At 41.3% G+C, this 144,179-nt stretch overlaps 1 protein-coding gene and 1 long non-coding RNA gene across 49 annotated transcripts; one reads left to right on the forward strand and one right to left on the reverse strand.

The window, feature by feature from the left end:
• Positions 1-19,724: 19,724 nt before the first annotated feature.
• Positions 19,725-28,077, reverse strand: LOC108348578 (uncharacterized). 3 transcript variants are annotated; one of them, XR_005495839.2, is made up of 3 exons: positions 27,942-28,077; positions 25,918-26,250; positions 19,725-23,422 (listed from the first exon to the last, which is right to left on the reverse strand). It is a non-coding gene; the product is annotated as an uncharacterized LOC108348578 (long non-coding RNA). The 3 variants fall into 3 exon arrangements; XR_001841941.3 differs by having other exon boundaries at positions 19,725-26,250; XR_001841942.3 differs by lacking the exon at positions 27,942-28,077 and adding an exon at positions 27,787-27,878 and having other exon boundaries at positions 19,725-26,250.
• Positions 25,907-95,056, forward strand: Crem (cAMP responsive element modulator). Of its 46 annotated transcripts, none has more exons than NM_001110860.2 (10): positions 27,962-28,263; positions 37,983-38,083; positions 39,849-39,966; positions 57,074-57,220; positions 63,959-64,053; positions 64,194-64,336; positions 71,653-71,841; positions 83,526-83,561; positions 86,738-86,894; positions 91,934-95,056. In NM_001110860.2, exons 2-10 carry the CDS (start codon positions 38,040-38,042, stop codon positions 92,076-92,078), a joined length of 1,074 nt encoding a protein of 357 aa, NP_001104330.1. In that variant the 5' UTR covers positions 27,962-28,263; positions 37,983-38,039; the 3' UTR covers positions 92,079-95,056. The 46 variants fall into 46 exon arrangements, with proteins under 46 accessions (XP_063132172.1, XP_063132173.1, XP_063132175.1 ...); NM_001271101.1 differs by having other exon boundaries at positions 92,330-95,056; XM_006254051.5 differs by lacking the exon at positions 37,983-38,083 and having other exon boundaries at positions 28,138-28,263; positions 91,934-93,730.
• Positions 95,057-144,179: the final 49,123 nt, after the last annotated feature.

Here is a 144,179-nt window from a genome sequence, read left to right on the forward strand (position 1 = left end):
AAAATAAAATCCTCTCAAAATAAAATCCTATTTCCAGAGGTGATGAAATCTACCAAATTTTCTGGGAAAATTTGGCAGATCTGGTGGCATATAGCTATTTTCCAAATACTTGGAAATGGTCAGCAGCAGCATGATCAGCGAGTTCAGTGGGTTCCAAGCTAGAGAGCTATACAAAACATGTCAAAAAGTAAGATCCTGGTGGCGACGGTGGTACATGCCTTTAATGTGGATCTGTCTCAAAAATCCAAAAGAAAAAAGAAAACAAAAGAAAAGAGAAATAAACAAACTAACGCTACTATAATTTTGGAATTTACAAATATTTTCTCCAAAATAAATTACATAAAGGCTTAGCATGTGCGAGGTTCTTGTCTGACCCTCAGCACTGCAGTAAACAATATAATATAATGGACCATTACTTAACAAATGACCAACCTCATAAAGGATTCCAGTGGGGCCTAGGACATGTTTCAGTTGGTAAAGGCAACTGCTCTAAGCCCTGTGACTTGCAATTGATCACCTGACCCCACATGCCAGTAAAGAATGGATTCCCAAAGTTGTTCTCTGACCTCCATACACATGTTGTCGTAGATCACCACCACCACCACCACCACCACCCTTGCCACCATTCTAAAAACTAATTTTAAACGAAAAAAATCGTTTTTGTTTTTTAAGACAGGGTTTCTCTGTGTATGTAGACCGGGCTGACCTTAGAACTCAGAGATCTTCCTCCCTCTCCCTCCAGAGTGCTGGGATTAAAAGTACACACTGCGGCCACCACCCAACAAAATGTAAAATTGAGAGGGATTTAATTACCATACCAGTTCCAAAATCAAGGAGCCGGCAGGAGGAGCTGAGGGCATGGAGGCTGGAAGGGTGCAGGGTCTCCTTCCCTCTCCTTATAAAGCTACATGAATACAACACTAAAGATCCAATCATAACATCTTTAAAGGCCCTCATCTAGAAGCAAAGTCCATAATCAGATTAAATTACCCAGGCTGGAGAGGTGGCTCCGTGTTAAATGTGTTTGCTGTTCTTGCAGAGGGGCACGGGTTAGTTCCCAGCACCCACAAGGCATCTGACAACTCCAGTTCCTAGGGATCTACTGTCCTCTTCTGACCTCCACAGGCACCAGGCATGCAAGTGGCACACAGATAAACAATAATACAACATTAAAAAAAATCCAAACAATTTCTACCTTTTCATTCATTTGTATGACGATTTTAAACTCCTTGAGCTGAGGGTACAAGGCAAATAATTAAAATTCCAGGGTATGAGGGCAAGCCCAAAACAAACAAAAGCAGGCATGATGGAACAGGCCTTTAATCCCTGCACTAGGGAAACTGAGGCAGATGCAGTTCCAGACCAGCCAAGGCTGCAGAGTGAGGCAGGAAAAATCAGGCATTTGAGGTTCATTCTTAGCTATATGATGAGTTCTGACTTAGTTTTGAGATATTAGGAGAGAGAGGAAGAGAGACAGAGAAGAGAGATCCAAAAAGCAAAGGAAGACAGATTTTCATGAGTATAAATCTAACCAGAGCCAAACAATGATTTGTAAAACAAACTAAAAACTGAGAGTCCACAGAATTAACAGGCATAAGTTCCAAACAAGTCAGCATTTAGAGTTTATGACTATTACCCCAGCATTTGGAGGGTGCTGATAGGAAGAGAGGAACTTTCTGGGATTCATGAATTACATCACCATATCCTTTCTCAGTTTTTAAGATTTACTTTTATCTGTTTTGTATCCTTTTCAGGGATGGGGGTGGAGTTTTTTGTATAACGGCCCTAGCTGTCCTGGAACCCACTTTATAGACCAGCTGGTCTTTAATTTACAGGGATCTACCTCAGTCAGCTGTACAGCCCCCTATTCTACTCCTCTGTCCTTCAGTGTTTCCTTTCTTCCATTATCTCTGTGTGACTGAGAGATTCAGTCAGTCTAGTTCTAAGAGTAAGGTTTGAACTACACTCTACCTCCTTTTACCGGAGATGGAACCTAAGGTCTTTCTCATGCTAGGTGTTGGAAAAGAATATTTTTGCTTTCGTACAAAGAAACGTCCAAACATGGTGAAACCCTGGCAAGGGTATTTCTCTTTGTGAAAAGGGTTTGATGCAGCCAAAATCAACCGGCAAGTACACGAGGTACTTATTCTGACATGGGTGGTAGCTGTGTGCATCCCATTAATGGGAGCATTATCTTGTAATATAATGTAATTGGCTCATTTATAATTGGAGAACAGGAAATGAAGGAAAAGGGTAAGAGGTCAACTGCTCAGGGCCTAGTTCTGGAACTGTATGTAAAGTTCTGGCCTTGATGTAAACACAAATTTTCCTAAATGGGGTTCTGCATGGTTGGGGAGATATATGGATCTTGGCCCTTGGTAAGCTAGCCATCTTTGATAGGAAAAAAACTTTTCCAAAAAAGGTAAGGGCTCCTCCGCTGAGCTAAAACCAAGATTTAATTTTTTTTCTTGATTTTATTTTGTTGTTTTAAATAAAGACAACAAATTATATATAAAAGATATATGTTAATAGTTCAGGAGGTGTATATCTGAGTCAGTCTTTCTAGAAGGGCAGGGGAACTCTGCCTGTAATAACTCTGAAGACTGCTCACTTTATATGCACAAAGCCCCAAGTTCAGTCCTCCAATCGTGTGTGTGATGGCACCAATCTGCAACGATAGCACATGGGAGGAGTTGGCAGGAACGTTAGAAGCTCAAGGTCATGACCAGCTGTTGAGGGAGTTGGAGACTAGCCTGGCTGGCCTCCAGGAGACCCTGTCTCTAAACAGACAAATAGGAACTTTTAAAATGTATCGGTCAAAATTTCATGTTTAAAGTTTACTTACTGCATTAGAGCAGGATGTAAAACGACACAAACATTCTCTCCTAATCATACTACGGAGCCACAGAGGAGGCCATGCAGGGAAGCATGTTTGTTCTATTTAAAAAAAAAAAGACTTTAAAAAAAGGAACAACAAAATCCACGCACAACACTTTCAAGGATATGTACCTTCCAAAACCCGCCAGGTGGCTTTTGTTGCGTAAATAAAATAGACGATATAGGGCTGAAGTCCCAAATCAACAATCAAAAAAAACCACTTCTCCAAGCCTTCCATTTTCTAGAACATTCATGCACCCTGTGGTGTGCCAAAACTTTTCCGGGGAAGACACAATACAAACTCTAAACTAAACTCTGATAGAGAACTCCCAACAGACCGAAGTAAGGATACCGCCAAAGTCCAACTTGGTGAACCACTGAGTACTTTTGGAGGAGGGGTTACTTACAGGAGCCAAAACGACTCAGAGACAGGCATATCACGAAAGTCCACCCTGGAATGGGGGATGGTTCGCAAAAGCTGGGAACCTGGGGCACACTGCACAGCCTGCGGGCAGGTCAACAGGTACCCTTTCTAAGTGACTCTGGTCTAAATCTCTTTCAGGCATTTCTGCAGGTTTCTGCTTCTCCCAGGAAGCTGGCCTAGTCTCACTCAGTCTTTGCTGCTTGTCTCCTCTGGGAATCTTTATAGCTCAGCCTCCTTTGTCTGAGGGGAACTCTCACAGTTGCCTGTATCTTCGGCTTCAGGAGATCCAACACCCTTTAGCCCCTGAGGGTACTCATACACACAGAGAAAAACAGGTGAGGCCAGTTAAGGCACCGGCAGACAGCTTTAATTTAATCCCAGCACCCAGGAAGCAGAAAGAGGAGTATCTCTGTGAATTCCATGCTAGCCTAATTGACAGAGTTATTTTCTGGCTTGGCAGGGTAGTAGGAAGACCCTTTCTCCAAAAAAAGCTGTCATGGTGGTTCATACCTATAATTCCAGCATTCAGAAGACTGCGACAGAAAGATTACATGGGTTGAGTCTAGCCTGGGCTACCGGGTGAGATCCTGTTTCAAAACAAAACAAACTCGAGGGCTTTGTTTCTTGTTTTATACTTTTACTATTACTAAAACTAAAGTCATTGCTTCTTTAATTTTTAAATTATTGTTATTATCATGAGTGTGTGTGTGAGTGTGTGTGTGTGTGTGTGTGTGTGTGTGTGAGTGTGTGTGTGTGAATGAATAGTAGTAGTGAGGGTAACTTGGTACAATTGGTTCTCTCCTTCCATTTTGTTTGTGTGGACATTTCCTCCAAGACAAATCTTGGAGGGAAGCCTTTTTACCCCTTACATTATAAGAGACCTGGACTTTTGCTGCACCTTACAGTCAAAAAGTTAATAATATATGGTGAGGCCACTTAAGACAAGACTGCTGCTATCCTACTGTGTACTCAGCCTGTTTGTTTAACCTGCCTTTAAGGGAACAATGAAAAACCTATTTTATTTACCTTGGGTTTCCCATGTAATTAAGTTTTACAACCTAAAGTAATGCATAGCTGCAATCTTTTTTTTAAAGATTTATTTATATATTATATATAAGTACACTGTGGCTGTCTTCTAACACACCAGAAGAGGGCATCAGATCTCATTACCGATGGTTGTAAACCACCATGTGGTTGCTGGGATTTGAACTCAGGACCTCTGGGAAAGCAGTCAGTGCTCTTAACCACTGAGCCATTCCTCCAGCCCAGCTGCAATCTTATATTATTTACTTTTTCATGTTCTGGACCCAGAGTAAAATATGTGTATATGTATATGTTATGACAATAGGTGCTGGAAACAGAAAATATAGGTTGAAAGAAACCACACAAAATGGGACATCTGCCTTAAATATTGGAGATGACATACAGCTATTGTTTCACAGTATTTGTCTGTTGTCTGGGTCAGCTGGTATCATTGGAGCCAGTGACTTAAACCCTTGTGAACTCTTTTAAAGATTTCTGTAAAACTGCCAGTGCTGACACAAGAACAGATTCACAAGACAGTCTTCAGCCAGACACAGATTCAGACTCATACAACAGACAAGGAACATCAGGAAGCCATCAGGGAGATAGAAGAGACTTCAAATCTAGGCTAGCTCTTGGTTAAATTACACCAAGGGTAAATGCTTCTTGACTCACCTTTCTTAGTGGGATGCCAGTACATCATCGAGGACTGAGTTTCTCCCTAATTTGTTCATAGTGATACACTCCTTAGAGGAACTCTTACTAGTGCCACTTTACCAAACACGTGTACTGGGGAACTCAGGGCCTTGCTAGGCAAGCGCTCTACCACTGAGCTAAATCCCCAACCCCACACGTATACTTTCTAACTGCATACTTATCCCTGTGCCCACAGATACGTCTAATTCTTGACCCTTACCAAAAAAAAAAAAAAAAAAAGCTTCTTTTGCAGCAGATGGAGATCATTACAGAGATCTACAACTGATCAAAACACAGAGAACAGCAGCTGGTGGAGTGTCTCACCCTACCTCACACATCTACAATGAAATTCATGCAGCTAAGGCTCAAGAAACATCATGTGAGCTTGACGACCGGGACATCTGCTGGGGCCTGGTGTCTTCTATGCATGACAGAGACGCACCCATGAAATCTCAACAATATGGTTCCTAAACAAGACCTGCACAGTGATGCAACAGGTTGACACGTCACTATAGATAGAGGAAATCTCACAAAGTAGCCCTTCCAGATAAAGAGCTACAGGCATTCAATAGCTTCAAAGGTAAGGAGAATCAGTTTTCTGATCTTAGGTATTCAGCCCTAAATACATATCCATGCTAGCAACACTAAATGGACCAAGTAGGTTGTGAGATATATATAAAAACAGGGTTCTCTAGAGTCACAGAACAAATGGATGTCTTTCTATAATGAATGTATTGATGACTTACAGTTTGCAGTTCAACTCCCCAAAAATGGTCAGCTGTAAATCGAAAGTCCAAGAATCCAGTAGTTGCTCAGTCCCACAAGGCTAGTAGTTTGAGCTTCTGTAGAAGTAGATTCTGACAGAGGTGCCAGCAGGTGAACACAAGTGGTGACAAAGAGCCAATCTTCCTTCTTCCAAGGTCCTTATGTAGGTCTCCAGCAGAAGGTGTGGCCCAGATTAAAGGTGTGTACCACCATGCTTGGATCTGGGACTAGTTTTACCCCAGGCTGACCTTGAACTCAGAGATTTCCTTGCCTTAGTCTCCTGAGATTAAAGGTGTATACTACCCTTCAATGGGCCTAAGCTTTTCATAGCCACTGTGCCTCAAGATCTTGCCAAGATCCAGATCAGAAACTTGTATCTCCCAGCCTCAAGATCTGGATCATAGGTGAGCCCTCCACTTCTGGATTATAGTTCATTTCAGACATAGTCAAGTTGACAACCAGGAATAGCCATTACAATATGAATACGTTGTGTGTATATGTGCTTATGTAACAATAATAATTAAAGAAGAGTAAGTCAATAATTGAGAAGGGCAAAGAAGATTCAAGGAAGAGTTGGAAAGTGTAGAAGAGAGTGTGGCAATGATATAAATACCTGTATATGAAATTCTTAAAAATTTTAAATTTAAATAAAAAATGGCACAGGATATTCTAAAGAGAGGTGAAACATTCCATCTTGCTGGGAAGTGAGTTAATCTCAAGAAGTAAACAACTGAAAGGTTTCAGAAAGTCCCTGGAACTGACCAGATCCATTAGACCCCTCCCTCCCTGTATTAGCCAGGTTCCCCTAAAGGGCCAGAATAGAATGTCTCTATGTGTGAGAGAAATATAATATGTAGCTATAAATCTTGTTAGATTGGTTTACAGGATGTGATCTAGGTAGTTCAATAATTACTTTCTCACACTAGAGAGGCTGGGAATACAATAGTTGTTTAGTCCAAAGGCTGGATGTCATAGCAATCCCAGTGTGGCTCTGAAGGCCTGGAGAATTCCTGTAGAGCTGCTGGTCTTCGGTCTGTATTGGAACTGCTAAGAAGTTGGCTCTAATAACAATTAAGGATGCCACGACGACAGGAGAGATGGGCCTGCTAGTGAGAGTGAGTGCAAGCAGACACAAGCAAAGTTTCTTCCTCCCATCTCCAACGTCCTTTAATCTGAGCTACCAGAAGGTGCCACCCAGACTTAGGGTGGCTCTTCTGTTGCAAATAAGAAAAGTCTTCATAAACAAGGTGGTGGTGGCATAAGCCTTGAATCTCAGCACTCGGGAGGCAGAGGCGGGCAGATTTCTACGAGTTTAAGACTAGTCTGGTCTACAGAGGGAATTCCAAGACTTCCAGGGCTACTCAAAGAAACTATCTCAGAAAAACGAGAAAGAGGGGGGGAGGGGGAGAGGGAGGGGGAGGGGAGGGGAGGGAGAGAGGGGAGAGGGGAGAAGGGAGAGGGGAGAGGGGAGAAGGGAGAGGGGGAGAGGGGAGAAGGGAGAGGGGAGAGGGGAGAAGGGAGAGGGGGAGAGGGGAGAAGGGAGAAGGGAGAGGAGGGAGAGGGGAGAGAGCCCTCATAGGAATGCACAGCAACTTGTGTTTTAGTCTCAGATGAAGTTGAAGTTGTCAGTGAAGATTAGCTATCATACACAATCACATCTCCTTATGTTTTGCTTTGTTTTCAAATGAAAACAGTAGCCAGTTCAGTTCTCACGTATATACATAAGCAGGAGGGCTCTGGAAAAACTCTCGGACAGCCAGGATGCCCAGAAGAGGTAGAGAACAGCTGTTCTCTAGAAGACTCAGACACTTCAAGTCGCTTAGAAGAGGCTCAGTTCAGCCTTTGCCTAGAGGAGACTCAGACCGCCTAATACTTTCCAGCCTGTTGAGCTGCCTGCAAGTTGTGTAGTGAGCTCTGCGCTTTCATGAGCTGTCACCAACGTTGGGGTGGGCTTTTGTTAATATAGTGGTATTTGAGTCATTTCTGCTCCCATAAGTAATCCCTCACCCACAGTCTTGTAAATACCCTCAATTTAAACAAAGTGGCTCACCACGTTGGACTTTGGTGGTATCCTGACTTTGTTTTTGGTTCCTTATCTGAGGTGAGTAAGCATCTTTTCACATCTTCCAAGAAATAGTATTGCACAATACACACTTAGGTGGGTTCCAGGCACCCAACTCACAGTGTGAGACTTTCATAGCAAGTGCTTTACCTGCTGAATCACCTTGAAAACGCCTTATTGCATACCCCTGCCCAGCCCCTTGGCCTTGTAGCCTCTAAGATGTTATCTAAATTAATACTTATCCAAGTTCATTATAATTTTTTTCCCTCTTTGAGCCAGGATCAGATGTAGCCCAAGCCTTAAACTTGATAAATAGTCTGGTTTCTTTAGTGTTGGAGACTAAAACCAGGACTTTCTGCATGCTGGGCAAGCAATCTATCAACCGAGCCATGTTTTTAACCCAGGTGCAGCATAAGTTCCAGGGGAGTGAGGACTGTGTGAAATCTGTAGGCTTAGAAGCGAACACTTGAGCCACAGATTAAGGTCAAGGGTGACCAGTTAAGAGGTCATCACACCTAAGTGAGTGACCATCGGCAGTAGTTTGGACCAAGTTGTAGTGAAAGAGACAAGAAAAAACGGAGGACTTGGGAGATACTTAGGTGGCTTTGATATTAGAATAGAGAAAAATGGAAATAATCAGGGATAAATCTTCATTTCCAGACTCGTAAGTGTTTTAGCTCTCTAGAGCTTTCAACACACAATCCCTAAGCACAGTGGCCTAAAAGAATCACTTGGGGGCTGGCAAGATGACTCCATTGGCAGAGGAACCTGTTGCCAAGCCTAATGTCCTGAGCTTGGTCTTTAAGATCCATATAGTAAGAGAAGAGAGTTGTTTGCTGACCTCCATACACTGTGGCGTGCGCCTTCCTCTCTCCTCACACAAATACACAGACAGATACATGTGAAAAATTAAAAGAAAGAACCAGAGATTATAAAAAGAATCAGTAGATATTATCTCCAAGGGTCAAGACAGTGGAAGTGGCCTAACTGAATGTGTGTGCTTTCAGTCAAGGACTCAGAGCCTCATCATCTTGTTTGGAGAAGGATCTGCTTCCAAATTCATTCACCTGGCTGCTGGCAAGGGGCCTCCCTTCTTCAGCAAATGGTGGCAGAAAACCTCAGCTCCATGTGTTCTACCTGGACTTCCCTACTGGGTATGGCATAATCTGTTAGATGTTATATAGTTATACATTGTTTATAGAATAAATATTTTTAATATATATTTATTTTATTTTATGCGAGTACACTGTAGCTGTCTTCAGACACACCAGAAGAGGGCATCAGATTCCATTACAGATGGTTGTGAACCACCATGTGGTTGCTGGGATTTGAACTCAGGACCTCTGGAAGATCAGTCAATGCTTTTAACCGCTGAGCCATCTCTCCAGCCCTGGAGTAAATATTTTGATCAGGTAGAATCTTACGTTTATTTATTCATTGAACTTGCTTTTTTTTGTTTTTGTTTTTGTTTTGTTTTTCTTTTTTTAGTACATAGGGGTTGGATCTAGAGCTCTGAGCATGCTAGGCAAATGCTCTACTATTAAGTTACATTCTCAGATTGCTAATGTGCCCAGGTAGGACTTGAACTTTTGATATTCCTGTTTAGCCCCTGGAGTAGCACCAATTACAGTTGTGGGCACCATGTCTGGCCTGTATTCTTTTCTTCACTAATTTATTACATCATTACCACATATCTACAATATGTTGTAGTATTACTCTATGTAGTTCTAGCTCTAATGTGCCATGCTTCTGTGTTCAATGAATTTATATTCCAGTAAGAAGAGACAGATGAAAATCAGGTAACTGAAAAATACCATCTAATCTGATGATAAATATTGTAATGAGAAGTAACCATAGTAACAGATAAAAATGACTCTGCTACAGCAGAGAGGGTCACTGGAAATGCTTCTCTGGGGACATGACATGGAGATAAGTGGCAAGAACCCAGACATGGGGTGATCCTCCGAACAGCATATTCAGCAAACACCTGGAGAAGATAAGTTTGGTGAGGGCTGTGGAGTAGAAAGAAATTAGTATCACCACAGAATACTGGACGAAGGGAAAAGGGCATTGCAGAACAAAACTGGGAAGGAAGATGTGATGGTTTGAATATGCTTAGCTCAGGGAGGGGAACTCTTAGGATCTGTGGCCTTGTTGGAGGAAGTGTGTCACTGTGGGGGTGGGCTTTGAGGCACTCCTCCAGGGGCTTGAAAACAGTTTTCTCTTGAGTGCCTTCAGATCAAGATGTAGGATCAAGATCCTACACTGTGCCTGCCTGGATGCTGCCATGCTTCCTGCCATGATGATAATGGACTGAACCTCTCAACCTGTAAGCCAGCCCCAATTAAATGCTGTCCTTATAAGAGTTGCCATGGTCATGGTTTCTCTTCTCATCAATGAAACCCTAACTAACAGAAGATGAAAACCTTTGGAGTTTTTTTTTTTTCTGTAGACTATGACTTCCTGTGGTCTACAGACAACTTTTAAACTCCAGTGAATGGTTGTGATGGCTAATTTTAATTGCCAACCTGCCACAGTCATGGATAACTAGAATGAGGGGTTTTGAGGCACAGTGAAAGGCAGCAAAGATCATCCTGGAGGAGAAGAAGCTCCATAAGGAAGGCAAGCTGAGAGCTTCCTTCTGTGAACCCAGAGTCCCTAGTGAAATACTTTCAGTGGCTGCCAGATCCTGACAGAGTGTGGGTAGTGGGCAAGAGCTAACAAAATAGAAGAAACCCAGGAAGAAGAGATTGCAAGCCCCAGCTTCAACCAAGTAGCCCTGGTCACCATGTCCCAGCAGAATACTGGCAGGCCAAAATGTTGGATGTCTGGGAGGACTTGATCAGAATCAGGGTTTCTAAGGATCCATCACATTGTTTCGCTGGTGCTACTTGTCAGTTGCCCTCAGTCCCAGCATTCCTCAGATCCCTTCTGTGTTGAGTGCACAGGATAGATTGAGGATAGGAGGTAGTGATCAACGAGCTTCTGCAGGGTTCTAAGACAGTATCCTCCTTGTGAGGCCCACTGACCACTAGCCTCATCAGGAACTGGCTGTCTCAAGTGATGTCAAGGTTTAGAGACTGGCACTTGCTCAAAGGTCATGATTGAGCCTGGGCTCAGGGACCCACTCCTCCAAGGCTACTTGAGGCATAGCCCTAAGCTCAAGAAGGTGTTGCTTTGGGGGTTGGGGATTTAGCTCAGTGGTAGAGCGCTTGCCTAGCAAGCGCAAGGCCCTGGGTTCGGTCCCCAGCTCCGAAAAAAAGAAAAGAAAAGGAAAAAAAAAAAAAAAAAGGAGGTGTTGCTTAGCAGACTGCAGCCACCCCAGAAGGGTAGCAAACTGACAGTCAGTCTCATAATAGAATGGGGCTGCCATCAAGTGGACAACTCTTTTGTGAGTCATGGCCTCTGAGCTCAAGATGGGCCTTCTTACTCCAACAAAATGTCCACACTGACCACTTCCCCAGTGAAGATCTAGTTGCTGAACTCGGGTCTTTGGAATCGCTTCCCGGGCATACCCCATATGAAGCCTCTGCTTTGATGAACTACTATAGCCGCTCGATGGGTCCGATTTCTCTGCTGCCTCCGAGGATACATCTGCATGAAGGAATATTGAGGCTGATTTCAGCAAGAACTGCACCACTGGGACTAAACGAGCTAGTGACCAATCCTGAGAAATGCACACTTTCCTTTACCAACATTATTCTGGCTTTTAAAGAAAAAACGACATTTGGGGTTGGGGATTTAGCTCAGTGGTAGAGCACTTGCCTAGCAAGCGCAAGGCCCTGGGTTCGGTCCCCAGCTCCGAAAAAAAAGAATAAAAAAAAAAAGAAAAAGAAAAAAAAGAAAAACGACATTTATAATTTTAAGGTTCAGGTCCAGTTGATCCAAATCCATTTCCTCCAGAGATTTCACTACCATATTGTAAAACTTACCAGATAGAAACGAAGCCCTGGGCAGATTGATGAGTCCATAATGCATGAGGCTTAAATGTCACTAGTATTCTCCAATGTAATTTCCTGCTGTGTATTTCCTGGGAGAGTCTCTTTTCATCGCATTAAAAAGTCTTTAAATGAAGCTGGGTGGTGGTGACACAGCCTTTAATCCCAGAAGCCAGAGGTAGGCTGACCTCTGAGTTTGAGGTCCACAAAGTGAATTCCAAGACAGTTAAGTCAGGGTTACACAGAGAAACCCTGACAACAAAAACGAACAAAAGTGTGTTTTAAATGGTTCGGGCATAGTGGCACATGGCTTTATTCCCAGCACTCTCTAGGTAGAGGCAGGCAGATCTCTAAGTTCAAGGCCAGCCTGGTCTACAGAGTGAGTTCCAAGACAGCCAGAGCTACATAGGGAGAGGAGACTGTCTCAAAAACAAACATTTGTATTATTATGTTTTTTTTTTTTCCGGAGCTGAGGACCGAACCCAGGGCCTTGCGCTTGCTAGGCAAGCGCTCTACCACTGAGCTAAATCCCCAACCCCTGTATTTTTTTAAAAAAGATTTATTTTATGTTGGCGTGTGCACAAATGTGGAGATAACCTGGGAAGGTCAGAAGAGTGGGCCAGATGTCCCAAGTTAAGACAGAGGTGGTCATGAGCTGCATGAAGGGGATTCTAGGAACCAAATCAGGTCCTCCTCAAAAGCCGCAAGTGTTCTTTTTTTAACTTCTGAGCAATCTTTACAGTCCTGATGAGCATGTGTGTGTGAGAGAGAGGAGAGGGGCTGTCATTAACTCGGAAGACAAGAGGGTCCGAAGACAACTTTTGTAGTAGAGCGTGTTTCCTCATTCCTCTCTTATGTGGGTTTCAGGATCAAACTGTATAGGAAGTGCCCTTACCCACAGAGACATCCCATGGACGCTATTACATTCTTTTATTAATTAATTTGTAAAACTCAGGCTTGGTAGCAGGAGCCATCGCACTGGCCCAGGATTTATGTATTCTTCCCCCATCCCCAGTGTTGCATGTAATTTTAAAAACACGCTTGCTCGTTTGCCTGGGACCGTGATCTTGGCTTAACTCCGAGATCACATTCCCACCAGCCCAAGCTACCTCCTTCTGTGCTCCGACCTCTCTCTGTTTAGCTCCAAGATCGGCTACTGCCAGCCTCACTTTCAATTTGCCCGTTCCTCCTGGCTAGCTTTGCCAAGCTGCCCACAACAGCCCCTGCTGCTCTCTTTCTCCTCCTGCCCACCTTAGTTCCGCGGATTGAAAACACTAGACAGTTTTAATGTTTTAAAACTAGCCAGATAGCACAATTGCTGGGCTCTTATTAGAAGATAACCTATTTCAGCCAACTACCGATAGCGGAGGCCGATGTTCCCAGCCGCCCAAGATCTTACACGGTTTTTGTACTTCCAGTTCCAAAACCTGGCTGAAAACCCTCTTCTTCCCCTCTGTCCTTTCTCCTCCTCCTGGTACCCGGAAATCCCATCTTTCCCCCCTCACCCAGCAATTGGCTTCCGCCTCTTTTATTGACACAATCAAAAACCAATTAGAGAATCAGATTTTAGTGACAGCTCTGCCCCCTACATCCCAACCCCACCTGATTTAATTTGTGAGCCTGGATCTCACTTTGCAGCCCTGGGCCTGGAATTCGGAGATCTGAATGTCTGCCTTCCACGTATTGGTATTAAAGGCATGTATCTGGCTCAGGATTCCTTTTGAATGAATACAAGGCCTTGCTCTGTATTCCAGGATGGCCTAGATCTCATTATATACATAGGATGATTTCAAACTTGTGGAAATCATCCCGCCTCCGTCTCTTGAGTCTTGGGATTCCAGATATGAGCCATCATGCCTGGCTCCATGGAATTCCGATCCTCAGGGGACTTTGCATATGAAATTTCTGGTTCCTACCTCAGCTTGGACTATCACTTAGGCTTCCTTAACAACTGTGTAGTCTGATTTCTGAGGACCTCTGACTGTCAAGGATGCCCTGAGCGCCTGTGAACACCTTCTCATTTCATCCCTGGTCCGAGAGGTCTGACTCAGTCTCCCTCTGGAGTCGTCTTACCTGCACTTACAATCCTCTTCATGTCACGTAGACGCCGTCCTGCCACACTGTTCTGTGACATGTGTGACTGTCACACTACTCCAGGTCTGATGCATGGGTAAACCGCTTAGACTGCTCCATCAATAGCCTGGGCTAGCTGTCCTATTGCTCTCCTGGAGTTATTTCCTTAGATGTGGCAATACCTTCCATATTCCACATCACTTCACAGTTGCTGTTTCTGTTTGAATTTCCCAACATTCTACTTTCTTTTTCTAAAGCTTGTTAGTTAAGCTTATTTCATATTCCTATCAAGTCTAGTTTATGAGTTTGATTTCCTTTGATAAGAGTGGTTCTTTAGGGACTGGAGAGATGGTTTGGCAGTTAAGAGCACTGGCTGCTCTTCCAGAGGACCCAGGCTCAATTCCCAGCACCTACATGGCAGCTCACGATGGTCTATAACTCCAGTTTTAGGGAATCTAACACACAGACATACGTGCAGACAAAACACCAATGCACATAATATAAAAATAAATCATTAAAAGAATAGTTCTATATCTTGTTTTACCCATTATCTAACTTCCGAAATGTTTGTAAACTTCTCCCATGTGCAGGCTTACTCCTTGGAACCATCCTCTGGCTCGACCATAATATCTACAGCTCTGTGTGCTGGATGGTGCTTCCCCAGCACACCTTAGAGTCTTCAGATAAGGCCCATTTTTATTTTAGGAGCTTCTACAATGGTGATCTGGCTCAAGCACCCCCTGATTTTCCCCCTTCAGTCATCATTTGCCCTCTAAGGTTTCTCTAACACTATACTTTGGCCCCCGTTACCGATGGATCACAAAGAAGGAATTTGAACTCAGTGTGGTCTGATATCTCTGAGAATCTTTACTACATCCATATTTACTGCAGCACAATCCAGAAAAGCCCAGATATGGGTCCAGTCCAGATGTTCATTAGCGACTGAATGGATAAGAAAATATGTTGCATATATACACTGTGGGGTTTTATGTATCTATGAAGAAGAACAAAATGATGCCATATATGGCGCACTGCTAGTTTTTTTTTTTTTTTGGTTTGTTTGTTTGTTTTGTCAACTTGGCATAAGCCTAAGTCATCTGAGAGGGAACCTCAATTGAGAAAATACCTTCATCCGATTGAACCCGTAGGATATTTTTAAAATGAGTGATTGATGAGGGAGGGCCCAGGCCATTGTGGGTGGTGCCACTCTAGGACTGGTGGTCGTGGGTGCTACAGGAAAGCAGCCTCAGCAACCCCTAAAGCCAAATAAACACTTTCTTCCCCAAATTGCTTTTTGCCATGGTGTTTCAATACAGCGATAGTAACCCTAAGACATGCAGGGAAATGAATGGAACTGGAGATCAACTTGTTAAATAAACTAGCCAGACTCAAACTAACAAACGCATGTTTTTATTCCTGTTGTTTGACTTTTCCTGAACAAAAGTTTATTCATCTTAAACAGGGCATGAGCAATAGATCAAATGGAGTTTATTGGGCTTACTTAAAGGAAGCTGCCTCACTGAAAAGCTCACACCAGTATGGGTGATAATTCATTAAAATTTGTATCCCTAGGATTCTTTGTCCAACTTGCAGACTGGTTCCATGGAGGATCCTCTCTTCTAACTTTTGTTTCCTGCTTATATGACCTTGGGAAAGGGACTTGAGAGCCTTGTAACTTCCTGAGCTTTTGAGTCATATAATTTTGCAAGCTTCTCAACTTAAGAGTCTTTCTCTAGACTCTAGGAAAGAATGTCTCCATTAGGAGGACAGAGCTACAGGACACTTCTGTCCACCTTATATTCTTCCTGACTACTCTTCCACAGTGTTCCTGAGCCCTGCAAGGAGTAATACAAGTAGGTGATGTTTGTTTGTTTGTTTGTTTGTTTGTTTGTTTGAGATAGCATTTCATAAATCCCAGACTGGCCCCAAAATCATTATACAGATCTGACTGTCCTTGAATTCCTAATTCTCCCCTTTCCACCTCCCAGGTGCTAGAATTACTAGTGTATATCAGAGATGTCTTTCTGGTCTTTCTGCCTTTACCCACTGTCTTAGTCATTGTTCCATTACTGTGATGGGACAGTGACCAGGGCAATGCATATAAAAGAAAGCATTTAATTAGGGCTGGCTTAGAGTTTTAAAGGTTTAGTTCCTTATCATCATGGTAGGAAGCATAGCAACATGCAGGCAGACATGGTACTGAAGAAGGAGCTCAAGAGTTCTAAGTTTTGATCCATAGGCATCAGGGAGAGAGAGAGATTGGCGCTGGCTTGGGGCTTTTGAAACCTCGAAGCCCATTCTGAGTAACACACTTTTCTCCAAGAAGGCCACACCTCTGAATCCTTCTAATCCTTTCAAAGAATTCTTTCCATTTCCTGGTGACTAGGCATTCAAATATATGGTAGTCTTCTTCAAACTACTATACTGACTGAACACTGAAGTTACACCAAGCCCAATTTACACAGTGCTGGGGACTGAAGTTGCTAGTGTAGCATGTGCTTAATTATTATATTTGCATATGAGTGTGCCCACGCTAAGGTGCACATGTGGAGTCAGAGGACAACCTGCTTGTTGATTCTGACCATCATACGGGTCCTGGGAATCGAGTTCGAGTCACCAGGTTTGTCAGCAAGACAAGCTTGTCCGATGAGCCATCTTGCTGAACTGCTCTTTACCTCCTGCCGTTACCCTCGAATGTTCTCTTGCAAGAAAGACCTACATAAGCGTACTCTGGGATGGGGTGGGGCGGGGCAGGGAGGACAAGTACCCATAAAAATGGCAAGCTTAATCGTTTTGTGCGAGCTGTTTTATCATTTGTGTTTTCTGTGACCCATGCTCAGACTTTAAAAACAAACTCACGGAAGCACATTTGGCTGTCTGTTATGTTTCTCCCTAGAAGTTTCGCCTCAACTTGTCATATTTGCCTTCCGGTGACCCAGACAGAATCCTGTTTCTGCTTTGTCCTGCTATTGCCCCTCTTGGGTGCTTAAGCATTTTATGAGCAGAAGTTGCATGCTAGTAAGGCCATTCAGATCTCCCAGAGCCTCTTCTGTCCCCGTAGATCATGTCCTAACATGGAGTTCAACAAGCTACTACACTACAGTCCCGTGCAAGCCCCGAGGTTCCTGTTCCTCTCTCCTTTTACTTTTTTTTTTTTGGTTCTTTTTTTTTCGGAGCTGGGGACCGAACCCAGGGCCTTGTGCTTCCTAGGTAAGCGCTCTACCACTGAGCTAAATTCCCCAGCCCCTCTCCTTTTCCTTTTAAAGTTACATTTCTATGTATTTTTCATGTGTAGGTATGCTCATGGCGTGCCCTGTGTGATAATTTGGATGAAAATGACCCCACAGGGCACGGCACTATTAGGAGATGTGGCTTTGTTGGGATTGGTGTGATTTTGTTGTAGGAAGTGTGTTAGTCCACTTCCTGCTGCCAGCTGATCCAAAGTAGAGTTCTCGGGTCTTTTTCCACCGCCGTGTCTGCCTGCACCACGCCATGTTTCCTGAGGTGACTATAATGACCTACATCTCTGAAACCGTAAGCCAGCCCCAATTAAATGTTTCTCTTTGTAAGAGTTGCTGTGTGGCTGGAGAGATGGCTCAGTAGTTAAGAACACTGACTGCTCTTCCAGAGGTCCTGAGTTCAAATCCCAGCAACCACATGGTGGCTCACAACCATCTGTCATGAGATCTGATGCCCTCCTCTGGTGTGTCTGAACACAGCTACAGTGTACTCATATATAATAAATAAATAAATCTTAAAAAAAAAAACCAACAGAGTTGCTGTGGTTATCACAAGCAATACAAACCCTAAGACAGCATAGCATGCCTGTAAAAGTCAGAGGACACCTTAATGGAGTTGGTTCTCTCCTACTATGTAAGTCCCATGAGGCTCAGTAAGCAGCAAATGCCTTAACATACTGTGCCATCTTGTTGACCTCAGCTTAAGTCACCTGTGAACGGAGTCCACTGTGAGTTGGCCTCATGCAGTGCCTCGAGTGTCCACTCTTGAGTAATTCCTTCTCTACTGCCCTCTGGTCCCTCAAACTCATGATGCCTCAGCCAGCCTTCAATAACCAAGTGTGCCTCACGACTCACATGAGTGAGCCCATCTGTTGGCCTTCATACTGGAGGCTTTCCACAGAGATCTGTGGCCTGGCCAGGTTCAGGTGAAGGGAGAGAGCAGGGAGAGGAAATCACCTCTGCTGCCTCCTTGGTCTCCCGCTGTCTCTGCTGCTGCTTCAGTTGTTTCAAGACATCAGCTGGGCTGAGGCAGGGGAAGGCTGGCTAGCCAGCAAGGGGTGTGGGGGAGCTTCTGGTGGAGAGCAGGTCTCTTCCCCAAGAGGCAGTGTTACAGCTCTTATAACAGAAGCTCTCAGAGGAAGGAGTAGTCTCGCATACCTTTAATCCTTCAGGATAGAATTCTTATATACAGTTTTGGGGTGGGTCAGTGTCTAACAGTCGGTACTTCCTATAGGCTTGGCCTGAGAGTTTGGGAATACCTCACCTACATGTGTGTGGGGGGAGGGTTGGTCAGGGTCTGACAATAGGTACTTTCTATTGGCTTGGTCTGAGAGCTTAGAAGGCCTTCTCTACTGTGGGAGGGCGTGGTCCTGCTTCTACGTGACTGATGGCCACAGGCCTCTCTACTGGGGCAGGGAGGGGGCCCTGTAGCTATGTGAGAAGGGCCTGGCCTCCTAGGAATTTAGGGAAACGCCTATGTCCCTTAGGGTCTCCAGGGTTTTGACCTTATCTCGACCTAGAACCAGGATACTTTTCACAGCCAGCTGCCCCACATCCATCAGGGACGATTTCTCTCGGATCATCTTAAGTAGCTATATTTTTCAGATTCTCTGCTTCCGAGGAAGTCAGACTGATCCCAGCCACACCCATGTCCCATAGCCTCACAAGGCAGGCCGTAAGCGATGCTTACCGAAAAGTAACCTCAAATTCATGCAGTTCTGCTGCAGAGGAACTCTAATTATCAGTTTCCTAAACTGCTGAGGTGGTGCTCGAGGAGTGCGCTTTTACCTCCTTTATCCTTCCTCAGTATCCACTTTTCTACAGAGGTCCAGGTTTTTGGATCCCAGGAAGGGCTCACAGATCAAACTTCTACTCTTTTCTTGCATCCTACCAGCTGTAAACAAACAATGCCCCAGGAAGCCAAGTCTCCATCTCATTCTGTTTTTTTATCAATATTTTTCCTGCCAAATCTGAGGTTAGTGTAGAGGATAGCATCCATCCATGTGTTGTTTTTTTCATTGTATTTTTTGTTTTTCTCCTTACAGGGCACGCTGTCTCTGAAAAGACAGCTGAACCTCAGCTCCATGTCTCACAACACAGCGAAAGCAGCACGGCCAGACCACACAACACGGCCTCCTTATTGCCACGCTGCTTATGTCCTGTCAGGGATTGCAGTGTACCCCCTACTCTCTCAGATGACGTGGGGGAGTACGTGTCCATTGAGGAGGCATGCCACTCCACACCACACAGAGAAAAGCAGCCACACTGGGATTCTTCCACAGGATGCTCAATACTCAGATAGGCTGGCCTAGGTCCATGCTCTATCAACTATCATGGGGAGCATACAACTGGCATCACGGGGAGAGGTAAAATCTCCTGGGACACGGGGAAAGGTCACGTTGCGATTGCCTCATGGCTGCTCCACTGTCAAAGGTCAGCATTAGTTGGATGTCTTATTATGTACTGCAGGGCCTGTGTAAATGCTTCTCCCCAGCTCATCTTTGCTTCTGTCAGTCTTGGTTCCAGCACTAATTATGTTGCATGACATTTCTGGGGAGATGAGCAAACATCTCTTCACTATGGACAGGGCCTTGACAGCAGATCAAATAAACCATTTTACCCAGTTCTTGATTGGCAATCAGTTTATTGATGTTATTTACAAGAGTACATGTGAGGGGTTAGTTACAGGAGCATGGGTAACTCAAAGGTGTTGTTGGAATTTACAATCCTAATAAGAAACACAGCCCAAATGCTTGAATTACCCTAGATGCACAGAACACATAAAACTCAAGAAGGATGACCAAAATGCGAATATTTCACTCCTTCTTTAAGAGGGGAACAAGAATACCCTTGGCAGAGAATAGGGAGGCAAAGTTTAGAACAGGCAGAAGGAACACCCATTCAGAGCCTGCCCCACATGTGGCCCATACATATACAGCCACCCAATTAGACAAGATGGATGAAGCAAAGAAGTGCAGGCCGACAGGAGCTAGATGTAGATCTCTCCTGAGAGACACAGCCAGAATACAGCAAATACAGAGGCGAATGCCAGCAGCAAACCACTGAACTGAGAACGGGAGCCCAGTTGAAGGAATCAGAGAAAGAACTGGAAGAGCTTGAAGGGGCTCGAGACCCCATATGAACAACAATGCCAACCAACCAGAGCTTCCAGGGACTAAGCCACTACCTAAAGACTATACATGGACTGACCCTGGACTCTGACCTCATAGGTAGCAATGAATATCCTAGTAAGAGCACCAGTGGAAGGGGAAGCCCTGGGTCCTGCCAAGACTGAACCCCCAGTGAACGAGATTGTTGGGGGGAGGGCGGCAATGGGGGGTGTGTGGGGAGGGGAACACCTATACAGGAGGGGAGGGAGAGGGGCTAGGGGGATGTTGGCCTGGAAACCGGGAAGGGGAATAACAATGGAAATGTAAATAAGAAATACTCAAATTAATAAAGATTAGAAAAAAAAAAAAGAAACACAGCCCAGATATCTTACTTGTAAGCCATATGCCTAGATTGGGCAGATAGCTCTAGGGATATACTAACCCATTATTCTTCAGCTATGAAGCCCCTTGTTCCTTGTTGTTTGTCCTGCTCATGCCATTCTGATGCATGGCAATTCCTCTTCTTCCTACTCCTTCTTCTCTGTGTTTCTCTTTCTCCCTCTTCCTGCAACAACTCCCACCCCCACCTCACCCCTCGTTCAAGCCTCCAGTCCTATCTTTCTCCCACAACTGTCCAATCACAGGCTCTAGACTTTTATAGGAAAAAGGAGAAGGTATATGATGGTCTGCTCCTTCCAGGCAACCAGTGCGAGAAATCAGTATTTAGCATTAGGACACCAGCAGTATTGGGCCAACCCATCACACAAAAGCCCACTGAAAAGCCCACCCCAGGATCTGGGATAACATAAAAAGATGTATCCTTGGATCTCCTTGCTGAACACACAGGCCCAACCCCAAATTGCTTACTGTTTATATAACTTTGAGAAGGAGTTTCATGACTCTCATAATTTTGTGAGCTTTCTGACTCTTGAAAGATGTATGAGTGTCTCAATCTCATATGCCTCTATTCCAACCAGTAGTTGTTTAGTCCACGGGGCTGGATGTGCCAGCTGGTCTTCGTTATATGCTGGACTTCAGAAAAAGTAGACTCGGTGTTGGGGATTTAGCTCAGTGGTAGAGCGCTTGCCTAGCAAGCTCAAGGCCCTGCAAGGCCTTGGGTTCGGTCCTCAGCTCCGGGAAAAAAAGAAAAAAAGAAAAAGTAGACTCTAATGCCAGAGAAAGAATGGACTTGCTAACCAGGGTGAGAACAAGTAGGCAAAGAGTTTCTTTTTCCATGTCCTTTTCCCAGATGGTGTGGCCCAGACTAAAGGTGGATCATCCCACTTCAAATGATCTGAATTAAAGGTTTATCTTTTCACATCAAAGATCCAGATGACAAGTGGGTCTTCTCACTTCAAATGATTTAATTAAGGAAAATACCTCAACCAGGCAGCGGTGGTACACACCTTTAATACCGGCACTAAGGAGGCAGAGGCAGGCAGATCTCTGAGTTTGAGGCCAGCCTGTTCTACAGAGAAAGGCCAAGGACAGCCAATCCTTTATATAGAGGAACCAGTCTTGAAAAACAAAAAAGCAAAAAAAAACCCAAAAAACAAACAAACAAAAAAAACCAAAAATCCAAAACCAAAAACAAAAAACCCCAAAAAACCCCAAAACAACAACAAAAAAAACAAAAAGCAATAGCAAAAACAAAAGGAAATAAACAAACAAAAATTGCTATTAACATAGGTAACATAGTCTTTGTGAGAGGATGGAATACCTTTTGGGTATATGCCCAAGAGTGGTATAGCTGGGTCTTGAGGTAGATTGAGTCCCATTTTCTGAGAAACCAACATATGGATTTCCAAGGGGGCTGTGTGTTCCCATCAGCAATGGGGGAGTGGTCCCCTAGCTCCACATCTTCCCCAGCATGAGCTGTCCCTTGTGGTTTTTTTTATCTTAGCCATTCGGACAGTTGTAAGACGGAATCTCAAAGTTGTTCTGATTTGCATTTCCCTGATGGCTAAGAATGTTGAACATTTCTTTAAGTGCTTCTAAGCCATTCCTCTGATATTAATTCTGTTTAGATCTGTGCTCCATTTTTTATTTTTTGGTTGCTTGTTTTTTGAGATAGGGTTTCTATCAGGTGTAGCCTTGACTGTGGTAGACCTCAGTCTGTAGATCAGGTTGGTCACAGAAGTTCCAGCTTCTTGTGCCTCCTAAGTGCTGGGCTTAAAGGCGGGCAGCACCGCTCCTGGCTATATCCCATTTTTTAATTGGATTATTGTTTGTCTCATTTCTTGAGTAGCCCTCTGCCAGAAGTGAAGTTGGTGAGAAGAAAATCTTTCCCATTTTGTAGGCTGCCATTTTGTCTTATTGACAGTGTACTTTGCCTTATGTAATCGTTTCAGTTTCCTGAGATCCCATTTATTATTGTTGATCTTAGTGCCTGAGCCATGGGTGTTCTGTTCAGGAAGTTGTCTCCTATGCCAGTGTGCTCAATGCTAATCCCCACTTTCTAGTCTATAAGGTTTAATGAATCTGATTTTACGTTCAAGTCTTAGATTCAATTGGACTTTCGTTTGCTGCAGGGTGATAGATATAGATCTGTTTGCATCATTCTACAAGCCAGAAACTGGGAACAACCTAGCTATCCCTCAACTGAAGAACGGATAAAGAAAATGTGGAAAATGTGGTACACAATAGAGTATTACTCAGCTGTTAAAAATGACATTATAAAAGTGTTCAGGCAAATGGATGGAACTAGGAAAAAATCATCCTGAGTGAGGTGACCCAGGCCCAGAAAGAAAAACATGGTATATATTCACTTATAAGTGGACATTAGCTATAAAGAATAATCATAATACAAGTCCACAAACTCAGAGAGGCTATATAACAAGGAGTGATCAAGGTGGGATGCTTGGATCTCTCTGGGAAAAGGAAACAGAATAGATTTCAAGGAGAGTACTAGGAAAGGCTGGAATTGGTAGTTATTTCTGGGGTGAAGTAGAAACGTAATGCAATGGAAACTCCCTGGAATCTACAGGGGTGGCCATAGTAAAGACTCCCAATTTCTGTAACCAGGCAAGACTCCCAGTGGAGGGACAGAGACACCAACCCAGCCATAACCTTCTACCTACAATTTGTCTTGCCTGCAAGATTTGCTGGAGTAAAGGTGGCACAGAACTTGTGGGAGTGGCCAACCAATGATTGGCCAACTTGCGACCCATTTCATCTGACGCTACCAGCAACCAGAGGCTAGATAGCCCAGAGACCTAGGAAAGAACCAAACAAGATTGGGAATAAACAAACAAATAAACTGAATCAATGAAATGATACCTAACGATAATTTCCTATACTCTAGGCAGGGACCTGGGGTAATCATCACCACAGAGGCTGCCTCTGGCAGATGCCAAGACACACGGCCACACATTAGGTGGAGCTAAGGGAATCCCTTGGAAGAGGGGGAGAAAGGATTGGAGTTGTCAGAGGGTTCAAGGACATCGCAAGAACATGGGTCCTCAGAGACTGAATGACAATCAGGGAGCCTATATGTGCCCTCTGCATATATGTTATGCTCAGGTAGCTTGGTGCTCTTGTGGGGCTTCTAACAGTGGCGGTGGGGTATCTCCAACTCTTTTGCCTGCTTCCGGGACCTTTTTCCTCCTACCTGGTTGCCTAGTTCAGCATTGATATGAGGATATGGGTCAAGTCATACTGCAGATTGTTATGCCATGTTTGGTTGGTACTCCTGGAAGGCCTACCCTTTTCTGAAGTGGATCTGAGGGAGAGGGGAATTTGTGGAAAGGCCTGGGAAGAGAGTAAAACTTCTGTCAGGATGTAATATATGAGAGAATAATAAATAAATAAATATTCTCTCCTGTGTGAGATGTTGTCGGAAGCCAAGCCTGCTTACACACCCTCTGTCATGTTTCGGGAATGTTCTTATCAACACACTTGCAATCTATGGTTTCAGGCTATAGAGAGGGTAATGATAGTAGTGAAATTGATTTTGGGCCCTACATGGCCTTCCCGCCTTCTTGTCTTTATAAGCCACTGTATCAAAATAAAATTTGAGAGCTTGATCAGACCATAGACTTGTTCTCCTTCTTTATGCCTCCTGTCCCCCACTCTTTCTCCCCCTCCCAGGTCTCCTCTGAACCCCTGCAGGCTGGGGCAAGATGTGAGATCTAGATGAGTGTGTGTGTGTGTGTGTGTGTGTGTGTGTGTGTGTGTGTGTGTGTGTGTGTGCGCGCGAGTGCGCGTGCTCATAAGCCAAGGTGCATGTGTGGGAGGTCAGAGGACAATTTATGGGAGTTGCATCGTTCCTTCTACCGGGATCCCAGGGATCAAACTCATGTTACCAGGTTTGGCAGCATGTGCCTTTACCCCCAGCCCTAAAGATTAGCTTAAAGAAGATTCCGTTACTAGCTCTTGTCCTCCCCAACTTCCTCTTCCTTTATTCCTCCCACTCCTTAGTAGTTTGTTTCCTAATAGTGTCCACACATTTCTTTTCAGGAACTGGTTTTCTCCTTCTAGGCAGAGCTAAGTGGTAGGCACCATTACCTGGCAAGCCATCTTGCTGGCCCCAATTTCTTTTCTCTAACAATGGTGGAGGTTCTCTGGCTCCCACCTTTACAGTGTCTATACAAACTACCATTTAATGTTCATTACCTGATGTTCTTTGTGGCTTTTGAGACAAGGTCTCTATGTAGCTCTGGCTGTCCTGGAACTCACACAGGCTGGCTTGGAACTAAGAGATCTGTCTGCCTCTGCCTCACAAGTTTCTAATGTTAGAAGATCATGTAACTGGGTGTAGTGGCATACTCTTTAACAGGGAAATATAAAGGATATTTTCATCTATGTCCTCCTTCTTGGAAAAAGAAGAGCTCAGTTTCATCTTTAGTGGGCCTCTTTTTATCAGTTCACTTGTTTTATCTTTTTTAAAATTTTTTCACTTATTTTATCTTAAAATAGGTTTTAGCAGTGAATCTCTGGGTTCCAGACCAGCTTGGTCTACAGAGTGAGCTCCAGGACAGCCAGGGCTACACAGAGAAACCCTGCCTCAAAAAAAACAAACAAAAACCAATTAACCAACCAACCAACCAAAAACAACAACAACAACAAAAAGGAGAAAATAGTTTTAAATTTGCTAGGAATGGTGTATACACTTAAAATCATAGCACTCAGACAATTGATACAGGAGGATCAAAAGTTTGAGGCCAGCCTAGGCTGCATAGTAAGACCTTGTCATAAAAGCAAGCAAACAAACAAGAAAGCATTGCTAAGATGTTGAACAAAGTTAAAAACCAGAATTCGAAAGCTCCTTCTAGCTCTTATTTCTATGGGTCTACTTCTGCATGGTGTTGTTGTTTGAGCCAATAATTTACCATGCTTTTTAGTGCCTAGTATTGTCAGCTTAATGCTGAGTGCAATTACCAGCTAGTCTTCAGCCTTCTGTGAGCGTCAGTTTTATTTTGATTTTTTATGCAGGTATCTTGGTAGTTTTGTATGTAGTTTTCTCAAGCTTTTAGGAAACTTACTTTTGGAATATTTTTCTTAAGACTATTTATTACCTGAACTTCTTCAGTTCTTTATATAAGCATCCAATTTTCACTCCTACTTTTTCCAAACAGCAAAAAAAAAAAAAAAAAAAAAAAAAAAAAAAAAAAAAAAAAAAAAGTATGCATACATCCCCTTTTGGATGCTGTTTAAACTTTAGGGGGGTGGGGGGAAACTCCCTCAACAATAAACTGGTCAAAGCACAGACCTCTAAATGTGGTCTTCCTCGGGTGTGGTCTCCCACTCTAGAACGCCAACTGCGCACAAATCTCACATTCAATCATTTCAAATTCTGAAGGGTCCAAGTGACACCAGGTCAGCTGGGCCATGTCAGAGCACTTAGAGGCAGAGGATAACAGCTTTGGAGGAGAGAATGTATGGTGATAGCCAGATTGGGGTGGTGATGGTGATGGGTGGTCTTGGTTCTTCTCAGGCTGTAGACTCTGGCCTGCAATACAGTAGCAGCCTCTTTCCAATAGATGTGGAGTGGGGCTTGAGCCTGGTGGCCTAGGACTGTTGTCCCAGCTACTCAAGAAGGAGCCTAAAGCAAAAGGATTTGAAAACTCAAGGTCAGCCCAAGCTATGAAGTTATTTTAAGGTGAGTATGAACAATTATTAGTGAGATCCTTTTTCGAGATTAAAAGGGAAAGGAAAAAGGGTGGTGGTGCTGGGGTCATAGTTTAGTAGTAGTGAGTTTTCGAAGCATGCCTGAGGCTACAGTTGAAGATTTAATTCCCGGGAACCTTCCACTTCACAAAGAACAACAAAAGTAAGAAGTGATATTTAGCTGTCATAAAGGATGATCAAATTTTAATAAAGACACAAGCAATTATTGTAGAAACGGAAAGAATAAAAACTATCTACATGAATTGGAAAATGTAAGGTATTTCTATGAGTCAGCATGTAGTTAGCTACAGTACTACAGAGGGATTATCTCATAGCTTTAAAAACTGATCTGCAGATCTTAAAAAAAGTGTGATTGTGCTGGGCCTATAGGAGTAGTCCCAGTACTTTGAATGTTGGGGCAGGAGGATTAGGGATTCAAGGTCTGTCTTGACTACAGACTGCTGGGATTAAAGGGAGGAACTAAAATGTCCTGTAAGGGATCGATTTTATTCTTACTTTTTTTTTTTTTTTTTTTTGAGACAGGATTTCTCTGTGTAGTCCTGGCTGTCCTGGACTCACTTTGTAGACCAGGCTGGCCTAGAATTCAGAGATCCATCTGCTTCTGCCTCCTGAGTGCTGGGATTAAAGGTATGTACCACCTCTCCCAGGTGTTACTCTGCCTTTTTTGTAATTGTAACTGTAGTAGTTGGGGTTGCCCAAAATTTGGTAAATAGTGGGATTCTGTTACAGTGCCTCCTCCCACCCCAGCCCATAGGCACCGATTCTCAAGCTTGACATCTTAGGCAACCGCTGTAACCCTGAGCCACATCCCTTGTCCTACAGGTACTGTCACTCACAACGCATCCCTTCTGAAATTGTACTACCTTGTTCTAGGTATTTCCTTCACAGCAACTTTTCACTAGAGATTTCCAAATGACCAGTCTTGAGAGTGTTGGTTCATTTTTTTGTTTTGGAATGCATAGTGACTTAGTTTTGGGAACCAAATCCCGTTTTAGGTATCAAAAGGGTGCTAATCACTATAGATAGATAGATCTTACGCAAAACCCCACGATCGAAACCAAATTCTCCATTATTAACAGGCCCTAAAAAAATTTCTGGCTTTTGCCAAACCGTTTTACTCTTCTCCGCCACACCTCTGCCTAGGGCCTGTAGCTATTTGTTTGGGACCTTGGGCAAATAAGTTCTCCCGAGATGGCAGGCTAGGAACAGGAACCGCGCCAAAATACACTCCAGGCCTAGCGGCGGTTTCCAGAACAACTTTTGAAGCCTGGAAACTCAGCAGGTCTTAATCCCTAGCTCGCACCTCCGGCGGGGACCGAACCCCCATACTTTGTGACTGAGGTCAGGGTCAGGAGGGATCCTAGGAAGTATTTAGGAAAAAAAATGACGAGGAACTGCACGCCACCGTTCTAGAGTAAGGGCACTCAGAGCGCACGCGCAGAGGATGTACCTTCCGGTTTCCTGTTCCACCTCTTAGCACCTCCTAGTCATCCGCCTCAACAAGGCTTCCCCTAACACGCCCCGCCCCCCAAAGATAGCCCCGCCCCCAAGGCTCCGCCCCGACGCTCCCCCCCACCCCGTTCTATTTAATTGTTGGATTGTCACCTCTGCAATCCCGCTGACGGCCAGCAGGGGGCAGAGTTCGGGCCTGCAACTTTTTTCCTTCTCCGGCCGCGTCCCCTTAGGGAGGCGGTCGGCGTTGGGGGAGGGGAGGGCGGGGCTCGAGGCCGCAGTTCGGTCCGCTGCTTGCGCTGCTTTCTGTTCGGGTCGGCGGAGAGGCCGCGACAACCGCATCAGAGCTGACGTGGGTGCGACGTGGGGCCGCAGCCGCCGGGTTGCCTGGGCGGCGGCCGTCGGGCTCTGCGTCCCCCACCTCCTCCCGTCCGTAATCAGTGACGAGGTCCGCTACGTAAATCCTTCCCGGCGGGTAAGTGGCGCGCCTGCCTCGCATCACAGCCCGTGGCGGGCGGCGGCTGCTCGGGACGTGGCCTTCCGCCCGGCCTGCCCGCACCGCTGCCCGCCTGCTCGCGGCTCGCCACCGAGAGCTTCCCCGGCGCGCAGCGGGTCGCCTCCGCTCTCCCTCTTCCGTTCTTCGTCTTGGTGTCGGCGAAAAAGCCTGCCTTCAGAGAGCGGTGCGGCCGCTCCTGCTTCTTAGTCTGACAGGAAAAGGGCGTCGGTCCTGCTCACCACAGCCCCGGGGCCGCCGTAGTGCGTTGGCTCCAGCGTTGTGTACGCGATGTAAATAGAGAATAACGTGCCCTGTTTCTTCAGAAAGGGTGGCTCAGGGACTCCACGATCCAGCCATTTTGTCCCCACACACTATAGATCCGGGGGTGCGGTGGCGTGCGGCCCGGCGAGTCGCAGTTGGGGGTCCCCAGGGTCTCTTCTGACTTGTTTCAGAGAGTCCATTACTGGATTCCCAGACCGGGAGTAGGGGAGACATGTCCAACACAGTCTTTTGTCGCCTGTTACAGGCGTAACTAACCGCCAGCTTTAAGTGGCAGGTCCCAGCACCCTACCCGGGAAAGCTGCTGTCCGCTCGTCAACACCATACCGTCACGCTGGAGCCCCGGTGCCGGTGTGTCTTGGGTGACTTCCATGCTTGCTGCTTTTCTGCACAGTGTGAAGCGGGGGTCCTACCGGACCGCTTTCATCCAGCATCGCATTAGTAACAATAATTTTTGCTCGTGTTTTCACCCTGGTCACCGCGTTTGGTCAGTTTGGGATAACAGGCTTTTTGCCGTTTGTAAGATACCTGTTTAAATCTCGGAAAATCACATTCCTCAAAGGAACTATATATCTTGTTCAATAAATGTGATTACTTAACCGAAACTTTTTGAGAGGGTCTCATGTAGCCTTGGTTGTGCAATGGTTGACTTAGAACTTCTGATCCTCCCGCCGTGTGCTGTGATTTTAGGCATGCACCATTGTGTGTTAGTTTAACCAAACAAAATCTTAAAAAGAGGTTTACATCCTTCATGAGTGAACTGTAATTTCCATATTACATGCTGCTAACGACATGACTCTTTGGGGGAAACTGTCAACAGTGTAACTAGTGTCCCAAATGACAGTGCTTCATGTAGAATCATGTTGAGAAGTGTGAAATTGTAGTTACAGTGGTGTGTTATGTATCTGTAAGATATAAATAAACTTTTAAATGTATAAAAACACAGGAACTTTTAGTCTTTTTGTTTTTACATTGTGCCCAAAGGTTAATGAAATTTCTCTCTACTGAAAAAAATTTAACACACTCCAGCACAGTAGAGGATAGACTATGAATAACTGCAGGATTATGCAGTCTTGCTTAGAATTATGGCATGTTACCAAAACAAACAAACAAACAAAACAAAAAAAATCCCACACATAGGAATTCTGGCCGAATCTTTACCAATGAGAATTTAACTTCTCATAATATTACCAAATAAATATTGGGTCATAAAATTTAGCCACATTGTTGCTGAAGGTAGGTAGGTAGTCCGCTGGGATGCTTGCAAATGTCCTGTCCGGTTTAGATAGACTTTTGAAAAAATACTTAAAGATTTAATTTTGAAGTGTGCGTGTGTGTGGGCAGGGGATGAGAATGAGTGCTAATGTATATTTGGGTGTTCTTGGAGGTTAGAAAAGTATGTGTGATCCCTTGGAGCTGGAGTTATAGTGGTTGTGTGCTGCCAATGTGGGAGCTGGGAACTCAACTCAGGTCCTCTGAAAGAGCAAGGAGTGATCTTAATAGCGGAGCCAACTCTCCAATTTCCTTTAGGTAGCATTGAGAGACTTTAGCATAGTGTTAGGACATTGGCTGAGGAGAAACATCTGAAATATGTGAAAATTTAAAGTATTTTTACTTTATTAAACTTACACATTTCATAAATAAAACCAATTTTTGTTGTTTTGAGACAGGATCTCATGCTGTGTCCCAGGATACCCTTGAACTTGTGATCATCCTCCCTGAACCTCCAGACCTGACCAAAAGTCAACTTGAGGAAGAGATAAATACATTGGATGTGGTTTCAATATATAAGTGCAGGAACTTAAACATGGAGATGTTAGGGAAAAATGTCTCATTTGTAACACAGTGGGCATAAATGAACACTTGAAGTGGGTACATTAATAATTTCCTTTAGTTCAGTGGTGGAGCACTATCTAGCATTGGAGAGTCCCCTGGTAGGTTCAGTCACCTATATCTTACTCCCCTGCCCACAAAATGAAAAGAAATACATGAAGTTTTTAAAATGTGTTTTTCTATCATGACATTTATATAGTAAGGACTGTTTTTGTTTTCTGGTGATAGAAGAGAAGGAAATCTCAGGTCATGTTAGTGGGCATTTGTTTTTTTTTTTTTTTTCTGTTGAGACTGGGTCTCACCATGTAGAGTAAGGCTTGTCTTCAAAACAGAAAAGTGTCTCTATTTCTCTGATAGTCCAGTTTTATTTTGCTTGGAAATGTCTTACTTTTCTATTGCCATGACAAAACACTGTGACCAAAGAGTTTGTTTTTGTTTGAATGAGTACATCTGCACTTCTATATGTTAGAAAGGGGCATCAGATACTGCTGTAGATGCTTGTGAACCACCATGGAGTTGCTGGGAATTGAATCCAGGACCTCTGAAAGAGCAGTTGGTGCCCTTAACTCTCTCTCCAGCCCCAATCAAGGCAGCACATAGAAGAAAGCATTTAATTGGGCTCACGACTCTAGAGGGTTAGAGTCCATGACCATTATGGTGGGGAGCACAGCAGCAGGTAGCAGGCAGCAGGCAGGCAGGCAGGCAGGCAGGCAGGAAGGCAGGCAGGCAGCAGGCAGGCAGGCAGGCAGCAGGCAGGCAGGCAGGCAGGCGGCAGGCAGCAGGCAGCAGGCAGGCAGACATAGTGGTAGCTCAGAACCTAAATCTGACCCACAAGCATTAGGCAGAGAGAGCTAACAGAATGATGTGGGGTTTTGAAACCTCAAAGCCCATCTCCATTGATATACCTGGTCCACAGCAAAGGCATGCCTCCTGCCTCCCAATCCAGTGTTTCTCAGCCCCCTCACCCCCTCCCTCTCTGTGTGTGTGTGTGTGTGGTGTCAAACAACCCTTTCACAGGGGTTGAATATCAGATATCCTGCATATGAGATATTTACATTATGATTCATAACAGCAAAATTATAGTTATAAAGTAGCACCAAAATAATCTTACGGTGGGGGATCACCATATCATGAGGAACTGTACTAAAGTATCATAACATTAGGAAGGTCAAGATCCACCATCCTTGCCAAATAGTTTAAACCAACTATAGACCAAACATTCAAATATTACAGCCTATGGAGGCCATTCTCATTCAAATCCCAAAAAAATGTTTTAGAGAATCCTTTTTCTTTAGTGAGTAACAAGATCAAAACCTGGGCCTTGTATATACTAGGCAAACACTCTACCCCTAAGCTATGTCTCAGCTTAGTTTGATAGGACGAAAGCCCTCAGTTTTGAAATTAGGACAACTTTATCATATATAACGACACACACACTAATGCTTACGGATGCTCTGGATACTTTATGATTAGTTGTGTATATATGTGGTGTTCACATATGTGTGTATGCAGTGTGCTTTTTTGTGTGTCTACATGCAGAAGCCAGAACAAGACACTGAGTGCCATCTATTGCTTTTTGCTGAATTGCCTTGAGCCAGGATTTCTCATTGAGCTGGAAGCTTGCCATTTGAGCCAGACTGGGTGCCCAAAGAACTCTTGGAACACCTATGTTTACTTGAAAACCTCGGGATTAATGGGTGCTCAGAATTTGAACTCAGGTCCTTAGGTTTTCATTCTTACAGAGCAGGCATTCTTACCCACTGAGCTATCTTCCTAGCCTATGATGCTTTTATTTATTTGTTTACTTTGAGGCAAAGTCTCATTGCCCAGGCTAGACTCAAACTTCTGTGCAGCTGAGGATGGCCTTGAACTATCAGTCCTGCTTCTACCTCTCAGGTGATGGGTAAATATTATATTATTAAAATTGCCAAAGGATTACATCTGGTTGTATTTCTTCACTTAGGTATTATTTAAAGAAAACATTTATGTTTGTGGGTGTTTTGCTTGCATGTGTATCTATATATCACATGCATACCTGTTATTAGAGGTCAGAAGTTAAGTTGCTCAGTCCCCTGAAACTAGAGTTACAGATGGTTCTGAGTCACATGTGGGTGTTGTGAATAAGACTTAGGTCCTCTGCAAGACCAGCATGTACTCTTAACTACTGAGCCATCTCTCCAGCCCCTTAGGTATTTTGTTTAGCTATAAAAGCTAGAACCAAACTCGGTAAGTATAGTGTTTAAATTCTTCTCTCCCAATTCTGGCTAAATCAAGTACCTATTTTCCTATATTCATGTTGTTTTATATATTTGTATTTTATTATCTATCTATCTATCTCTGTCTGTCTGTCTGTCTATGGTTTTTTCAAGACAGGGATTCTCTTAGTAGCCTTGGCTGTCCTGGAACTAATTCAATAGATCAGGCTGGTCTTGAACTCAGCCACCTGTCTCTGATTAAAGATGTGTGCTACTACCTACCGCCCAGCTTTTATTTTTATGTATGGGCATTTTGCCTGCATATGCCTGTGCCCTTTGTGTGTGTGTGTGTGTGTGTGTGTGTGTGTGTGTGTGTGTGTGTGTCTGTGTGTGTGTGTCTGTGTCTGTGTATACATGGTAGGGAGTGACAGAAGATGCCAGGAGTTCTTATCACTTTGCACTGTCTCATATCCACAGTTTTTTGGTTATGCTAATTGTAGTTTTTAATTCTTTTTCTTTTTGCTTTCAGTACTTTCTTGCAAAGCATAATCGGAGCAGTGTATGATTTAAAGATTCTATTTTTGGTATTTAAAAGGAATAAAGACCTAAAACTTTGAAAAACTTTGACTGTTTTCTACATGTTTTATGTAGTACTCTGGGATTGGTCAAGCTAAATATAAAATACTGGAAAGAGGATTGTAAAAATCATGAGTACTAGCATTCAGGAGACTTAGGCAGGAGTATTACTGACAGTTTGAGACCAGTCTGAGCTACAGAGAATCTGCTTAAGATACTGAAACCCAAAATACACCCCTTCCCCAAACAGGTGTAGTTTAGTGATAAAGTGCTTGTCTAAAATGCGTTAATCACAAGTACTACACACACAGTCATGCATAAAAAATTAAAAACTAAAATTACATATAGTTCATAGTGAAATAAACTGAGAGTTCTGGTTTAACAGATTCCCACAAAGTCCTTCCAAACCTGGAGACTGGAAATGATGTTCCTTAATGTCTCGGGCCCTGGTAGCAAGCTTTAAGCTTCCACACACATTTCTGCAGTCACTATGCTTAGGACTTTGGATACTCATTCTTCAGATGAGGGGAACTATGGATGGTTTCAAGTAAGGAAATAGCAATCCAAATAGTTCTGTGACCAAGTGAAGTAGATTGTAAGAAATTGAGAGGTTTCAGTGAAGTAGGAAAAGACTTATTTCCTCCTGCCAGAAAATGGTTAGGATGGTAACTAAAAGCACTGACAGGATGAACAAAAGAGAAGGGAATTAAGAATAGGAGATAGAATTATTGGGACTGAGATGTGATTCTAATTCCACATTCGAAGAAGAGTTGGACATTTTAGATTCAGTGATGTGGCTGGTGAAGGATATTAGATAAGTGGCTAAGATCACACAGCTTTAAAGTGGTGGAACTTTAGTTCCTACTCCATCAACTGGCAATGCTCTTTACCCACCTCTATCACCCTATTGTAGTCAGCCACATTTCTACCTCAGGAGTTGGGGACAAACATAATAGGTATGGAGGGAGAGGATGGGTAGGGTGACTGAGTCAGTAAGTCTGTCAGTCATTGAAATACGAGTACAACAAGGGACCATTGCTGGATGAGAGGGAGGTTTGGTGTAGCTTTGAGCATTGTGTTTAAGATCCGTGAGCCAAGAAACAACTGACAGATTCTTGGGAAGATGGTGCTCAGAAGAAGTATAGCCTGAAGTGAAAATTGAGAATCAACTGAAGATGACATGGCTTAAGGAAAGTATGGAACATTGTTGTTCCTGGAAGCCTGGGGAGCGCTAACCTTTTTTGTTTTGTTTTTTGAGACAGAGTCTCACTATGTAGCTCAGGCTTGCCTAAAACTTGCTATTTAGACCAGGCTAGCATTGAACTCACAGAGATCAGCCTGCCTCTGTCTTCCCAGTTCTAGAATTGATGGCATGTACCACCACACCCGGCTGGAACACCAACTTTATATGAGTAGATCAGCAGATGTGGTTTAAATAGGCTCATTCCTGAAATCCCAGCAGCAATTAGAAGGCTGAGGCAGGAGGATCACCATGAACTTGAAAGTAGTCTGGGCTACAGAGTGAGATCCTGCTTCAAGTACTTATTATAGTTTGTGTATAGATGTTTTGTGTGTAAGTTTGCATATTATGTGCATGTCTGGTACCTTCGGAGGCTTCTGAGAGGCTGGACTTATGGATGGTTGTGAACCACCATGCGGGTATTTGGATTAAAGTCCCAGAAGAACAGCCAGTGCTCTTAGCCACCAAGCCCCAAGATTCTGTTTCAAAAACAAAAATCAAGAGAGAACAAAGGGCTGATTCTAAGGTAGTGTTACAAATACTTCAAGAGGTTGGGATTTGAAGTAGGAATGCTGAGGAGACATTAAGGACATTGTAGCCTAAAAAGCGTCCTATAGACTTGTCAAGTTGGCAGTCAACCAGGGATGGCATCTAGGAGAGACAGGTGGGGGGAGGGGGAGAGGGAGGAAGGGAGAGAAGAGGGAGGGAGAGGGAGAGGAAGGGGCAGGGGTAGGGGAAGAATCTGAGAGGAGTGAAATAGTTCTCTGATAATTCCAAGCCAGAATCTAGTGTAGTTTGTTAACAAGGCTACTCTTTGACATGCTTGTGATGCCAGGAAACTGGTTCCTTCAGTGATGGAAGAGGAAGTTGGTGGCTGTTTCTGAATTTTACTGACATCAGTTTTTTTTTTTCCCCTTTTACTTTGTCATGTTTTCTCTGTTGTTATTTTGAGAACCAGTCTTCCAGTGTAGTCTTGACTGGCCTGGAACTTACATTTAGACCAGAGTAACCTTACAGTTAGACTAGAGTAGCCTTGCATTCACAGAGATCTGTCAGCTTCTGATAAGCGTGAGGTTTTTTTTTTTTTTTTTTTCTTTTTTTCGGAGCTGGGGACCGAACCCAGGGCCTTGTGCTTGCTAGGCAAGCGCTCTACCACTGAGCTAAATCCCCAACCCCGGGGTTTTTTATTTACTTTTTTTTTCTTTACTTTAAAAACATATGAATAGGGCTGGAGAGATGGCTCAGCGGTTAAGAGCACTGACTGCTCTTCCAGAGGTCCTGAGTTCAAATCCCAGCAACCACATGGTGGCTCACAACCATCCATAATGGGATCTGATGTCCCCTTCAGGTGTGTCTGAAGACAGCAACAGTGTACTTACTTACATACATGGAATAAATAAAAATAAATCTTAAAAAAAACATATGAACATATGTTTTTCAGGCTGGGCCTGGTGGCATATATCTTCAATCTTAGCATATTGGAGGCAAGTGGATGTCTGTAAATTCAAGTCCAGGTGGCCTATACAGCAAACTCTAGGTCAGCAGGGTCTACATAGTGGGACCTTTTTCACCTACAAACAACAACAGAATGTGTTAGTTATTTAGGAGAGGCAATGGTGTAGTGGATGAGAGTGCTTGATCTGCAGCAGGCCTAATGACCTAAGATTAATTCCTAAGTCTCTTACAGTGACAGGAGAAGTTGAGTCCACAAAGTTGTACATTTACTTCTTTACCTCCTCATGCATATATACAAAATAATAATGATGAAATTTAATATATTATTCAGTGAAATAAAATATTTTACAGTGAAATATGGAAATTAATCAGTTGTTTTCTATTTTATTGTCCTGCTATTGTTATTGCTCAGATATGATCATTATTCTTTGTTTATACATCTATTCTCTCTTTAGACTGCAGGCTCTTGAAGAGTAGAATGTCTCCAGAATTCTTCATAAGAGCATGATTTATAGCAGATTCTAATCAGTATTTAATGAGCTGATGGTCCCTACCCCTTCTCTTGGTTGTAGGACTTTGAAAGCAGATTCGATGTTTCCTCATGAAATGCTAGTATCATATAACAGGGTTAATCTCAAGAAATGGAACTCTGTCTTTTAAAATTATATCATCATCATCATTAGTTTCTGTGTGTGTTCTGGGGGTTAAAAGATGTGTTTATTGATAAGAGGTCAACTTTGTAGAGTTGGTTTTCTCTCCTTCTCCCTTACATGGGTTCTGGGGGTTGAAATAAGACCACCAGACATTTATATAGCCAATACCTTATCAGTAAAGCCGTCCTGTCAGTTCTTCACTTATTTTTCAAGATTTATTTATTTTTATTTTATGTGTATAGTTGTTTTGCCTATATTCCTGGCATATAACCCAATTTCCTGACCTTTCCAGCTCTGAAATGAAATCTTGTACATTTTGGTCTTTTTCTTCTCTAATTTTACCTCATTTCACAGTGGATGCATGTCTGTGTATCTGTGTACCTTATGAATGCAGTGCCTGGCAAAAGTCCAGAAGAGGGCATTGGCTTCTTTGGAACTGAAGTTACAGTTGTTAGGCACTGTGTAGATGGAGAGCTTAACTCATGAGCCACCTCCCTTCACTCCTCTTTTTTTTTTTTTTTTTTTGAGATAGGGTTTCTTTGTGTAGCCCTGGCTGTCTTGGAACTCACTTTGTAGACCAGGTCTCCAGCTCAGAGATCTGCCTGCCTCTGCCTTCCAAGCGCTGAAAGTAAAGGTACCCAGCCTCCTCCCTTCTGTTAATGCAGGTTATCTTGTAGCTCAAACTGGCCTTGAACTCTGTAGCTAGCCAAGGGTGACCAAAGATGACTCCTGATTCACCCAAATCAGCCAGAGTTGTATAGTGAAGCCTTGTCTCCAAAAAAAGAAACTAGTTTTATTTCTGTGTCTCTGTGAGTACAACATATATGTGCAGTGGATGGTAGGAACTGGGGAGAGCATGAGATCCCCTAGATCTGGAGTAGCAGGCAATTGTGAGCCACTCAGTGAGCAGGGACCAAACTTTGGAAGAGTACAGAGCTCTTAAATATTGTGCCATTTCTCTAACCCCTAATGTGTGTGTGTGTGTGTGTGTGTGTGTGTGTGTGTGCATGCTTGCTTTGTTTTCTTAGATGGTCTCACTCTGTAACCCTGGGTGGTCTGGAATATATTAACCAGACTAAGGTGGGCTGGAACTTACAGAGTTCTGCCTACCTCTGCTTCGCAAGTGTTAGGAGTAAAGGTATGTGCAACCATATCTGGCATAAATTGATATTTGAAGAATAATATAGAGTCCTTTCAATCTTTAATTGTTTTTTAGTTCTAAAAAAACTAGATTATTTACCAGTGGGAAACAGAAGCATGTGGATCTCTGAGTTTGTTCTAAGTCAGCAAGGACTACATAGAAGGTTCTAGGCCAGCCAGAGTTAGTTTTGTTTCTATGTCTTTGTCTCAAAAAAAAAAAAAAAAGATAAAGAATGAATCATTTTCCTGGCTTAACTGTGAGAGATTTAATTTTTTTAAGGCTAAAATGTTATGACCTCCTAATTAAAAATTGTGATTTTACTGCAGGATAAATAAAGAAGAAAACAGGGAAGGAACAAAGCATTGATTACACATGTAATAATAATGAGCAAATGTGGCAGGAAAAAGTATATGAGGACAAATGTAAGGTAGGTGGATATGTTCTGTACTTTGGAAGGCCTTGCCTAGAGGTGAAAGTTCCAATAATAAGCAGATTGGTGGTGCCTGTGGGCACATAGGTCCGCATGTGTGTATGCATATATGTTGTGATAACATGTACTCACATCACTTAGCCATCACTAAGGCTTCAGGATCTACCATGTGCTCTACAGAGTAGAGTAGGGGTGAAGCAGAAATGGGTGTTCACACTTGGCTTTGCTGAGTATTGGTGGCATTCTCAGCCAAGAGTAGACATGCCGATCTGTATGTGGAGGGCTTGGGGGAGCTACAGATTTAGGGTCTGGGGCATCTTCCTTGCTATTATACTTTGTTTTTTGTTTTTTTGTTTTTTTTCGGAGCTGGGGATCGAACCCAGGGCCTTGCGCTTGCTAGGCAAGCGCTCTACCACTGAGCTAAATGCCCAACCCCCGCTATTATACTTTGAAAAAGAGAAGAAAATCTCCACAGTGTTTTATAAAGCAGAAATCTTTACATTTTCTCTTGGTTTTGGTCAGAAAACACTCTTGTTTATCATCAGTCAGATTTATCTCTAAAGAGAACACAAATTTTCGATGCCTTTTTGGTAAAACTACTTGAAAATAAGAACACGTTTTGGCCCAGGCCATATGTAGCTCAATTGGTAAGGGTACTTGTCTAGCATGCATGAAGCTCCAGGTTCTAGCCTTAGCAGCACATAAACTGGTCATGATGGTACAGGCCTCCAGATATTAAGAGTTCACGGTCATCTCGAGCTACATACCAAGTTTGATACCAGACTGGGCTACTTGAGACAATATTAAATGGGGAGAGGGACATTAATGAGTTTTTTTTTCCTTCAAAGATAATTTACTCATTTACCAGCCTAATTTGATTTTATAAATTGTAAAGACCTCAAACTATGAGTTCACTAGTTAATTGAACACTTTAATTACAGTTTTAAAGCTGTCTTATTTTTTAGTTAGTATTATGTGAACTGTGCTTTGATCCTAACTTTTAAAAATTGTTCCCTGGGTACCTCTGATGGCTTTTTTAAAACATGTTTTTCCTTTTTTTATTTTGCCTACATCGTCTTCAGTATGCTACTTATGTGGCTCTGTCCTCAGCAGCTATCATCATTTCTGCCTGTGTTCTCAAGGCATTTCATATGTAGCATGCTCCACATAGTTTAACAAGTTGCTTGACCTTGGCTTTGTGGTAGGACTGTGATCTCAGCACTTGGGAGGCTGGGACTCCCAAGTTCAAAGTCAGTCTGCCCTACACAGTGAGATCCCATCTCACGAAAAGCATCTTCCACTTACTTTACTCCCATCCACACATACATCAGATACTGTGAGGGAAGGTGATAAGAGATGATATATGATGTGTGTGTGTGTGTGTGTGTGTGTGTGTGTGTGTGTGTGTGTGTGTGTGTGCGCATGTGTATACGTCAGAGGATCACTTGATTCTGTTGGGTTGCTTAGTCTGTACCCTCCGGAGGATTGAACTCAAATCACCAGGCTTTGCAGTAGGCACTAAGGAGCTAATTCTTATAAAATACATTACAGTACTTCCTTAGCACCCTTTTTATTTATTGAGCAGAGAATTAATGTCAGAGTATTAAGGCTCTTCTACAGAACCTATTTCTTACCAAAAAAAAAAAAAAAAAAAGTATAGGTGGCTGCCACAAGTGAATATCAAAAAGGAGGTAGAAGCAGTAGTCAGTAGTCCTAGATCATTCAGTTATTGCCTTAATGGGTTTTTCTTTTTGTCTTTTAGGCAAATGACCATGGAAACAGTTGAATCACAGCAGGATCGAAGTGTAACACATTCTGTGGCAGAGCATAGCTCTGCTCATATGCAGACTGGCCAAATTTCTGTCCCTACTCTAGCTCAGGTAGGCCATTAGCAGGTACAATTAAAGTTAAAATAGATGGAAGTGAGAATTGTGTGAAGTTTTTTCTCAGTTATCTTAAATACAGCTCGTATTTATTGATTAGACTTTGATGAGAAGATATTTTCACATTGTTTAGGAATCTTTTTTTTTTTCGGAGCTGGGGACGGAACCCAAGGCCTTGCGCTTGCTAGGCAAGTGCTCTACCACTGAGCTAAATCCCCAACCTTGATATTTTCACATTGTATCATATACTTGATAATACTGTTGACCCCTGACACAAACTCCTTTGTACATGTAAACTCCAAGTTATTGCTTGACTGGTTTGCTAATTCCAAATATATACAGTTCTAATATCATAGTTACTAAAGTTAGTGGAAAATTTCTGTTTGCCTATTACATTTTTATTTTGGTCTTTACTTTCCTATCAGTTAGGTTTTGAATTTTTATTAGCTATTTGAGAATTTTGTGCACCATATTTTGATCATTTTTACCGGTCTTCCAACCCCTCCAGTTCTAACCCCCTTTTTCCCTATCAATGTTGGGTCATCTTTTTATAATTTCTTTTTTCTTTTTTGAAACTGGATCTCACTGTGCAGACCAGCCTGGCCTTGAATCCAGAGATCTACTTGCCTCTGCCTCCTGAGTTCTGAGATTAAAGTGGGCATCATCACACCCAGCCATTTTTAGTCTCTTAGCCTCTGTACCTTGGCCCATTGTGGGTATCTGTTAATTTCTACCTATTACAAATAAAAGTTGCATTGATTTATGGGTATAATGATAAGTCATTAGGAGATAGTTTAATAATATGTCTATCTAACAGCAGAATGGTAATAAGTTCTTCCCTAGGTACTATGACTTGTCTAGCCACAAGCTTTTGGCATAACAAAAGTGCTAGATATGCCTTCATCTTATCCAGCAGGCCTTAAATTTAACCAGAATGCGGTTGGTTGCTTCTATGATCTTCATGCCATATTGTACCAGTGAACATGTTTTGTCAGGTCAATCACTATTGTAACTCGCTTCTGTTCACAGCTGGGTAAGCGTGATGATTATTTTTCTCCTCTCGTAGCATGACTAGCACTGTGCAGTCCATGAAGCTGGTCAGTAGGCATAGAACTTTCAGGTCACTACTGGATCGGTATCTCCATGTTCTATGATTCACTGTGTGGCATTTTTAGCAATAGTCTTCTGTCAAGTTTTGGAGGGTACAAGAACATTGGCAGTAGTTACCTATAGGTTCTATTGGGTCTCACTTGTCAACAACTCCAAGAGAGCTAATTTATTCCTAGTACTGGGTTTATCTTAGTTCTATTGCTATAAAGAGACACCCTGACTAAGGAAACTTAGAAAGCATTTAATTGGGAGTTTGCTTACAGTTGTAGAGGGTTAGTCCATGGTCTTTGTGGCAGAAAGCATGGGGCAGGCTGGCAAGCATGGTGCTGAAACTGCACCTGAGTGCTTTATATCCTGATCTTTAGGCATCAGACAGAGATTGAGATTGGCATGGTGTGGGTTTTTGAAGCCTTGGAGTTTACCACCAGTGACACATCTCCAACAAGGCCATACCTCCCAATCCTTCCTGTTTGCTGCTCTAGTTTGCAACATGAACTGGGCATGGACATGGTGTAAAACTGAGGTTGACTAAAGTTCCCGTCAATAGCCAACTTTATTCAGACCATCAGATGATTTATGTTCTGAGGGTCAGGAAGAGTCACCTGAGTAAAGCATGCTATTACAAGTTTAATCTTCACATGGCAAAAACAAGTTTTTTCATAGAGGCATATAAACAAATAATAGCCTGAAGTGAACTCACTCCTGTCTGCTCTACCTGGGAGGAAAGCACATTCCAAGAACAACCCATGTTATGGAGAAATAGAGATTACATGAGTCTTACTTACTTGAAGTTTTCTCACAAGGTCTTAGACATCTCACACAGCTTCATTTCATGGACTGTGTTCTGATATCTCCCCCTTTTAATAGCAGGAGATCCAGAATGGTTTTGATTTGAGGTATCATGGATAAATATATTTGCTATTTGATGTATGAGTATCCTATAAGCAAATAATCTATAATATTAGAACAGTGAACGCATTGTGTGTAATACTATGCCACCAAAAACTGAGACACAGTACTATTAGTTACATTGTTATATTGATCAGAAAAATCTAGATAATAGCTTGAAAAGAGGCCCATGTGATTAATAGTTCTGGTATCTGGTAAAACATAAGCCTGTATATGCCTTGTAATAGGAATACAAATGTTATGTTGTCCTATGCAAATAAGTGATTTAAATCTCAAGGAAAAATTAAACACAGCCCCCTCTCATAGACTCATAACTTCATAGACTCAATAGACTCATAACTGAGTCTATTACGGCCCCAGGTCCCAGAGTCATTAGTAAAGGAACTTCTCCTTTGGCTGCATAGGGCCGTGATTTGGCCCCAGGCGGGCAGGCTTCCCTTTTGAATATGACTGATACCTTCTTTTGTCCTTCAGCTGGAGGTTTGTTATCTTTCTGGTGATTGCTGCTGTTTCCTTGCCCTCTGCTGTTTTCTTTGATGGCCTGGGGCTGGAGGATGGGAAGAGGAAGTCATAGTGTTTCAGTGGGTCCATCTGCAATGACAGATGCGTGCCCCTTCCCAGTTTTCTTCTAGAGAAGAAATACTGCAAGTTAATGCATCAGTTTGCTTATTCCCTTCTGAAGTAAAACCAGAGGGGTTAGGGTGTGCGGGAGTATGAGTCTATTGCTAGAAACAACTCTACAGTAATAAATAGAATCTGAAATGATATTTAACTATCCATAAAAAATGAGTCAAAACAGCCAGTTCCACCTGTTGGCCTGAGGAAAAGGAAGTATTAATAGATGAATGAATATCTGAGCCATGAATCCGTCTTATACCAGTAGTTGAGCTGTCAATAAAATTAGTATCTGCATCTGCTTGTGGAATGGGAGAAAGGTGAACAAGTTTTACAATTATGAATCCAGGGTTTGCAAGCTGGATAATGATTTCCTATCTTTCCATAATAATTTGCAAATGAAATTTGAAAATACATAGGGTTGTTAGTATTCTTAAAAAAAAAAAGATTGTTAGTTAAGGGTAATATAATGCAGCAAGGTCCAAACCCATTTAATTGTTGACATTTGGTTCTCCCCTGATTTATCTACTGAGCAGAGAGTAAGGCAAGCAGTTAGCATTTTATGATCCTTATGGTATAAATAGATCCGTTCCAAAGGTTTATCCTCCTGTGGTATAATACCTGTAGGAGACAGCTTCGTGTGGAAATAAGTAAGTTTAAAGGCAGCGAAGGATCCACATGATACACAAATGCTTTTTTTAGTTTGGATTCAAATAGCTGAAGTTCTTTTCTTGCCTCTCAAGATAATATGCAAGGACTGACCAATAATACCTCTTTTTCTGGAGTTTTATATATATTGATTAGTGCAAAGTTAGGTGAATATTTTGTTTTTGCTGAAATTGCACTGCAAATACCAAGTGTAGCTCCTGAGCCTGGAGAAGAATTGATAAACAAATTCCATTTTCTTGCTGTAACCTAACTTGCCTAGATTGGAAAGTTAGCTTTTTTATAGGCTAAATCCTTATTAGAAAGTAGAGAGAATTCAAGATTAGATTGATTATCAAATTCCCCACCCCTTCGGGTCATTTTCAAGCAATGGAGGATACATATCTAAAGGAGGCTCCAGTGAGGGAGCTGAGGGAAATAGGTAGTTGCTGGTGGATCTAGTTTTACTTTGGAGCCTGAACAGGGAAGGTAAAGTTACTGAAGGAACTCAGGTAGCTTTCCCTGAGTACAGCATGCAATCATACAGACTAGCTGCACACGACAAGCACATATTCATAGACACATAAACAAGTGATAGCCAGGGGAAATCTCTTTTGCCAATTTTAAGATTTTTGTATTCATTCAGATCCTCTTATCTTTAAGTGTTTTGATAACAGTCTGGATTAATGCCCAGTAACCTGAAATTGAACAGGGATCTTTTCCCCTTATAATTGTTGCCTCTTAAATATTGTTTCAAACTCTGTCCCATAAATTTTCTTCTAAAGTTCCTTCTTTGGAAACCAGGAATTGTATCATAAACAATGTACAAGCAATTTATAGTTGTGATTTTGATCCTTGTGCTCCTCCTTTCTTTAATGAATGATGCAAAAGCTTGACATAAGGCAAAGCCTTCCCTGGTTTCTGTTTCACTGTGCTCACTCACACCTTCTGTGAGGGTCCCCACTCTCTTATCCCCACACTCTCATAGCTGACTTCAGGTTCTTCATTCTTGGGACTGCTCTAGCTGACATGAATTTGGGAGAGCGGGGCCTAAAAATGAGGTGAACTGAAGTCTCCTGCAATAGCCAACTTTATTAGTGCATCAGCTAGTTTAATTCTAAGAAGAATCACTTGAGTAAAGTACACAATCACAGGACCAGCTCCACATGACAAACACGTTTTTGCGTAGAGGCATATAAACAGCTAATAGCCAGTTGCAATGAGTAATCTGAGGTGAACTCATTCCTGTCTGTTCCATGTGGATGGGGCACAAGAGCACATTCCAGGAACAACCCACGTTATGCAGAAGTAGAGATTGTAAGATTCTTGTTTTGTTTACTTGGAGGTTTCTCACAAGTTCTCAGAAATCTCACACTGGATTAAAGGCATACACCACCTTCAAGGTTTCATAAACAATATTTTTAACAGTAACCAACAGACACACAGAAAGGAAGGACATTTAAGATACTCTTTACCCCTGTGGATATGTATGAGTGTGTTGCCTGCTTGTATGTCTGTACCACATTAATACAGTGCCTATGGGGACCGGAAGAGGGTGTTAGATTTAGTGAACTGGAGTTACAGATGGCTGTTTGTCACAGGGAAAAAAACCTGGGTCTTCTGGAAGAGGATTGGATGCTATTGACTTCTAAGCCATTTAGAATAATGTCAAATTATAAAATGAATTAGAATATTAAAAATTGCAATTTGACTGCTTCCTAGATGTTCTTGCAAATAGTTGCTGTAACTTGGGTGAAGTGACACAGGCCTATAGTCTATTTGGGAAATAGGGTAGAAAGATTGCCATGGGTTCAAAACCCATCCACATTGCTAGTTCTAATCCAGGCTTGGCTAGAGTGATTCTGTAATTTACTCCCCACAAAAGAAAACAAAACAAAACTCTACTAGTTGTGGTGATACATGCTTTTAATCCCTGATACCCTGTTTACAATTACGTTAAAATGGACCTAGAGATGCACAGCTCACTGGTAGAGCGCTGACCTAGAGATGCACAGCTCACTGGTAGAGCTCTTACCTAGAGATGCACAGCTCACTGGTAGAGCTCTTACCTAGAGATGCACAGCTCACTGGTAGAGCGCTGACCTAGAGATGCACAGCTCACTGGTAGAGCTCTTACCTAGAGATGCACAGCTCACTGGTAGAGCTCTTACCTAGAGATGCACAGCTCACTGGTAGAGCTCTTACCTAGAGATGCACAGCTCACTGGTAGAGCGCTGACCTAGAGATGCACAGCTCACTGGTAGAGCTCTTACCTAGAGATGCACAGCTCACTGGTAGAGCGCTGACCTAGAGATGCACAGCTCACTGGTAGAGCTCTTACCTAGAGATGCACAGCTCACTGGTAGAGCGCTGACCTGGCACCTGGGAGAGGTGTTGCCTAAAACGTTCAATCCTTGGTACCACCAGAAACTTAAAAAAGAGAAAGACCAAATGATTCTATATTAATTATGCTAATGAGTATAATCAAACGAGTTCTTAAAAATTTGAAATAAGATATTTTGCATCTTCGTGTTCAATTTGTTTTTTTTCTTTCTTTTCTTTTCTTTTCTTTTTTTTTTTTTTGAGACAGGGTTTCTCTTTGTAGTCCTGGCTGTCTTGGAATTTGCTCTGTAGACTAGGCTGGCCTCAAACTCAAAGAAATCCACCTGCCTCTGTCTCCGCCTCCCAAATGCTGCTGGGATTAAAGGAATATGTTACCACTGACTGGCCTCAAGTGTTCAATTTATGTTCTGTTTTTCTGTTTTCAGTTTTTAAATATTCGAGATATTATTTAACACTAATTTTCTACAAGAAACATAAAAATGGAGGTAGTTTTCAACAACTTTCTTGGTTCATGGAAAGGAATTTTGATTCTAGTGCTTGATGTTAGTCTAGATAACACAGATTTGATCTGTCAGACAGCAGAGTGGAGAGTCAGTGGTCTGCTATATTGTGAATTCACATTTCTCTAATCCTTTGTTAGCTGTCCTGATTGCAGGCCCATGTCTGTGACGTTCTTAGCTATATTATGACATCACAGACCCCACCATGACGGAACCTAGCTACGCGCTGGAGCTGGTCTGTTAGGTGCTGACCGCATGCTGTGCTACAACACTGAGGTTTCCCAAGTAGAAGTGTCACTATTAGAACTTCTTTAAAAGTTCCAAATCCAAGTGAGGCTATCAATCGCATCACCTTACCCTGCTTCTTCAGATTAACAACTGTCTTTAGTGGGTTTTCAGTGGATGTGGTGGCATCAGCATAACCTATGCTTCAGGCATCCTGTAGAAGAAGATTATTCTTCAGGGGATCTGGATAAAAAGGTAAATTTTTATCTGCTGGGAGATCTGTATATATTTATGGCCTCAGAAAAAGAGTCTCAAGTTATAAAGTGAAATATACACCACTTTTATATTTTTAACTTGTTGTTGAGAAGGATGTTTGATTTTTGGAATGGGATTTGTACACTCTTAGCTCTCCCCATGATGTTTGCCTTCTCCTCCTTTAGGCTTTCTATGCCAATGCCTCCTCCTCTTTGACACCAGATCATCTCTTTCCATGTTTCTCTGCTGTATCACTTTCTAATTCCTTGCCTTGATTTTCGTTTGAAGAATTGAGCACTACCCAAAATACTATTTTCTTTCTGACTTGGGAATGCAGACTTGCATGTCTTTTGCTTAGTCCTCACTGGCTGAGCACTGGCCCATGAAACCCTGAGCAAGTGCCCAGAACGTACTGTTAGGTAACAGGAGAGTCAATTAGTTAAAAATGTGGTGTATTCTTGTGAGTTTTTTGATGTAGGGGCCTGGGAGAGAAGATGGGTCAGGGATAAAAGCACTGACAACTGAGTTCAATGTCCTCACCCACATGGTAGGAGGAGAGAAACAGCTTCTGTAAGTTGTTCTCTGATCTCCATGTGTGGACTTGTTCATACGTACATGTGTGTTTAAAAACCAGCCTGAGAGGATGGTTCAACAGTTAAAAGTACTTGTTTCTCTTCACTACTTTTTCTCATTGCAGTTAGGAAGATTTCTCAGGTCACAGCATACTTGCAAATCTACTAATTTCTACTTAGACATTACAAAATTAAATTTTATCTACATAGCACTTGTTCTTACAGAGGTTGTTTCCAGCATCCACATGATGGCAGAAAAACACCTGTAACTCCAGTTCCTCTTGACCTGTAGGTGACCAGCACGCATGTGATGCACATACCCAAGTGTGCAAAACATTCATGTATAAAATAGCGTAGTCTAAAGTATTTGTTTTAGGTCATACACAATAGCACATGTCTATAATCTTAGTACTCAGCAACTGAGATAGAAGAATTGCAAATCTGAGGCCTTCCTCAACTACATAAGGTCGGGTCTCACAAACACAAAAGGAACAAACAAAAAATAAGTTGTTTTAGAATAAATTTTGATGTATATAAGAGCTATTTCTCTGTTTCTGTCAGTTTTAGTTCAAGTGCATGTTATTGTCTTCCTATGAGTAATTTTTTTTTGTCTTTTGATTTAACGTTTTAAAAATTTGATTTATTTTTTGAGACATGGTCATCTTATGCAGCCTAGGCTAATGTTAAGCCTGCAGTATCCTGAATCTGCCTCCTTAATGCCGAGATTATGGAGTGTGCTGCCAGGCCTAGTTTACTAATTCCCCAGTGTTCCCAAAACGTCTTTAGAACCTTTGCATGCTATAATTACATATGTTTTTGGATTTCTCTCACAATAATATTCAAATATGTAACCAATTATGATTCAAGAGTGTGTTGTTTAGTCGTCGCAGGTTTGCATACTTTCTGTAGTTTCCCTTGCTGTTGATAACCAGCTTTGTCCCATTGTAGTCAGGTAGAATGCACGATGTTACCAAACTTTACCTATTATAAATTTTGGCTTCCAGTACCCACATAGTGGCTCACAACTGTGTATCCTCCTCTGACCTCCATCCTCCATAAGTAATGGCATACACATGGTGCATTGCACTTATTGTTGACACTTGCTCTATGTCAACAAATATGTGATCAGTTTTTTAGAAAGTTCCATGGGTTTCTGAGAAGAATGAAAATACTTTAGAGTTGGGATGGGACGTTGTGTAGATATTTGTTGTGTCTGTTTGACTTAAGAAATCATTTAACAAAAAAAAATCATTTAACTCCTTTTTTTTTTTTTTCTTAGTTTTTCTCAGGATGATCTGTTAACTGATGAGTGAGGTATTGAAGTCACTTACTGTGTCCTATCAGTGTAATGAATTAATCTGTGGTTTTAGATCTAGCAACATTTCTTTTCTGAAATTGAGTGCGTCTGTGTTTGGTATGCTTATGTTTAGAACTGGGAGTGTTCTCTTAGTGACTATGAAATGACCTCATTCCTTCTGGCTAGTTTTAGTTTGAAGTTTCTTTAGTTAGACATTAAAATTGCTATGCTTATTTATTTATTAGTTACATTTTCTTGGAATACAGTTTTTCATTCTCTTAAAGTGGTGCCTATCATTGATGATAAGGAAGCAGCAAAAAGATGGGTCCTGTTTTCTTTTCTTTTTAAAAGATTTATTTATTCTATGTATATGAGCACACTGTATCTGTCTTCAGACACACCAGAAGAGGGCACCAGATTTCATTACAGATGGTTGTGAGCCACCATGTGGTCGCTGGGAATTGAACTCAGGACCTCTGGATGAGCAGTCAGTGCTCCTAACCACTGAGCCATCTCTCCAGCTCGGGTCCTGTTCTCTATGTATATTTATTGGGGGAGTTGAGACCATTAATATTAAGAGTTATCATAGAGAGATGTGTATTAATCACTTACATATTGTTGTTTTCTTAGACTTCTTTTGAGTAACTGTTGAAGTTATTTATTACCTATGACCTCCTGGGTGTGTTTATCCTTTCGTTCAGAATTTTTCTAATAATTTCTGTAGAGCTGGCTTAGTGGTCATAAATTCATTTAATCTGTTTTTAATCATGGAAAGATTTTATTTCTCCTTCAATTTTAATAGATAGTTTGGTTGGGTATACTGTTCGGATTGACAATTTTGGTCTTTCAGAACTTGGAATACATTGCAAAGCCAGACGTTTTTGTTGAATAATAAGGTATTCTGTTGGTGGGCCTACCTTTATAAGTGTCATGACCTTTCTGTCTTACAGACGTTGATCCCTTTATTTTGTGTTTTTAATGTCTTAACTATAATATTTTGTGGGGAGCTTCTATTTTGGCCCTGTCTATTTGGAGTTCTGTAGGCCTCTTGTACTTGGATGGCTATTTCTTTTTCTAGATTTGAGAAACTTTCTTCTCTGGTTTTTGTTTTGTTTTGGAGACCAAGTCTCACTATGTCATACTAACTGCCCTGGAACTCACAGTGTAGAGCAGGCTTGCTTCATGCTCACAGACATCCACCTCCTGGATGCTGGGATTCAAGCCTGTTTACTTTGATGCCCAGCCCCTCCATGATTTTATTGAAAATATATTCTATGCCTTTAGTGCATAGTGTCCTTTTATTCCCACAATCTACAGGCTGGATCTTTTCTTGGTTACCTATTTTCTCTTCATATTTATTTCAGAATTTCTCAATTGACCTTCCACTTCCTCTGCCTTGTCCTCCAAGCCCAGAGTCTCTATTTTCCATGGTCCTTTCCATTGGTATGGCTTTCCACTAAGGCAAATACTTGACTTATTGAATATTGCATTTCCAGCATTAATTTAGTTGGACTATTCTTCAGCAATTCTGTCTCTGTTCAATTCTGTTTTCACATCTTGGATTGCCTTCTTTACTTCATTCATGTCATTGTTGTTTGCTCTTGGCGTATATTTATGCCTTCTATGAGTTGTTTAAACATTATTATAATAATTCTTCTGAATTCCTTGGAAATTCTTCCAAGTCACTTTCATTAGACTTGATTATTAGGGAATTTAGTTGTGGGAGATCCATGTCTTCTTGGTTTCTGTTTTTGTTTGTGCACTAGGACTTGTGCATCTAGAGTAGTATGTTGGTTGTGACTTCCTTCCTTCCTTCCTTCCTTCCTTCCTTCCTTCCTTCCTTCCTTCCTTCCTTCCTTCCTGTCTCTGTCTGTCTCTGTGTTTTTCTTTCATTGTGGTCCTTAGTTGAGGTATTTACAGTGTTCAGGAAAGGACTTAGTAGTAGGTCTGAGAGGCCTGCTTTCTTCTGTCCGGCAGGAGCAGTAAGACCATGAGCAGCATAGGTGGCTAAGCGGGGAGCTGGCTTGCCTACTTGCTGCAAGAGGTGTGCAGACAGCGACCAGCGCCTGGAGTATGGTTCCTGGGCACTGTAGATGGACCTAATCTTGGGAAGTGGGATGCAGGTGACCATGGGGGCCAGGCTCCTAGTGAACGTTTTTCTTGGGCAGTGCTGCCATGTGAGATGGAGTTTAAGATCATTAACTCTATACAATTATAGGCTTAATGCTCATCACTTACCAGCTTCCCCAAAGCTTGTGAGCCTATAGGATGGCAGTTTTGCAGATCTAAGTGCGTTCTTGATTACAGGATTCATTTAAAGTCTAGCATCAAGGGTACATTATTTGTGCTTTAGCAGTTTAACCATAGTCTTTAGGAGACTTTTGCATTGCCCAGAGTTTGGACATGGCAGAAGTATCATTCCAGAATTTATTTAGCTCACCTCTAGGATTTTGGGGTCATAGCCTAGGTTGGTGGAAACTTACAACTTGTTTCTGCATTAGTGTTTGTTTGTTTGTTTGTTTTTCCTGAGTCAGGGTCTCACTATGTACTTCTGGCTGGCCTGGAATTAACTATGTAGACCAAGCTGGCCTCAAATTTACAGAGGTCTGCCTGCCTCCTGAGGGCTGACGTGAAAGGCATGCACCACCATACCTGGCCCAGGTATTCTTTAAAAGATATGTTTTTATGTTATTTATTTTGTGTGTATGTAGGTCTAAGCACATGTGGACTATGGTGTATGTGGAAGTCAAAGAACAACTGTGAGAACTGGTTATGTCCTCCCATGATGTTTCAGGACTAGGCACAGGTCATCAATCTTGACAGCAAGGGGCTTTACTCACTGAGTTATCTTGTTGGTCTGCACCAGGTATTCTTGACACTAAAACTTTTGATGGGCTGGGGATTTAGCTCAGTGGTAGAGCGCTTACCTAGGAAGCGCAAGGCCCTGGGTTCGGTCCCCAGCTCCGAAAAAAAGAACCAAAAAAAAAAAAAAAAAAAACTTTTGATAGAACTGTTGTTTAATATGGAGTTCTGAGAGTTATACCTGAAAGATAAAGCAACTTGAAATATATAGTTATTTGTATATGTATATACATACATATATAGCATATATACACATGGCACACACACACACACACACACACACACACACACACACACATATATATATATATATATATATATATATATATATATATATATATATATACCTACCTAGCAATACCTAGCGGCACCCCCCCCACCCCCCGCACGGGTATAGGTAGTTTTATGTCAACTTGACACAGACTGAAATCATCTGAGTGTAGGCAACCTCAATTAAGATTAATGCCTCCGGGGCTGGGGATTTAGCTCAGTGGTAGAGCGCTTACCTAGGAAGCGCAAGGCCCTGGGTTCGGTCCCCAGCTCCGAAAAAAAAAAAAAAAAAGATTAATGCCTCCATAAGATCAGCCTGTAGGTAAATCTGTGCAACATTTTCTTAACTGATGATTGATGTCCTAGGGCCTAGCCCATTATGAATGCTGCCACCCCTGTGGTCCTGGGTTCTAAAAGAAAGCAGGCTGAGCAAGCCCCGAGGAGCAAACTAGTAAACAGCGCCCCCCCCCCATTGTTTTGTATTAGCTGTTGCTTCTAGTCTCCTGTTCTCAGTCCCCCAGTGATGGATTCTTACCTGGTAGTGTAAGCTGAAACCAACTCTTTCCCCTGTGAGTTGCTTTGAACATGGTGTTCCATCACAGCAATAGTAACACTAACTAGGACACACACACACACACACACTCACACACACTCACACACACTCACACACACACATATACACACACACATACACACATACACACACTCACACACACATACACACACTCACACATACACACACATACACACACTCACACACACTCACATACACACACATACACATACATACACACTCACATACACACACTCACACACACTCACATACACACACATATACACACACTCACACACACGCACACACACTATGATTTATTCTTGCTTTAGTTCTTTAATGATCTCATCCTTTGACACTGCAGTGTTTATTCACAGGAAGTGGATACACAGAGTGCAGATCCTTCATAACAGCACAACTTTTGAAAGTATTTCTAGTATTCTTTTTTTTTTTTTTTTTGGTTCTTTTTTTTTTCGGAGCTGGGGACCGAACCCAGGGCCTTGCGCTTCCTAGGTAAGCGCTCTACCACTGAGCTAAATCCCCAGCCCCTTTATTTCTAGTATTCTTGAGTTTTAAGTTCATTATCTTTAAATGTTTTACTTTTTGTTAAAAAGGAAATCATTGAGATGCACTGGGTCTCTGGCAGGACTTGTCAGAGAACTGTGATTCTACAGAGAAAAGTCCTTCCATGTGAAAGCTGTCATAGTTTTAAGTTTTTCCCACTACCAGCTTGGTGGAGTGTTGTGCCTGTAGTCCCAGTTACTAAAAGAGACCAATTGGTAAAGCGTAGAGTTTGAGACCCCTATCTCAAAAGAAAGAAAAAAGAAAATAAAGGGGAAGGGAAGAAGGGAAAAGGGAAGGAAAGGGAAGGAAAAGCAAGTGTGGGGTGAGGATCCCAGCAGAGGGTGCAGCATCCTCTTATGGGAACATGCTGTCAGTCCTTCTCTTTGGGTCAAGGAAGGTTTGGGTGTTTTGCCTTTCTAAACAAGTTAAAAAGCATAATTTATATTTTGCTAGTCTCTGACCTACAAATGGTCAGTCAGTGTTACGGGTTTGTGTTGTGCCTATGAACTGTATTGGAGCTGAAATCTCAGCCTGTCTCAGCCCTCTCTTTGAGCTGAACAGCAGACTGGAGCAGTGTTAATATGGAGAACCACCACAAAGTGTTCTGTGTACTGCAAAACCTTGGGCAAGATCTGAAGATCCTTTCAAAAGATTTGCTAAGATAAACATACATAACAATAAAATTTATTTATATATAATACAATTTAGGTTACCTTTTATTCTAGTAACATTTGTATTGGTACGATCAAAACAATAATTGGGAGATAAACTTTTGGTCTTAACTTTAGCCTTATCAGTGGCATCAAGGAGCATGGTTAACCTTTATATTCTTCACTCCAGTTCCTTTAACGTGAAACTCAGCCGCCAAGTTCATGGGAAATATTTTGGATGAACCAGTAAGAGCTCCATAACAACATGACCCTTGTGTACATACTACCTTAGCTTAACACTCTGTCATGAAATGGGATGTGCTTTCAAGGAAAGGTGATCCCCATTCGTTTCACTCACTGAGCCAGTGCTTCCCTAGAAGTATTTCAAGATGTTGTATAAGATTGAGTGGGTTAAGACATATCACATCAGTGGATTTTAATGTCTTTGGTACAGATTTGGGAACAACCACTTACTTGTGAGTGTCAGAGCTGTATCAAAGAGTATTGTTGCTTCTCTGTAAAAGCTATAGTAAAATCCCCTTGCTCTTTAAAAATCCACTGTCTGAGATCCAGATTCTCTTCACATATCACCTCATGAAACACACTGCAAATTCATTGTAGAAGTATATATTAGCATCTAGATCTGTTTATTGAAATAAGTATTAAAGCCAAGTGTATTAGAACAGATTTATAATCTCAGCACTTGGAAGGCTGAGACAGAGGTCATCATAAATTTGAGACCACCTTGGGATATATAGTGAGTTGCGAGCTAGCCTGTGATAAATGAGAAACCTTTGAGGGAGGCAGGTCTCTGTGAGTTCAAGGTCCACCCGGTATATGTAAGTTCCAGGCTAGCCAAGGATACACAAAGAAGCCCTGTCTTGAAAAAACAAAACAAAACAAAAGAAAGGAAGGAAGGATGGGAGGAAGGAAGGAAGGAAGGGAGGAAGGGAGAGAGAGAGGGAGAGGGAGAGAGAGAGAGAGAACCAAAACCAAACAACAACAAAAATCATAATCATTAAAAGAAATAGTTGCTGTGGCGATGGAGATGCATGCCTGAATTTCAGCAGAAGCAGGTGACTGCCTGAGGTCAGTCTGGTTTATGTAATAAGTTTCAGGCTAGCCAGGGATACATAATGAGACATTGTCTCAAAACAACAACAAAAACCGGCAACCAACTGAAAACATACACACACAAAAACCCCAAAGTAAAACACTGTCAGAATGTTTACTAAATAATTTTTTCAAAAATGTAACTTTTTTATAAAATTATAGCATTGTAATAATAGATTTACCATTGCTGAGCTATTAGGTGATCATTTTTCCATTTTAATTTCTAGTGTGGTATTAGTCAGTAGATAAAAATCTTCTGCAACTGTCTTATATGGGCTTGCAAGCACCAGATATGGAATGGACATCTTTGTCAGATTTTGTGTCCACAATCCCTATTTGTATCCTGAAACAAGTCATGGTCCATAATGTGTTGTTTATGTCATGGACAGAGTCAGGATTCCACTTCCTAGGATGTGGTTATTAAATAGTTACCATCACTATACTAGGTCGAAATCCAGTTGATTCAGATACTGAAACCTCTTTAGGGCTGGTGAGATGGCTCAGATGCTGAAAACACTTACTGCTGAATTGGATCACTGGAGTTTGATCCTGTGGAGCTACCTGGTAGAAGGAGAGACCAATTCCATTAAGTTGTCCTGTCAATCTTACAACACAGTGGTGTGAACATACAAAGTGGCATGACACATACCCAAACATACTCTACATGTAATAAAAAATTGAAAACAACAAAACCTCTGAGGTAGTTAGCAAGTTTAAGTATAAAGATATCCTGAGATTTCTCTCAATTTGAGAGAGTTTGAGGTTACTTGAGAGGAGGAGGGAACCTTCTGCCAGTTAATACAGTGCTGGATATCCTTCCATCATTTGTACAGTGTTGGTTTCTGGGCTGTGATTGTGAAAAAAAAAATCCTTTTTCTTTGTACCTTTAACTGTTCAACACACACACGCACATGCACACACACAGGCACACGATGTACTATTACACACACACACACACACACACACACACACACACACACACACACACACACACGATGCACCTTACTTCTACAATCCAAGGTAGATGCTGGTACTGTGAGAGGAAGGCTGAAATCGCCTGGTAGGTGTGTGTATCAGTTGCCTCTGGCCTCATTTGTCACTTCCTAATCTAGGCTTAGATGAAGGTGTGGCTTCAGCTCTGGTTCTCACAGAAAGCCTTCAGTTTTCGTTCGGGGCTGGTGTACTGATCTTTATTCTGTGCCTGTGATAGTCAGAGTAGGGCGGTCAGCTCCTTACTTGTTGATGTTTTTAGGCCTCAGTTCTACCAACTCTACTTCATGTCTCAGTCCATGAAGTGCAGTGCTACACATAGCTTTCTTTTTTATGTGTTAAAGTATTTGCTTTCTAGAAAATGCCATTGTAAGTAAATCTTGACTATTTGTTGTGAATCTATTTTTCCCCCTCCCAGAGAAGGGTATTTCTGTGTTTTTTATCCTGCCCACAAATTCATGAATGATCCTTCTGCCTCAGCCTCCTGAGTGCCCAGATTTCAAACATATGCCACTATGCTCACCTTGCAAAACCATATTCAAATATTTTTAAAGTAATAAACACTAGTAAAGTAGCCTGGGACTCATTGGTGTTTCTTAAAGACAGTAGCTTCCATGAGGTTCTTTTATTGTTCAAGATAGAAACTCCTACTGTATTTCAAGGTCTTTGAGTGGTTTGAATAAATCAGAATGCATAGTGCACTGAGTTAAATTAAGAAAAGTTTCTAAAATTATAGTGGCCAGATGTATAGACTGATTACTAGAGACTGTAGTAGGCTTTGAGTCCAATCCAAAGGGTGTTTGTGGATATACTTAGTAGTGTGATATAGGGAGATGCCAATGTCACTCATTTCTTAGTTCAAGACTGATGGGGCTCTGCACCTCTCCACTGATACTCCATGTTGGAAAGAGGCTGCCACACCAGCCCTGAGGCAGGAGGGTGTTTTGGAACAGACAAGAAAGGCTTGATTGAAAGGTCCTGCAATTTCTTTGTTCTATGGTGTACTCTGTGTGTGTGTGTGTGTGTGTGTGTGTGTGTGTGTGTGTGTGTGTGTGTGTGTGTGTGTGAGAGAGAGAGAGAGAGAGAGAGAGAGAGAGAGAGAGAGAGAGAGAAACAGGTATGCACATGTTGTAGAATATAAAAATGACTTTTCGTTAAACATCGAGACAGTTTATTGGCTTACATCTAAAATAGTGAAAGAATTGCCGTATGCAAAACATTTCATTTATCAAAAAAGTAATCTACCACGTTTGAATTTTCTTCAGTTCCTCTTACTCAGTTAAAGAGGAGGAGTTTGTGCTTTGGCCTGAAAAGGGTGACCCTGTTAGTAGCCCAGAGGTTGCAAGGTAGTTTAACTGCTTTAGAACTTCGTGCTCGGAACATTCTTAGCTGCCAAAGCATGGGCAGCAAAAGTGAGGCACATGGGTTCTTTAGTATCTGTCACATCAGAGAATGACAGTTCCAGGACAGTGACTACCTCCTAATGGTAAGTACCCCACTTGTTCTTCATTTCTGAGATTCAGAAAAAAGAAAAGAGAAGTAGGCTGGTTGTGATAGCAAGTGGTACTCTTAAAAATAAACAAAAACAAAACAAGTCCAGCTTTAATCCTCAATGATGGTCATTTTTTCAGGTTTCTGTAGCTGGATCAGGCACTGGAAGAGGCTCCCCAGCTGTGACTCTAGTACAGTTACCTTCAGGCCAAACTGTACAGGTCCAGGGAGTAATTCAGACACCACATCCATCGGTTATTCAGTCACCACAAATACAAACTGTTCAGGTTAGCTTCCTTCCTTGACCATTTGTCTTTGACTTTCTTGAGCTTTAAATTTTTTCTGTTGTTTAATTCATTTATCATCATTTTTTTTCTTTTACTCTTTTAGAGATAAGGTTTCACTATGTAGCCAAGGCTGGCTTTGAACACCTTATCCTCCTCCTCAGCCTCTCAAATCATGGGACTACAGGCGTGTGCCGCTCCATTTACCTGTTTTGTGTAACTTTATATTAAAGGTGTCTTTTTGGATATTTGGAGAATTTCCTTTTATGTATGGTACATTGTGTTGTGCTGTGTATATAGACTGACTTACGGGTTGGAGTTTTGTTATCGCTCTTAATTTTATACAATGAGTAATTGTTAAATACACGTTTGTGTGCTTTAGCTTCTTTTTCTCAGACTTACATTTATCTAGCAAAGCTCTCTAGTGGTGCTTTGAGGACTCGGCAGACGTTGTGATAAACATAGCACTATGAAGAGCGCAGTCCTGGCTGGCTTTGGATTCCCTGTAACACGAGTTGGCATCAAGCCTCCTGCCTTGGTGTCCTGAGTACATTATTGCTCGGGGTCAGACATTTAATTCAGATTAGTGAGTGCAGCCCTTAGGAATTCAGGACATTTGATGCTGGGCTTTAACTACAGATCTTTGTGCATGCTAAGCACATTCTCTAATACCTCCTGCACCCCAGTCTGAAAGTACAGATCCTTGTCACTTGGGCACTTTGTTTCCACGTCATACATTCCTGAGGTTGAACCTGGGCTTTTGTAGATGTGGTTGTGGTACAGATACATATTTTATGACTTATTGTTATTATCAAAATGGTCACATCCTAGACTCTTGAAGATAGTTTTTTCATTAATAGATATTATTTATTATGCATGTACTTTATAGCATACTTTTCATATCTACTAAACTGATTTCTTTTGTAGGTCAATTTGTTATTATTCTTTAGTGTAGAACTTGTTTGAACCTAAGTGGTGACAAGCAAGGCTAAAATCTGTGAGGAAAATGGATGTGCATATATATAATCTTGCCTTCGCCTGCATGGTTGAGTGTAGTTTCTCATAGAATGCTGTGAGGGCTGCAGCACAGCACTGACATGATAAATTTCCATAAAAAATTTCTATATTCCTTGAGCTTGCTTCTCTTTCCAGCTTAAGTATCTTGTCTTTGTTGCCAGGGGATAGAAATAATTCCTATCATTGTTTTTACTTTTTGGTGATGACCCTTGATCCAAGAATTTGTAACTTCTTTTTTTTTTTTTTTTTTTAAGACTTATTTATTGGGGGTTGGGGATTTAGCTCAGTGGTAGAGCGCCCTGGGTTCGGTCCCCAGCTCCAAAAAAAAAAAAAAAAAAAAAAAAGAAAAAGGAAAAAAAAGATTTACTTATATATATATATACAGTGTGTATATGTGTGTGTGTGTGTGTGTGTGTGTGTGTGTACACACACACACACACACACACACACACACTGTAGCTGTCTTCAGACACACCAGAAGAGGGCATCAGATCTCATTACAGATGGTTGTGAGCCACCATGTGGTTGCTGGGATTTGAACTCAGGACTTCTGGAAGAGCAGTCAGTGCTCTTAACTGCTGAGCCATCTCTCCAGCCCGAATTTGTAACTTCTAATTTTAATTATAAAGTTAGAAAGTTTCTCCTTGTTCTTCTTTGCATTATGAATTTTATTAGTCATAAAAACTTTACCTGGCTAGTATTGGAATGCAGCACTGTTTTATAATAAGAATATGCTGTTGTTTTGTTAAGTCAATGATTTGATTATCTTTGTAGAGATAAATGCTCTTGGATCTTATCTTAGAACTCCCGTGTTTTGTTTTTGTTTTTGTTTTTGTTTTTTTAATTTTTTTTTAAGATTTATTTATTATATATATAAGTACACTCTAGCTGTCTTCAGATACACCAGAAGAGGGCATCAGATCTCTTTACAGATGGTTGTGAGCCACCATGTGGTTGCTGGGAATTGAACTCATAACCTCTGGAAGAGCAGTCAGGTGCTCTTAACCACTGAGCCATCTCTCCAGCCCTGTTTTTTTTTTTTTTTTTTATTAACTTGAGTATTTCTTATTTACATTTCGAATGTTATTTCCTTTCCCGGTTTCTGGGCAAACATCCCCCTAATCCCTCCCCCTCCCCTTCTCTATGGGTGTTCCCCTCCCCACCCTCCCCCCAACAATCACGATCACTGGGGGTTCAGTCTTAGCAGGACCAAGGGCTTCCCCTTCCACTGGTGATCTTACTAGGATATTCATTGCTACCTATGAGGTCAGAGTCCAGGGTCAGTCCATGTATAGTCTTTAGGTAGTGGCTTAGTCCCTGGAAGCTCTAGTTGCTTGGCATTGTTGTTCATAAGGGGTCACGAGCCCCTTCAAGCTCTTCCAGTTCTTTCTCTGATTCCTTCAACGGGGGTCCTGTTCTCAGTTCAGTGGTTTACTGCTGGCATTTGCCTCTGTGTTTGCTGTATTCTGGCTGTGTCTCTCGGGAGAGATCTACATCCGGCTCCTGTCGGCCTGCACTTCTTTGCTTCATCCATCTTGTCTAATTGGGTGGCTGTATATGTATGGGCCACATGTGGGGCAGGCTCTGAATGGGTGTTCCTTCTGTGTCTTTTTTAATCTTTGCCTCTCTATTCCCTGCCAAGGGTATTCTTGTTCCCCTTTTAAAGAAGGAGTGAAGCACTCACATTTTGATCATCTGTCTTGAGTTTCATGTGTTCTAGGCATCTAGGGTAATTCAAGCATTTGGGCTAATAGCCACTTATCAATGAGTGCATACCATGTGTGTTTTTCTGTGATTGGGTTACCTCACTCAGGATGATATTTTCCAGTTCCAACCATTTGTCTATGAATTTCATAAAGGCATTGTTTTTGATAGCTGAATAATATTCCATTGTGTAGATGTACCACATTTTCTGTATCCATTCCTCTGTTGAAGGGCATCTGGGTTCTTTCCAGCTTCTGGCTATTAAAAATAAGGCTGCTATGAACATAGTGGAGCACGTGTCTTTTTTATATGTTGGGGCATCTTTTGGGTATATGCCCAAGAGAGGTATAGCTGGATCCTCAGGTAGTTCAATGTCCAATTTTCTGAGGAACCTCCAGACTGATTTCCAGAATGGTTGTACCAGTCTGCAATCCCACCAACAATGGAGGAGTGTTCCTCTTTCTCCACATCCTCGCCAGCATTTGTTGTCACCTGAGTTTTTGATCTTAGCCATTCTCACTGGTGTGAGGTGAAATCTCAGGGTTGTTTTGATTTGCATTTCCCTTATGACTAAAGATGTTGAACATTTCTTTAGGTGTTTCTCAGCCATTTGGCATTCCTCAGCTGTGAATTCTTTGTTTAGTTCTGAACCCCATTTTTAAATAGGGTTATTTGTCTCCCTGCGGTCTAACTTCTTGAGTTCTTTGTATATTTTGGATATAAGCCCTCTATCTGTTGTAGGATTGGTAAAGATCCTTTCCCAATCTGTTGGTTGCCATTTTGTCCTAACCACAGTGTCCTTTGCCTTACAGAAGCTTTGCAGTTTTATGAGATCCCATTTGTCGATTCTTGATCTTAGAGCATAAGCCATTGGTGTTTTGTTCAGGAAATTTTTTCCAGTGCCCATGTGTTCGAGATGCTGCCCTAGTTTTTCTTCTATTAGTTTGAGTGTATCTGGTTTGATGTGGAGGTCCTTGATCCACTTGGACTTAAGCTTTGTACAGGGTGATAAGCATGGATCGATTTGCATTCTTCTACATGTTGACCTCCAGTTGAACCAGCACCATTTGCTGAAAATGCTATCTTTTTTCCATTTCATGGTTTTGGCTCCTTTGTCAGAAATCAAGTGACCATAGGTGTGTGGGTTCATTTCTGGGTCTTCAATTCTGTTCCATTGGTCTATCTGTCTGTCTCTGTACCAATACCATGCAGTTTTTATCACTATTGCTCTGTAATATTGCTTGAGTTCAGGGATAGTGATTCCCCCTGAAGTCCTTTTATTGTTGAAAATAGTTTTAGCTATCCTGGGTTTTTTGTTATTCCAGATAAATTTGCAAATTGTTCTGTCTAACTCTTTGAAGAATTGGATTGGTATTTTGATGGGGATTGTATTGAATCTGTAGATCGCTTTTGGTAAGATAGCCATTTTTACTATATTAATCCTGCCAATCCATGAGCATGGGAGAACTCCCGTGTTTTAAATGTCAAATCTTCTGCATGAACTTCAATTTTTAAATGTTTTATTAGCATTATTAATTATATGCAGTAGTGGTTTCATTTATAATGACATTCCATACAATACTAGAATTTGCTCTGTAGACCAGACTGGCCTCAAACTCATAGTCATCCACTTGCTTCTGTCTTCCAAGTGCTGGGATTAAAGACATGAGCCACCACCACTGCTTATTTCATCTACCTTTTCTAAACTGGATGAAATAATGGTCTCCCCTGAACAGGAGGGAATTGCTGTGGTTTTTGGACAGCTGTGTGAAGTATATTGCCAATGTAAGATACATGGTGTATGACTGTGTAAGGTCCTAGTAGGTTCTATTCAGTGTGTGAGTGTTTGTGTAGAGTATCCATGACCAGAAATGTTATATTTGTAGATGAATATATTTTGCATATGTGTGTGTATATATGTACACACATGCCTATCTATATGCATTCAAGATTAGATAATTCCTTTTATTAAAATCAGAAATGAACTTTTAGTATGTATTTTAATTGGTAAACAATTTTTATCCATTTATTTTGAACAACATTTTGTTTTCAAGTGTGTATACCTTGTGGTATGACTAAATTGGCTAATTAAAATATGTATTTTATATCATCTTTTCATGCTGGAAACACTTTAAATATGCTAATTCTACACAAACTTTTAGAATTTTCAAGAGGAAAATATACCAATCTTCCTTTTTTCTCCTCTTCTTTCTTGGCAATTTTCTAGAGAAGATTTTTTGAAGCTCAAGCTGGCTTCAAGCTCATAGTATATTTAAGAATGTCCTTGAATTTTATGTGCTTCTGTTTCTGCCTTCAAATGTTGGGGTTAGAGGATTTCACCACTATACCGGGTTTTATGTGATATTGGGGATCAAATATACGGCGTTGTACATGATGAAAATACTCTCTCAACTGGGCCACCTCCCCACCACCGTGCTGTTCCTACCTGGACTCACCACGTAGCATGAAGGAGCTACATGTCGTTTTCATGCTTGATCTTCTTAGTTTTTTTCCCCCATGTCAAAGTCTCATGTAACATGAAGTTTTGTGAACCTACTTCCCCTAAACCTTAGAGCTAATGACTAAATATATTGACAGAAGACATGTTTAGAGATTTGTCATTTTAGTTTTCTCATTTTCTTTAGTTGTCATATCATTGCATTGTTCCTGGTTTTAAAAGTGAAATCATGCTGTAAATTCTGATACTTTTATTTTTACCACTCTTATCCATCCATCCATCCATCCATCCATCCATCCATCCATCCATCCATCCACTCACCCACCCACTCACCCATCCACTCACTCACTCACCAGTCTATCTTCTATGTGGATGTGTCTTTGGGTGCATTCCATAATGTCTACTTGTAGGTTAGAGGACAACTAGTGGGAATTTGTTCTCTGTGTGTTATGTGGGTCTTGGGACTGAACTCAGGTTGTCAGGCATAGTGGCAAGTGCTTTTATTCACTGAGCCATCTTACTGGTTTTTTAAATATAAATTTGTTTTGACTTCAGAATCTTTAAACTCTAATATAAGCCTTATAATATAAATTCTTCTCTTAACAACCCTGGTTTTACTGATTTGTTTATATAAGCATTCTTCTTCGGACCTATCTAATGCACTAACTTTTTTAAAAAATTTACATTTCAAATGTTATCCCCTTTCCCAGTTTCCCATCCATAAATCCCCTATCCCATCTCTCCTTTCCCTGCTTCTATGAGGGTGTTCTGCCACCCACCCCTTCCTGCTTCCCCACCTTCCCCTACCCTGGGGCATTGAGCCTTGGCAGGACCAAGGGCTTCTCCTTCCATTGATGCCCAACAAGGCTATCCTCTGCTACATATGCATGCAGCTGGAGCCATGAGTCTGTCCATGTATACTCTTTGGATGGTGGTTTAGTCCCTGGGAACTCTGGTTGGTTGGTATTGTTATTCTTACGGGGTTGCAAACCCCTTCAAACCCCTTCAGACCTCTTCAGCTCCTTTAATCCTTTCTCTAAGTCCTCCATTCAGGAACCTGTTCTCAGTTCAGTGGTTGGCTGTGAGCATCTGCTTCTGTATCTATCATGCTCTGGCAGAGCCTCTCAGCAGACAGCTATATCAGGCTCCTGTCAGCTTGCACTTCTTGGCATCAGCAATATTGCCTGGGTTTGGTGGCTGTATATGATGCCGTAACTTTTATACCCAGTTTAGGCCAATGATAATGTAGAGAGAGAGCACTAAATTGAGTAGTTTTTCTGCATCTGTTATGGCCTTACTGATATCTGTACTTACAAGAACACATTCAGGTTTGGGGTTTTGGGTCTTAAGTGTTTTATGCATTTCCCTTTCCTGTGAAGCCTTACTTGGTATTCCAAGTACTCTTCTATTGAATTTTTGTAGTTTATTATCCATTCTATTCCTTGTTTTCCTCTCCATACAAACACTAAGCTGAGTTCTATGCACAGACTCTTAATCACCATTTTTGAGTGAAATGAAGACCATACATGTTATGATGCATTTCAGAAAGTCTTGTATTATAGGTAGCAACAATTGCAGAGACAGATGATTCTGCAGACTCAGAAGTAATCGATTCGCATAAACGTAGAGAAATTCTTTCACGAAGACCCTCATATAGGTGAGTTAACTAACTTTCCAACTGGAGTATTTCCACCCAAAAAACCCCACAATAATTATAAAGCCAAGCAATTATTCTTTATAGCTTTTTGTTGTCTCTTTCTATATCCTAATTGCTTATATTTTTATATTATATTTTAGAAAAATACTGAATGAACTTTCCTCTGATGTGCCTGGTATTCCCAAGATTGAAGAAGAAAAATCAGAGGAAGAAGGGACACCACCTAACATTGCTACCATGGCAGTACCAACTAGCATATATCAGACTAGCACGGGGCAATACAGTATGTATGCTACAATTCCATAGACACAGTGCTAGCTTTAAGTCTTCCTATTACAGTGAAGCGGTGTGGGTGTGGGCATCCAAATGTTTCATTAACAACTGTGAATCATTAACAACTGTGTGTCACAGAATAAAAAGTGCATGTTAAAGCAGTAAGATATTTGTACTGACAGCTGAAAAGTCTTTATTGCTGAGTGTGCATGATAAGTGGTTAAAAATTAAAGAAAGGGTTCCTATTTACATGTTTATATTCCTCTCAAGTAACAATTTGAAAAGTTCTTGTTTTTGTTGTCTTTCTGCTATAAATGTCTGTATTTCATTGTCGATGGCATTTGTTGCCAGCGACTTATTATACTTAATCATATAATAAGAGGTAAATATGTTTTCTAAGTTGTGCTTTAAATGTAATTTCATTTCATTACTTTGTTAATTTGTGCTGCAGTTTTTCTAAAAGAACAAAAAATTATTTAACTTTCAAACTGTAGCAATTGGATAGATCATTTTATTTGAACTTTACACACTGGAAGCTCTAATAAACAGATACATTGGCATTTAGACTTGTGCATTTTAATGTATTGTTACTTCTGTGCTTTTTGAAATTCTTACTAAAGCACTAATGATTTTCCCAAGTCAAGCACATTTGACAGACAAGAATAATGCGACCTAGAAAGCAAAGTAGAAAGGAAGAAAGGAAACCAGAGGAAACAACTTCTTGGGTCTTTGGGGATGTATGTAATGTTATATACTGTGTCTAAATAAAGTGCAAAGACTATAATGTAGTCTTACCTGCAAAGTCTCAAGACTTGGCTATTAAACATGTTATCTCCTTTTCTGTATGGAAGATCTTATGTAGGAGTTGTTGTTGTTGTTTGTTTCTTAGAATTTCTCCTGTGGTGATAGATATTTGTAATAGTAAATTAAGTCCTGTTGGTAATTTTGGGTAGCTATTGTCATGACCTGTCAAAGATGGGTATAACTTGTCAATACTCTGCTGGATGCTGAATGCACATGTTCAAAATGAGTGTGAAGAAAATTCCCACAACCTTTTGTTTCTGTCTTGGTTTCTTTGTACTATTGGGACTATGTGGTGAATGTTTTAGGTCTGTAAACCAGGGCTTGCTAGCTTTTGTGCCTCTGTAGTACAGTCTAGGTTCCTGGAGTGCAGACAGCTCCTCAGCTCTGCGTCCCTAGATAGGCTGAGCAGGTCTAGGAGGCTAGAGCCTCTCTACTGATCCTCAGCCTTGAGCAACTTTGCCCATTTACCCAGTGCGCAGTGGGCTGTTCATGCTATTGTTTTCTGTTTGTGCTTTGACAGGGGAAAGTTTGGAAAATACTGCTGAAAGAATGTTAATACAAAGTTTTGGAGAGAGGCTAAGAGGATGTTATCTTGGCATTTCTCTGGCATGGCCTGAGACTACATAGGACTTTTCATGGCGGCAATGATCTATTAACAGGGAACAAGGGAAGTTGATGCTGTGGGTTAATTTGCCTAGATTATTACCACTAAATGTGACATAGTGAAATGAAAGCTAGGAGAATGTTGAAGCTGGAGGGAATGTGGTGAAGGGCTTTGGTGTTTGCTTCTGCTCACTCAGTGATCAGATCAAGAGGCATCTCAGGCTTTAGTCTTGAAGTGGGAATAATTTCAGGGGCCAAACTGTGGGGTATATGTGAAGACAAAAGAAAAGCATAGGTCAAAGTGGGGAGAAAAAGATGTGCAAACACTGGGAGGAGACAAAGGAGTTTGCATTAGTTGAGACGATCTTGTTCATGCTCATTCAGCCTCTCCTTTCAGTGAGCTTCTGTGCCGCAGCTGCAGAGCTCCCAGTGTCTACACTTGACTTTCTAGTCACTTTATGTAGGCTGCAAGGTGGGGAAGAGTCAGAAGTTCCAGGGGTAACGAGGCAACTGTTAGAAATTCAGCAGAATAATCTCTATACTTCATTAGGGAATATTTATATATACTATTATACATACAAGATCCATTGTAATTAATCTTCTTACTATTAAAAACTCAGCAGGTTTTGATGCATTTATGTTATATATTAAATATTTAAGAATAGAAAAAGCTGCTAGCATTCCTTGAATTTTAGAATAGTTTGACTAGAAGCTCTGTATATTTTTCTATGCATTGTTTTGAGTCACCCTCATAATCTTCTGACAAGAATATCAAACTTGATGAAATAAAATATCTCCCACATTTAGTTACATTAATTTTTTCTTTCTGTTTATGTGGATACACTTGCTTACACATGCATATACAAAGGCTAGAGGCTGACATAGGTGTCTTCTATGGCTTCTGCACCTTATGTTTTGAGATAAGGCCTCACCTGGAGCTCACCATTTTGGAAAGACTTTCTGGTATTCGCTCATCTCCACTAAGTGCTGAGGTTACAAACATATAACACTAACCCCAGCTTTTACATGGGTGGTGAGGAGTGAACTCAGGACCTCATGTTTGCACACCTGAGCCATCTTTCTAGCCCAAAGTCATATTTTTAATAGTTGAAAGGTATTTGTTGAAAAGTGATTTTATTATTTTGATTTCCTATTTTTATTTTTTAGTAGTTCCAGGGATCCACCTGGGACCTTGTGCATGTTAGGCCAGGGCTAACACTGAGCTACACACATCCTTACCTTGCAACTACTGTTTATCTCAGAAGTTAAATATTTTTACTGAGTACAGGAAAAACAGGCAGACTTAAAAATAAAACTGAAGAATGTAGTCATTGATCAGGCAAGGATTTAGTATTAGAGGATACATAATAGCTATACCGCAGAGGCTCTGCTGGGATGACAGACACTCGCAGGAGTGTGGCTCACTGGGAAAGCATTTACCTGGTGTGTACAGGCCTTGGCTTCAGTCTCAAGCACCACAGTCAATTGGTTTGGTCAAGGAAGATATCTTCTATCTCAGGGAATACCTGGAGATAAGCTAAGCTACCACATGATGGCCTTATCGATGATGGTAGCAAAGAATGTTATTTGCTGCATAAAACATTTAAAATATATAGTGAATTCATAAAAGCAAAAGTGAAAAGACAAATGTCTTACAATTTTAAATGAAATTAAAAAATATTTTTATGTGTATGGGTAATTTTTTGCGTGAATTTTTGTCTGTTCATTATGTGTGTCCTATGTACCTGAGGAGGTCAGAAGAGAGCCTCAGATCCTCTGGGCCTGGATTACAGATAGTTGTGTGCCGTTATGTGGGTGCCGTGAATAAACCTGGGTCCTCTGAGAGAGCAGCCATATGCTCTTAGTCACTGATCCATCTCTCTAGTCCCCAAGTGACTAAAAATTTTAACTCAATAAACTGTTCTCTTAGAAAAGGTTTTAAACCCACACTCTGCTCTACCCAATCTTTTCTTTACAATGGAAGGCTGCTGCCAAGGCTTCACATGATTCTTTTTGGATGTCCCGTGAGTTTTCTGTGCTCCTATGGTGTTTTCCTGAGAACATTATTGGAATGAGTCTCTATGACTCATCTTTTTATTCTTATATATTAAAGGTAAGTGGGCCAAACTAAAATCCACCTTCACGAAATAACAAGTATGGACATTATGAACTGCTTAAAGAATTAAAATATTTTACTAGTTATGGAATGTGAATTATTATGACATTCATACATGTACATATCTATCATAAGAATTCAGAATCCTTAGGATGCTCTTATGAATAAATACTTTTCTCATAAAGGCAATTGGTTTACACATTCTAAAGAAACTGAATATATATTCTTTTTTTTTTTAAAGATTTATTTATTTATTATATGAGTACACTGTAGCTGTCTTCACACACACCAGAAGAAGGCATTGGATCCCATTACAGATGGTTGTGAGCCACCATGTGGTTGCTGGGAATTGAACTCAGAACTTCTGGAAGAGCAGTCAGTGCTCTTAACCACTGAGCCGTCTCTCCAGCCCTGAATTTGTATATTCTTAGCAGTGACATTACTTATATCCCTCGAGTAACTTTCAAAATTATCTAAGTAGTTATTGACATGTAAATGTGGCTCTTTGACGCTTGTGTTGCTGTTCTAATAGCTACTGTGATTGTATCTTCTCTGTACCTCTGGCTTTCAAGACATGGGTCTCTCTCCCCATTTCCTTCTGCCCCTCTCCAGCACACACAGAACACACACAGACACACATACACGGACACACACACAGCTCTAGTGTGGTGCAACACCAAGGCCTTGTGTTTCGTGCATTCTACTCTGCTACCAGCCCGCTCCTGCTGTCTTGTTGAATATTAATATAGTCGCTGGGCTTGGTGGCATGCACCCTTTGCACCCTTCGTCCCAGCATTTGGGAGGCAGAGATAGGTGTATCTCTGAGTCCGAGGCCTGGCTTGTCTACAGAGTGAGTTCCAGGACAGTCAGTGCTGCACAGAGAAACCCTGTACCAAACAAACAAAAACAAAGGACCCAACAAACAAAAAAACCCCAACAACAATAAAATTAATGTGAGATTTCAGTTTTGAATCTTCTAATTATAGTTTGAAATTAAAGTAGTTTTAAATTACATCTGCTTAAATATTTATGTGCTTGTGTATTTGAATTACTTCTATACAAAAGTTTAGGATTGAAAATAAACATTCATCAAGTAAAAGGAGCTCAGGTCTTACTTTAAGTTGAATATATTGTGCTCCTCTTTTGGGAACTTTTTTTTTTTTGAAACAGGTTCTTACTGTGGAACTCTGGCTGGAATACAACATGTAGACAGGTTGAGCCTAAATTCATAATCATCTGCCTAACTCTGTCTCTTCTTCCACAGTGCTGGTATTAAAGGGGTGCACCACTGTGCCTGGCTAGGTTTCCACTTTTTAAATCCATGTTTTCTGTCTTTGTCAATTATATAAGACCTAAAATTTGCCTTATTGGTCTGGGGGATGTATAACTAAAAATTAGTGGCTTAAGAGATGAATAGGTAAGGGAATGAATGAATGACAGAAATACCTCTTCACAGCTGAGTGTGGCAGTGTGTGCCTGTGATCCCAGCTGAGTGTGGCAGTGTGTGCCTGTGATCCCAGCTGAGTGTGGCAGTGTGTGCCTGTGATCCCAGCTGAGTGTGGTAGTGTGTGCCTGTGATCCCAGCTGAGTGTGGCAGTGTGTGCCTGTGATCCCAGCTGAGTGTGGCAGTGTGTGCCTGTGATCCCAGCTGAGTGTGGCAGTGTGTGCCTGTGATCCCAGCTGAGTGTGGCAGTGTGTGCCTGTGATCCCAGCTGAGTGTGGCAGTGTGTGCCCGTGATCCCAGCACGTAGGAGGTAGAGGCAGTATAATCAAGGGTTCAAGGTCATCTTCTAGTTCTAAGACAACCCAGACTTCATGAGACCCCACATAAAAAACTTGAAACAACAAACACATTTCTTTCCACTGTTATATATGTTGGAAACTTCTGTAATAGTTTTGCTATTTTAGGACAGGGTCTCATTGTAGCCTAGACTAGAACTCACAGCTATCCTGCCATGCCTCCAGACTGCTAGGATTACAGGCACATGCCATCATGCCTGGCTGATAAGTTTTGTTTGTTGTTTGTTTTAAAGGCTATCATAAAAATATATATTTAAATTCATTCAGATGTATCTTATTTTTCTACCTTTTCTCCTGATTGATGTTTATTAAAAGCAAATTATTCCATCTTTGGATATTTTGGCTTTTCAGAAGCTTCCTGCTTGAAACATTAAGTTTTAGTCTCCAACAATCGTCACCCTTTTGAATGGGAATGTCCTCTGTCATTTCATAATGCCAGTATAAAGTATTAAAGGCTAATGTCAGAGATTTATCAGTAGAATTGTTTTCCATGCCCTGCATGGTGGCATGTGCTAGCGCCAACTGTGCTGGGGATATGAGGGGTGTATGCGTGTGCATGTGTATTTTAATTTTTAATTATGTTTTGAAAAATAAAAGAAGTATATTTTTCAAACATACATATTTTAAATAAATGACAAAATGAGATGATATAGAGATAATAATGAGATAGACTCAATATTGTAATGTTTATATTATGAAAAAATCTTCAGTTGGAAATTTAGAGAAAAATTACTTTAAAAATACTAAAAAGGAGGAAAGTAAAAAAAAATAGGAAAAAACAAAGTAATTCTTTATTTCTCTCAGTATTGTGAAAAGAGCTACAGAAGCCTAATATTGTACTGTTGTTGAAAGTGAAGTTCTGAGGCTAGGATGTTGTCCTCTTGTTAGAGTGTATGCCCCCCAAGCATGAAGCCCTGGGTTCAATCCCCATCGCTTTATGAAACTGGGCATAACGGTGCAGGCCTGTTACCTCAGCAACAAGTGGGCAAAAGTAGGTCATCCTTGGCTAGCAAGTGAGTTCACTGTTAAGATTTGGTATACATGAGACCTTGTCTCAAACAGAAAAGAGAAAATTCAATTTCTGTAATTGGAATTTGAAACCCTCATTCAACTCACTTAGAATTGCAAATTCCTTCTGCCTTCCTGGCTCCCTCCTTCCCTCTCTTCCTTCTTCCTTTCTTCCTCCTTCCTGCCTGCCTTCTTTTCTTCTTCCTTCCCTTTTCTTCCCTTCCCTCCTTCCCTCCTTTCAGTGAATGCCTGTAATTGAACCCCGAGCCTAGTGCAAGATCTGAACATGCACTCTACGCCCTTAGCTGCCTTCCATAATAAATTAGATATGTAGTTAGGTAACTTGAAATACAAGCCTAATGTAATTGCTGTGCTAACTGGAAATCTTACTGACCGTTTCTTAATTCTCAAAGAATGTTGCTTACAACCAAAAATATTTGAAAGAATAGGTAATAATTCAAAGCCAGACTTTTTATCTTCCTCTTCACTCTTCCTCTTAAGTAGTTTAGTGGAGGAGCCTGGAGAGATGGCTCGCAGTTAACAACATGGCTGCTCTTCGGGGCCCAGAGTAGATTCCCGGCATCTGCCCGGTATCTCACAGCCATGGAACTCAGTCGAGGAGATCAGTGCCCTTTTGGCTCACAGACACAAGGATGCATGTGGTGCACAGGCATACATGTAGCCAAAACATCCATAAACATAATAATAAAATAATGGTGGCATGGATGCCTAGAAGGAAACTTTGTAGACTCTAGGAATTAAAGAAAATTCTGAATACAAAATACACGGAACAGCAAAACCAAAATAAAATACATCGATGTTGATAATCTTTTACAAAGTTCACCCCACGATAAAGAAGCTAACGGTTTTCTTATTGGTCCCACTTAGAAAGTAACAGAGGAAGCAATGGTAGTGAATAGAATATATTATATTCTCCCAAAAGGGGATTAAAATAACTCAGAATTATCTAATACTTCTTCTCTTTTTCTGTTAAGTTGCTATAGCCCAAGGTGGAACAATCCAGATTTCTAACCCAGGATCTGATGGTGTTCAGGGACTCCAGGCATTAACAATGACAAATTCAGGAGCTCCTCCGCCAGGTGCTACAATTGTACAGTATGCAGCACAATCAGCCGATGGCACACAGCAGTTCTTTGTCCCAGGCAGCCAGGTTGTTGTTCAAGGTATATTTATTAATCTAATGCATTTAGAGTACTGTGTCACACATTTTAGTGTCTGTCTGTAGTACTGTGAAATATATTGGGGTAGATTTTTTTAGGTGGGATCACTTAAAAAACATTCAAAGAAATGTTTATACTTCGGAGAATTGAAAGTATGGTTTTCACTGACTCTGAAGAAAGGGTAATTTCAGAGAGGCATGATAAAACAAGGGGAGATGGGAACATGAATGCATTTTTAAGTTAAATATATTGCATTAATGTCACATGCTGTACCCAGTGTATTTTTAAAAACTTTTGTTTATATTGTACTGTGTGTGTGTGTGTGTGTGTGTGTGTGTGTGAGAGAGAGAGAGAGAGAGAGAGAGAGAGAGAGAGAGAGAGCACAGTGTTCATGCCATGGCATGTGAATGGAGGTCAGAGGACAACTTTGGAGTCTTATATGTTGGTTCACATTTTATGTGGGTTCTGGAGATCAGACCCAGCTTATCAGGATTTTACAGCAAAAACCCTTTACTGACTGAGCCACCTCACTGGCTCCAGCATTTTTCTATTACTTTTTATGGGGGCATTTTAGTATATAGTCAGTGATATCTTGAATTTGTTCTTTTTTCCTACCTTGTTTTCCAAGTCTAACTTTCACACAACTTATTTAAAACAAGTGTTGATTTTTCTATCTTTTAGACCCTTTTTAGTGTGAAGACTAATAGACTCTTGTAGATTTTTTTTTTATTATTATAGAATACAGTTTATTCAGGGCATGGGGAGGGGAATTAAGAGGTTAGTAGGCGCAGAGGGGACAGGAAGGGAAGGAAGGAGGGAGGGGAGGGGAGGGGAGGGGGGAGAAGAGTAGAGGCACATGAGCACATGGAGAGAAGGGGGAGGGGAATGGGGAGAGAAGGGACAAAGGGGAAGAGGGGAAGAACAAGAGAGGACAGGAGGACTCTTGTAGATCTTTTTTTTTTTTTTTTGGTTCTTTTTTTTTTCGGAGCTGGGGACCGAACCCAGGGCCTCTTGTAGATCTTATGAAAGGATTCTGTGGTGAAATCAAACAAGATGTAGCCATGAGTTTGGTTCAAACTAGGTACTACATTATTTTAACTTCATTCAGCTGTGCTTATGATAAGTATAAGACATGTATTTAATACAACTTAAACCACATTTTAATTCCAATCTTTTGGGTCAATTTGTCTAGAATGTATTACACTCACTTTTCTTCTTTATTTCTTGGAAATATGGCCCAGCTGACCTAGAACGTGAAGAAATTCCCCTGTCTCAGCTTCCTCAATGCTGAGATTGCAGGCATGTACAGTGGTGTGCCTGGTTGATGACTCCTTTTCCTCTTCCGTACTTGGGGGGTGAGTGTGGGGTGTAATGAGAGCACAGAGTCTGCAGATGTCTGGGAACATGGCTCGGGGGTTAGGAGTGCTTGTTGCACAGTGATGAGCCCTCAAGTTTAGATCCCAGCACTCACACAAGTCAGCCACAGTGCAGATACCTGTAACCATGTCTCCAAAGGGGCAGACAGGGATTTCTGGGGCTGTCTGACTTCCATCCTAGCTGAGAAAATAGGAACCCCAGGTTAAAAAAAAGAGTTCCTACCTCAAAGAAGTCAGCAGAGTCAGAGGACAACTGGCCATGCACACACGTATGCATGTCTATTCAGCACAGCACAGAAGCACGTGTCAACAACAAGCTACACAAATAGATCTAACTTAGCATAAGAAAGACTGAAGGTGGGTACGCTGGTGCATGCCGGTAATTCCAGTACTTGGGAGGCCGAGCACTACTTGAGCCAGCCTGGACTGAGTTCCCAGCTAACAAGGGTTCTGTAGTGACATCCTGTCCCCTCATCCCCAAACAAACAGCAACAAAGACAAAAAAGTGGTGGTGTTTTATGGAGAGAAAATAGTAAAACAAGACAAAAAGTGGTGTTGTTCTATGGAGAGAAAATAGTGTCTACACACTAATGTTTATCTTACATTAAAATTAAAACCTTTTGTTAAATTTTCCTATGCTTAAACCTTGTTTTTCCAAACAAATAAAGTCTTCTCATGTCACCTTTCTTACAGGAGAAATTGATGCTGCAAAATTGATACTTTAAAAATGCTTTTAGACTTTTTTCATGTTTTATGTTATTACTATATACCTAAGTTTTATGCCTTGGGGTTTAAAATAATTTTCTTTTCACCAGTTTCAAACCTATATTCATTTTTGCGTGTGGAGTATACATGTACATGTATATCAGATAAACGTCTGTATCTGGGTGGGTTTCTTTCTTTAACTGCTGGGATTGCAGGCAAATGCTGGGCCTGGATTTTCACGTGGGTGCTAGGGACCAGGCTTAGATCCTCAAGCTTGTGTGGCCAGCACTTTACTGACTAAGCAATTTTCCAGCCTCCTTTTTTTTTATTGAATAGTTTATGTATTTGCATTTGAATTGTTATTCCCTTTCCCAGTTCCCCCCTCTCCTATCCCTTCTCCCACTGCTTCTAAGAGGATGTTCCCCCTCCCACCCACCCACTCCCACCTACCCACTCCCACCTCAACACCCTGGCATTACCTTACATTGGGGAATCGAGCATTCATAGGACCAAGGGGCTCTTCTCCTATCCATGCTGGACAAGGCCATCCTCTGCTACATATGCGGCTGGAGCCATGGGTCCCTCCATGTGTACTCTTTGGTTGATGGTTTAGTCCCTGGGAGTTGGGGTAGGGGGGACTCTGGTTGGTTGATATTGCTGTTCTTCCTATGGGGTTGCTTCTAAAGTCCTTTCTCTAACTACTCCATAGGGGCCCCTGTGCTCAGTCTGATGGTTAGTTGCAAGCATCCTCATCTGTATCAGTAAGACTCTGGTAGAGCCTCTCAGGAGAAATCCATATCAGGCTCCTATCAGCAAACACTTCTTGGTTTCAGCAATAGTGACTGGGTTTGGTGGCTGTATATGGGATGAATCTAGATGGGGCAGTCTCTGAATGGCCTTTCTTTCGGTCTCTGCTCTACTCACTGTTACTGTATTTCTTCCTTTGAGTATTTTGTTCCCCCTTCTAAGAAGGACTGAAGCATCCACATTTTGGCCTTCCTTCTTCTTGAGTTTTATATGGTCTGTAAGTTGTATTTTGAGGTTTCTAAGCTTTTGGGCTAATATCCACTTACTAGAGAGTGCATACCATGTGTGTTCTTTTGTGACTAGGTCCAGCCTCCTTTTTGCTTTTTCTGTTTTCTGTTGTTTCAAGCTGGAAACTCATAGTTTACCTTTGCACTTTCTATCCCTTTCTGTCCAGAGCCCCTGTATTAAGTTATAAGGTTTTCATTTCTCCTCCTCCTGTCATCACCTATCTAGCTAGCTGTCCCTGTGGTCTGGATAACCACAACGGCCAGCCTTCCTGGAGCTGGGAGCTGTAGCACCTTTTCAGCTCTCCTGATGATGCTGGGCAGGGGTTCTGCTCCTGGCTCAGTTTTGGGGCAGAGTTCATTTAAATTCTTTTCATCATCTTCTAATGATTCTGGGCCACTAATATTTTTATAAGCAAGATGTTATCTCCAGTGTCTCTGCTGCTTCATTATGCTCTTGTGTCTTCAGGTTAGAGTGGGTGCCCCAATATTCCACATGCGTTCCCCAGATCTGCTCAAAGTGCGATATCCTATAGGTTGAATTGCTTTCATAATTCACACATATATATGTCTATGGTTCTGGATACTGGGAAATCTAAAAACCTAAGGGTGTCTGAAGTACCTGCTGATTCACATAGAACCATTATCTGTCTCCGTGCCTGGTGCAAAAGACAAGGGGCTCTCTAGGGCCTGTGTGTTAAGGACATTAACCCAATTAATGAAATCTTGTTACATAACTTTTCCTGGAAACGTGAACAAATGTCTGTTAGCTCAAGCTGGTGTGGCAGTGATGACATGGGAATGATTGTCCCCAAGTCCTGCGCCGTGAACTCATGCGTTGATTTGGTTGCTTACAGGCATATATGCTTACAGGTCACTTTTAGGAACATGGGGATTCAAATGCAGCTGCATCACAGAAAAGATCAGCCTCGCATAGCCGATGGCCTGGTGCGCCCTGTCCACCCAGCAGGCAGCTCTAGGGTGGAAGAGCCCCTTCTGCTCAGCAGCCAGTACTCGTGCAGTAATAACCCTGGGAAAGGGCTCAGAAATCTTAGTTTCTGGAGCATCTGGGACACTCGAGTCTTCCCGCCTCATTCGGGGCCTTATCTTCCCAATAGAGAGAGGGAAGGGATGTTTTCCTTAGAACACAGTCATTACACAGGGGCTGAAGAGATGGCTCCGTGGTTAACAGCACTGACTGCTCTACAGGAGGTCCTGAGTTCAAATCCCAGCAACCACATGGTGGCTCACAACCATCTGATGCCCTCTTCTGGTGTGTCTGAGGACAGCTTCAGTGTATTCATATATATAATAAATAAATACATCTTTAAAATATTTAAAATCATTACACAGAAGAGCTGTACTTAAAAAATGTAATTACTTCCAATCCTGTTACACTGGGGTTAGGATTTCAGCCTAGGAATGAGGGGTTGCACAGGCATTTGCTCTGTAGCACAGTGCTAGACTACACTGAGAATGTCGGCAGACGCTTGGTATGTGCTAGGCAAAGTTAGACATCCATTGCATTGCCTCCCTTTCCCTCCTGTGTAGGCCTTGTTCTTTCACAGGCCTTCCCTCATCTTCCTGACATGTATCCCATTTCTTTCATGTTCTCTGACAGGCCTGTTTTTCCTCCACAGCCTTCATATCTACTATTTGTCCTAACAGGTACCCTTTCCTCAGATTCTATGTTATTCAGGTTTCATCTTAGATAACACCTCCTCCAGGAAGACTTCCATGGCCTTCTAAATCTGGCCTAGGCAACCCCACAGTTCCCAATGCTTCATCTTAGGGAATAGATCACATGTGCTGCCACTCTCTGTCCCGCCTCAGTGCCAAGTTCTATTTGCATTACAGCCTTTAGTATCTACCAAGATCTGTCATGTGATAAATGTGACCATTTTCCAGATGGAAGTGGTGTATATGTCTATAATCCCAGCACCTGGAATTACCAATTTGAAGGCTACAGAGGGAGGCCCTGGTCAAATAAAAAAGCCCCCTATATCTGAAAATACTGTAAGGTCAGCAACAGTTCAGTGTAGGGCTGTATTAAAGCTTTCCTAATAGCAACAATCATCCCCACCTTAAAAATAACATTTGTTTTTTATTGTGTGGGCACAGGTATACCATACACATGTTAGAGGACAGCTTTCAAGAATTCTTTCCTTCCAAGGTTAGGTTGTCAGGGTTGGTAACACATGCTTTATCCACTGAGCCCTCTCATGGGCCCTTCCCGGTTTATACAGTATTTATTAGATGTCAATGTGCAAGTTCAAAGACATATTGAGATAAAAGTAAACCTGGCTTCTGGTGGAGCCTTGTTGAGACTCTGCACAAGTCCTTGTCTTTAATCTTCAGTTGCAATTCCAGTTTCATTGCAAGGATTCTGCAAAACCCTGTGCCCTGTGGTCACCTCACCTGTAGCTCAACAAAGTCCTTGCCTTTCCTGCAGTATGCTTGATTGAACAATGTAAACATATAGCATTTAAAAGAAATCATTGTGTCACATGTGGTGGTGCATATACCCTTAGTCCCAGCACACAGGAGCAGAGGCAGGTGGATCTCTGAATTCCAGGCCAACCAGGGATACATAGTGAGACCCTGTCTCAAAAAGTTACTATTTATGACAAACAAATAGATCATTAATATAAAGTCAGGTTGAGTTTTAATCATACAGGAAAGTGGATTTTTATAACTTACGGGGTGGGGGATCTCATGAAGCAACATGTCAGCCAGCTAGCTCGCTTGCTTCCTTCCTTCCTTCCTTCCTTCCTCCCTTCCTTCTTTCCTTCCTTCTTTCCTTCCTTCCTTCCTTCTTTCCTTCTTTCCTCCATTCCTTCCTTCCTTTTTTCTTCAGTAAAGGTGAAAACATTCCACGCTGTGGGGCCTGGTATGCCTTTGCTAAAATTTCAGCAATTATCCAGCTTTTCATGTGTGGAAATCTCACCAAGTTACTCATATAAAAGCTGACATTAAAAATATGAATAGCAATTTTAGTTATGAATTTTAAGACCATTAAACTTCAAGATATTACATTGAATTTCACATTTCTATTTATATGTGTCAAAAGGACCAAACAGCAGCAAGTTCACGTTACCCTGGTAGTTAGGAAGACACCGTATTCCACTTGCTGCTTTGGCAGAGTGAGTTTCCACACTCAGCATTTCCTCATTTCCGGCAAAGTGAACAAATTCCAAGTCACTCTGGGAACAGCTAGATTTTATGGAGTGATAGCAAATGGTTTAGCAAATGAGAGTATAACTGAGTGGAGGTACTCGGATATTTCTAACTCAGTAAGTTTAGGAGTGTCTATGAAATGCTTTTATTCTCTTTTTCTCTCTTCCTTTTTTCCTTCCTTCCTTTCTTTCTTTTTCTTTTTCTTTTTTTTTTGTACTGACTTCAGGATTTTTGTTCAGTCCCTGAAATGTGGGTCTCCAAACGCTTCCTTCTTTGGTTCTGAGAGACAGATGAGGCTCATCTTTCCTCCTGTCTCCACAGCTCCACGAGCTACAACCCTGTAACTTTTCATTTTTATTTTTTTTGCCAGAGCCCATCTGAAAAGATTTTTATGTGAAAAGTGAGAAACAAGAACATTCGGATGGTTTATTACAGGAAGAGTTTTTACAGGGCTTTGCTTTCAGTGAGCTGCTATGTGACAAAGCAAATTGATGGCAGTGATAGGCTGGTGACGTCACTGTGATGTCAGTGCTCCTACTTATCTTACACATGCTTGCTAGTTTGGAACACTTTATTTTGGACTGTGGTACGGCCAACAAGACCACTCTGTATGCAAAAGCCCAACATGGCTGTAACTGGAGATGAAACTGGTAAGAACATAAAGGGGGATTTACATTAATTTTGTTTTGTTTCGTTTTAATATAGGGTTTAGAAGTATTTAGGAACTTCCGAGTGTTTTAGGAAGTGTGATTTTTTTTTTACTCGCTTATGCATAATAAGTTTCTTTTCATGCACTTCTGCACATTTAGCCTGCTTTGTTAAGCCATCATAGTGCGATTGTTTATAGTGCTATTGTATCTTTTGCTCCGGGGCTTTACTGCTCTGTTGACTAAGGCAGTGATCTGCGGGCTCGCTCGCTTGCTCGCCGTCCCTGCTTTTTTCCCCTTTCCTCCACTCCTATCTTACCTCCACTCCTATCTTACCTACTCGTTCTGCCTCACTAAAATAGGCTAATAATTTATCTGCAACCTGTTGGAAATTCAATCTAGCTACCAGTTAAAATATCTGATGTCCACGTTGTAAACCGTTGAGCCACTGGGTAGGAGCTAGCTCGCATGGGATAGGGGAAACAGCGTGTTAAGAATGGATGTTTTCAGCCTGCTTGTTCTTTCCTCCTGCCTTTAAAAAATGGTCCGCTCTTCAGCTAATTGAGTTCAAAGGGCTGACGTCATTACATTTCCTGGAATCATGTTTCAGCGGGGAAGTGGAAAAGTTAAACTCCAAGTGAGCTGCACATTGACGTCAGCTCCGAGTCATGTTGTGATTTAGTCAGTTCCTTTCTGCTTTGTCAAGCGTGGTGGACAGATTGCAAGTTTGTTAACTAGTTCACCGCCGCTTTCGGCTGTGGGAACCTCTTCAGACGGATTAGCAACTTTAGCATTTGTCTTGTGGTAAGTTAAGTATCTGCTTGAAGATGGGAACGCATTAGGCCTGTAATGCTTGCATGAGCACAGCTCAGGGGCTGTTTGGCAAGCTTGGTAAAGTCGTACCTCCGGAGAGGCTCTCCCAGCACCTGCCTAGTGACAAGTGGGCTATATTTAGGCCGAGGTTTTGGTGCTCGCTAGATCTATAGGCAGAGTGCCCTCTAGTGCCCTGTCAGGGGCCTGCTTGTCTTTCATTGTTTCCTCAGTCTTTTCTACTTACACTTTGTAATAAGTTCATGATGTTTTGTTTTCTTAGTAATAGATAAGTGATTTTGAAATACTGAGTTACCAGTGACCTTTGTGTGGTTTGTGACATTGTTTATTCAGTTGGATTTATTTGTAACCCAGTTCTGAATTTGCAGTTCAACTGAGAATGGAGACGATTATGGCTTCCCCACAGTTTAGCTCTTTAGAGTCACTGGGTCTCAGCCCTCATCCTGGATTGAAAGACTTTTGTCTTGACCAAGAACAGCTCACATTGCATTGTTTCCGAGGTAGCCTTTAGGAAGCGCTTGCTTCGTCAGCTGGCACTGTTTGTGATGGCTACAGATGCGCAGTAGAGTACAGCAGCTCGGGAGCAACTGGGGCGCCCTAAACCCTAAAGTCAACGACTTTTCTCTTTTGGTGCATGCATTTACTTTAGAAAAATTGTCGGTTTGTTTCTTCTAAGCAAACTTTAAATTTCTATTCACCACTTGATTGTTAGAACAGGAGAGAATACGGTAATACAATAAAATAATTAAAGTACCAAGTATATCTATAGGTATACATTTACATTAAAATTTAGCCATTGCTTGTAAATGATATAGTCACATACACTTGTGTTGATAGAATGAACATATAATTTTTGAAGCACTTTCTCATTATAGTTTGTTTACCAGCACTAAGCCACAGTTTCAAATTTCAAAATTTCAAAAATACTGAAACTTATAAATGTTGAACAATATAAAACATTTCCCACAGGACCCAACGGTAGTTTGGAAATAACTATTTTTCTGAATCTGTTACTTTTCACAGTGACATTTGAAAAAGTATCATATTGAAAACAAATGAAATTTATATCCTTTTTATTAATGAGCAAAAGTGCAACTGATTGAAGAGCGTTTTCAGCAGTGTGGCAGCGAGGCTCTTAGCAGCAATCTTTGGATTCTCAGCTCCGGGATAGTCTGGGTTGTCAAGCTGAGGGAATTGGCTTAGAAATCTTTGACCATGACCAGCATTTTATATCATGGCACAGTGACATGTGTCTCACTCTGAATTTATATAATGCAAGTTTCAAACACAAAAGTAACAAAAAACACAATCGTTTCCTATCTTATTTTCTTTTTTTGCTTTAAATGTTAGCTTGACCCATGAAATTGATTTTATGACCCATGGTCTATAATGTATACCTGAGATCTGGACCCAAGTCAGGCTTCTTTTTTTTTTTTTTTTTTTTTTTTTTGGTTCTTTTTTTTTTTGGAGCTGGGGACCGAACCCAGGGCCTTGCGCTTCCTAGGTAAGCGCTCTACCACTGAGCTAAATCCCCAGCCCCCCAAGTCAGGCTTCTTATGTTGATGACTGCCCCCAAAAAGATCTTTATGGCATCTATAATAGGATCATGGAATCAAATAAAAGGATGATATTGTTGATTCTGCTTGGTGTAATGTAAATTTCTATTGTCTTTTGTTTTGTTTTATTTACAATTGATTATGTTAGGAGCCGAGCTTACCATTTTAAGACCTGGACTTTAATAGCTTATTTTCAGAATTCTTAAATTTTTCAACTATTCAGATTTGGGAAATAGTATCTTAGTATTTGTTGCAGGAGAACAGGAATACACACTTTTGTGATTTCTGTTAGGAAAATGTAACATAATGGGATGGTTTTGATTAGGGTTTAACTTTTAAGTTGATATTAAAGCAAATTATACTTGTATTGGAAGTAGATAGAAGAATAGCCTGCTTTTAGTTCAGTAAGGCCTCAGAGCTCATAGGACAGCTATTATGCTGGGTCCACTTGGCAGATACATCTTAATGCAGTCTTTGGTAAAGTTATTTTACTTTTTCCTGTCTTATTTTTTCTATCTGAACATATTGTCTGGTAAAGCAACTATGTCAACATTTTTGCATTTATGTAAATATATGTAAAATATATTACAAGTAAGCATAAGTCCAAGTTAATGAAAGAGCTAGCAAAGTACTCAGATTGTAAAGGCGATCCAGAGGGAAGAGAGTACAGGCTGAAGCCCTAGAGGCTCACCTAGAGGAAGCCATATGAAACAACGGGAAAGGAGAGTGCTTTACACTCATGTTCACTGACCACACAGGGCACACACTACTGCACAGTGGTGTGACTGAATGCAGATCAGAGTAGGCAGGGGCTCTTCTGAGTTATAAAGCCAGCCATCAGTGGAGCGGGCTCAGGTCTTCAGAAGCCTCTGGTTCTGCGCATACTATGCTATGCCGCTCTCATGACACCGATACATAAATGCTAATGTAGCATGGATCATAACAGCAAGCAAGACACAGCTTTTCCAATGTCTACAGTGAAGCTAGCACCACTTTAATCAAAATGGAGGGTTTTCCTAGACCACTATTCTGATAAAGCAATAGGGCATTTGTCTTTCTGTAGAACCTTAAGTTTCAGTATTCATAATTTCCTGTCTTTTTCATAGGCTTCCTAACTTTTAATACTTTCATTGAATAAACAATCTAAGAAGCCCCTTTATGTGTATCTTAGATTGAATATGTTAATTATTTCATGTTGTATACAAATACATCAAAGTATTATTTGTACATCTTGATTATAATATATAAATACAATCTTAATTTGTTAACTATGTCTCAATAAATAAACATGGAAAATATTTATTTAAAATTTTTTATTTATTATTAGTTTGTATGTATGCAGGGGTGTGTGTGTGTGTGTGTGTGTGTGTGTGTGTGTGTGTGTATGCCTGCACACGTGCACACGCACATGGAGCTCATGCCATGGCATGCATGTGGATTTGAGAAGTTGGTTCTCTTCCCTCCTGGGTTCCAAGTGATCAGACTCAGGTTGGTAGGTTTGCATGACAAGTACTTTTTATACCTTTGAGCTGTTTTTCTGGCCTTAAACTGAAAACATTTAATGACTTAATTCTGTATAGGATTTCAAACACAGTTGAAAATTCTCACTGCCTGCTTAGTCACCTCTATGTAGGATTTCATTTACACGGAGAGGAAGGAGCAATGGGAAGGGGTAGAAAATTGAAGGAGGGACAAGGAAGATGCCAGTGGGTTTTTGGAGCTTTGGGAAAGCCGCTCTTGTCAGTTACAAGGTTGACTTCTGAGTTACCCCTCCTATTTACTGGGGCATTCTTAAGATCAGTGAAATGGCATAAAGGTGGAGACTTGGTAGGTATGGTGGCTTATGGCTATGGTCCCAGTACTCTGGAAGCTGAAGTAGAAAGATTGTGAGTTCAAGGTCCTGTCCCAAAGCACCAAAGCAAACCAACAAAGTTCCTTGTATTCAGTCAATATGCACCCTGATAAATAAATAAATAAATAAAATATCAATCTTTTGGGGTATTGACAAATGGTTTCTTTTTTAAATCTATCAAAATAGGCAGTTGGAGTATTTATTACTTTTTTCTTTGTTTCTGTATCTGACTTGTTTTCCCAAAGGACTAGGAGTCATTCACTTTAATTTATCAGACTTGTTAGAAGGGGAGCTTCTAATGGGAAAAATTACTGGTGGTGTTATAAACCTTTTAGCTCCATATAATATAAGTGTAATTTGGAACACTATATTTCAGACATGGAGGGAGGGGATTGGAAGGGAACTAATGTGTTAAATGTCTTCTGTGTGCCAGGCACTGTGCTAGACACTTTGACATATATTACAGGGTTTCTTGTGAGTATGAAATGAGATGATGTATCCCCATTTTACAGATGAGGAGACTGACCTTGCCCCAAGTCACATGGCTGGTAAGTGGCAGAGCTGGACTAGAACCCAGACCCCCAAGTCCAATGCCTTTTCTGCTGTACCGTGTTAGAGCTTGAAAAAAGAGAGGTATGAAGTTTATGATCAGAATTGACAGCTCCAGAAATTGTTTTTCATGCCAGGAGTTAGATGTACACTATCAGAACCCCTGCCTCTAAAGCTGCTGTGGTTGACGCATCTAAAGTGTATTGAGAAAGAACAGTATCTTTTGTCAAGAAATACCAGATTGAGTGAACATGTAGCATCTCATGGGACTTTATATATCTCTGTGTTAAAGAGAGTTACAATAACATGTCCACAGAAGAATGTTCACTGAACACTCCAGATGACAGCATTACCCTAGGGACTTTAAAATTGACTTTGTCGAGGACACATCAGTCCATTAAGCACCCTAAATACAAAGTCCTGTGCTAGATTCCAGAGCATAAAGTGAAAAGATAGTGTTCTTGACTTGTCTGAACATTCTTGCCTGCCTGAGAATAAACTTGGGGTAAACTATAGCAGTACACATATATTTTCTTATTATTTATCTTCAGGCATGATTTTAAGCCCTTATATGTCACTTATGGATTCTCAAAAGATAAATATGAAATTCTAAAGTCAGGTGTGGTGGCACTTTCTTGTAACTCCCAACACTTAGAAGGCTGAGGCAAGAAAGTTGGAAGCTTAATGCCAATCTGAGTTACATAGCAAGATCATATATAAAAAGCCTTACAAAAATAGTTTTGATACCTTTATTACTTAGTGGGCAGGAATTGGGCTTTATAAATGATACAGGAATAAAATCATGTCACTAGAGAGTATAGAATGAAATTACCACTGAATTTATAATGTTAGAAACTGACACTAATATAAACATGTTCTCATAACTTCTTTCAAAGAAATCTGACCTTTAGATTCCCTCAAAAGATTTTTCCCATTATTTTTGTATACATTACTAAGATATTTACATGTATAGAATTTATTCATTCACTATTAGAAGTGTATTATAGAGTCTTTGGGTTGTGAGAGAAATTTATTTTAAACTTTTAAGCTACACTAATTCCTGCTTCTTGCTTGAACTAGTGAGTTGGCCTCCTGAACTTGTGTTATAACAAATAGAATGAATGCATGTCTGAGACACAATGAAGTCCCACATCTATGATATATCAGAGGTAATATATCCTACATATCATCCCTGCAGATACAAAGCGACTAAGTTTCTGCCGGACAGGTTTGAGGAATGCCCTATTTGGCATTGCCCTTGTCCCTCATGTTGCCAAGTCTGGTTCTCCAAGAGCTTCTGTAGCTTCTGCAGACAGACAAAAGGTCTTTTGTTGTTGCTTTTTTGTTTTGCTTTGTTTTGTTTTTTTTTTTTGTTTTGTTTTTTTGTTTTTTTGTTTTTTTGTTTTTTTGGTTCTTTTTTTTCGGAGCTGGGGACCGAACCCAGGGCCTTGCGCTTCCTAGGTAAGCGCTCTACCACTGAGCTAAATCCCCAGCCCCTGTTTTGTTTTTAATATGCTGGTTTTTTTTTCTTTTTTTTTTTTTTTTCAGAGCTGGGGACCGAACCCAGGGCCTTGCGGTTGCTAGGCATATGCTGTTTTTGATACCAGAAACAACAGTTGTATCTGTGATGTGTCTCTTCTTCTCTTCCCTTAAAAAAATGAAAAGAATGCCCTTAAACCTTAAGCTTTAAATGCCTTAAGCTTTCAAACATTCTTTTCTCACTCATATTATAGAAACTAGCAACTGTGTACAACAGAAGAGAGTATGGTGAAACAACTGCTTCCTCCCTTTCCTGCCTTCCTCTCCTTCTTAAAAAAGCAGTTTCTGTATTTAGGGTCTGGCAGTGACAGAAGAACCCCTCACTGTCTTCACTCTTTCAGTATTGTTTTTACACATGTTTGTGAGCACTTTCAAAGAAGGGTGGAAGCAGGTACGTATGAGGCTGCCAGCAGGACTTGAGGGCAGGGGTGTGCAAACTTCATCACTGGCTATTGTGTGGACGTTAGACAGTCTGGTCAGCCTCCAGCTGGGGCATTGTTTCAGCATTTGTTGACTTATAACCTTCCCTGGATTGGGTAAAGAAAAGTGGGAGGACTGTGGTCTAGGTTCCTGCTCTTGTCTCTTATTATACAATGACCAACAGAATGTTAGTTTATATGTTGTTATTTTTCCTTAAATATTTAAAGTTTGCACTTCTAAAGAGATGTCCTTGTGTATGATGTTTGCAACTGTTATGAAAATAAATTGAGGGCTTTACTGAAGAGACTGGTTTAAGAACTGTACTGTTTTTTCTTCCCTTTCTTCCTGTTACTGTTAAGGAATATGCAGTCAGTTAGATTCCTTCCTTTGCCTTAGTCTTTTCTCTTTTCTTATTTTGGTATTGGGAGGCTTTCTATATCTGTTTTAGGTGCGGGCAAATGGAAGTTGCAGTTGGAGCTTCCAGAGGGACAGCCGTGCCTCTTTAGAGTATCTGTGGAGATATACTGGTCTGCCTTTACTGGCTGACTCAAGCCAGTTGTTAAGTTTCAGGACTCTTGTGAGCTGGTGGTGAAAATAGCTGTTATTAACAATTATCAGTGTATTTATATATGTTCACACACTTAAATAGATTCCACTGAAAGCATCAGTTGTCCTCAAATACTTACAGTTTCGAATAATCTTCAGGTCATTTTCACCGTGAGCATGCCTCTTCTCAGCTTGACCCTGAGTGAGGTCATCTTGCTGTCTTTGAACTTGGTGGAACTTGTTACAGTGCAAGTGTTTTCACTGTGGAATTCATCAGATTGCAGAGCAGGGATCCTCACTCCTGTCCTCAGGGAACAGCTCCTTATACTCACCAGCACACTGCCGATATAGCTAAATGAGCTACAGTCAACAACCTGTTGCTTTAGCTTGTGATAAAAGAGGTCTAAAGGGGTGGGGGGAGAAAAAAAGAGGTCTAAAATGAACTAAGCCATTTTCTAAAATGGTGGGGAGAGGCTACAATATTTGTAACTTTGCTTTAATTTGTCATATAAAATTCTTCATGTTTAAGATCCCTATAATACTAAGAACAATAATTTTTACCTCTACAAAACAACCTCTACTGACATGTACCATTTCTAAGGTTAGTTTTAGGTGAAGTATGAGTGAGTGTCTTGGTGATATAAGCTTGTAATACCTTGTTTCATTGCAGCTGCCACAGGTGACATGCCAACTTACCAGATCCGAGCTCCTACTACTGCTTTGCCACAAGGTGTGGTGATGGCTGCCTCACCAGGGAGTCTGCACAGTCCCCAGCAACTAGCAGAAGAAGCAACTCGAAAGCGGGAGCTGAGGCTGATGAAAAACAGGTAAGGCCCTAGGTGATGTAGAGCCACTGTAGGAAGCATGCGCTACTGTGGGGCTCCTCGTGTGCACTTGCTAAGTTCTTTCTCACGTTCCGTGTTCTCTGGCTTCATGTGTACGTATGATGATAGTGTGTCTTCTGCCGAGTTCCTGGTCACTGGTGCTCCATAAGCAGCAGATACGTTCCTTCATGTGAGAAACATCAAAAGATATGTAATCTTAAATACCTATTATTAGATTTTAATCATAAGTTTGTTTTATATACTTCATGAGATAGTATTCTGGCAAGTACATTTATAGGTAGAACTTGGGACCCAGGGCGTGCTGGGCAAACGTTGAGATATATCTCTGACCCTGAATTTTTAGCTTTTTTATTAGGAAAATAAATTTAAGTGTTAAAGCATCGCTTTGTATTTTATCATTCTAGCTACTTTGTTTTGTTTTTACTCCAGTCTAATGAAGTACATGTTCGTTTGACAAATTCTAGTCATGTATAAATAAAAAATAACAAAATCTACTCATGTGCCTGCCATCTCGCTAATGGCTCGTGCTGCAGTGGGAGTGCGTTCATCTTCTCCCACTTGTGCTCTGAGTCTGTCTCTTGAGCAACTCCCTGCTCAGGCACCAGCCTGTCCGTCATGTTAAAAACACACTCAAGTAATAGCATTTTATTTATATGACTTGCATATTAATTCTTTAGTTATTATAGAGAATGGTACAACTCAGTTTGATTTTCAAAATGAACAGAGTTGTCTTAACTGTTTCCCAGTATATTTTGTCACCTATTCTTTAGTGTTAAATTATATCCTAATTACAAGAAAATGAAGCACATTAGGTGGGGTCATCTGCTCTCCTTGTCTGGAGAACAGAAGCAGACTGTGGTCTTTGATCTACAGATTGTGGCAATGGACTCCTTGAAACTCAGTTCTGAGCTCATCACTGTCCTGGAAACTGGGTCTTGTCTTAGGTGGTTAAGTTCACTACGTTAGTGATTCTTTAAATGACAGTTCGGGAGCTGAGAGAGATGACTCAGCAGCTAAGAGCATCTAGTATTCCTGCAGAGGACTTGAGTTCTGTTCCCGGCAACCATATCTGATGGCTCACAGTACCTTGTAACTCCAAGTTCCCTCTTCTAGCATTCGAAGGCACCTATGCAGGCATGGCATGTGGTTGTGTGTAGTACACACACACACACACACACACACACACACACACACACACACACACGCAGTTAAAGAATAAAAATAAGGACTGGAGAGATGACTTAGCAGTTGAGAGCACTTGCTGCTCTTGCAGAGGACCCAGGTTCCAGCTCCTACATGGTGGTTCATAACTTCCCGTAACTCCATTTCTCGGGTGGGGGGTACCCTGTTCTGGCCTCCATAGGCATCAGATATGCACATGTTGCACGTACATAAGTTCCTGCAAATGCACATAAAAGTAGGGCTGAGGGTGGTGATATACACCTTTTATTCCAGCACTTGGGAAGAAGAGGCATGTGGATATAGTGAGTTTGAGGTCAGCCTGGTCTACATATTCAGTTCTAGGCTACCCAAGGTGACAAAAACAAACAACTACAACAAAAGCTTTTAAAAGAAACAAAAATAAATCTTCTTAAAAAAGATTCAGTGTCATATACCGTGGAACTCCTTAAGTTGGCTACATTTGCCAAACTGACTGTAGATGGTAGGTACACATACACTAGAAGTAGGATGATAAGAATAGAAACATTTATTAGTGGTTTGTCCCAGGTCATGTTTTTCCTCAGCGGTGTTCTTGCTTTAAAGATGCAGAAGTGGCTGGAGGTGGCTCATAGGTCAAGAACACTGGCTGCTCTTCCAAAAGACCCACATTTGGTTTCCAGCATATGTGTCAGACTGGCACACACCTGTATTTAAATTATGTAATTAATAACTATTAGCATATATTTGGGCTACTAATAACCAAGGAAAATAGATGCTAGAGCATGTAGTCAGGTTTTGACCCTTATGGCAGATACAGAGGTATGTCCAGCCAGAACAAAGGTTCCTGGTGTCCCGGGACCCAGGCTCCTTGCTGTTGCACCCTCAGCATGTACATTTTGTTATCGTGGCCACAGGATGTCTGCTGCTGATGATGACGGGAAGAGGGAAGGATGGCTGTGGTCAAAGAGTGCAGCTAACTCAGTCTGTTTCTCCAGAAGATTCTTTTTTTTTTTTCTTTTTTTTTTCGGAGCTGGGGACTGAACCCAGGGCCTTGCGCTTGCTAGGCAAGTGCTCTACCACTGAGCTAAATCCTCAACCCCACTCCAGAAGATTCTTTTCTAGAAGATGCTTCTGGCTGCTTTTACTTACATTTCATTGGCTAGAAATAGGTCCCCACTATAAGGGACATTATAATGAGGAGCATTATGTAGCCTGCCAGTGTCGGCACTAGAGGTAGCTAGAGAAAAGCAATAGCATATGACTGTCGGGAGACTCAGCATTAGCTTGGCAGGTTTCAAGCACTTGTTCTTTCAGTTTCCTTAAGTCTCACACAACTCTGTGAGCACAGAGTGGTTCTAGCCTCGCTCTGTAGATGAGGAACTGGAGTTGGAATGGTTGAGTGGCAAGTTGGCCAGGATTATAGAGCCAGGGGACCAGAAGTAGGCTATGCTGTCTAGCAGGTCTTTCTTTCAGAGCCTTCCTCTGTCTTTACAGCAAGGTCATCTCAAAAGGACCTTGATGTAAAGCTTCAGTGTGGACTTCATGAAGAGGATGCAGGTTTTACATTAGCAAGGTGAGGGGTCAGCTGATAGTGATAACAGATACTTAATTATATCCCTACCACATGGGTCAGTAGTAGCTTTGATTCCTTTGTATCCCTGTCATTTCCTGTTTAGCTTGACATTGGCTTTGAGACTGTGTGGTCCAGGTTGGCCTCGAATGTGTGCTTCTCTTGCCTTCCTTCTCCCCTGAGTGTTGCTGGTACAGTATGCAGCACACCTGGCTTTCACCCTTTCCTGTAGTTTACCATATGGGTTCCTCTCCGTGCTGAGGATGGATTTGGTCAAACTCAGGCCTGCAAACTGAGCTACCTATTAATAGAAGAAACAGGTATTCCCCACAGCTGAGAATATACCAACCACTTGTGTGATCACTAAAGCTTTGTGTCTGATACGAAGTGTGGATATTTATAGTAAGAAAGAGGTTAAAAGCTGACCACCTCACAACACTGTATTTAAACTTTCATTCAAATTTTGTATAGAGAGACTATTTTCCTTTCATATTTAGAGTTTAACATATTTAATGATGAAAACATAGCTAACTTATAAATATATTTCAATTCTCCGACTGGCAGCTATGTGTGCTTGGACATGCCGACACTCTCCCCTGTGCACCATTTGCATTACTGTAACCCCTGCTTTACCAAGCTCCATTTACTTTGACATGTTTTATTTTTTCACTGCCCACTTGTCCAGCATTTGGTGAGTTCACAGGGAGAGTACAGCACTCTTAGCTAGGAACTAGGGTTTATTCTTTTTCCTGCAACCCATTGGATTTCAACATAGGTTTTTTGCTGACTTGTTTTGCATGAGGAAAGAGAGATCCATTCCATGAGAGTCAATTCTTCTAAAAATACAGCAGTTGGCCATGTCTGTCGCATGTGTCACAGTTGGGGGATGGCATTGCTGACTGACATTGCAGTGACTGGTATCATGCAACATTACCTTTGTGACTTCAGTTGAGTGACAGTGACTGACAATTTCTGAGAACTGAGTATACTCCCAAATAAAGCTTTATCAGAGTGCCTCTCCCTAGAGCAGTTAAGTGAAGTAGTTCCCATCCTAAAAAAAAGGAGAGAGAAAATGGGGGCAATATTAGTCATTGTTTACTGGAATCATGAATAAAAGTAACTTATCTTTGTTAGTTTCAATTCTTTGGATGCTTGTTGGTCTGTCTTTTCGCTTGGGTTGCTTAACGTGCTGTGAACTGTGTTCAATGTGCATTAAAAGCATGTGGTTAGGTAACTGCATAATAGTTCTTTTCAGTTCGCTAGTAGCTGCCATTCTTATAAATTTGTTTGTCTATTTATTTGTGATAGACTATTGAGTAGTCTTGTACTTGTAAAGTAACTGAGGCTGGCCCTGACCTTTTTTTAAAATGCATGTGCGTATTTGGGCTGACTGTATGCCTGTGCAACACTTGTATGCCTGGTGGCCACCCTGGAACTGGAATTATAGACAGTCATGAGCCAGTATGTGGGTGCTTGGGATTGAATCTTCTGGGTTCTATGGGAAAGCACCCAGTGTTTGTAGTCACTGATCTCTCCAGCCCCTGGTTTTGTACTGTGGTTCTCTACCACCCAAGGGCCAGGTTTACAGACATGTACCACTGTGCCAGCTTCCCTTTGTATTTGTAATTGTGGTTTTCTAATACTTGTTGCTGTGAATTATTTGCATTGTGAAGTTTTGCGTCATGTTATGCCATTTTTTGATTTTCATGAGTAGTGCCCATTTTCCCTTGGTGCATAAACATCCATGTGTTTTATTTATTGTTATAATTTCATCTATGTTGTGTTTTCTGTTCAGAATACTGTTTCTGACAACCATGATTGTTTTGTTGAGATTAGTCTCAAAGTACTCAACTGTTTAATATTGGCATTTGAGACTTCATAGATTCTTATACTCATTTTCATCAAGTGAAATTTTCTTGTTGTGATGAGCATGTGTGTTTTTTGACAACCAAAAGTTAACTGAGAGAACTGAAAGGATCTGTGAATGTCTTAGTAGAGATTCTGCTGGGCATGTGGTTCTCCTGTTGTTTATTGAACACAGAGGGTCATTCTTGTCGTGGCATGGATGGCCCAAGAGAACACTTTTTGTGTAAAGCTACCAGTGCTCTTCATTTGGTCTATTGTTCTCTCCAAGGCATGTGCTTTGTTCTTTTTGTTGGTAGCTTTGCATAACTTTCTTCAGATCGGTTGGCTGTTGACTGGGTAAAAGGGGGGGACAGATGTCCATGGAGCCATTCTGGATTGTGCTGGGAGGTTGTTCCTGTTGTCATTTGCCTTGTGTTGGTTCTAGGGAAGCTGCCCGGGAGTGTCGCAGGAAGAAGAAAGAATATGTCAAATGTCTTGAAAATCGTGTGGCTGTGCTTGAAAATCAAAACAAGACCCTCATTGAGGAACTCAAGGCCCTCAAAGACCTTTATTGCCATAAAGCAGAGTAACTGTGTTTGACTTGGACCTGGTTGACTGTGAACTCTAATGGGGCAGGCGATGCAGCATCCTCGTAATGGCCATATGGACTTGTAGATGGGTCTCTTAACCCTTGCTTAAGAATACAGTCTGCTGTAGGGTGTGAATTGGGAACACTGTTCCACGGGTCGGAATGCAGCTCTCCTCCCATTACCAAGCTTGCTCTATTGCCAATAGCATGCAACATACGTTTTGTTTGCCCTTCTGCTTCTACTTTTTTCAGGGAAGCTGCTAAAGAATGTCGACGTCGAAAGAAAGAGTATGTGAAGTGTCTGGAGAGCCGAGTCGCAGTGCTGGAAGTTCAGAACAAGAAGCTTATAGAGGAGCTTGAAACCTTGAAAGACATTTGCTCTCCCAAAACAGATTAGTAGAAATATTTAACTATGAACTGATTACAGCATGTACAGTTGCTTTTGAATGCAATACAATATATAGCCGGCAAGAATTATGGCTTTTTCCTTTGTATCATTCATCTAACTTTCTAAAACTAACATTCCTAAGATGCTTCGTTGTATTTAATTTGCTCTTACCTCTAAAGTCAATTTTTTAGAAGAGACAAACTGTAAAAAATGTATGTAACAAATTCTTAAAATGAAATATTTGTTAAGACTTGTTCCAGTGCGACATATTTGCAGTTCCCAGTCTCTGTTGTGAATAGTGTCCTATGCAATACAAATTTTGCAGGTTTTAAGAATCATTTTAGGAAAGGATGATCAAAGGCAGTGCATCTCTCCAGTAGGACAATAAAATCAAACCACAGAGATACCTCAGGAAGAATGAAAGGAAGTATATTCTGATGACACGGCTACATGAGAATAGCCTGACACGGCTACATGAGAATAGCCTACAAATGAGTTTGTGCATTTATAGATTTTTATAATTGTCACTTTGTAAAGAAAATATTGTATTGCTGTCCTTGGGTGCCACAGTTGAAGACAGTTTTCAATAGAACCATGTTGGTTGCTCTTTGTACTATTTGGTGTTTATTTCAATATCTGAACATTTACTATAGCTTCCTACTATGTATGTAGTATGTTTAATCCTACAGAAGTTTGTGCTGCTTTGCTATTATCTTTAAAGAGACAACATATTTTTATTATCTGGAATGAGTTCCACTACTATGAACTTATTGCTACACTGGGTCAACAGCCTTGCAAACACTGAGCCATTTCATCAGAGGACAACTGCAGGGCTCTAGGGGCAGAGTTCAGTGTGGAGCACTCGCCTGGAGTGTGCAAGGCTTCATGTTTAGTCGACAGCACTGTAACAAGACAGACAGTGTTTGAAAGGGAAGACGTGGAGCTCTGCACACAGGATGGGTGCTGTACCAGGCGTCCTGCAGATGGTCTGGAGAGTTTCTGCCAATGACCCTCCATTGTGAAGTTTTGCAACCTTAGGAATGTTAACATTTAAAAAACAACCCAAGATGTCATTTTCGATATCACAAGTTGGATCAGTTTTGTTTTGCTCTTGGGAATGTAGCTATGTACATTTATCATGTAGGTCCAGGCTGGTCTTAAACTCACAATTCTCTCGCCTCAGCCTTCTGAGGGCTTGGATTACAGGTGGGGCCAGAATATCCAGTTTGATCCAGTATTTTTTTTTATAAAATATTACTTTCTAATTGCCTGTGTGTATGTCTATGTGTATATGAATGTAGGTTCTCAAGGAGGCCAGAAGCAGCTGGTTCCCCTAGAGCTCGTTATAGATAGTTGTGAGCCTCCCAACCTAGGTGCTGGGAACTGAACTCAGGTATTTTGCAAGAACAGCACATGTTCTAAATGACTGAGCCACCTCTCCAGCCCCATGATAAAATATCCTTATGCCAGAACATTCAAATAAATTCATTATAATTAGGATAGCTTTGTTACTGGTAGTACCCATAGTTTGTTTTTATAAGGAAAAGATTCAAGGTATAAGCTTGAAGCCCTAACCCTATGCTGCTATGTCACCTTTCTCTCACCAGCAGGTACTGACTGACTGGACTGCGGGCTAGAGTTGCTGTGTTGCCTGTGGCTGACCTCTGATTTGTTAAGAATCTGCCCGCCTTCCTTCACTATCAACAGGGTTGATAGTGGATCTGGTAGTGAGTAGGAGGTGGTCTGACATCCAGTTGCCATTTCCAGTGTGCCTTTTCCTTATCTATAACTTCCAAAATGTAGGTGTGCTGGTTTTGTTTCTGTTGCCATGATAAAATACCCTGACAGAAACAACTTAGGGTAGAAAGGGCTTACTTTAGTTCACAATTCTAGGTTGGATAATCCATCAAAGCATGGAAATCAAGGCAATAGGAATTTGAAGTGACTGGTCACATCCATGAAAACACACACACACACACACACACACACACACACACACACAGGGGTGGGGGTTGGGGGAGATACACATCCAGTGTTGAGCTCATTTTCCCTCTTACACAACCCAAGACTCAAACCCAGTGAATGGTGTGGCAAGGCCACCTTCCACAGACATGCCCACAGGCCAGCCAGATGGCCACCTTCCACAGACATGCCCACAGGCCAGCCAGATGGCCACCTTCCACAAATATGCCCACAGGCCAGCCAGATGGCCACCTTCCACAGACATGCCCACAGGCCAGCCAGATGGCCACCTTCCACAGACATGCCCACAGGCCAGCCAGATATGGACAGTATTTCACCGGGACTCTCTCCACAGGTGGATCTAGTTTGTGTCAAGTTGACAATTAAAACTCACCAGCATAGTAGCTAGAGAGATGGCTCAGCAGTTAAGAGCAGTTGATGCTCTTTCAGAGGACTGGTGCTTGTTTTCCAGCACGCAAATGGTGCTGAAATCTGTTTCTAACTCCAGAGGGTCTGGCATGGTTTTCTGATCCCTATGGACACCGGGCGTGCACGTGGCGCACATACATGCATGCAGCCAAAACATTCACACACAAAATAAAAATAAATAAAAAACACCCTAACCATAATAGTAGAAATACTTTATTTTAAATTATGCTTTATTTTAAATTATTTTTCTTGTGGTGTCTCAGCTCTAAATCTCTTTTATCTCCTTTCTGTGATTTCTTTTATGGTCTATTGAGGAGACAATACAAAAAGAAAATGGGAAAGGAAAGCCCAGGTTTCAGGTGAAGTAAAAGTGTATCCCTTGGCAGGTGTAATTGTGTGCTGAGCAGTTAATGTGGCAAGACACAGGAATTGGTAGACAAGATGTGGAACTGGAGTTAGAGAAGCAGAATGGCATTAGATGGGAGACTTCATGGAGGAGTTTGATTTTGACCTGGGAGTTCTGGGAGGAAGGCTTGCAGATGGAGTGCAGAACCTGCATTTCACCTTAAGCTGGGTTTCAGGGTTCAAGGAGGTAACATTAGCACTCCTACAAGACTTGGTTTCATCTTTAAAATAGGTAGACGAATGTTTGTGTATGAATGCATATATATGGTTTATACAATGCCATGTTACTGCTCAACCACCCAAGGCCAGTGGCTTAAACAGTAAGGATACATTTTTACCTTACAAAAAAGTTCACATCCAGGAGATTGCCACAAGTTGCTTAATTCAGTCACTTAGTGGAATTTTGACTAGAGTCTCCTCATCCGGCCTGCCCTCCTTTGCTTTGTTCCTCATGTTCCTAATGTTGATGCCACACACTTCCAGGCAGCAAGTCTAGAAAGGGTAGACACTCTCAGCATCTACACTCTTGTCTTTTCTTGTTTGTTTGTGAGACAGGATTGTGTCTGGAAAAGCAGGAAACAGGCAACTAGGAATGACTTCTGTGAATTGATGAGTGCTTAAAAGTATTCATAAAATTAAGGACAGTTTGTGAGAGAGCTAGGATTTGGGCCATAGTCTCAGAGATACACAGAACTCATATACTTTCTCACCTAATTTTTTCCATAAACCAAGCCTTTGCCACTCATACGAAAACATCAGATGTTGCTTATTGTCTCCCAGTGAATAGAGCGAGCAGTAATTTGGAAGCTTTTTATGAACATTGTATATCCTGTACTCCAGTGTCATGTAGAATCCAGAGCTGTCACTGTATCTATCTCCCACCCCCAGCCCCCATCTAAATGGTTTTAGAATCTATGTTGTGGGCTGTACAATTGACTCATCCTGGATTATGAGATTATAGCATGTGATTGTGTTATTCAGTTGGACACGTACGTTATGGTGGTAAGTCCTATATAATTGGAGAGCACAGAAACTGCATTTATGTGCATGTGACTTTTATACTTGTCCCACATTGAGAACACCAGCATCATCATGCTTGTCATAGATGGCTGCTGTTTTATTACCTGGTGCTTTCATCATCCATGTGTCTCATTTTCTTCATGTATTCTTTGTTATGTTCAGTGTACACTGTTTTCTCTGTGTCTAAAAGACTCTTAAAACCAATACATTTTTTTCTTGCACCAAAACCAAATAGTTTTGACATGTGAGGCAAGCATAGGTGTTAGCAGTTGGCTCTCCGCAGTGAGACACCAGATTTCATGCTGCCTTATTGTAGCAGCTCCTTATTTCTATTTGACATTCAGATGAAATGTGCCTTAATTTTTTTATTTTTTGAGATCACGCATGTCCTGGTTTTATTTCTGTTGCTTTGGTAGAATATACTGACAGAAAGCAACTAGGAGGCGAAAGGGCTCATTTTCTCTCCAGTCCAGGTTGTACTCCATCACAGCAGGGACGCCAAGGCAGCAGAAGCTTGAAGCTGTCATGTCACATCTATAGTCACAGCAGAGGAAGGGAGTTCCTGGCTCCGTACTGCAATCCTTCACTTGAGACTATCTTCTCGGTGATTCTACATTGTATCAAATTGACAATTAAAAGGAATGGTCACAGCTTGATCCTTTGTGAACTTGACATGCGAAAATACTACTTGAAAGTCACAGTCTTCTACCCAAAGTCTCACACTTACATCATGAAATGTAGGCCAACTTGAAAACTTAGCAAAGTCTTTGAAAGTCCAAAATATCTTAACTGAGAATGCTTACAAAGTGAAAAAATAAGTTATATACTTTCCACATGTTCACATGTCCACAGCCTTATTCTAAGCTACACCATAGAAAGAATACACCGTAGAAAATGGATTGTCATACCACAACACCTCCACAGATCAGCAGTCAGAATCCCATGTGTTTCAGATGCATGTCTACCTCATGATGCAGCTTTCTGGTTCCAAAGGGCTTCGTAGTTCCACCCATCTAGCTCTGCCACTTGTAGTACATACAACTTCTCCTGCAGGCTTAGGCCAGCTCTCCACCTATCCTTCTTCTCAGTGAACATCCCAGTCTTGGCGTCTTTAATATCCTAGTATCTCCATCATAACTGAGGCTTCGCTGGCATATCTTTGTGCCATGGCCTCTCAGGGCCTCTGTAGCAAGTCTTGCGCCAGTGTGCCTGCTCTCCAGAACGCCCTTTCCTACCATCAACACCAGTACAGCATGGACGACATACACAGTATTACCAAGCTCTGCTGCCACCTGAGATGTAGCTGAGCCCTCTTGGAGACTGAGGAAAGCACACTGTTGGTGCAGTGAACAAGGTTTCTTACAGTGGCACAGTCTCTCTATCCATGACAGCTGCTTCTATAGCACTGGCCTGGATGCTCTCCCACCCAGTTTTTCCTTTGCCAAACAAGCTAGTCTACTACTTTTAAATTCAACTTCACTAGGTTTTCAGAACACAGACAATAAAGGCAGATTCTTGTCTAAAATAATACAGGAAGGGTCCCAAACTCAATCTCTGTTCCCCTCTGAATCCTGAGCCAGGCCTCTTCTGTCTCTGTGTCTCTCAGCATCACTGTCTTCCAAGCTCACACAAGAATAGTTCATGCGTCTCTCTTTCCAGCTCTCAGGGCTTTCTATCCAACATACCAAATGGCTCCGCCTTTCTCTGATAGTCCCAAAGCTTAACGGTCACATGGTCAGGTGTGTCACACAGCAAGCTCACATCCTTTCTATTTGTTTCTGTCCCAGTTTCATTTTTGTTGTGATAAAATAAACTGACAAAACATTGGAGGAGTTTGTCTTAGCTCATAATTCCAGGTTACAGTCCATCATAGCAGGGAAGTCAAGGCGTCTGGATCCTCAGACAGACACATCACATTGGGTCAAGAGCAGAGAGAAATGAGCTCATGTATGTCTGAGGCTCAGTTTTTCTGTATTTTGCTACAGGGCCACAACAGGGATCATGCTGCCTGCTTTCAGGCTAGATCTTCCTCTATCAGTGTAGGCATTCCAGACAATCCCCGACAGACATGTCAGTGTGCCAGCTGACCCTAAGCAATCCCTCAGTGGTATTCTCTTCCCAGCTGATTCTACATTGGTAAAATTGATAATTCCAGAGGACACAGATGAGGTTGTAAATGTTGTTGTTGTTGTTGTTGTTGTGTGTTATACAAGGGATTTTTTGATAGTTTTTTTTTAGAACTTCATACAGTATATTTACATCCTCCCCAAATTCCTTCTCAGATTCACTTCCCACTTTTCTACCAAACCAACTTTGTGTCCTTAAGGAAAAAAAAGGGAAAAAAAAAACCCTATCAACTACAGTTTGTGTTAACCATATCCTTTTTTTTTTTTTAAATTAAGTTGGGTGCACACTTTTAATCTTAGTATTTGGGAGGCAGAAGCAGGTGGTCTCTTAAGTTCAAGGTCAGCCTGGTCTATAGAGTGAGTTCCTGGACAGCCAAGTCTACACAGAGAAAGCCTATTTTTGTAACCTTTAATGTATGTGAATGTTCTGCCTGCACATGAGCATGTATATCTGTCCCCCACGTGTGTGCATGCAGTAACTTTGAAGGCCAGAAGAGGGAGGGCATTGGATGATCTAGAACTAGAGTTAGAGATGGCTGCAAGCTGCCATGTGGGTGCTGGGAATCTAACTTAGGTCCTCTGAAAGATTAGCCAGTGCTCTTAACCACTGGGCAATATCTTCAACTTTCTCATATACTCTTGAGTGTGTGACTTTGTATCAGAACATGGTCAACTTACTAGGAGCCACACCATTAAAGACAACTGACTCTCCATATCCCAGCAGCTACTGACTAACAATAACTAGGGGGTGAGGCTCTGTGCTGACCTGATCACTTCCCCTCTTCATTTTTGGAATTTTGCCTGTATTGGACATGTGTATGCAGTCACAACCACAATGAGTTCTGTGTCTAGAAAACACATTTCTGTTGTTGTAAATATATAAAAAATAAAAAAGTTTGGTTGTCTTTTACCTCGCTAGGTCCAGCACTGCAGTGCTGCAAGATATCTGCTAGATATCTTTTGGCGGAAACACATCCCATCTCTGCAGTGGCGGCCCAGTGTCTCCTGCCACTGCACACTTTCCTATAGTCAAACTGTCACATAAAAGAACACACAGCACAATAATCTTTGACCCAATTGGTAAGATATAATTGCTCACCTAAACATACAAAGCCCAGTACAACCATCCCTTAGGAACATTGATAACAACCTTTAAATACATAGAGCAGAATCTTAATGTCACCTGCTATGGCTTCTCACCCTCTCTCACCCTCTTCTCCTTTCTGGTCCAGTCTCCTCCTCTTCCTTCAAACTTCTCTCCTGCCCATCCTTCCTTCTCCTCCAATGACAGGCCTCCTCCTATCCTGTACCTGCCCCTCACCTGTATTTTACAAATTCAATGGGGAGAAGGTTCTGGTGAAGACACGTAAGTCCTGAGTATGTGACTAGGCAGCTGTCCTTGGGGCAGTGGAATTGGCATCAAAATACAGATAACTTCAGGGAAAACCACAGTATTTCCCCCTTTTTGTCCAATTAAAAGGCCTTTTCACTTATATATAAATTGAGTACAATTATTACTATTCTACAATTTATAAAATATATAATGTATGTACTCAACACCCAGTCCATCACTATATCAGTTAAACAGAACATTTAGTTATCCATTCCAGCTTAAGAAAGGCTTAAAATCTATATTATATCTTGGCTAGCTTGTATATTATCTGATAACTATCCAATAAAATATGTATATTCAGAGTTAAACAGCCTGATAGGCTATGAAACTATAATCAGTCTTCAACCCCATCAGAAATCTGAGAATGACCAAATATCTATACACATAGGAAGCCTAACATGGCTTCTAGAACTGAGAGGTTGTAGAGACAAATCTCCACTAGCACAGTCCCCTGTTAGCAACACGTGAGCACAAGTCTTCAGCCTTCTGACCCCAAATCAACTGACAGACTCTTGAAATGCAGATTTTGATCACCCTGTCTTGGCAGAGTTTATCAGTCAACTATTCTGCATAATTTGCCCTGTTTTGGACAGTATTTAGCCTGCAGATGAAACAGGCAGTTTTGTCCAGTGGCTGCCTAGCCACAAAGTATTGCCTCACCTGGAGGTCGAAATGTTCACATTCTTCATTAAATCCACCAAAAGGGAACTGTTAGGAGCAGATATGTCTCAACAAAAGATAAATAACCTTAAATCTCAAATTTTGTGGATTTCTGACGTTTTTAAAAACTATATAAGACAATCTATACTGTTGTCTTTATATCTTAATAATATCTTGAAAGTACTCTCACAAAGTCAGCAATATATTTGCTATTTGGCCCTTAACTCGCATGTGTAATCAACTCAGAAGTTTGTAATGACATCAATAGAAGGACTGGCTCTAAACCTTGTACTTTGAAACTTTTTAACAAATAAATTCTGTATCAAAGCAAAGATATGATTTTAGCTTAGTTACCAAATGAGATTATGACTGTACAATTCAATCTAGCTAATTCCTCCCTGTTAAATTACAACCAATTTTAAATTCCTCACAAAAACAACTGTAGAATAACCACTTTCAGCCCCCTAAAAATCCAGGGAATTTGGGCAACAACTCCTCTATAACTTCTTCAAGCTGTACATGGGCATTGAGGTATCCTTATGGGTAGAAGGTAGCAAGAATGAAGCAAATGCTGTAACTGATGTGTCCTGATGACCCAGCTGAAAGTCCTTGAGACCAGGAATCCAAGTAGGCACACTCTGTAAAATACAACTCTCAAGACAAAAGTTTAGAATTGAAATCTCTTTTTGTTTGATTCTCCTGAATCAATTTTTTCAGGTGGTCTACCTCTATCAAATCTGATCAGTATGATTCTTGCGGTTTCCAGAGCCTAATCACACTTTTTAAAAACACAAAGACAAAATCTTTCTCCCAAAATACTGTGTTCCTTAGTCTGTAACCAGAAAAACTTGTATCTTGCACTTTCTCCCAGAGTAATAATATAACCATAAAACCCAAAATCACACCCATCATGAAGATTAAACAATTTTTAAAAAGGAGTAAGCTAAACAATGAGCCTGATAGGCTTTTGTACTCTGTGATACCAGGAAATTAACCCAAAATTCCTGTGGAGCCCATGTTAAGAGAATCTGAGCTTCCTGTTGTGGTAGATATCAAAAATAACCACAAACCCTCACTAGCCGGCATCAACGAGCCATATGGCCTTTAGTGGGGTAATTCATAAAACAAACTAGCCACCTATCAATTTTAATACTAATAAGCAACATATCAAATCAGGACTTTAGCCCAAAATATATCCATCTGTTAAGCTCGCTACCCAGAGCCATGGATTTTTACTTAACCTTAATAACTTATAAATATCATAATACTCTACTTGGAGTCAGTGACTAATTTTTCCCTATCTAAGTTCTGAACCATGGATGAAAATCCCCACATGATTCGGGTAATCTCTGTACTCTCCTTAAAACAAACTTAAACACCTTCTATCAATTCTAATACCAATAAACAACTTATCAAACCAGGACTTTAGCCCAAAATATATCGATCTGTTAAGCTCTCTACCTGGAGCCACAAATTTTCTTTAACCTTAATAACTTGTAAATACCTTCTGTCAATTCCAATATCAAATAAGCAACTTAAAAATCGGGACTTTAGCCCAAAATATATCCATCTCTACCCGGAGCCACAAAATTTTATTTAACCTTAATAACTTCTATAATGTATGTCTGCCTCCACTCTGCCTGGTGTTACAGACATTTATCACAACTCTCTACTTGGAGTTAGTGACTAATTTTTCCCTCTCTAAGTTCTGAACTGTGGGTGAAAATCACGTGATTCAGGTAATCTCTTTTCTCTCTCTCTCTCTCTCTCTCTCTCTCTCTCTCTCTCTCTCTCTCTTTTTTTTTTTTTTTCTTTTTTTGGAGCTGGGGACTGAACCCAGGGCCTTGAGCTTGCTAGGCAAGCGCTCTACCACTGAGCTAAATCCCCAACCCTCTTTACTCTCTTCTAAGAACAAACTTAACCACCTTTTAATAATACCTGTCATTAAGAAGTAGCTTGTCTAACTAGGATTTCAACCCAAAATTCCCGTGGAGCCCACATTAGAAGGAATATGAGTATCGAGAGACTTTCTAAACAATTTCCTTTAAAAAGCAGCTTTTAATCTCCAACTCTCTGATCTGCCATTACTTATCACACAGCAGGGGACCTATGGCCTGCCAGCCCAGGCTACTTCCCTGTTTCTTTGTTTGAATCCTCCCCACCACCAAGCACTTGAGAGATCACCTGACTTAACAAGGCGCCAGCCTCCTCTTAGAAAATAAAACTTTCTTTCAATTCTTAGGATTACTAGTGGATTCTAGCCCACAGGTTGGTTCGCCATCTGTTATTGTAAATATATAAAAAAATAAAAAAAAGTATGGTTGTCTTTTACCTTGCTAGGTCCAGCACCGAAGTGCCCCCAAGATATCTGCTAGATACCCCAACTCTGTGGCAGCGGCCCAGTGTCTCCTGCCGCCGCACACTTTCCTACACTCAAACCGTCACATAAAAGAACACACAACACAATAACCTTTTACCCAGTGATAAGATATAATTGCCCACCTAAACATACTCATCTCTATAAATTATCTACCACCACCACCTCTGGCTTTTAAAATCTTTCTACACCCTTTTCCCCTGAGTCTTGGGGGAGAGGATGTGATCTGATGTGATGTGTCTCATTCTCTGTACCTTGACCAGTTGTGATTGTCTGTGTTAATCTCCGTCTTATCTAACAAGGATTGAGAAATGCACTAATTTGTAAGTATAATGGTAAGTCACTAGGATTTGATTTAATACAATGACCACTTAGCAGAGTAATATTAGCTAGTTCTCCTCTATAGCCCAGAGCTTTCTTGGTTCAGGCTCCTGGCCATAGTAACAGTTCCAGGTGTAGGTTCTGTCTTATGGAGCAGGCCTTAAATCTGGCCATAAAATGTTGACTACTTCCCTGACAGTCCTGTGATTGTTGAACCAGTGGCATGTCTTTGCCGAACAAGAAATAAAAAGTCCAGTGCCAGGGATGGGTTGCTTTTCTGGAGTTGGTGGCCTCTGAGGTCTCTATATCTCTAAACATTATTGGCCAGTTCTCGTGGTTACCCTCTAGAACTTGATGATAAGACCCCGTTGCTATAGATTCCATAAACTTTTAGTCATGGAATATGGACAAGCCAAGTTGGTACTGACCCAGAAGCTTCATTCCTACTGGCTAGCTTTGTTTTTAAAGAATATTTATTATATGTGAGTACACTGTAGCTGTCTTCAGACACACCAGAAGAGGGCATTGGTTCCCATACAGATGGTTGTGAGCCACCATGTGGTTGCTGGGATTTGAACTCAGGACTTCTGGAAGAGCAGTCAGTGCTCTTAACTGATGAGCCATCTCTAGCCATGGCTAGCTTTCACAGTGCTGGAATATGCTGTGTATGTTAAAGTAGTCATTAATCTTAACAAATTGTGGACCTGCGAGCCACAGTATTTTTTATACTTTGTGACTTTTTCTACAGATTATTTTCTTATGCTTTGCACTTACTATTATGAACTTTTTTGTTTGTTTTATGAGACAGGGTCTTTGCTATTAGCCCCGTCTGGCCTGGCACTTGCTAGATGGTTCAAATAGGCCTCAAACTCATATGGTTCTTCTGCTTCAGTTTCCTGAGTGCGGAGATTGTATGGGTGTCACTATATGTATTGTATTCTAGGGGCTTAAATATTTTTAATGTAAAGTGTGTGTGTGTGTGTGTGTGTGTGTGTGTGTGTAAATCAGAATCCCACACATGCTGAGCAAGCATGTGACTACTGGACTATGTATGCTTTCTGCTCTGCAGACCGTTTTCAGTACAGTACGTATTCTTGAGAGATCTTTTGCCTGTGACTACTGTTTGTCAGTAGTTATGAGATTTAAGAATCTTCACAGCCAGTTTCTTCAAACATAAATCTATCAGGGACATAAAATGATGAACAAAGGAGAAAATGAACCGAGCTTTGTTGTATTTGATTGCTCAAATAAAATGAGCTCCTGCTGTTTCTAAGGTGGTCTGAATTTTTAAGAAAACAAACAGGAATTTTTTCAGATTCTTTTTTTTTTTTTTCCAGTGAGGTAGCTCTGTGGGTAGGGCCCTTGGCTCCAAGCCTGGTGACCTGAGTTTGACCTCTAGCACTCTCATGTAGGAGCAACTGCATTCTCTAGGGTATCTTCTATGTTCCATACATACATTACAATGCAGCATGCATGCTCACACATATATTTACACAGACAAAAGTAAATTCTTTAAACTTTAGGGGCTAAATACTCAGTGGTTGAGTCTTACCAAGCTGTGTGCAAAGCCCACCAGTGCTGAGTGCTGAGAGAAGGTGGAGATAAGGTAGGGCTTTTGTTTCTTAGTTCATTTCCTTAACTTTTGTGGTGCTAAGGAACTGAATAAATGCCTTGTGCCTGCTAGCCACGCAAGTGCACCATTCATGAACTACACGCTCACCCTAAGGAATAGAATTTTAAATTCACACATTTTGAAACACAATACTGATATATTCCAAGAGGCTCTCTAGTCTTTGCTGCCTAAGATGCTTCTGGGCAGCCCATTTTGGGGTCACATTCCTTCTCACATTTTGTATAATTTCCCCTCTGCAGCTCTAAATCTGATCCATCACTTCTCAAAACTTGGTGATTCTCCCTTCCTTCCTTCCTTCCTTCCTTCCTTCCTTCCTTCCTTCCTTCCTTCCTTCCTTCCTTCCTTCCAGTTCCTAGCCGGCCCAAATCAGAAGGTCCTGCCTTAGTCTACTTGCCCTGCTCTTGGCCATTGACTCTATTGATTTATCAAAACCCAGTTGGGGACAAGGACCTTCAGCATTTGGACATGCAGATTCCTGATTTTGGGAGCCAGATTAATTCAAGGCATTAGAACCAATCCCTAGCACTTGGCCTTGGGAGTTGCCTGTAATGCCTCAGCTGCTGTCTCTGGAGGATGAGGGGCTGCTGATATTGAGTGGCAGTGTCCAGCCTAGAGGGTGCCCATGGCTGTAGCCAATGAAGGCAGTAAACTTAGTCAAGAGAATGAGCTCTGAGGCAGACAGAGACATGAAAGGCCCCCAGAGCCTTAGCTACTTTGATGAAAAGCTGCGTGACTCAGCGGTCATAGAAGAGTGACAAAGAGTGACAACAGTTTTCTAATTAAGATGGGTTCCTGAAGACTCTGTAGCTAATACATTACCTTTACACACACACACACACACACACACACACACACACACACACACACGGGAACACACTCACATCCTAGAGACACAGAGACAGAGACAGAGACAGAGACAGACAGAGACATTGAGCAAGGTTATCCATGAGCAAGAACTTGCCTACAACTTGTACCTAAACTCCTTGGTGTCGTGGCCATTCCTGACAATTATAGTAGCTGTTATGATATTCAGCCTAAAAGGAGTTGTCCACAAAGAGGAGATGCTGCTGACTGGGTGACAATGGTACCTCTGAGATACAGGTAAGTGAGAGAGTGAGGGTAGTTAGGGGGGAGGCTAAGACCAGCCTCAAGAGATCCTTGGAGCTGATTGGGTGTTCTAATGTTCTTGTCAGGGTCTACTCTATCCACTCTAACCAACCAGAGGGAGACATCCTCACTGAGGGAGCTGTGTATGGAGCCAGGGCTCAGCCACCTCTATCCCTCCTTATTTTCCATTGCTGTCCACATCAGTGAGAATTCACAGGCCTAGCCCCTGAGGACTGTGTTACTTGGTTCCTAAATGACTGGTTGTGTTTGAACCCTCAAGAAATAAATTCTCCACTGGATTCCAGAAAACAACCAAATGAACACCACTTCTAATACAGACTCTCCGAGTTTGCCATGGCCCCATGAAGGCAGAAGTAGTTTTCTCAAGTTTAGTGAGCTAGTCTTACAGTACTGACTGAATCTGGGTGAAATAGCATGAGGGAGGAGATATTGGGCAAGATTCTAAAAGGATCTTACAACTGTAGCTTTTCCTCCAAGGGTACAGAGGTGCAGATCAACTTGGAAGTGGAATGAGCTATTAGATGTCACTAGCATATAAATTGCTTTCAAGCCATATATATTTTTAGCAAACAAATGGCTTTAAAGCCAGTACTTACTTAGTAAAATTAGAAGTGTTGCTTAACTTTTTTTCTGATTGCTTTAGGTGACTAGAACAAACTGGAAAATTAGGTATAAAGGTCAAGGCGCTTATGCACTCATCACTCATAACCAGTCCTTTCAGCATTTTATTCATGTAGCATGTGCACGCATTTGTGTAGGCATGCATTCCATAGGGCACATGTGGGCTGTCACAGGACAACTTGTGTGAATCCTGGGATGAAGTTCAGGTCGTCAGGCCTGGTTGTACTGGATATTGTATACCCTACTTGCAGAGTCCTGACTTTTTCTTTTATTTTTATATTCACTTTGGATCATCCAGCAGAGGATGGAGGCAGATGCAGAAACCCACAGCCAAACTTCAGGCGGAGCCTGGGAAGTTTTGTGGAAGAGTAGGGGATAGAAGTGAGAAAGTTTAAGTGTAAAGGACACCACAAGAATACCCACAGAGTCAACTAGCCTGGGATCGTGGGCCTCATGAAGACTGGACCACCAACCAGGGAGCATGCAGGAGCTGGACCCAGACACCCTACACGTTGTAGCAAATGTGCAGCTTGGTCTTCATATGGGTCTGCTAGGGAGTGGAGCAGGGGCTATCTTAGTGTCTATTCCCTGCCATTGTATCCCCTTCTCCACTACCTTGTCTGCTTGGCTATTTAGTTTCTATTTGTTATCAGAAGCTGGTGTGATGGTGGTGGTGATGGTGGTGGTGGGGATTCTGATGAGTATATCCTCACACTAGATGTTAGTGATGATAGGTGGAAAGTATTCATTGTGAGCGCAATGGTATATTTTGACTATACATTTTGAAACTATTGTTTCCCAGAATAGGCTGAGTCCTGCATTTTATAATAAATCAAGACTATGTATGTGCAGATGAAAGCACTAGTGTTCTTTGGTGACTCAGTGACAGTAATGACTACTAAGTATCAAGCCTTTGACCACCTCAAATGTGGTGAGTTTTGATATGAGACACAAAATGAAACTATTAATTGATGGTAATATTAATTTACTATAAATACACTCAAAGATTCTTCCTGCCTTCACCTCCCCATTCCCTGCCCTTGGCAGCTTGGTGCATCAGCATAAGCCACTGTGTCTGGCTATTTTTTCCTTTTTTAAAAAAAAGATTTATTTATTTATGTATACAAGTACACTGTAGCTGTCTTCAAGTACAACTGAAGAGGGCATCTGATCTCATCACAGATGGTTGGGAGCCACCATGTGGTTGCTGGGAATTGAACTCAGGACCTCTGCGGAAGAGCAGACAGTGCTCTTATCCTTTGAGCCATCTCTCCAGCCCTGTTATTGCTTTTTAAAAATACATCTTGTATGAAGATGACTACAGCAACAAATCACCAAAGCCGTGGCTGCAGATCCTGTAAGAAGAGGAGCAGAAACGGAGGCCCATTTCACTGGAAGCTTGTGTCTGGGGCCAGGGGCCCTGGGATGTGCTCTTAGTTTTTCTGTTGACTTCCTCTGCTGCTCTGGCATGGACATCTAACCCATCTGAATCTCTGTTTCCTCTACTTTGGTTACGGTGTTTGCTGACACTGTAAAGAAAATAGACAGTTAAATTTCAAAGAAGTGTTACTATAAAGATCTCTTCAGACTGTTTTTCTAGTCTGGGTGAGTCATTAATCAGAGGACTTAACTCAAAATCCTTCAGAAAAATAGTATCATTATCATCATTCATTATTTTCTCAATCTGAGGAGTGTCTTCAAACTTAACCAAAGTTTATGACAAAAAGGTTTTAGTCTGCAGTGGCTTTGTGAACAAGGGCAGGGGCCACCACTGACTTGGGCTTAGGTTTGGAAACATATCATTCACAGATACTCATACTCAAACTGTGACTGCCAAATTTCCCCTGCCTTATTCCACTTGAGCAGGGCTGAGCTTGAGTGGAATGGTCCTGGCTAAAAAAGGTGCTGGCTCATAGTTTTCATGGACAGTTAGCCTCCCACAACCTGACTCATTTTAAATGTTCTCAGAAAAGCTAAAGTAGCGAAGGAAGGGAGAACCTTTTAGATGATATTTCTATGTCCCCTAGTTATTCGAAAAGTTTTACTAGAGCAGGCAGGATGGGCCAGTGGGTAAAGGCACTTGTTGTCAAGCCTGATAACCTGAGTTCCTTGGGACTCAAACGGTGGAAGGAGAGAACAGACTCCAGGAAGTTGTTTTAGGAATTCTACATTTGTATTCTGGCCTATGCACCTATCCTCAATTAAATGTTAAAAACTTCCTATATTGATTTCTATTTTCCTACCAGAAAGGAAATACAATTGATTTTTTAAGTTGTACATTTAAAATATACATACATTTTTTACATTTATTTGTGTACATACAGCCACATCAGGAGGCTCACAAACCCTATAACATCAGCTCCAGGAGATCCACTTGCCTCTACTGCCCCCTACAGACACCTACATACATGTCATATGATTACTAACCCTTACACATAAGTAAAAGCCAGGCATGGTAACGCATGCCTTTTAATCTTCGCACTCAGGAAGCAGAGACAGTAGATTTCTGTGAGTTTGAGGTCTGTTCTACACAATATCTGCATAGTAATTTCTAGGGCAGCCTGGTCTACTCTAATTGAGTTCCAGAGTTTACAATGAGACAATGTTTCAAACCTCTTATTAAAATGATTAATTAGATCAAGGTCTTAGTTAACTGGAAATGGGTATGAATATTATTGAAGTGATGGAAATGTCCCAAAACTGGATTTTTTGTAATTGAACAGCTCAGTAAATTGGCTAAACTTCAAATGGGTGTATGTCTTAGTGAATTGATAAATGTTTTGGTTTTCAACATAAATTTAAATATACACACCAAATGAGCTATGATGTTTTATATGTCCCCAGAATGTCAGCAAAGACAGCTCCAGAGGAAGCTTCTCTATACATCTGTTGACAGACATTAACTGCAGTTGCCTTTATATATATATATATGTGTATATATATGTATGTATATATGTATATATATGCATACACATTGGTGTTTTGTCTGCATGCATGTGTGTATAAGGGTGTCAGACCACCTAGAACTGGAATTAAAGACAGCTGTGAGCTGCCATGTGGGTGCTGGAATTGAACCTGAGTGCTCTGGAAGAGCAGCCAGTGCTCTGTACCACGTAGCCACCTCCCCAGTCCCTATAGCTGCCTTTTTATTGAAGAAATTCCTTTATTCTAAGTCCCAAGTGCTTGGACTCATTAAATACCAGAACCAGATGTTAGGAATAAAGAGCAAGGCATTTTCAGATATTGGAATAAGTAAGTCTATAGTGACTTTTTAAATCTGTTGTCTATAATTTACAAAGCTCATTTTAGCTGCTTTGTTAGCAGGTTATGTGTGAGATACAAGATGTGGCTGGGTTGGTGGATGAGATGTTCTGCTGGAAAAGGTGCTTGCAGCTAAGCATAGTGACCTGAATCTGAGCAGGACCTACACAGTGGTAGGAGAGAAACATCTACAAAAGCGGTGCTCTGATCACTATTTGTACATCATGACATCTGTGGGCACTACATGTAGAATCACACACACACACACACACACACACACACACACACACACACGCACACACACTGATACACTCTTTAAGATAGAGTTTTACTGCTGTGAAGAGACAACATGATCAAGGCAAGTCTTATAAGGACAACATTTAATTGAGGCTGGCTGACAGGTTCAGAAGCTCAGTCCATTATTATCAAGGTGGGAGCATAGCAGCTTCCAGGCAAGCATGGTGTAGGAAGTGCTCAGAGTTCTACATCTTGTTCAGAAGGCAAACAGAAGTCTGACTTCCAGGGAGGTAGGATAAGGGTCTTAAAGACCACAGCCACAATGACATACTACCTCCAACAAGGCCACACCTACCCCAACAAGGCCACACCTCCTAATAGTGCCACTCCCTGGGCCATGTATATTCACAAAATCCACATACAGATATACATACAGACACAGACACACTCAAAGATACAAACATACATATATGTAAACAGAGGTACACACAGACACAGAAAAACACAACACGTATAGACACAAACATGACATGGATACACACACACAGGCATACATAGATATACAGATAAACACAGGCACACACAAATACACACATACACAGGCATACATACAGCCACACAAATATACAGATACACAGACGCATACAGATATACACACAGATATACACATATACACAGGCATACACAACCACACATATCAAAATTAAAAATATAAAAGTATGCATGGAACAGAATTTTTGGTGGACAGTTCCATGTTTTCTGCTGTGTGTAGCACAGGCATTCCTCTATCTGGAAATCTCTGTAGGTGTCTAGGATGGTGTAGAAAAATAGAGGGTCCCTTCAAGGTTGTCAGAAGCTTGCAGATTACTAACATTTTAGTCATTTCTTAATATGCCCAAGATCACATCAAATGCAGTCTGTCTGTCTGTCTTTTTGTCTGTCTGTCTATCTATTTATCTATCTATCTATCTATCTATCTATCTATCTATCTATCTATCTATCTATCTATCTATCTGGTGTTATTACTTTTCTCATTGCTGTGATCTGGTAAGAAGCAAGGAGGGAAGAGATGTGTGTTTTACCTCATAGTTTAAGAAGAGGACAAGGCCCCTAGTAGCTGGGAAGGCATAAGAGCAAGAAGCAGGAACAGATAAGAAGTGGAGCTGTGTGGCAAAATCTCAAGGCCTATTCCCAGGGGCCCACTTCCTCCACTGGGCCTCTGCCCAGTAAAGGCTCCACAACCTTCTATAACAATGCCAACAACCCAGGACCAAGTGTCCAAGCACATGAGCCACTGAGAGAACCCCCATTTCATACACAACAGTCTGATTTTCAAAGCACTGTGAAGTTACCTCAATTCCTTGTCCTATTTTCTGTGTCTGAATTTAAAATGGCATCCTGTCCATATCCTCTAGAGATATGTAAAGTGTTGTGAGCTTTAGGCCTCTCAATGGGATGTCTACATGGATAAATAACCCATAGCACAGCCAAAGTGTTAAACACTGTCACAGTATTGAAAGCATGTAAGAACAATATACAGGACGGGACTGCTCCCACAAATACATTTGCAGAAAAATGAAAATTGTGGAATTTCATTCCAGCACCATCCCAGTATGGTTACACAAAAATAGATGCATTTATTTATGTGCAAATTTATACCTAAATTTGTGGAAAATGGTCAGGACTTTATTGCTGCTTGGTACTCTGAGACCACGCAGTATCATGTAGACAGACTCTGATTTGGTCTACCTCCTCTCTCCATGGGCAACTTCCTAGAAAGCAAGATAATTTGGGGACTAGGGAGATACAGCACCTGGCACACAATTATGAAGTTCAGAGTTTGAATCCCTAGAGCCCATAAGAGCTGGGCTTTAATCCTGACACTTGGAAGGCCGAGATGAGACACTTAGGACAAGCTGGCTAACGAAACTCTGCAATCAGGGAGTCCCAGGTTCAGTGACATACTTTGCCTCAATAAACTCAAATGGAAAGTGATGGGCTTTGGAGAAATCTCCTGACATCTGTGAACCCTAGGCCTTCACACATCTCTGCACAGGCACCCATACAAGAGCACACTAAAAATACACTCTAAAAAGATATGAGCCAGGCCGTGCATCTGCCTTGCTGCTGAGATGCGGGGAGCATCTATGGAGCACTGCTGGCCAGCAGCTCCAGGGAGGCAGAATACAGTCTGTAATGGGGGGTCCTCATTCTGTGTTTTCCTGAGTGGAAAATAGCAGAGTCTGGGACAATTGCTGTGGTTCCCAGTTTCCCGTGTACCCAGGTGCTGCTGGCATACTGCTGGGAGTTGGGAATGAGGGATCCCAGGTCTGTGCTTCCCCTCAGATCATCTGGCCACCATGCAGGAGGGGAATGACAGAGCCTGGGCCTGGGGGTATAACCCAGTTTGGTTCCAAGTGAGCGCCAAGAGTATGAGAATATGGAGTAGAAGAAAGAAGGCTTTTCCAGGAGATTTAGGCACTGCTCCTTATTATGAAGACCTTCCCCCCGTGGCAATCCTTGATGAAAGGGATCGTCCTTGCTTGTCCAAACTGTTTTATTTGATGGCAAATGTGAATGCATACACCTTACTCAGGGTGAATCAGGGATTAAATACTTTTTGTGGAAAGGAATGCCCAGGAAGGGAATCTCATTGGCTGAATACCCAAGACCTATCTAAATACTTCATTACATGGAGAACTACAGGTTTTTATGCTAAGTGACTGATTGACATGGTCCTCTCAGAAGGGTGTCATGGTTAAGTGAGTTCCAGAGCAGGAAGTTTGGCAGGGAGCTGGCCCCACATCTACCTTAAATCCGAGTTTCATAGCGTTTGGGCTCACTCAACCTTACCAGTTCTTCTCTCTGGTGGCTCTGTCTACTTATCTGACAGAAAAGGTGATCTGGTTGGAGTGGAACACTGAGAGGTGGGCTGCTTAGGGGTGGGTAATCCTGTATCAGCTCTGAGAAGGGTACTGGCTGGGTTATAGCTCGTTCCAAATTATCCTGGAGAAAGTTTTTCCTGACTTAGACCTAGGAGGCCACAGAACCAAACTACAGATGAGGCACTCTACTGGTGAACAGGCCGCAGCAGCTGGAACAAGGTCAGCCAGAAAAGAAGACGCGCTTCAGAAACGCCACAGGGGAGGTTGGGGGTTCATACAGGGCAAGATGAAAAAGCTCATGTTCTCAACAGTCACGTGGCTGAGCAAGGGGATGGTGAGCTCAGTGCCAGCCTGGCCTACACCGTGAGATCTGGCCTCAAAAAAAAATCAAAACATCTCTAGATCAATGACTGATGTGCTAAGACTTGAAAGTAAAATGTAAAGCCATCAGGAACACAAAAGAGCATGACTTCATGGTCTTGGAATAGGGTGCATTTTCCTAACATGGAGTAGTTTAACCATGGAAGAAATGAGAGGTTTGGGACTCAGTGGTAAAGTGCTTTCCATCATGCATCTGGCCCTAGGTTCCATCCCTAGCATTATAAAACAAAAAGTTTGAATATATTAAAATTAAGATTTTCTGGTTGTCACTACCGAAACACTGTATACATGGACTGACCCAGGGCTCCAACTGCATATGTAGCAGAGAATAGCCTTGTTGGGGAAGCCCTTGGTCCTGCCAAGGTTGGACCCCCAGTCCAGGGGAATATGGAGGGGCAGTAAGGGGGATGGAGGGAGGAATACCTGTATAGGGGAGGTGGAGGGGGAAGGGATGTGGGCTTATGGACAGGAAACCGGGAAAGGGAATAACATTTGAAATGTAAGTAAAGAAATATATAATAATAATAATAATAATAATAATAATAATAATAATAAATAATAATAAAATATTTTCTGGTTGTAAAATTTATACAAATGGGCACGAGCTTTTGTAACATATATGATTAAGAGTTCCATCCCCGAAAAAGTAAGTGAATTCAAAGTTTATAAAACCCTACCCATTACATGTTGGAGATACAACTCAGCGGTTTAGAGCGCCCACTGCTATTTTTGGCACCACCACGGTGACCCACAACTGCCAGTAACTGCAGCTCCAGGGCATCTGATGCCATTTTCTGGCGTTGGGCACTGGGTGCACATGTGGTGCTTGCTTACCTGTGGACAAAAAAACTCATACGAGAAACAAATTCACACACCAGGAGAGTTAATAAAAATGTATGACATACAGACATGTATTAAGTACCAATATAGCCAATAATTACATGAAAAGCTGTTTTGTCTCATCCAGTCAGGATCATGAAGTACTCTACAACTGGTACGCTAGACGGGTAGCTGGAAGTCTGGCAACAAGATGCTAACAAAGATGGAGGCGATTCTACCTGTGTCCATGATGGATAGTGTGTGAACCCGGTCATAAGCACAAGTGGGAGATCTGTGTGAGGGAAGCTGGTGGGACGGGCTCTGTGATTGTCACACACGGTGTCTGGAATGATTACTGCCTATGTGCATGGAAGCCAACAGAGTCATTACTCTTCGTATTTGGGCAAACAGTTGAGTCTGATGACCGTAAACAACCTACATACAGCACAGAGCTCTGAGAGGAGAGAGCTATGCAGAGGCTGGAGCTGGTAGGGGCTCCTCTCAACTCTCTTTCCTGAGCCTCAGGGGAGAAAACAACTTAGGGAATGGACAGGAGGAATGTTTTCCAGGTCCCTCAGAGTCGGGAAGAATTTACATTTCTGACTGTCAACCTGGATACCATATGGGATTCACAGGCAGCTGCCAGAGTACTGGGAAAGCATCTACTGCTTTGGCTGGAAGCAGATATCCCTGCAGTTAGGAGTCCAGAGACTGCGTTGTGACAGGCCCCGAGTCACAGGACCCCATTAAGGTAGAGCTGGATTCCTGATCCACAGAAACTATGGAGTTATCAATGCCATTTGACACAACTAGGTCTGGACTGACCTTGTTATGTGGTACTATATAACACCTGCTTTTTATGTTAATCTAGAAATTTACACAACCAAATATCCAATCACCTAACAGCATTGTCAGGTACTATATTCTCTAACTATGGTAAAGGGGGTTGGGATCCACTGTTGAAGTTAGAGTTGAAATTCCATCGTGAATGGTACTGTAATCGGATGGTGAGCCACTATTCAGAACACACCTGTGTATCATGTGTGAAAACCCACCCAGAGCTTTGCACACAACATGAAGAATACCCTGGCCTGGTGACTGGAAAACATCGTCTCCATCGTTCTCAAGTTGTGTCAAGTGTGAATCAATGGTTTCCACAATCCTAGGCTCTGTCAACCTAACAGGTGTGGTCCAGAAGCGAGTGCTTCCAGGTTCTTAAAGCATTATGTGTTGGAAGTGAAGTCACCTAGACAGCAGCTCAAATGGGCATGGTCACTAGCAGGATGAGGTACTTTATCACCTAAGAGAGCAAGGCTTTGGTAGCTAAAAGGTGGTGGGTGTCCTAAGCCTGGCCTGGAGGGGTGGCATTGTACTTGGTGAGGGTTTGAGTCATCCAGAGCAGTAGGTAGAGGCTCCAAGGCCACCTGCTATGGGAGAGCCTGTACCTTCTGAACCTCTTCCTTGTAATCTGTTATAGGGAGAGGTCCCCAGATCTCAGAGGAGCTGTTGCGGGCTCTGAATTCAACAGCTAAAAGACTATGTCTTTCGTGGGTGTGTTGTGGCAACTACTCATCTGGCCTTAAGGAGAGAGTCACATTTCACATCTCTAGCGTACACCGATGCGTTTAATTCAGAGCCTGGTGGGATGTCCTGAGCCACAGGAGATGCCTCAGAGAGAATCTGAACTGTAGTATCCATTTATGAAAATTAATTATGAAAGAATAACACCATGTTCATTACTGATTTTCTGACAAGTGTTCTAAATTTCAAGGAAAGAATGTAGGGGTGATGGTGTATGCCTAGTACAGTACTATTGCTCTGGAGGCTGAGGCTGGGAGATCACAGGCCAAGGCCAGCCTGGATATCAGGGAGATTTGGTCTCAAAACAAAAGCCTTCGTTAGGGTTTTACTTCTGTGAAAAGACACCATGACCAAAGCAACTCTTTTTTTTTTTTTTTAAATTTAGAATCAACAGATAACGAAATCACTGGGCACAGAACCTACCTCCTAAATTTACGAACTGTTCTCTGTTAGAAAGATCTGCCACCTGAACTAACAGCTTCCAGCCTGCACTGTGTCTCCTTGCCTCTGCAGTTCAAAAGGGAGTTCCCTCCTCCTTCCTTCCCTCTTCCTCTCTCAGACCTGGAAATGCCTCCTCCTCCTTGCCCAATGACTGGCTTCTTGTATATATTTTAATCAATTATGGAAAAATTCTGCTACATCTCATCTTTTCTGTCCAATAAAAGCTTTTCTCTCAAATGTAAAGTGAGCATAACTATTACCATTTTGTAATTTATAAAGTATGAGATACACCTAACATCCAGTCCATCATTTTTTTGTCAAATAAAGCACTCTTGTTGTCGATTCTAAAAAGGTTTATAATTCAATATTTGTTATGTCCTGGTTTGGCTTGTACACTGTCTCAAAAACTATCCTCTCAAATATATTATCTCAATGCTAAATAGCCTGGGTTGGCTAAGAGACTATTGCTAGTTTTCAACCCCATCAAAAATCTGAGAATGACTAATACTATCTGAAAATACAGGAAGCCTAACACAGCTTCCAGAACTGAGACAATTGTAGAGACAGTTACCTACCTTTATAGCCCTTTGCATCTCAACACGTTGAAGCATCGAGTGTGGCCGTTTGGCCCAGGAACATCGGACAGAGCTTTGTAACTTAGAATTATGAAGGATAGACTTCTCTTGGCAAAAATAATCAGTCAACTCTTGCACATTACTGTGTCTTTTTCTGGACCATAATTAGTCTGTAAATGAATAGGCAATTTCTGCCCAGTGGCTACCTTGCCACAACCTCAACCGGAGGTAAAGATGCTCAGTTTCTTGCTTGAATCCAAGAGTGGGCTGTCAGGAGTGGCTCTGAAAACTACATACGCAAGTAATCTGGACTGTTGTCTGTTAACTACTCTCAGTTACTTCTAATTAAAATGACTTGAAAACACCTTAGCAATTCAGAGCCATTCATTTGTTATCTGACCCTTAACTTGTATACTCAATCATCTAAAAATCAGTTTGTAAAGGCAGTTAAAATAGGATTAGGTCTAAGGTTAATATTCTTAAAATTATTGTAACAATAGAAGAAATTTATACCAATGAAAACCTTAATTCGGTATCAAAATAACTTCTGTACCAATGTAAGAAATTATAGCTGTAACTTAGTAACAATAATAAAGATTTCTACCAAATGAGATTATGGCTACATAATAAATTCTAGCTGCATCCTCCCTGTTAAATTATGACCATTTCTAAATTCCCCAGAAAGACAACCTTAGAATAACCACTTCCAGACCCCAAAGCCCAGGGAGCTGGGACCATGACTCTTCATAACTTCTTCCTGCTGATATGGGTGTTGAGATATCTTGAAGTGGAAGAAGGAAGGTAGGAAAAATGACAGGGTTGATCTTAAGAAGGCCACGCCAATGATTGTTATAGTCTCTGATGTCTGTGTCCTGACTGCATCTGGCTAAAAATTCATGAGATCAGGAGTTCAGGCAAGTCAGTCGAGCATGTATGATGATGAAACTTACCAAAGTTGTACATTCTGCAATATGTAAAGCTCAACACAAAATCTGAGTATCATCAACATATCTATGTATTGTATTAGTTCATGTAGGATGTACAGACAGGTTAGGGTGAAATTCTGCTCTTTTATGAGACAGAGAAAAGAAGTCTTTTTTAAAATTGGATATTTTCGGACTGCTCTCTGCACACACATCTCAGACGCCAGAGGAAAAAGCCAAAGACCATCTGGAACCCTGGTGCACTGAAGCTCCCGGAAGGGGCGGCACAGGTCTTCCTGGTTGCTGCCGCTGCAGAGAGCCCGTGGGCAGCACCCCACGAGCGAACTTGAGCCCCGGGACCACAGGTAAGACCAACTTTTCTGCTGCAAGAAAGCTGCCTGGTGAGCTTGGGACACAGGGAAGCAGAATTCCTCTAGGACCGGGCACGTTCTGTGTTTACCGGAAGTCCCACACCCGCGGATCCCGGCCCGCAGCAGCTCTCTGCCCCCAGACCCTGTGAGAGAGAGACCTAACCGCCTGGTCAGGTGGGCACTCCTGAGGCTGCAGAGCGGAAGAGACCACCAACACTGCTCACCCCTGCCCACATCCCTGGCCCAAGAGGAAACTGTATAAGGCCTCTGGGCTCCCGTGGGGGAGGGCCCAGGAGCGGCAGGACCCCTGCCTGAGACACCACCAGAACCTGAGGGAAACAGACCGGATAAACAGTTCTCTGCACCCAAATCCCGTGGGAGGGAGAGCTGAACCTTCAGAGAGGCAGACAAGCCTGGGAAACCAGAAGAGACTGCTCTCTGCATACACATCTCGGACGCCAGAGGAAAAAGCCAAAGACCATCTGGAACCCTGGTGCACTGAAGCTCCCGGAAACGGCGGCACAAGTCTTCCTGGTTGCTGCCGCTGCAGAGAGCCCGTGAGCAGCACCCCACGAGTGAACTTGAGCCCCGGGACCACAGGTAAGACCAACTTTTCTGCTGCAAGAAAGCTGCCTGGTGAACTCAAGACACAGGCCCACAGGAACAGCTGAAGACCTGTAGAGAGGAAAAACTACACGCCCGAAAGCAGAACACTCTGTCCCCATAACTGACTTAAAGAGAGGAAAACAGGTCTACAGCACTCCTGACACACAGGCTTATAGGACAGTCTAGCCACTGTCAGAAATAGCAGAACAAAGTAACACTAGAGATAATCTGATGGCGAGAGGCAAGCGCAGGAACCCAAGCAACAGAAACCAAGACTACATGGCACCATCGGAGCCCAATTCTCCCATCAAAACAAACATGGAATATCCAAACACACCAGAAAAGCAAGATCTAGTTTCAAAATCATTTTTGATCATGATGCTGGAGGACTTCAAGAAAGACGTGAAGAACTCCCTTAGAGAACAAGTAGAAGCCTACAGAGAGGAATCGCAAAAATGCCTGAAAGAATCGCAAAAATCCCTGAAAGAATTCCAGGAAAACATAAATAAACAAGTAGAAGCCCATAGAGAGGAGACACAAAAATCCCTGAAAGAATTCCAGGAAAACACAATCAAACAGTTGAAGGAATTAAAAATGGAAATAGAAGCAATCAAGAAAGAACACATGGAAACAACCCTGGATATAGAAAACCAAAAGAAGAGACAAGGAGCTGTAGATACAAGCTTCACCAACAGAATACAAGAGATGGAAGAGAGAATCTCAGGAGCAGAAGATTCCATAGAAATCATTGACTCAACTGTCAAAGATAATGTAAAGCGGAAAAAGCTACTGGTCCAAAACATACAGGAAATCCAGGACTCAATGAGAAGATCAAACCTAAGGATAATAGGTATAGAAGAGAGTGAAGACTCCCAGCTCAAAGGACCAGTAAATATCTTCAACAAAATCATAGAAGAAAACTTCCCTAACCTAAAAAAAGAGATACCCATAGACATACAAGAAGCCTACAGAACTCCAAATAGATTGGACCAGAAAAGAAACACCTCCCGTCACATAATTGTCAAAACACCAAACACACAAAATAAAGAAAGAATATTAAAAGCAGTAAGGGAAAAAGGTCAAGTAACATATAAAGACAGACCTATCAGAATCACACCAGACTTCTCGCCAGAAACTAAGAAGGCCAGAAGATCCTGGACCGATGTCATACAGACCCTAAGAGAACACAAATGCCAGCCCAGGTTACTGTATCCAGCAAAACTCTGAATTAACATTGATGGAGAAACCAAGATATTCCATGACAAAACCAAATTTACACAATATCTTTCTACAAATCCAGCACTACAAAGGATAATAAATGGTAAAGCCCAACATAAGGAGGCAAGCTATACCCTAGAAGAAGCAAGAAACTAATCGTCTTGGCAACAAAACAAAGAGAATGAAAGCACACAAACATAACCTCACATCCAAATATGAATATAACGGGAAGCAATAATCACTATTCCTTAATATCTCTCAATATCAATGGCCTCAACTCCCCAATAAAAAGACATAGATTAACAAACTGGATATGCAACGAGGACCCTGCATTCTGCTGCCTACAGGAAACACACCTCAGAGACAAAGACAGACACTACCTCAGAGTGAAAGGCTGGAAAACAACTTTCCAAGCAAATGGTCAGAAGAAGCAAGCTGGAGTAGCCATTCTAATATCAAATAAAATCAATTTCCAACTAAAAGTCATCAAAAAAGATAAGGAAGGACACTTCATATTCATCAAAGGAAAAATCCACCAAGATGAACTCTCAATCCTAAATATCTATGCCCCAAATACAAGGGCACCTACATACGTAAAAGAAACCTTACTAAAGCTCAAAACACACATTGCACCTCACACAATAATAGTGGGAGATTTCAACACCCCACTCTCATCAATGGACAGATCATGGAAACAGAAATTAAACAGTGATGTCGACAGACTAAGAGAAGTCATGAGCCAAATGGACTTAACGGATATTTATAGAACATTCTATCCTAAAGCAAAAGGATATACCTTCTTCTCAGCTCCTCATGGTACTTTCTCCAAAATTGACCATATAATTGGTCAAAAAACGGGCCTCAACAGGTACAGAAAGATAGAAATAATCCCATGCGTGCTATCGGACCACCAGGGCCTAAAGCTTGTCTTCAATAACAATAAGGGAAGAACGCCCACATATACGTGGAAGTTGAATAATGCTCTACTGAACGATAACCTGGTCAAGGAAGAAATAAAGAAAGAAATTAAAGACTTCGTAGAATTTAATGAAAATGAAGGTACAACAAACCCAAACTTATGGGACACAATGAAAGCTATGCTAAGAGGAAAACTCATAGCGCTGAGTGCCTGCAGAAAGAAACAGGAGAGAGCATATGTCAGCAGCTTGACAGCACACCTAAAAGCTCTAGAACAAAAAGAAGCAAATACACCCAGGAGGAGTAGAAGGCAGGAAATAATCAAACTCAGAGCTGAAATCAACCAAGTAGAAACAAAAAGGACCATAGAAAGAATCAACAGAACCAAAAGTTGGTTCTTTGAGAAAATCAACAAGATAGATAAACCCTTAGCCAGACTATCAAGAGGACACAGAGAGTGTGCCCAAATTAACAAAATCAGAAATGAAAAGGGAGACATAACTACAGATTCAGAGGAAATTCAAAAAATCATCAGATCTTACTATAAAAGCCTATATTCAACAAAACTTGAAAATCTTCAGGAAATGGACAATTTCCTAGACAGATACCAGGTATCGAAGTTAAATCAGGAACAGATAATCCAGTTAAACTACCACATAACTCCTAAGGAAATAGAAGCAGTCATTGAAGGTCTCCCAACCAAAAAGAGCCCAGGTCCAGACATGTTTAGTGCAGAATTCTATCAGCCCTTCATATAAGACCTCATACCAATACTATCCAAACTATTTCACAAAATTGAAACAGATGGAGCACTACCAAATTCCTTCTATGAAGCCACAATTACTCTTATACCTAAACCACACAAAGATCCAACAAAGAAAGAGAACTTCAGACCAACTTCCCTTATGAATATCGACACAAAAATACTCAATAAAATTCTGGCAAACCGAATCCAAGAGCACATGAAAAACATCATCCACCATGATCAAGTAGGCTTCATTCCAGGCATGCAGGGATGGTTTAATATACGGAAAACCATCAACGTGATCCATTATATAAACAAACTGAAAGAACAAAACCACATGATCATTTCATTAGATGCTGAGAAAGCATTTGACAAAATTAAAAACCCCTTCATGATAAAAGTCCTGGAAAGAATAGGAATTCAAGACCCATACCTAAACATAGTAAAAGCCATATACAGCAAACCAGTTGCTAACATTAAACTAAATGGAGAGAAACTTGAAGCAATCCCACTAAAATCAGGGACTGGACAAGGCTGCCCACTCTCTCCCTACTTATTCAATATAGTTCTTGAAGTTCTAGCCAGAGCAATCAGACAACAAAAGGAGATCAAGGGGATACAGATCAGTAAAGAAGAAGTCAAAATATCACTATTTGGAGATGATATGATAGTATATTTAAGTGATCCCAAAAGTTCCACCAGAGAACTACGAAAGCTGATTAACAACTTCAGCAAAGTGGCTGGGTATAAAATTAACTCAAATAAATCAGTAGCCTTCCTCTACACCATAGAGAAACAAGCCGAGAAAGAAATTAGGGAAATGACACCCTTTATAAGAGACCCAAATAATATAAAGTACCTTGGTGTGACTTTAACCAAGCAAGTAAAAGATCTGTACAATAAGAACTTCAAGCCTCTGAAGAAAGAAATTGAAGAAGACCTCAGAAGATGGAAAGATCTCCCATGCTCATGGATTGGCAGGATTAATATAGTAAAAAGGGCCATTTTACCAAAAGCAATCTACAGATTCAATGCAATCCCTATCAAAATACCAATCCAATTCTTCAGAGAGTTAGACAGAACAATTTGCAAATTCACCTGGAATAACAAAGAACCCAGGATAGCTAAAACTATTCTCAACAATAAAAGGACTTCAGGGGGAATCACTATCCCTGAACTCAAGCAGTATTACAGAGCAATAGTGATAAAATTGCATGGTATTGGTACAGAGACAGACAGATAGACCAATGGAACAGAATTGAAGACCCAGAAATGAGCCCACACACCTAAGAGCACCTGATTTTTGACAAAGGAGTCAAAACCATTCAATGGAAAAAAGATAGCATTTTCAGCAAATGGTGCTGGTTCAACTGGAGGTAAGCATTATCACCCTGTACAAAGCAAGTCCAAGTGGATCAAGGACATCCATATCAAACCAGATACACTCAAACTAATAGAAGAAAAAGTGGGGAAGCATCTCGAACACATGGGCACTGGAAAAAATTTCCTGAACAAAACACCAATGGCTTATGCTCTAAGATCAAGAATCGACAAATGGGATCTCATAAAACTGCAAAGCTTTTGTAAGGCAAAGGACACTATGGTTAGGACAAAAGGGCAACCAACAGATTGGGAAAAGGTCTTTACCAATCCTACAACAGACAGAGGCCTTATATCCAAAGAACTCAAGAAGTTAGACTGCAGGGAGACAAATAACCCTATTAAAAATGGGGTTCAGAGCTAAACAAAGAATTCACAGCTGAGGAATGCCGAATGGCTGAGAAACACCTAAAGAAATGTTCAACATCTTTAGTCATAAGGGAAATGCAAATCAAAACAACCTTGAGATTTCACCTCACACCAGTGAGAATGGCTAAGATCAAAAACTCAGGTGACAGCAAATGCTGGGGAGGATGTGGAGAAAGAGGAACACTCCTCCATTGTTGGTGGGATTGCAGACTGGTACAGCCATTCTGGAAATCAGTCTGGAGGTTCCTCAGAAAATGGGACATTGAACTACCTGAGGATCCAGCTATACTTCTCTTGGGCATATACCCAAAAGATGCCCCAACATATAAAAAAGACACGTGCTCCACTATGTTCATAGCAGCCTTATTTATAATAGCCAGAAGCTGGAAAGAACCCAGATGCCCTTCAACAGAGGAATGGATACAGAAATTGTGGTACATCTACACAATGGAATATTACTCAGGTATCAAAAACAATGACTTTATGAAATTCGTAGGCAAATGGTTGGAACTGGAAAATATCCTGAGTGAGGTAACCCAGTCGCAGAAAAACACACATGGCATGCACTCATTGATAAGTGGCTATTAGTCCAAATGCTTGAATTACCCTAGATGCATAGAACACATGAAACTCAAGACGGATGTTCAAAATGCGAATGCTTCACTCCTTCTTTAAAAGGGGAACAAGAATACCCTTGGCAGGGAAGAGAGAGGCAAAGATTAAAACAGAGACAGAAGGAACACCCATTCAGAGCCTGCCCCACATGTGGCCCATACATATACAGCCACCCAATTAGACAAGATGGATGAAGCAAAGAAGTGCAGGCAGACAGGAGCCGGATGTAGATCTCTCCTGAGAGACACAGCCAGAATACAGCAAATACAGAGGTGAATGCCAGCAGCAAACCACTGAACTGAGAATAGGACCCCCGTTGAAGGAATCAGAGAAAGAACTGGAAGAGCTTGAAGGGGCTCGAGACCCCATATGAACAACAATGCCAAGCAACCAGAGCTTCCAGGGACTAAGCCACTACCTAAAGACTATACATGGACTGACCCAGGACTCTCATCATAGGTAGCATTAAATATCCTAGTAAGATCACCAGTGGAAGGCGAAGCCCTTGGTCCTGCTAAGACTGAACCCCCAGTGAACGTGATTGTTGGGGGAGGGTGGCAATGAGGGGAGGATCAGGAGGGGAACACCCATAAAGAAGGGGAGGGGGAGGGGCTGGGTGATGTTGGCCCGGAGACCAGGAAAGGGAATAACACTCGAAATGCAAATAAGAAATACTTAAGTTAATAAAAAAATGAAAAAAAAAAAGAAATACAGGACAATATAGGTAAACAAGTAGAAGCCCTTAACGAGGATACACAAAAATCCCTTAAAGAATTGCAGGAAAACACACCCAAAACAGATGAAGAAATTGAATATCCCCAGAATATAATAATGGAAATAGAATAAATAAAGAAATTGGAGAATTGGAGAGAGAAAACCTAGGAAAGAGATCAGGAGTCATAGACACAAGCATCCCTAACAGAATACAGGAGATCATCTTAGGGGCAGATGATACCATAGAAAACATTGACACACCATCAAAGAAAATGTAAAATGCAAAAAGATCCTAACCTAAAACATCCAGGAAATCCAGGACACAATGATAAGATCAAACCTAAGGATGATATTTATAGAAGAGAGGGAAGATTCCCAACTTAAAGGGCCAGTAAATATCTTCAACAAAATTATAGAAGAAAAATTCCTAACCTAAAGAAAGAGATGCCCATAAACTTACAAGAAGCCCACAGAACTCCAAATAGATTGGGCCAGAAAAGTAATTCCTCACATCACATAATAGTCAAAATACCAAATGCCCAAAACAAAAACAGAATATTAAAAGCAGTAAGGGGAAAATGTCAAGTAACATATAAAGGCAAACCTATCAGAATCACTCCAGACTTCTCAACAGAGACTATAAAAACCGGAAGATCCTGGTCAGATCTCATACAGACCCTAAGAGAACACAAATGCCAGCCCAGGTTACTATGTCCAGTAAAACTCTCAATTACCATAGATGGAGAAACCAAGATATTTTATAACAAAGCCAAATTTACACAATATCTTTCCACAATTCCAGACCTACAAAGGAAAATAGATTGAAAACTTTAACACAGGAGGGCAAGTACACTCTAGAAAAAGCAAAAAATTAATCTTCTTGCAACAAACCCAAAAGAAGAGAGCCACACAAATATAATTCTACCTCTAACAACAAAAATGACAGGAGACAGCAATCACTGCTCCTTAACATCTCCTAACATCAATGGACTCAATCCCACAATGAAATGACATAGACTACGTAAAGAGGACCCAGTATTTTGCTGCATACAGGAAACACACCTCAGTAAGAAAGACAGACACTACCTCAAAGTAAAAGGCTAGAAAATAATTTTCCAAGCAAGTTGCCCCAAGAAGCAACACAAAGTAGCCCTTCTAATATGGAATAAAATCTACTTTCAACCAAAAGTTATTAGAAAAGATAAGGAAGTACTCTTCATATTCATCAAAGGAAAAATTCACCAAGATAGATCCTCAGTCCTGAATATTTATGCTCCAAATACAAGGGCACCTACATTGTAAAAGAAACCTTGCTAAAGTTCAAAGCACACATTACACCTGACACAATAATAGTGGGAGATTTCAACACCCCACTCTCATCAATGGACAGATCATGGAAACAGAAACTAAATAGAAACACAGAGAAACTAACAGAAGTTATGAACCAAATGAATTTAACAGGTTTCTCTAGAACATTTCATCCCAAAACAAAAGAATATAACTTCTTCTCCATACTTCATGGTACCTTCTCCAAAACTGTCCATATGATTGGGCATATAACAAGCTTCAACAGATACAAGAAGAGTGAAATAATTCCATGCATCTTATCAAATCACCATGGACTAAGAGTGATCTTTAACAACAACAAAAATGACAGAAAGTCCACATACACATGGATGTTGAACCGCACTCTACTCAATGATGACTTGGTCAAGGAAAAAAATAAAGAAAGGAATTAAAGACATTTTAGTTTTATTGAAGTCACAACATACCCAAACTTATGGACACAATGTATGCAGTGCTAAGAGGAAAACTCATAGCTCTGAGTGCCTCCTAAAAGAAACTGGAGAGAGGATACATTAGCAGATTGACAGCACACCTAAAAGCTCTAGAACAAAAAGAAGCAAATAAAATCAAGAGGAATTGACATTAGGAAATAATCAAGCTCAGGGCTGAAATCAACCAAGTATAAACAAAAAGAACTATACAAAGAATCAAGAAAACCATGAGCTGGTTATTTGAGAAAATCAACAAGATAGATAAACCCTTAGCCAGACTAACCAGAGGGCACAGAGTATCTAAATTACAAAATCAGATATGAAAAGGGAGACATAACAACAGAATCTGAGAAAATATAAAAATCATCAGCTCCTACTACAAAATCCTATACTCAACAAAACCAGAAAATATGGAGGAAATGGACAATTTTCTAGACAGATACCAGATACCAAATTAAATCAGGATCAGATAAACCATCTAAACTGTCCCATAAGTCCTAAAGGAATAGAAGCAGTCATTAAAAATCTCCCATCCAAAAAAAGCCCAGGACCAGATGGGTTTAATACAGAATTCTATCAGACTTTCTAGAAGACTTCATACCAATACTGTTGAAACTATTCCAAAAAATAGAAACAGAAGGAACACTACCCAATACCTTACTTGAATCCACAATCACACGTATACTTAAACCACACAAAGAGCCATCAAAGACAGGGAACCTCAAACCAGTTTCACTTATGAACACTGATGCAAAAATACTGAATAGAATTCTTGCAAACCAAATCCAAGAACACATCAAAATGATCATCCATCATGATCAAGTAGGCATCATCCCAGGGATGCAGGAATGGCTCAATATACAGAAATCCATCAATGTAATCTACTATATAAACAATCACAAAGAAAAACCATATGATCATCTCATTAGATGCTGAGAAAGCATTTGACAAAATTCAACACCCCTCCATGTTAAAAGTCTTGGAAAGATCAGTAATTCAAGGCCCATACCTAACATAGTAAAAGCAATATTCAGCAAAATAGAAGCCAACATCAAAATAAATGGAGAGAAACATGAAGCAATCCCACTAAATTCAGGGGCTATACAAGGCTGCCTACTCTCTCTACCTATTCAATATAGTACTTGAAGTCCTAGTCAGAGCAATCAGACAACAAAAGCAGGTCAAAGGGATACAAATTGGAAAGGAAGAAGTCAAAATATCACTATTTGCAGTTGATATGATTGTATACTTAAGTGACCCTAAAAATTCCACCAGAGAACTACTAAAGCTGATAAACAACTTCAACAAAGTGGCTGGGTATAACTCAAACAAATCAGTAGCCTTCCTCTACTCAAAGGATAAACAGTCTGAGAAAGAAATTATGGAATCGACACCCTTCACAACAGTAAAAAATAATATAAAATACCTTGGTATGACTCTAACTAAGCAAGTCAAAGATCTGTATGACAAGAACTTCAAGTCTCTGAAGAAAGAATTCAAAGATCTCAGAAGATAGAAAGACCTCCCATGCTCATGGATTGGCAGGATTAATATAGTAAAAATAGCCACGCTGCCAAAAACAATCTACAGATTCAATGCAATCCCCATCAAAATCCCAACTTAATTCTTCATAGAGTTAGAAAGAGCAATTTGCAAATTCATTTGGAACAACAAAAAGCCCAGGATGGCAAAGACTATCCTCAACAATAAAAGAATTTTCAGGGGAATCACCATCCCTGACCTCAAGCAGTATTACAGAGCAATATTGATAAAAACTGTATGGTACTGGTACAGAGACAGGCAGATAGATCGATGGAATAGGAATGAAGACTCAGAAATGAACCCACATACCTATGGTCACTTGATCTTTGACAAAGGAGCTAAAACCATCCAATGGAAAAAAGATAGCATTTTCAGCAAATGGTGCTGGTTCAACTGAAGGTCAGCATGTAGATCAATCCATGCTTATCACCCTGTATGAAGCTTAAGTCCAAGTGGATCAAGGACCCCCACATCAAACCAGATACACTCAAACTAATAGAAGAAAAAGTGGGGAGGAGCCTTTAACACATGGGTACTGGGTAAAATTTCCTTAACAGAACACCAATGGCTTATGTTCTGAGATTAAGAATCTGACAAATGGGACCTCATGAAACTGCAAAGCTTCTGTAAGGCAAAGGACAGTGTCATTAGGACAAATGGCCACCAACAGATTGGGAAAAGATCTTTACCAAACCTACATCTGATATAGGGCTAATATCGAATATATACAAAGAACTCAGGAATTTATATGCCAGGGAATCAAATAACCCTCTTAAAATGGGGTATAGAGCTAAACAATTCTCAGCTGAGGAATATCGAAGTTCTGAGAAGTTAACTAAAGAAATGTTCAACATCCTTAGTCATCAGGGAAATGCAAATCAAAACAACCCTGAGATTTTACCTCACACCAGTCAGAATGGCTAAGGTAACTAACTCAGGTGACAACAGATGCTGGCAAGAATGTTGAGAAAGGGGAACAATCCTCCATTGTTGGTGGGATTGCAAGCTGGTACAACCACTCTGGAAATCAGTCTGGAGGTTCTTCAGAAAGTTGGGCATAGTATTACCTGAGGACCCAGCTATTCCACTCTTGGGCATATACCCAAAATATGCTCCAACAGATAACAAGGACACATGCTCCACCATGTTCCTAGCTGCCTTGTTTATAATAGCTAGAAACTGGAAATAACACAGACACCCTTCAACAGAGGAATGGATACAGAAAATGTGGTACATCCACACAATGGAGTACTACTCAGCTCTTAAAAACAATGACTTCCTGAAATTCTTAGGCAAATATATGGAACTAGAAAATACCATCGAAGTAACCTAATCACAAAAAAGAAACAGAACCCCCCCAACAAACAAACAAACAAAACCCTACACACATGGTATGCACTTACTGATTAGTGCATATTAGTTCTAAAGCTCAGATTACCCAAGATACAATCCATAGGCTGCATGACGACAAAAGTGTGGATGCTTCCGTCCTTCTTAGAAAGAAGAACAAAAATATTTATAGGAAGAGATATGGAGACAAAGTGTGGAGCAGAGACTGAAGGAATGGCCAATTTTAGCCTGCCCCACCCGGGGATCCGGCCCATACACTTACAGCCACCAGACCCCGACAATAGTCCTGATGCCAAGAAGTGCATACTGACAGGAGCCTGATATAGCTTTCTCCTGAGAGGCTCTGCCAGAGCATGACAGATACAGAGGGGAATGCTCGCAGGCAACCATTGAACTGAGAACAGGATCCCCATTGAAGGAGTTAGAGAAGGGATCGAAGGAGCTGTAGGGGTTTGCAACCCCATAAGAAGAATACAATACCAACCAATCAGAGCTCCCTGGGCCTAAACCACCATGGAAAGAGTACACGTGGACAGACATATCGCTCCAGCTGCATATGTAGCAGAGGATGACCTTGTTTTGCATCAAAGGGAGGAGAAGCCCTTGGTCTTGCCATGGCTGGACTTCCCTGCCCCAGTGTAGGGGCATATCAGGGCGCTGAGGTGGGAAGGGGTATGTGTTGTGTGGGGGGAAGGGGATAACATTTGAAACGTCAATAAAAAATATCTCCCCCCCCCAAAAAAAGTCGTTATCTTCAAACAGGCCTCCCTATTCTCTTGGCTCTTAAGATTCTTTCAAACCCCCTTCCATAATGAAATCCTATGCATAAAGCCTTCTTCTAAGCCTTAGAGGAAACTGCATGTGTTCCAGCTTTAACATTTAAGTCTTTGATCCATTCCGAGTTCATTCTTGTGCTTTGCGATAGATACGGGGTTAATTTTAGTCTTCTACATATGAACAGCTTGTTTTCCCAGCATTATTTGTTGAAGATGCTTTCTTTTCTCCAATTGTGTCTTTGTCAAATATTAAGTGGCTGCAGTTATACGTACATATGTTCAACTCTCAGATTTGTCCCATCCGTCTATTTGAGGTGGGGGGGGGAGAACCATATTAGCTGTATTACTCTGGGTTAGTAATTGTTCTTGGGCTCTGGAAAGTAATTCCTCCATCGCTGTTTGAGCTTTTTGCTCAATTGCTTTGGCTATCTAGGTTCTTTCTGGCAGCATATGACTTTCATTTTCTCTTTTTGTGAAGGAGATGAATATTGTGATGGGGACTGCATTGAATACTTAAACAGCTTTTGGTAGAATGGCAATTTTCACAATATTAATTCTACCAACTCATGACCATGAGCTGTCTTTCCGTTCCCAAGTGCTCTTTCTATCTATTTCTTCGGCGTTTTAGGGACTTCATTGTAAATGTTCTTCTTCCTGGTTAGGATTATTCTGAGACATTTCAGTTTCTTTGACACTACTGTGAACGGGAAGGTATCCAGAATCTCTTTCTACATTTGTTGTTAGTGTATAGAGACTCTATTGATTTGTGCAAGCTTGTTTTGTATCCTGCCACATTTTTGAATTTGTTTATTATTTGTAGAAGTTATCCACGGAATTTTTGTAATGTCTTATGTATAGTATCGTGTCATTTCCCCAAAGCAATAGTTTGACTTCTTTCCCTAATTTAATCACTAAACTAACTGTGCTTGTGTTATTGAGCCAGCCAGTGCTTTAGCACAGAAAGTGTTTTTTCTCTCTTTATCTCTTCTTGTTAAGTTTGTTTGAAGTGTGTTTTATCAGATATTAGGTTAGTGACTCCTGCTTGTGTCTTGATACTATTTAAATGGAATACTGTCTTCAACATCTTACTCTACAGTAGTATCTATCTTTCAACTATGATGTGTTTTATGTAGACAACAGCTGGATTATTCCCTTTCTCTCTATAAAGATAAAGATAAAGATAAAGGTAAAAACAACCAACTAATATAAGAATTTCATACAGAATATTTTGTTCATATTCTTTTCCCTCAACCAATTTCCTCACAGATTCTACCTTTCCATCCATGGTCATTCTACCTGACCATCAATCTTAATGTTTTTTCAGTTTAGTTTTTTTAATATTTACTTTATTTATATGTGCATACTGTAGCTGTCTTCAGACACACTGGAAGAGGGCATCAGATCTATTACAGATGGTTGTGAGCCACCATGTGGTTGCTGGGAATTTAACTCAGGACCTCTGGAAGAGCAGTTAGTGATCTTAACTGCTGAGCCATCTCTCCAGCCCTCTGTTTCTTAAATACAAAAATAAACCAAAGAAGCACATGCCCCCTTCATATGAAAGTTTGAAAAATTTATACGTGTGCTTTTTAATATAATAAATCTATCCTTTGTTGTAAAATGATTAAATAATTATATTTTAGGCCCTGGGCATGATGATATATGCCTATAATCTCACCTCTTAGGAGGCATAGGCAAGAAGAACTAGAGTCCACTGTTGTCTGCAGCCACATAGCTGGGGACAGCATGGGCAAGATGAAGCCCTATCTTTAAAATAAATTTAAAAAGCCTCACTTACTATCTCTGATCATTTCCCCCCAGGGTAAAGAACATTTTTTTAAAACGAGACAAAAGAACTCAAATGAACAAGAAAATAGAAAGTCTACTTGTCCTGAAGATTTAAAAACTAATCAATCTGAAACAGATCAGATTAATATACTAAGACACAAGTTATGTATTAATTAGTTTTAGGATATAAAATTGGTTACTATAATTTTTCCAATTATTTTATCCATGTAACAAAGAATTGTAAAAAAATTTATAACCAGAAATCATTGAAATTTTTATTTTTTTCTATCCACATATATTTGCTATACATTTGCTTCTGTCTTTACACTTGGCTGCGACTTAATGCCCAATCTGTGGAATGGTGGCATATGCCTTTGATTCTAGCACTAAGGAGGCAGATGCAGGGGGATATTTGTAAGCTTGAGGCCAGCTTGGTCTGCCTGTCAAGTTCCAGCCAGTCAAAGCTACATAGTGAGACCCCTTTTCAACAACAATAAATTAAACCTGGTTATACACACTTGAATCAACCCTAAATCACAATTATTGAGCTATAGATTCTCCATTCTCTTAAATGAGTTTTCTCTATTTACCATCTTTAGTCAACAAATATGGAAGTATAATACACTTAATAGGTCAACACAAGGATCACAGAATAGTCTCTGCTCCTCCCTGTTCCAGAGACAGCCACATCTTCTCATGTGGTGCCAGCCTCGTCCCATAGACAAGATGGTGAAGGTTGGTGTGAACAGATTTGGCCATATTGGGCACCTGGTTACCAGGGCTGCCTTCTCCTCTGTGTCTGGCAAAGTGGAGATTGTTGTTATCAACGACCCCTTCATTGACCTCAACTACATGGTCTACATGTTCCAGTCTGACTCTACCCATGGCAAGTTCAACGGCACAGTCAAGGCTGAGAATGGGAAGCTTGTCATCAAGGGGAAGCCTATCACCATCTTCTAGGAGCGAGATCCCGCTAACATCAAATGGGGTGACGCTGGTGCTGAGTATGTTGTGGAGTCTACTGGCGTCTTCGCCACCATGGAGAAGGCTGGGTCCATTTGAAAGGTGGGGCCAAAAGGGTCATCATCTTCGCCCCTTCAGCTGATGCCCCCATGTTTGTGATGGGTGTGAACCACAAGAAATATGACAACTCACTCAAGATTGTCAGCAATGCATCCTGCACCACCATCTGCTTAGCCCCCCTGGCCAAGGTCATCCATGACAACTTTGGCATCGTGGAAGGGCTCATGACCACAGTCCATGTCATCACTGCCACTCAGAAGACCGTGGATGACCCCTCTGGCTAACTGTGGCGTAGTGACCGTGGGGCAGCCCAGAACATCATCCCTGTATCCACTGGTGCTGCAAAGGCTGTGGGCAAGGTCATTCCAGAGCTGAATGGGAAGCTCACTGGCATGGCCTTCCGTGTTCCTACCCCCAATGTATCCATTGTGGATCTGACATGCTGCTTGGAGAACCTGCTAAGTATGACATCAAGAAGGTGTTGAAGCAGGCATCCAAGGGACCACTAGAGGGCATCTTGGGCTACACTGAGGACCAGGTTGTCTCCTGCGACTTCAACAGCAGCTCCCACTGTTCCACCTTTGATGCTAGGGCTGGCATTGCTCTCAATGACAACTTTGTAAAGCTCATTTCATGGCATGACAATGAATACAGGTACAGCAACAGGGTGGTGGACCTCATGGACTACATGGCCTCCAAGGAGTAAGAAACTCTGGACCATCCACCCCAGCCCAGCAAGGATACAGAGAGCAAGAGAGAGGCCCTCAGTAGCTGAGGAGTCCCCATCCCAACTCAGCCCCCAACACTAAGCATCTGCCTCACAATTCCATCCCAGACCCCTGTAATAACAGGAGGGGCCTAGGGAGCCCTCCCTACTCTCTTGAATACCATCAATAAAGTTTGCTGCACCCACAAAAAAAAAAAAAAAGGATCACAGAATAAATTGTTCAACTTACCTGAAGAAGACATAGTCTAAGGTAGAAACTGAAAATCAGGAAGTTGATGAAGCATGTCAAAAACAGTCAAGATAGCAGACCGAATTTCCAATATTAAAAGTCATTTTGTTATCTCACAAGTGAGAAAGGTGTGAGGGTTGAACTCAAGCCCAATTCAGTCAGCAAAGATGTCTAGCAGGGCCTTGGGTCCAGCAGTACCCACATCACCTACAGCCTCTCAGTTGCCTTCTGTGGACCCGTGGACATGTGGCCAGGATGAACAGAGACACCTGCCTGGCATTTCATCTGGGAGCCAGGCGACTTCGCCAGGTGTCATCCAACAGAGGGCTCCATCTGCCGGGACTGTACTGTGGGGTCAGCTCCAGATCTGTGACTGCTCTTGGCCGCTGACTGAAGAGGAGACGCTGTCGGAGGAGAGTAGCTTTTCCATCTGGACACAAAACAAGGGCCCTTTGTAGGATTTTCTTCAGTCTTCTATTTTGCCAGACCTGTCACCTAACTGAGTTCATTTCATCTCTTTTTTTATATCAAGTTTGAATTCAGGGAATTTTTGTATTAGGTACAATTTATCAAAACTGAATTAAGAAAAAAAGTTTACAGTATTATTCTCAAAATAACATCAATCTATTTTTGTAAACCTCTTCATGCTATTAAATTTTGCCCTGAAGGCCTCCTAAAAACAAAACAAAACAAAACAAAAAAACAAAAAAAACAAACAAAACAAAACAAAAGTCATTTTGTATGACACAGAAAATTGTGGTCTAACATAACAAGTTATTGCCTTTGCAAATAAATGAGCTAGAAATAAAAAAAGCTATATTAAGTATATCAGAAAACATAGAACATGTTCTCGAATTCTTTATATTCAAAGGACATTTATTTTATCCAGGAGAAGACTGAAAATGAAGCTGGGCATAGTTCAGTGTCATAGTGTTTGATAGACTGTGTTATATCATGGTCTATTTTCAAAAGATAAGTGAATTCATTAATTTCTCAGTGTGTACAGGTTTGCACACACATGTTATGGCGTGTGTGTATGAAGGTTTGCATGTGAAAGGAGAGGACAACTCATGGGAGTCAGTTCCCTCCTTCCCACCATGTAGGCTCTGGGGATCAATCTTCAGTTGCGGGGTTTGGAGACAAGTGCCTTCTACACCTACGCAGTTCACTTTCTCTCCTGATTATGTTTTAAGTCCTAAATTGATTTCCTGCCAACTTCTTTATAAACAATATTAATTTCTTGATGCAGATTGATCTTGCCTCAGGAAGGCTGAACCGAGTGTTATTTAACTGTGAGCGACTTAAAAATGAAAACCAGCTTCTACATCAGAAGGCTGAAACTATGACAGCTATCCAGGAGAAATGCAAAATGCTTGAAGACAGAGAGGAGCTCAACCAGGAATTCTTTTTTTTTTTTTTAAAGATTTATTCATTTATTATATATAAGTACATTGTAGCTGTTTTCAGACACACCAGAAGAGGGCATCAGATCTCTTTACAGATGGTTGTGAGCCACCATGTGGTTGCTGGGATTTGAACTCAGGACCTCTGGAAGAGCAGTCGGGTGCTCTTAACCGCTGAGCCATCTCTCCAGCCCCCAGCCAGGAATTCTTATCCCTTGAAACTCACATGCAAAAGAATATGATAGAGCACAGAGAGGTAGAAATGTTAAAGCAAGAGATTGAAGAAAGATCTAGACTGAAACTAATGGAAATTTCACATGGAATCTCTCTGTTTTTACAGGTTAATATAGTTATCTTTCAGTGTGTTTTTCTCATTGCAAGCAGTATTTTCAGTGTATATTTTTCACGAATTTTTTCTTCCTTTATAGCAATTTGTTTAATAGATTTGTCAAAATAAATCATCTACTTCTTCAGTTAAATATTACTGTTTACCCTAGTAAGTAAACACACCTCTTAAGATAATGTTTTAAAGAATCACCTGATTTTTAAGATTAATTGGCAAAGTTTAACTGCTCGGAGAAAAAAATAAATAATACATAGAAATTACGTTATTACGTTGTTCATAAAGTTCATTATTTAGTAGAGACTTTTGCATTCATATGATTATTTCCTTCTTCAAGTAGTTTCTTAGGATGTACGAGGCCTTAGACTTCATCTGTAGAATATACTTTTCATTTTAAAAATAATTCTTAGCTGCCAGTGGTGGTGCTCACCTTTTATCCCAGCACTCAGGAGTCACAGGCATGCAGACCTCTGTGAGTTTGAAGCCAGCTTGGTCTACAGAGATAGTTATAGGACAGCCAGGGCACACAAAGAGAAAGCCTGTTTCAATACAAAAAATAACTATTTATTGCACTTGATATTGAAGATAGATATTATTTTTTTAACATTTATATAATGTTTTTATTTAATCATGATTTTTTTCAGAGTTTCTTAATAATACATTTATATCCCAAGTTCTGCTCCTCCAGGTGCCCCTAACAGAATCCATCCCCTAATCTCCCTTCTTGTTTTCCTCGGGGAGGGTGGGGCCCTGTGGGTATCCCCTTACCCTGGCATTTCGAGACTCTGGAAGGTTAAGTGCATCCTCTCCCACTGAGGCTAGGCAAGGCCGCCCTTTTGTAGAATGGATTTCACAGACAGACAACAGCTTTAGGAATGCCCGCTGTGTTAGTTGTTAGGTGACCCATTGGAGACTGAACTGCATATGTGATGCATATGTCCCAGGGGCCTTAGACCAACCCATGTATGCTCTTTTGTTGATGACTCAGTCTCTGAGAGCTCCAAAGGGTCCAGGTTAGTTGAGTCTGATGAGTCTTATGGTAGAGTTCCTAACCCCTGCAAGGCCCTCAATTCTTCCCCCAACTTTCCATAAGAGCCTGGGAACTTCTTTCCAATGTTTGGCTATGCGTGTCTGCTTTTATGTCAGTCAGCTGCTGGGTGGAGCCTCTCAGAGGACAGTTATGTTAGTCTCCTGTCTGCAAGCAGGACAGAGTATCATTAATAGTGTCAGGGGTAGGTGCTTGCACATGGGATGGGTCTCAAGTTGGGCCATTCCTTTAGTTTTTGTTTCATCCTTTGTCCCTGCAGTTCTTTTAGACATGGCAAATATTGAGTCAAAAGGTCTGTGGGTTGATGTCTTTGTTCCTCCACTGAGAGTCCTGCCTGGCTATAGAATGTCACCTTTTCAATTTCCATATCCCCTCTGTAGTCTAACATAGTATAAATATTTTAATGAATCCTTTTGGGGATTTCTTCCTGTCTTAGACCATTTATGTTCCTGAATGAAAGACACACACACACACACACACACACTCACTCACACACACACACACACACACACACACACACACACACACACACACTTTAATATGCCTTAAGCAGCATGACAACTGGGCATCTGCCTAACCTCCATGCTGTTAGAATCTACCTCTGTTGTTTAAACTGAATAGCCCCGGATCTGTGTTTTCTTAGTCCCTCTACATGGCAACTCTGTTTCTCCCTCCTGCACTTTATTACCCTTCCATGGCAACCTCTCTCCCTCCTTCCTTGTGGTCCCATGTTGTGGTAAAATATAAAAAATAAAATGCTGTCTTTTTTTCCCCACTAGGTCCACACCACAGTGTCCCAAGATATCTGCTAGATATCTTGCCAGAAGCACGCATCTCAATTCTGCAGTGGCCCAGTGTCTCTAGCCCTCACCTGTATTTTATAAATTCAATGGGGAGAAGGTTCTGATGAAGTCACCTGAGTCCTGAGTAGAGACTAGGCAGCAGTCCTTGGGGCAACGGAATTAGCATCAAAATACAGATAACTCCAGGGCAAACCACAGCAGTCCCAAGCCTGGGACCCCAAGCACTGCCTATGTCTTTCCTCCCTAGCTATTGGGCACTGGCATCTTTATTTACCAATCAGAATTTACTGGGGCAGGTTCCCAGAAGCTATGTGCAGCCCCTGTTGTGGAAACAGTTTTTGAGACCCATTTAGCATTAGAATACAAGGAGCTACAGGCTAAGGTCATTTACATTGAATTATGGGAGGCTCTTCCACCCCAGGTCTCTGGGCTTTCTAGACATTCCCCCCAACCTGATCCCTAACTTCTGCCAGCTACGGATTTCTATTCATTCTCCCAGAACTCGGGGCCCCTCTCTTCCCTCTCCCCAAACCTGACCCTGAATCTCCCCTTACTCACCCATTTACTTCCGTTTATCTGCCCCCTGTGACAATTTTATTCTGCCTTCTAAGTGAAATGCAAACATCCTCACTTGGGCCTTCCTTCTTGTTTAGTGTCTTTCAGTATTTGGAGTGTATCATGGGGATCTTGACCTTTAAGGTTAATATATATTAATTAATGTCCTTTTGGGTCTGGGTTAACTCAGGAGATGATATTTTCTAGTTCCGTCTACTTGCTTGCAAATTTCATTATCTCCTTGGTTTCGATATCGGAATAGTATTTCATCGAGTCAATGTGTCACTTTTTTTCCTATCCATTCTTCAATTGAGGGACATCTGGATTGTTTCTGGCAATTACTAATATAGGTGCAATGAACGTAGTTGAGCAAGTGTCCTTGTAGCATGGCGGAGCGTATTCTGGGTATATTCCTAGGAGTGGTATATCTGAATCTTTGGGAAGAAATATTTCCAAACTTTTTGAGAGAACTTCAGATTAGTTTCCAAAGTGGCTGTACAAGTTTGCAATCCTACCAGCAATGCAAGAGTGTTCCCCGTTCTAAGCATCCTATCCTGCATGTGCTGTTTCTTTTTGGATGAGTCTTTGTGTGGTTTAGGTATTAGTGTGACTGTGGCCTCACAGAATGAATTTGGCAGTGTTCTTTTTGTTTCTATTTTTGAGAAGGGTTGATATTAGCTCTTCTTTGGAAGTTGGGTAGAGTTCTTCACAAAACCCATCTGACCCTGGGCTGTTTATGTTGGGAGACTTTTAATGACTGCTTCTATGTCCTTAAGGGTAACAGGATTGTTTAGTTTACCTGATCTTGATTTAACTTTAGCAAGCAGTGTCTGTCTAGAAAAATCATCCATTTAATGTACTTTTTCAGGCATTTAAAGTAGGTCCTAATGATTTTTTAACAATTTCCTCAGCTTCTATTGTTATATCTTTCTTTTCACTTCTGACTTTCAACTACGTTCATTGCATCTATATTAGTAATTGCCAGAAACAATCCAAATGTCCCTCAATTGAAGAATGGATAGGAAAAAAAGTGACACATTGACTCAATGGAATACTATTCAGATATCAAAACCAAGGAGATAATGAAATTTGCAAGCAAGTAGATGGAACTAGAAGATATCATCTTCTGAGTTAACCCAGACCCAAAAGGTCTCTCTGCCTTTTAATTAGTTTTGCTAAAGGTTTGTTTATCTTGTGGGTTTTCTCCACAAAACACCTCTTGGCTTGTTGATTCTTTTATATTATTCCCTTTGTTTCTAATTGATTGATTTCAGCCCTGAGTTTAACGATTTCCTACCATTTACTCCTCTTGGGTGTGTTTGCTTCTTTTTTTTTTTCTAGAGCTTTTAGGTGTGCTGTTATGATGCTCGTATGAGAGATCTCTACTTTCTTCATGAAAGCATTTAGTGCTATGAACTTTTCTCTTAGCACTACTTACATTGTGTTCCATAAGTTTGGGTGTATTGTGCCTTCATTTTTATTGAATTCTAGAAAGTCTTTAATTTCTTTAATTTTTTTCTGACCAATTATTCTTAAGTAGAGAGTTGTACAGTTTTCATGAGTATGTGGGTTTTCTGCTGTTTCTTTTGTTGTTGAAGTCCAGCCTTAGTCCATGGGAATCTGATAAGATGCAATCTTCTTGGATCTGTTCAGGCTTGCTTTGTGCCCAATTATACGGTCAATTTTGGAGAGGGTTCCATGAGGTGCTGAGAAGAAGGTGTATTCTTTCATGTGTTTTGGTGAAAGGTTCTATAGATGTCTATTATGTTGATTTGGTTCATAATATCTGTTAATTTCATTGTTTCTCAATTTAGTTTCTGTCTTAATGACCTGTCCATTTGTGAGAATGGTGTGTTGTACTTCCCCACTTTCATGGCGTAGGGTTTGATATGTGACTTGAACTTTAGTAATATCTTTTCATGAATGTGGTTGCCCTTGCATTTGGAGCATAGAAGTGCAGAACTGAGATATCATCTTGGTGGATTTTTCCTTTGATTTATATGAAGTGTCTTTCCCCATCTCTTTTGGTTGCTTTGAAGTAAATTTATATTATACTAGCTATTAGAACTCCAGTTTGTTTCTTGGGTCCATTTGCTTGGATGACCTTTTTCCAGCCATTCGCTCTAACGTAGTGTCTTTCTTTGTTGCTGAGTAGTGTTTCTTGCATCTAGCGGAATAATGGATCTCGTTTACACATCCCACTCTGTTAGCCTGTACCTTTTTGTGTGTGTGTGAATTGATGTTGAGAGCTATTAATAACCAATAATTGCTTGTTCTTGTTATTTTGATGTTGATGGTGTTACTCTGTGTGTGTGTGTGTGTGTGTGTGTGTGTGTGTGTGTGTGTGTTTCTCTTCCTCTGGCTTTTGTGTTAGATGATTACTTCTCATATTTCCTTGGGTGTAGTTACCCTCCTTGTGTTAGAGTTTTCCTTCTAGTATCCTCTGTAGGGCTGGATTAATAGAAATATATTGTTTACATTTGGTTTTGTCATGAAATATCCTGGTTTCTCCATCTATAGTGATTAAATGGTTTGTTTTGTATAACAGTCTGGGTTGACATCTGGTCTATTAGTGTCCGCAGGATATCTCTCCAGGACCTTCTAGCTTATAGAGTCTCTGTTGAGAAGTCAGGTGTGATTCTGAGGAGTCTGCCTTTATGTGTTACTTGGCCTTTTCCCCTTGAAGCATTTAATATTCTTTCTTTGTTCTGTACATGTAGTGTTTTGATTATTATACAGGAGAAAGATTTTCTTTTCTGGTACAATCATCTTTGGTGTTCTGTAAGCTTCTTGTTTGTTTATACCCTTCTCCTTTTGGGTGGCATGAGGGGGCGGTTACTGAGTTTCTTTTCTATGATTTAATTGAAGATATTTTCTGGGTTTTACCTGTGGGAACCATCAACCTTAACTATTCCTATTATTCTTAGTTTTAGTCTTTTCATAGCATCCTACATTTCTTGGATATTTTGAGTGAAAACTTTTTTAAATTAGGCTTTTTTTCACCTGGTACATTAATTTCTTCTGTTGTATCTTCTATGCCTGAGATTCTCTCTTCCATCTCTTGTATTCTGTTGGTGATGCTTGAGTCTGTATTTCCTGTTCTCTTTCCTAGGCTTTCCATCTCCAGCCTTGTCTCCATTTCGCCATTTGTGTTTTTTTAATTATTTCAATTTCTATTTTAGGTCTTGAACTGTTTAATTCATTTACTTCATGTGTTTGATTTTTATTTCCCTGTATTTCTTCAAGGGATTTATTTGTTTCCTCTTAATGACTTCTTCCTATTTGAGAGAATTTTCTTCTATTTCTTTAAGGGATTTACTTAAGTATCTATTTAAAGACCTCAGTCATCTTCATAAGATGAGATTTAAGGTCATAGTCTTTCTCTTCAGGTATGTTAGAATGTCCAGGGCTTAATATATCTCAATAGGAGAGCTGGGTTCTGAAGATGCCATATTGCACTACCTTCTGTTGATTGTGTTCTTGTATGCATCTTTAGCCATCTTGGCTGTCTCTGGTGTTTGCTCTCCTGGTAATCTGTGGGAATAGCAAACCTCTGAGACTGGATTTCCCAGACTGCAGCAGGCCTCCCCAAAGGCAACCAGACCTATGGGTTGGGGAGTGTGGTGTAGTTCCATGACTGCAGGTAAGGTTTAGAACTGAAGGAAGATGGAATCCTGAAAGGGAGAGATAAATATTTGAAGCGCAGCACCTTTTATAAACATTTAAAATTATTATCTGTGTCACCTATTCAATTAAGGATAAAATTATATGATAATTATTGGATTTACTGATTTTTTTAAAATTTAAACTTTTTATTTGATGTGTATGGGTGTTTTGCCAGTATATATGACTGTGTGCTACCTGGGTGTCTTGTGTCTTGGGAAGCCAGAAGAAGAAGAAGAAATACAATTTTTGAACTGGAGTTGAGCCATCATGTACGTGCTGAGAATTGAACTTGGATCTTTTGCAATGGCAGCGAGCATTGCCAGGTGCCGAGCCAGTGCTCCTACCCTGGATGCACGGAGCCAGTGCTCCTGCCCTGGATGCACGGAGCCAGTGCTCCTGCCCTGGATGCACTGCTGTTTATTTTTCCCTTTAATTGCATGTCATGTGGTGGTCAGGTGACAAGCTGATAGAGTTGATTCTGTCCTTCTACAGTGTTCATCTCAAGGTTCAAACTCAGGCCATTAGGCTTGGCATCAGGTATCTTCTCCCATTTTACCAGCCTACGTTTTAACATGTAGCTTGTGATTCTTTTTAGACCCAATCTCAAGCTCATGGACAAACAGAGCGGGGGAAAGAGAATTCTCTTGCTTTGAAAATATCAGACATGAAATGCAGAATGAAAGACATGGATTCCAAACTCTCTAGAGCCCAAGTTCACAAAGATTCTGTCAGATTCAAGCTGGGAGTATATCAGCAATGCTCTCAGGACCAGCTAAAGGTTACAGCAGCACTGTCTGAACAAATAATCAAGTAAGTCAAACTGAGTCCCAGAAAATAGGGTACTGATAAATTTGATAGTAACCCAAATATTTAGTGAAAAAATCTTCATGAAATCAGTAGGAAGTAAATGTCAAGTCGACACAATTTTACAAAACAGCTGCAGGAAAATAACTTCCCTTAAAAGAAATTGGGCACAGGTAACATTTCTTCTTTTGCTGAAAGTGTTTCTTTCTTCTCTTAATATTTCCTTAAAATAAACCTGATATGTTAAGATTTCAACTAGGTATACATGAAGAATATGGTTCTCTTTTTATAATTTTTCCTGTCAATATTCTCCTAAGTAGACACACTGACAGGTTCAAGTCTGTGAGGAACAAGTACAAATGAACCGTGGAAGTTCTAACGCCTCTCCTCTGCTACTGGGTGAATTAACTCTGACTGTGTGACCTTTGCAGTTATCTTGAAGTAATCTGGAGTCTACCTGCCTTTGACAGGTTTTTTTACTTTATCTCAATCCCTGTTGGCGAATGGTAAAGCGTGCTCTGATACATTTAAATGTGAAGCAAGTTCTTTTATGTAATATTCCATTCACTCTTATGGTCATTTAGAAAGAAAAGTCATTTAAAAATCCATTCAGGAGGCAAAAGAGATATGTGTATGAAGTATTTGTCTTTTTTAGTGCTTCCAAGAATCAAGAAGAGGTGGAGGAAGATAGTACTAGTACAAGGCTCACTTCAGAGGAAGAGCTTCTCACACATCCATATACCAGGGGAGTGCACATTCCAGAGGAAACTGGTGTTTCACGCCTTTGTCACTCCGTTGAGTTCAATGGAATGTTTACTCCAAGTTTGGGGACATCAAGTCACCAGCAGAGAGTGAGAGCTTGTCAGCCTAGCTTGCCAAGGTTGGTCACAGTTTCCACTGTCTCCAGGGTCCCTCTTTTCTGAACGGCCTATTTTCAGGTCTATGTTTTGAATTACGTGATTTGTTCACATAAGGATGAAAGCAATCTCTGTTACTAAGGAGGGGAAACTTTTTAGCCCCCCTCTTTCTGAGGTGGTTTAACCTTTTATTTTTACTTATTTTGTTTCCCCATCCTTTTTATATTAGGTCTTGGAGATTTTTTTTTCGATTTTCAATATTAAGTCCTTCCCCTCCCTATTCCTTCCACATTCATCCCCACTTTTCAATCCACCCAACGTAGTGTTCTCTAAGAAAATTCCATCAAGTCCAATTCTGATGTCCATACACATGCATATAATGACACATGACCACATCCCCATGACCCTCTCCATCCTCCTCAGCCTATACACTCCCACCTTCATGACATTCTCCATAATCCACTAAGTCCAGCTAATGTTGCTCATATGTGATGGGTGTTGAGCCCCATGCAATTATTAAATTCTCCCAGAGTCTCTTAAGTTCTCTGTTAGTCAGTCTGTCTATCTCATTTCTGGGACATGGTTTCTCCATGTAGTCCTGGCTGTCTTGGAGATCACTCTTTAGGAGGTTGGCCCAGAACTCAGAAATCCACCTGCTTCTGCTTTTCCAATGCTGACATTAAAGAGGTACACCACCTGTCACTGCCTGGCTATAGTTCTGGGAGTTCTTTGTCTACCTACTTTTTAAACTGGTTCAAATGCATGTATACAATGTGTCATAATCATATGGAGACTTCACTACCCACTGCCTCAGCAGCCTACATCACATCTCCCCCCCAAATTAATGTCCTCCTTTTAGAATTATATATTTATTTATGTTAAAGGTTTTTTTTAAATTTGGTTTGGTT

The sequence above is a fragment of the Rattus norvegicus genome, chromosome 17 (assembly GCF_036323735.1).
Source record: "Rattus norvegicus strain BN/NHsdMcwi chromosome 17, GRCr8, whole genome shotgun sequence".
In the NCBI taxonomy this organism is placed as follows: domain Eukaryota; kingdom Metazoa; phylum Chordata; class Mammalia; order Rodentia; family Muridae; genus Rattus; species Rattus norvegicus.

Excerpts from the sequence above, each read along its gene's own strand:
- Crem (NM_001110860.2), top strand. The coding sequence starts at position 38,040 with ATGAGCAAATGTGGCAGGAAAAAGTATATGAGGACAAATGTAAG. Across the intron at positions 39,967-57,073 it reads CTGTCCCTACTCTAGCTCAG|GTTTCTGTAGCTGGATCAGG; the intron begins GTAGGCCATTAG and ends TCATTTTTTCAG. Across the intron at positions 83,562-86,737 it reads TGCCCCAAGTCACATGGCTG|CTGCCACAGGTGACATGCCA; the intron begins GTAAGTGGCAGA and ends GTTTCATTGCAG.